Here is a 114,711-nt window from a genome sequence, read left to right on the forward strand (position 1 = left end):
AAAACATACAGAGAAAACAGAATTTTAAAAAAATTAGTGGGCTGCAGGAAAACTCTAAATAGTTCAACATATGTGCAATTGCAGTTACTTTAACATAAAAATATTCAAATTAGTAATAACTGAATTGTTTCCAATTTGATTAAAACTCTAATATGATTCAGGACATTCAACAAACTCCAAGGATAAGAAACACGAAGAAAAACTACATCTAGACACATCTTAATTGATTTGCTTAAAACCAGTGATTATGAGGAAAATTTAACAGGAGCCAGAAAAAAAAAAGATGCATGACACAGAGGAACTAAGATAGGGTGACAGGAAATTTCCCACCAGAAACAACGCAAGAGAAAAAGCAGTGGACCAGAGTGTTCAAAGTGGTAATTGAGGTGGTGGGTGGACATTTACCTAAAACCCTATACCCAGAGAAAATGTATTTATTTCAAAAACAAATGTAAATACAGACATTTAAAAAGTGCAAAAGCTGAAAGAATTCAGCACCAGCAGACCCACACTGCAAGAAATGTTCAAGCGAGTCTAAGGCAGAAGGAAAACGATGCCAGCTTGACCTAGAGATCCACACAAAGGAATGAACAACAGAAAGATAATTGTGTGTGTGAATATATATAATTTCCTTTTCATTATTTAAATCTCTCAGAAATGTAATTGTTTAAGCTGAAATACAAAAAAAGGCCACATGGGATGTACAGTATATGTAAAAGTAAAGCAAATGAAAACATTATAAAAGTCGGGGTGAAGAAAGAAAAGTATAATATTCTGAGGTCCACATGCTGCATGTAACGAACTCTGGTAACTGATAAACACACACCTGAGGTCAACAAGCCAATCATGCTCATCCCAATCATAGTTTAGGTTATTAAAAGTTCTTATTTTTTGCTTGAACCCATACAATTCCATGAACTACCCTGGCTGATCAGTTGAAAATCCAATGCCTCATTTTGCAAAGCTTCTTGCCTAAATAAGCCCAAGAGGAAGATGAATTATACCAGCTGCAGTGTTACAGGGCACATTCATAAACTCCAGTCCAATGCCCTGGGAAGTGTGTAAATGTTGAATGCTGTGATCAAATGAAACATAGCCTGTAAGATAAAAAACTTGAGAAAGACCCGCGTGGGTGTGTTTTGAAGGGAATTTATGTACGTTCTCATAGAATTAGCTCTCTAGAGATTTACTGGGAGCAAAGTGCAGATATACTTCCATTCACAGAAAGTTTCAAAGAGAGAAAAAAGTGAGTGAGGTGAAGTAAATGATTTTTTAAGACATGGTTATTTTTAGTACAACTGAAATTTTCATTCATACATAATTTGAGAACCACTCAGGTGACACTTTCATGAAATGAAAAGAAGCTATGATAACATGAGGACAGAATTTTTAAAATCTATAAACTCTCAAAATTTATTTTAACAGCAAACAAAATGTTCCCAGCCTCTCTTCAAATCGGTTTCTTTTTTTAAGCATGGGAGAGAGACTTATAGTCCATAGCCAATGCTCTAGCCACTGAGCCAAACTGGCTAGGGCTCCAGCCTCTCTCATGTCAAGCAGGGCATGAATATGACAGCTGGTCAGTTAGTGATGGCGGGCCTCAGGGACTTCTACCTAATGATAGAGGTACAATAAATTTCTTCTACAAATTTTATATAAACTGTTATTGCTGTTCATTACATATTTTTAAATCCTTACCCTAGGATATATTTTTTTTAATTGATTTTAGAAATAGAGGAAGGGAGAGAGAGAGAGAGAGAGAAACATTGATTGGCTGCCTCCTGTATGCTCCTCAACCAGAGATCAAACCCGCATCCTGAGTATGCGCCTTCGTCAGTTAACCACTGTCTCACTGATTCCTAACTACCAAAGTGTTTTTGTGCCTCTAAGCTTTAGCACGTGCACTTTGGTGTGGAACCCTTTCCACCATTAGTTTTAATAATAAATGATATTCAAGGTTCATTTCAAGAGCCACCTCTGTCATGAAGTATGTTCAGTTTCCCCAGCTGGAGATGGTTTTCCCAGCCTTTGTGACTTTCCTCTGAATTGTAGTCAGTTTTGCCTTAGTTTTTGCTTGTGCGTTTTTCTGATTATGGGCAGCGATTTTGCTCTAGGAGAAAGGCTCTAGAAGGGTGATTCAGTAATCTGATTTCTTGGTTAATTTGCAAGATAGTCCTACTTTGTTGATGGATAATGTTTTTTCCAGGTGGAAGAAAATAAGTTACTTGGAATACAATGAGTAACAGCAAACACCCATATGATTCCATGATTCTCTTTTATGGGGTTGCTGGGGGGCGTGGGTTGGGTAAGGAGCCTAGGCCCTAAGCCGAGAGGAGTAGGACCTGCATTTCTCACCCTACTTCCCTCAAATTCTCAGGCTTCCAGTTATAGGAGCACCTGTCAAATTGACATGCCACTCCCTCCTCTGCCCAGCAATGCTGCTCTTGACTTCCAGTTCTTTGATGAGTGTTTCTGGTGTCTGTTTCATCCCTGACCCTCCCTGCATCTGGTGACCCCTTCCAGCTCCTCCTCATCTGATCTTTCAGTCTCCAACACTGATGACTGCCTCATTTGTCATCTACCCCCTGACAGTCTCAGCTGCTTCCACCCTCAAAGCAGCAAAACTTTTCCTCTGGGGGTGCAGCTCTTCCAGCCCATCAGCCCATCTCCAAATACCATCATACTGGGAATTAAGGCATCAACATAAATTTTGGGTAGATACAAACACTCCACAGCATATATCCATGTTAAAAGTAATTATCAGAAAGATGAATGGCTTATTTTAATATTTTCTGGGTCTTTTATCTATATTTGCTGAAACAAATATTTATTTTTTATGTAATTAAGAGAAGAAAATCTACAATAAGTGCTAGTTTCTATGCTTTAGAATAGCTCCTGCTTCTAGCTATAAAGGTTTAACTTGGAGAAAACCAATTCTCCCACTGAGAATAAAAAAGGTAGCTTGTGAAATGCAAAACAAAGAAAGAAACAAACAAAAAACTAAATTGAATGAACGTATCGAGATTCTACGAAGGCAGCCAGGATATAGAGGCTGAGATAACAGAGATGAGCCTGACATTCTTCTATGGTTTTCCCTTTAAGGCATTTGCTAAGTCATAAGTAATGTGGGCAAGGAGACTCAAAAGTTAAGCAAAAACTGGATAAGAGGAGAAATTTTAAGTAGAATTTTCAGCAGTCTCAAGTGGCTAGAAAGATATACTTGGAGTTTAAAGCTACCATTAAAATCAAAATTCAAGCAACCAAAATCCCATAGAGAAGAGGGGCTCAGAAAAGTGGACTTAATGTCTGTGGTCAACAAAGAGTGCCTGGTAAGAGGCTTAAAATCTCAGCAAAATTGGCAATCTCATTGTGCTGAGCAAATAAAAACTGGGGTTACATGCCTGCTTATTGGGAAGGATACGATAAACAATCCAAAGCTTCAGAAGGACTCATCCTAAATTAAGAAAGGTGAAAATATATCAGGTCTTTAAAAAGACTGAAATAAAGCTTAGAATCAGTTTAAATCCTGACTGAATTAAGATGATCTGCTCTTCTCTGGAGGAAGTATTTTATATGGTTGATATTCAGTCAAAAATTACCAAGCATCCATATCAAGGAAAAAGAAAAGACATAGAAATGATGTAAAAATACAAGAATATAGACATTGGAATTAGTAAACAGTAATTTAACAATACAATACATTACATGTTCAAAATTTACTAAGATAAAAATTTTTACCAGAGAACTAGAATCAACAAAAGTATAAAATGGAAATTCTAGAAGTAAAAAATACAACTAAAATTAGAAATGCAATTGATGGTAAATTAAAAAGAAAATTAGCTTGAAATATATAAAGCTAACAGAATAAAAGGAGAAGTAAACAGTTCCCCAACTATAGTGAGAGATCTCAACACACTCTAATTTTGATAGAACAAATGCAAAATAAATAAATAAGAATATAGAACTGTGTTTAATAGTTCTATAGCCACTTTTTAATAGCCACTAGCCACATGTGGCGATTAAACACTTAAAAATGTGGCAAGTGCAACCAAAGAATTAAAATTTTAACTTTATATGTAATTTTAATTAATTCTATTCTAATTTTAAAATGGAAGGACTATTTTTTGTCAAACACAATGTTATTGTTTTAATAGGGCTGCATTTCACTTAACTATTGCATTGAGCAAGATATTATTGCTGTATGTAGTATATATGTCAGGTGCTTGCCCCAGTTCTAGCATTAAACACAAAGATATCATCAGTCTAGTTGGTTTCAACAGATTGACTGAGTTGTAAGAATTCTTTCTACAAACCAAGGTAACATTGTTAATGTGTTCATTTGAATATTTTATGCATATGACAAGAATTAAAGACTTTGTAAATTACATTAGTAGTTAATTAAATATTTATTTTAATTATAATGTGATTAAATTATTTTTCTAACTTAAAAATTTGTAAGGGTAAATTTTTAAATTTGAATTAAGGCTTCCTACAAGTGCGAAATGAATAGAGATGCAGAAACTAGAACTAGAACTGATAGAGTGACTTTTATAAGAGACCAGGAAAAATAATTCTGCAAATTTTACAATAAATGGTTATTTTAACTTTTTATGACACAACAAAGCAGAAAAGATGTTTGTTGTGTAAAAAGCTTTTTAAAGATACAGTGAAGAATATTTAGAAACATGTTCAGCCTTATATAAGAAGTTTACTTTCAGCTGTCAAAAAAGAATTGGCAAAACTAGCCACTTGAAATTAGAATTGGATGTCCAATAAAAAGTGTTAAACAACTTTTAACAGGAGCTAGCCTTGTAACTTGGTTCAGCTATGAAACAGCTTGGATTTTACGAAAAATATAAAATAATTTTTGGATAAAGTTATGAGAAAATAAATAATAATTTTAGGTATGAAAATTTTGTTAAAAAGTTACAAGAAAAGCCCCCAAATTTTACTTTTGTAAAACATCTTTGATTAGGCCATCAAACCATTGCCCATGAAAATTTGAGAAATTTCAAATCCTTTCCTTTAGGTTTAGATGAGTTATACAATAGACTATCCAGTTAATATTTTGGATATGTATTGTGTCAAAGGACTTGTTTACCAAAAATGTTGGAAATTCATAGCCTAAAAATGTATGTTGGTGGCATATTCTTAAATCTTTTACATTTGTCAAAGAAAATTTTCAGTGAGATATGAAAAAATAGTTTCTGCCACAACAGGCAGTGCTTCAGTTATTTTAGGTAAAAAATCCATATTTATTGAAAATTTAAACCAGAGACTCTTGCTTTCCTCATTATTTTATTCCAATATGATACATATTAAAAATATTTGTGCTTATATTTCTTAAACATTCCCTAAGAAAAATACAGGGTGTAGAGTTGTTAAAATTGTTCAGTATATATATGCAAATGGTAGAATTCAGCATCAATTTATGTACCTATTAAAAGAAATAGAAGACAATGAATTTAATTACCTATGTCCTTTGCCAGTGTTCATTGGTTGGATTGTGGAAGATTTTAACAAATATTTATTGTATTGTTAACTCTAATTCAAGCTTTTCTTGAAACAAAAGGAACACCTTTCAAATATCCAACAATCAAAGACAAAAAATTAGGAGCCTGATTTATTTTCTCACTGATATCACACTGCACATGAACGAGTTAAATTTTCAAGTTCCATGGGGGGGAAAAACAACAACTTATTGTACAGTTAGACAGGTATGATGATTTAAGTTAACATCAATCCTTTATATAATACAATTCAGTAATAATTTTACACGTTTTAAATATGAATCAACATATAGAATATTTTAACTGTAATTGGCAATATTATATAAACTGGCTGTGAATACCACAAAAAATTGAATGATGCTTTCTTGATGTTGATAAATGTAAAATTGCTTTCAGCTTTAATAATACACCTTTGAAACTGATGTTAATAATAGTACTGAGTCCGCACTAAAGTTAGTAAATTTGTTAAAATCAAACAGATGTAGTTTTGAAAATTATATGCTTTTGTTTCAAAAGTTAGATCAAGTATTCTAAAAAACATAAACCAGTTTTGTCAATGTGAATGTAAATATTCATGCTGACAAAAATGAAATGTAAATAATAGCATTGACAAAAATGAAAGTGATTTTTTGGCATTTGATTCAAGTATTGAAAACTTTTAAATCAGGTTGAAATAGTTTCAAATTTTATGAAATCTAAATAGGGATTAAAATTTAGCACTTGCATTTAGATGTGCGGTAAGTGTAAAATATACATGAGATACTGAAGGCTATGAAAAAATCTCATTAGTAAGTTTATATTAATTCTGCTTTGAAATGATGTTTGAGGTATAGTGTATTAAAGAAAAAACATGACTAACAATAAGTTCACCTGTTCTTTTACAATGTAATGTGGCTACTAGACAATTGAAAATAAGAAGTACATAAGTGGATAGGGTTATATCTCTGTTAGACTGAGCTGATATAGAAGATTGAATAGTAAGACTGGTCAACTTTACCTAATTAATATATATTGAACACTACATGTAGCAACTGCAGAACACACATGCTTTCTATGTACATGGAACAAAACTGATTATCTGATGGGCCTTAAAGCTAGTTTTAATAATTTTCAAAGAACTGAAATTAATAAAATTATACTTTAAAGCTTATAAATATATTTTCCATACACTTATCATAATGGTGAAAAAACACACAAAAGAAATAAAAATACCCAATGCCAATATAATACTAAAGGAAACAAAAATATGCCAGGTGGTCATATCATGCCATCATTAAAATGAAAACTATGAAGAACACAAAGCAACATGAGGAAAACAAATATTGCATAAAAACATGGAACTCAAAATAATATATATATACTTACACATATGTAAACAATGTCTATTTAAAAAATAAATATCTAAAATAGATTTAGTAAGAAAAATAAAAAATAAATATCATATAAAAGGACCTTAGAGGGCATTTAGATATTATTTTCCTTAAAATTATTAAAGATTATATTTTAAACATTTTTTAAATGCCTTTTTTAGCTTGAAAAAATAAGATTATACTTAATGGTATTCCTGAATTACAAAAAAAAAAAAAAAATGAAAGATTATTGCATGAGTAGCACTATAATTACATTTTTAAAAGGCTCAACTTAATTTCTTATCCACACTGATGGGACTTCTGAAATGATCATTCAGTATTTATCCACGAAATAACAGAATTTTCTACCACTGAAATATAATAATGAGATTTGCTTTGTAAGATATAATTAACAATGTAACTATCATGATTCATAAATAGGTAATAATTTCTGGGAGAATTGATGGATAGTTGAAAAGCTTTTTCTTTTTTTTCTTTTTCTTTTTTATTTCTTTTTTTCTATTTTAGAAAATCAAACAGAAACTACTTTTAGAAAAATAATGAACCATTCCGGTTCATTTGGGTTCAATGCATGCAGAAATAAGATAGAAAATAAGCCATTATAGAAACTGACACTTTCTTTTATATTTGCACGTTCAGTACTTGTTTTGCAAAGACCAAGAAAGTGTGAATATTGTCCACCAGTTGGCTGATTTAGAAGAACTGTGCTCTACAAAGTTCCTAGTGGTCTAAACTTTTAATTGGATGCTAAAAAAATATCACTTGCAGTAATCAGAAAGTTCAATATTATAAGTAAAAAGGATAAGAAATGAGGATCCATCAAAAAGCTATATTTATTTAAAGGAAAAGATTAAATTGGCTTACTAGGGAGAGTAAAGTGAATTACCGTAAACTCCCCCGGAGCACCAGGCTCTTATTAACGCGTTGGAAGTCTTTGTAGCAAGAGCCAAAGAACATTTTCCTTCTCTCCCCGTGACTTCAGGACGGTGAAGAACACTGATTGCTCTATTTTCTAAATTTCCCTTCACTTGGCCTTGCTACTTGCCAATATTTTTCTAGCTTATGTTTTAATTTATATTTTTTACTTTATTGCCTCCCTCCTTTAAGTTACCTCAAATCCTTTGTGGAATAGCATAGTCATTAGCAAAAAAAAAAAAAAAAAAAATTCCCATAAATAAGTTAAATAAATTATAAATTTGCCTACTTTCGCTATTGTCAAGATACTATAACATAAACTATTAGCAAGATGAATAAAAATAGTAAGAACTAATAATAAGAACAGCTTAATGCAAAGAGACATAATTATACCAAATCACAGACACACAGGGTCAAATAAAAAACTCAGTAATTTCATCTGGCCCAAAACACTAATGATAATTATTCATGTATTTTCTCTAAAACACACTTGCTAAAGAAATGGCTGGCCAACTCTTAATTTTTGTCTTTAATACTTTGAAGGAATGGGGGTAGTTTGATTGTCCTTGTAAGAGCTCTGTAAGGCTTTCCAGAATGATGCTCCCTAGCTTGGCGACTTACATGGACTTAAACCTTCCCAGAAGGAGGCAACGACACAGAAGTATTTATAAAACACTCTTTGCCTTGGCCGGTGCGGCTCAGTTGGTTGGGTATCATCCCGTGCACCAAAATGCTGACAGTCTGATTCCCCGTCAGGGCGCATGCCTGGGTTTTGGGCTCAATCTCCAGTAGGGGGCATGCAGGAGGCAACCTATTGATACGTCACTCTCACTTCGATGTTCCTCACTCTCTCTTCCTTTCTCTTCCTCTCTCTCTAAAAATCAATTAAAAAATCTTAAAAAAAAAAAAAAGCCTCTTGTTCCTGACACATGAAGTCCACTAAAATCTGCTTTCCTCTAACATATATTTCTTCTAGAAATTTAAATGTATACATATCTTTTAAGATATGTATTTGATTTCTAAAGATAAATGGGCCAAAATATATATTGTTGTCGCAGCCACTGATGGTGCCACTGAAACTTGCTGCAGGGAAGCTACAGGCCTGGACGCCCTTCTGCCATGGTTCCTGTACTATGCCAATGTTAGTGACATGAAAATAGGCCGTGTTTATAACAGTAGTGATAGTTAGAATTAGCAACTGACTTTTTAAAGCTAGAAACTTGCTATATCTTTTGGTATTAATATTATTAAAGATTTTGGTATTAATATCAATAAAGGTGTTTTTTTTTACTTTATTGAGATAAAATTGATATATAACATTGTACTAAGTTTAAGGTGTACAACATAAGATTTGATAAATACATTAGGTTTTTTAATTGAAGATAATATAACTAAAATCAAATAAAAAGCAACAAGGTTAATGAGCTTAGAAGTCAGACAGACAATCCATCTTCCAGCCCTTTGACTTCAGAGATGTTTCATGACCCCCTTGAATCTTGGGTTCTTCAGTAGGGACTCAATCCATACTATATTCAGATCAGTACCCTTATTAGCTGTTCTTCTGCAAACTGCAAGTTAGAATAGAAAGTCAAAGAATGCTGGTGTTCTAATCCCAAGAACCTGCAAATATGCTGCCTTACATGGAAACACAGACTTTGCAGATGTCCTTAAGTTGAGGATCTTGAGAAGAAAATGGTGTTCTGGATTATCCAGGTAGAACCAATGGAATCACAAGGCTTCTTAGAAGAGGGAAACAGGAGCGTCAAAGAGAGAGAAGGAGCTGTGCAGATAGAAACAGGGGCCACAGAGAGGAAGATTTCAAGATGGTATACCACTGGCTTTGAAGATGAAGGAAGGGACCACCAGCCAAGAAATGCAGGCAGCCTGAGATGCCAGAAAAGGCAAGGATACAATTCTTCCCTAGAGCATCCAGAAGAAATATGGCCCTGCTAACACCTTGAATTTTAGGACCTCTGACTTCCAGACATTTGTGTTACTCCAGCCACCAAGTTTGTGGTAACTTGTTACTACTGTAACAATACATCTTTGTACACTAATTCAACTCAAATAATTCCATATTGGGTGGTACAGCACACTGCACAGCTGAGGGTTAAGTTCTTTGGAATGCAATTGGCAATGGTTGTCAACAGAATGAAAATGTTTGCATCATTGGACACAGCCATACCACTTCTAGGACTCTTTCCCAAAGAAATAGTCATAAATTTGGACAATACTCATCCTGGTACTATTTATATTTACAAAAAAATTGGAAATAGAATGAATGTTTGATGATATGGATGTGGCTGCATAAATTAAGTAGCATATAACTTATGCATGATACATTATAGAGTAATTTAAAATATATTCAAATAAATGTTAATTACATGGAAAAATAATTGTGGAATAATAAGAAAAATAATAATACACATTTTTTATGTGCTGTATACACTTCCTAGATTTTTAAAAAATGTCTGGATGGGAAGAAAATAAAAATCAATACAAATACAATAAAATATAGAGAATGATTTTCCTCTAGATGAATAATTTTAATTTTTCAAAGCAATATATTTATATATTTCCTAATTTTTCTATAATGAACATGTATTACCTTTACAGTAAATAAAAAAAAAGGTGTACTGGCTGGAGTGGCTCAGTGGTTGGCTCATTGGCCAGAGTACCAAACAGTAGAGGGTTAAATTACCAGTCAAGGGCACATACCTGGGTTGCAAGTTCGGTCCCCGGCCCTGGTTGGGATGTTTGTGAGAGGCAACTAATGGATGTGTCTCTCTCATATCAATGTCTCTCTCTCTCTTTCTCCCCCTCCCTTCCTTCTACTCTCTCTAAAAATCAATGGAAAAAATATCCTGAGGGTGAGGGTTAACAAAATAAAAATAACAGGAAACAGCTAATTTAAAAGGAATCAAAGAGGTTCACTCCAACAATTAAACCAGGTCACCAACATACTGTAGAAAGAGGTTGTACACAAGCCTGACACCCCAGATTTTCAGCTGCTGCCTAAAGGATGGGCCCCTGGATTGCCTGGTTCTGATTCCCAACAGGGCTTGCATTCATGAGACCTACAGGACTGCAGTAAACAAATAAGCAGTTCTTAAAGGGTTCATGTCCAAGTACTTGAAGAGGCTATTCCTCTAGGGGCTGAGCGCAGAGAGTGCAGACAAAAATGCCAACCTCTCAGTGATTCCCTGATAAGAGTTGGATTGTACAGTTTACAAGAGGCTGCCTAGGGCTCAATTTCTAATTAGTACACATCTTGGGGCTAGTTGTGATCCTCCCCAATGCCCAGAGGAGCTAGTGGTCACTCCCACCACCTTCTTCCTCCTTCTTGCTCCAACAGTAAAACTTTATTACTGGTACCTCTCTGGAAGGAGCTTGTCTACACATCTATCATCCCAACTTATACAGCTGCCTCATGAGGGACAGACCCCTGAATCACCCAACTCTGATAGCCAACAGGGCTTCCATCACAAGCCCCACATGATTATAGCAAAAATAGTAAACTACAAACCAGATGCAGCAAAAGCAGTTCTCAGAGGAAAGTTTATAGCCCTAAATGCCTATATTAAGAAAAAAGAAAGGTTTCAAACAATCTAACTTTACAAATAAAATAAAATTAAATAAATGGAATCAAGAAATAATAATTTGCACATTAGAAATTACAACCTATTTTTTAAATGTAATTAGTCGAGGAGATGATATATAATTTTTATGGATAATTAAAGCCATTTACTTTATCTCCTCACTATTTCAAAGCTTTCAATACTTTTGTGGTCAAACTTTTTGGATTGTGTATTATATGTTTTTTTACCCATCATTAGGTTAGGAGTCAACGTACATTATTTGTAGGATCATTTGATATTGGGCACATCACTTGAGCTCCAAATTTATACTGTAGTTATCACACAAGCTATTTGTGGGAGGTCAAATGAAAGTACATATATTGAAGCAGCTTCAAAACTGGATTATACTATAAAAAAATAAATGTAACTATTGCATTCTGGGTGGTCCAAGGCTATTATTGTAAACAGATTACTCTATGGAAGTTTATTGGATGCTGGAATGGATGATGCCTTATGAATTGCCTAACTATTCAGTGCTACCTGTTCCTCACTTCATTTGCCATGCTTTTGTGTGTTCTGGAGTCTTCTTTTTAGAATCTAGGTTGTGGTTATTAAATAAGTAATAAAGGAACTGAGTGAATCTCAGCCGTAAACAGTAGATTAGTCTTATTCATTTCATCAGGAATCACTAAAGCCATCGGACACTGGGGAATGGTTCAGGCCCAGAGGTCAGGGGACCGGAGTCAGATAGAAGCCAAACATAAAGGATCAATATTTGCATGTGTGGATGTATATGTGTGTGTGTGTGTGTGTAGACATAACTCATTTTATTGTGCTTTGCTTTATTGCACTTCAGTTTTTGCTAATTGAAGGTGCATGGCAACCCTGGGCCGAGCAAGTCTATCATCATTAGCTGACTCGTTCTATTATGACATTCACTTCATTGCAGTGGTCTCAGACCTAACCCACAGCATCACCAAGGCGTGCCCATACACATATCTCACCCTCTATTTCTGTCATTATTAATATTTTAATTATATTAAAAGGGCAGCAATTCTCTCTTCTTTTAAAAGAATCAATACTCTATTTTTTGTATAATTAAGACTTTGGCCACAAATTTTAAAGCAGCCTACCCTGTATCCTCATGTAAGAGGAAAATGTAGGACCCGATTTCTTGTCCTGTGGGACTTTCTTCTTCCCCTTGCCACCCAAATCCAGCTCTCGAATACTTGTGTCTCTTCCGCACACGTGGATCAGTTCTGAGAAGAGACGCTATGAGAAAAATAAAATAATCGCTACCTTCTCGAGAATATTGTGTTTGCAGTTTCTGAGTCATTTTGATTCACACAGGTGAGAGTCGGGGTTTAAATTAGGCAATTTCTGGCTAGGCAAGTTATACTGCTCCTAAAATGGAACAGGGAGATCGGAGCTGTGCTGATAGTGTAAAGTGACTCATCATCAGCCACAATTAGACCTTCTCAATCACCTGCCAAGTGCTCTACAGGCCTGGCTCAGAGCTGCAAAGCCCCCTGTTCCTGGCTCCCCTGATTTCTGGTAACTGGTAACAGTGACTGAAAACTATTGATCCTGTGTCCACACATCTCAGTGTTAATCAGCTTGTCCTGAAGAGTCCCTACGGACATCACAGACCAACTCGACCTGTTAAATAAGCAGAGTTGAGTCCTATTAATATGTTCTCTCTTCTAAGTTAAAGAGTTAGACACCACCAGCTGAGGCAAGTTTTAATTTGTTCTTAAAATAGGACAAACGTTTCTAGATGGCCCACTCATATCAGTCCCTATATTTGACAGTGAATCAGCAATATAATTGGTATCAAGAGAGATGGTGGTACAGGGCAAGACCTGGATGGAATTAAAAACACACAGGAGAGACAAAAGAGGCCATGAGAACTTAGAAATCAATGAATTTAAATGCCTGATCTATCACTTTTTAGTTATTTGTGATTATCTATACAAATGGAAATATAAAATAAAGATACTCACTTCTTGATATTTTAATCTTAAGAATAAAGAAAAAACTTCCATTATGATACATTAGCATTTCTGGCTGCAGTTTATATATGATTTGCATAATAATAAATATAAAAATCCAAAATGCCTACAGGAAAACAATACAAGGAAATGGAAATCAATCTCTGTGTTTTGTTTTGTTTTTGGCTTTTGATTTGCTGATGTGGTATGAAAGTCAAACTCTGGATAAATAATGAAGATAAATTTCAACAATTTTCATGGTGTGGCCTGTGTCCCTTAGAACAGCACTGGCTTTATATACAATGCTTTCCATTGTCTTTTTTTTTTAATTGTTCAAAATATTACATATGTCCCCTTCCTCCCCCCCCCCCATTGACCCCTTCCACCCCGCACCCATTGTCTTTTGATTGAGTCACTTCAAGGGCAGACTGTGCTTCCCTCCTTTGTTGTATGTCCTGCAGCACCCCGCACAGTGCTAGGTAAGGGGTAGACACCCACTATCAGTGAATGAGAAAGAACCTGGGATTCTATTGCTCTCAGTGCCTCTGAATGCTTTCTATGACAGTAATATAATCTTTCATCATTTTTCAGAAGGTACTGTCAGTTAGGTTTGCCCTCTCCTTAAGGGAACTTACCCCTGTTTCCTGGCCCATTGCTCTTTGAAATTCATACTTTATTGTTATAGAAACAAGATGAAACCTTCAACCCTCATTATTATGGGTGAAGAGAGGTGCAACTGATATTACTATACACTTGCATCTCCAGAAATTTTCCATAACATCTGTAAGGGGTCCAGACAGATAGACACCCGTGGGATAATGCCACCCCCCCCCCCCCAGTGGAGAAAGGTGAGAGGTAGACACCTACTATCAATGAATGACTTACTTTATCTAAGAACATGTCTCCTTCTGCCTTCTACCCCACCATTGAGGACAGAGAGTGGACTCCAGGAACCACTGTCTCCAACCCTCTATCCAAAGCCTTCCCCCCACTCCCTCCCTTGGGTCCATTCACTTTATCCCTGATTATGAGACTCTTCCTATCTCAGTTCAGCTGATTAGTAAATTAGGTCTATCTGCAACCTTAATTTCCCATTGTCAGATAACCTAACATAATCTCAGGTTTCAGGGGTAGGACATATATGTCCTCTGGGCCACTATACTGGCTATAAAAGCTACCATATGTTCTGGAACTTCTAACATGTCTTGATTTTTAATATTTTGCCCTGTCATTTCCAAGCCAAACAGCATGTTCAACATTAGTTTCTATAGTATTCAGAAGATCAGTGGATAAAGGGATGGATGGATGGATGGATGGATGGATGGATGGATGGATGGATGGATATTTAGATAAGTGTGAAGCATTAATCAATGTTTTTCACACATACAAATTTCTTTTAAATTCATGACTTTTTCCTGCATCCTACTTGGGCTTATAGACATAAAATGGATATCAGAGCTAGAATCATTACCATGGAATCAAATATCAAATTCCTAGCTTCTCAGTTTTGAAAAACTTAGTCTGTGGATAAGACAGAAAGACTTAAAGTAGTACTTGAAGAATTATTTTTCCAATTTCAAAATTTTTTTTTCATCCACAGAATAGATTAGGGTTCTCCTGTCTGTGGGAGAGAGATGAAGAAGCAGGAATATCATTTCCTGTTGTAGAAGGTGTCTGAGATAGGTCCTATGTCTTCAGTTAGATTTCAGATTGGCAAAGAGTATAGGAAGAAAATAGGAAAGTTTAGGGTCCAAGAAAAGAGAGACTTTGTCCACACTCCTACCTGGAATTTTGAAAAGTGGAAAACTTACATTCTCCATGCTATACTGGAAAGGAATGTAGAGTGGAAATGGCTAGGAAGTGGTCAGAAGAGAAGAATACAGCAGCCTCGCTATGTTTTGCATGACTTCAGAGAGTCAGGGAATGACAGCTGAATCCTCTCTACACATCTGAGGAAGGCACATGGAAGTTAGAAGAAAGAAAGTGGGACAAGTCAAATGGTCAAGGACCAAGTATATTCACAGAAATCTCAGCAGATGCCAGCATGGAGGGGTAACTGTGCTCAAGGACTAGATGGTACATAGTAGATGTCAATATATGATAGGCATGCCCAGGGTTTCAAGGTTTCCTTTCTGCTGATGTATTAATCATTAAATGCAATCTGAGAAAGATTGAAGTGAGAATGGGATAAAGGGGATATATTCTGAACTGATTGAAATTGACCTAGAGGACATACGTTTACATTGAATGGATATATATATATATCTATATAGAGAGATGATATAGATAGATATAGATATAGATAGACATAGATGATATAGATATAGATATATAGATGAGATAGAGATATAGATAGATGATATAGATAAAGATGATGATATAGATATAGATATAGATGATATAGATAGATGATATAGATATAGATATATAGATATGATATAGATAGATATAGAGACGGAGACATGCATATAGATATAAATAATATATAACATGTATAAAACACGTATATGCATTTTAGATATATTATATATAATATGGATAACATATGTACATATATTATGTTTATAATGTATAATAGGTTTATTATATTGTATATTATTTATTAATACATAAAAGTATTATAATTGTATATTACTTATATAATATAGAAATTATATATAATATGTAATTTTTTTTGCTTAAGACAAAGCAAGGTCTTAAAATGAAGACTGAGTTGCAATATTTTTAAAAACTAGTTCTCATACACTTGAGTATGTGACTTGAAAGGATATGTCTATTAGCTGTAGATATATAATAGACAGACATCCATATAAATAGAAAGAACTATCAAGCCATACACGATCACAATTTTTTATTCAAAACTATGCTAGGTGAAAAATGATATGCTGGAGAAAGCTTTGTATTTAAAAACCTGATTTTTTATCTTCAATAACTAGCTAGACCCGATTTTCTTTCTATAGAGCTTACCCTCTTTTTCGCGGAAAGAAATGTTGATGCTTATGTGCATTTTTTTCATATTTCTACTGGTCAGTAAATATGAGCCATGAAGTCAAAAAGTTTTTTGGAAGAGTACCTGATAATGCCCATAAACTTAAAAATCTGAAGTATTCAGCCTTATACTATAGGAGAGTCTTAATCCTGTATATTCCACAATTACCCCACTAATACTAAATAAGAAGTAAAAACTGAAATGTGAATATCAGAATTATCCTTAGGGATGGGGTATCAGCATTTGATGCCCAGTCAAAGACAATCTTAAGTGCAGTAGTCCCCCCTTATCTGCAGAGGATACTTCCTCTACCTCCAGTGGATCCCTAAAACCTCAGATGGTACCAAACCCTACATACGCTGTGTTTTTTCTATACACACATACCTTTTCCCTTAAAGAAAGCATGGCTTCTCTTTGGCATATCAGAATTGCCAGTGTCACTACTCTTGCACTTTGGGGGCATTATTAAGTAAAATAAAGGCTACTTGAACACAAGCACTGAGATGCCACAGAGTCAATCTAATAACAGACATAGTTCCTAAGAGACTAACTGGCAGGTAGCATATACACCGTGGATATGCTGGTGAAAAGATGACGGTCCAGGTAGGGACGGCATGATCTTTCAGCACTACTCAGAACAGCAACCCTTTAAAACTTACGAATTGATTATTTCTGGACTTTTCCATTTAATATGTTCAGACCATGTTTAACCATGGGTAACTGAAACCATAGGAAGCAAACCCATGGATAAGGGGGACTACAAATTTACTATGACTAATGATAGCGTGGATGTCCAAATTGAGGGTTGGGGGCTACTTTGTGAGCCCGCAGTAACACTGCCTCTCCAGTACAGGAATAAAGTAAGCATCCGATTTAACCAAAGTTAACCATGACTTGATTCTCCAGCCCCTACAGGGAACTTAAAGGACTCATAGTAGTATAAGAGGACACTAAAGAGGTTCTGAAGGTATTATGGTTGCAACACAGGACAAAGCTTGGGATAACTTTAACAAATGCAATCTGTGTGTGTGTGTGTCTCTCTGTTTCTCTCTCTCTCACACTGCTTAGGTGTTGTCTGTGCATAAAGAAATAAAAAATAAATACAAAACAGTGCTAACAAGTCTCCTGTGCATTATGGAGAATAGAATGAAACCCTTACTAAGAGATGAGTCATAGAAGGAAGCTCTACACAGATCCAGCTCTTAGCAACTCTGGGTGCCACCCACTCCTATCTCTGGCTACGTAAGGGCCACTGCTGAATAAGCCTCATTACTGTAAAGACAACAGAAACTTGTGAAATTTGTCAGAGAAAACTGTATACTATGACACCTTAATTATCCTTCATTTATTCAGATAATGAAATGATGTAAGAACAGTAAGGCAAGAAAAAAATAAAAGATGCAAATATTAGAAAAGAAGGAGCTGTCTTCATTTGCATATATCTAGACTGTATACATTTAAAAAAAATCTACAGATGGGCTAGTAGAATTTGGGCTAATAAATTTAGTAAGGTTATTGGATGTAGGTGTAATACATAAAGGTAATTTTTTACTTCTACATATCAATAAACAATTTGAAATTAATATTTTAAAAACAATACCAAAAATATTTTTTAAATACCTAAAATAAATCTAATGACAAAGATGCAAGACTCCTACACAGAAAACTAAAAAACATGTAGAGAATTTAAATAACCATGGATCAAAAGACTAACATGGAAAGATAAACTATGTTAATGAATTAGAAAGCACAATCTTGTAAAGCTATTAATTCTCTGTAAAGTCAAGATCATTCCAATCAAAATTCAACAGGTTATTTTTTTGTATGTCAATGGACAAAGTGTAATTAGACCCCTCATAGCACAAGGTGAGGATTAACCTATGTGTTCTAAACCTAACTCTGCCCCTTCCTGTGTGTGACCTGGGCCAAGCTACTTAACCTCTTAATCTCACTTTCACGTCTATAAAATGGAGATAATAATATCTCCCTTATAGAGTTCCAGTGATAATAAAATGGGCTTACTTAGAAAATATGGTTCACAGTTATCTGCTACTAGTATCTCCTGTTTAATCGTCTCATTCCTTGGGTAATCTGTAAGCTCTTTGAACACACTTGATGACAATTATAAGCCCAGTATAGATGCTCAACAAATCTTAAATCAATAAATGTATTTAGAAATATTGAAATAGGAAATAGGTGGTAGCTCAAGCAAATATTGGACAAGAGGGAGTTCCAGAAGCTAAGAGGGATTTCTGAGTAAATAAGCAAAATGTGGTATAAGGCATCTGGGAGCATACATTGGCTAAGATCAGGCAGGATCTGGGAATCAGTCCCAAAGAAAAGAGAGGGATTGGAGCAAGGTGGAGACCAGGCTTATTGGACCTAAAATCAGAGAAGTCTGTCAATACAGGGTGTAGGCTTGTTACCAGGGCTGGTGCAATATGGAAAGTAGGAGTCTCCAGGTGGAAGCCAGCTGCTACAACTGAGGCCCATGATCAAAAAAAAAAAAGTTCAATTAGCTATTGAATTATCTAGATCATACCAAGTAAGGTGTCTTATAGTTACTCTTGATTAAGTTCAAAATCAGTCCTAAAGCCTAAGGCAGGGCTGATCTTAAAGTTTAATATCAAGTGACCTCATCTAGGGAAAAACATTGAGGTCCACGTAGGTCCACTCCATATTGGAGACCCTTGCTATATTGGAGACCTTCTGGAACTCCCTCTTGTTCAATATTTGCTTGAACTACCACCTATTTCCTATTTCAATATTTCTAAATACATTTATTGATTTAAGATTTGTTGAGCATCTATACTGGGCTTATAAATACATTGATTAAGAAATAAAATAATTAATTTCTTAATTATTTTAATTTTTATTTAATTTTTAAATAATTAACTAATTTCTTAATACACTGATTAAGAAATAAAATATTTTTTTTTCTGTTAAACAAAACCCTACTGGGGAAAACTTGTTATTTTTGAGGTCTTCTCTACTGAACCCCCATCCATGGTAGGGCTGGATAGCAGCAGTAGGATGTGGGATGGTAGAGATGCAGGTTCGAAGGAAGAGGCTCTTCCTGAAGTGTTCTGAGACCTCAGCAAAAGAAGCTAATGGGAAAGGAGAGGAAGCTGGGCCGGGTAATGTGATTGACCTGGGCCTCGAGCACTGTCTAAGGGGTTTAGTATATGACACAGGGTGCAGCAGCCAAAACATGCATAAGCAGTGACAATCCATCCCAAGGGGCTGACCGATAGAACAGGGCTCTAGCCAGAACATGGGACAGCCTCTGAGGATGAAACTGTCCAGAAGGGGAGTCAAGACCCTGTTCCTGTAAGGTGGACCTCAGATCAGGGTCCCAGTCACAGTACAACAGAGGTTCAGGAAGCTTGATGCTGCCAATATAGGAGATAAAGGAAACAGCAACAGGCTAAAGACACTCGGGACTCAGGTCCCCTCCTCAGCACACCTAAACTAGATTGATGGCCACAAAGCCCATGCCCTAATCCTGGGTGCATGTGAAGCTCTTAGTGAGCTTTTCAGAATGATTGGAATTAGCTCAGACGTGGGGAGCTGAGCTGACAAGTATCATAGCGACAGAGGCTGGGAGTTGAGAACTAAAGCAGAGCATGGGTCACAGGTGACTCCACTGACCACATTAGTAGCTTAAGTAGGAAACCTGTAGCCTGTAGCTTGGGGCACTGCTCCAACATCTAAATAGACATATTTACTTACATTTGAAGCACATTTCTTTGATTTCATTTTGGACTGTGAAAGTCAAGACAATAGAGGAAAGAAAATAAGCAGGATATGTGGCTTTAGGCCAGAAGGACAAAAAAGTGTCTGTCCTTGGGGATCCCACATACATGGTCCAGCCCAGTTCATCAATTCTGGCTTCCCCATGGGAGTCTGCACATTGAAGAGCTCGTGACAAAGAGGAATGGCCGAAGCAGCCCTGTGCAGTTTTGCTTTGTGAGCTTCTAACAACAGTAAGTCAAAGAATTAGAGATTCAGGATTGCAGCCAACCTTCTTTCCTCTTAGTTCACAGTGACAACTGAGGAAACGGATGGACAGAATGGTTATGACTCTCCTTAGGTCACATGACTAGTAGCATTTAGGTGCTCTCAAGAGTTCACAGCAGTTTCTAGAGCTGAGCTTTTCCTTGTCTTTTGTTTTTGTTTGCTTGTTTTAACTATATAACCACTCTAAAAACCAAGAACGCTGGATTGCTTTCTCTGTGCTCCTTCAGAAACTGGTTGCTCAGCCCTCAGGGAAAAATCACATCTCAAAGAGTAATTACCTTGTGTGGCAACAGTTAAGGTCCGGGGCTGTGCTTTCTCTTCACAAGGTCCTAGCAGCCTGCAAGGTAATTGATCTGCAGGTCTCTAATAATGGTTGAGTAACTTGAAATATTTAGATCCCAGATTACTTTGGCTGCCTTGTGGAGATTACATATACATATACATATACATATACATATACATATACATATACATATACATATACATATACATATACATATACACATACACATACACATACACATACACATACATATACATATACACATATACATACACATACACACATATACACATATATACACACACACATATATATGTATAAAAGTGAAGCCCGGCCTGCATGGCTCAGCAGTTGAGTATCAACCTATGATCCAGGAAATCAAGGTTCAATTCCCGGTCAGGGCACATGCCCAAGTTGTGGGCTTGATCCCAAGTGGGGGCGTGCAGGAGGCAGCCAATCAATGGATCAATGACTCTCTCATCATTGATGTTTCTATCTCTCTTTATCCCTCTCACTTCCTCTCTCTGAAACCAATAAAGACATATTTTTTAAAAAGTGAGACTTACTTCTATAGGACAGAACACATCATTAAATGTTAGAACATTTTTGCCAACATTCCCTCAGTCTACCATGCAGAACATTCAGACTGTCAATTATTAACTTACTCTGAGCAAAGAACAGCATTGTTATTGGTATATCAATAACAATAGCAGACAATGAATAGTATCATTGGTCACACGTCCTGGGAAACACTCTGAGATGGAGATTTGCTTGCACGAAGTTCATTGGGGCGTACTCCTGGGCACGCCTGTAAGGGACTGAGAGAAGCAGGAGATGGTAGAGGAGCATTGAACTGTGATGCATTTGTAAGAGACCTCTGCCAATCCTACAGGAAGCTCTGAACCTGGGATGGTCCTTCAAAAATGTTTCAAATTTAGGCAAGGGAGCTGGGCCTGTATATACATCATCACATACTCTTTAGGTGCAAGCTGACTCCGGCATGACTTAGGGAGAGGCAGCTTCCTTCAGTCCTTGGAGGGCAATACTTAGGAAGGAACTCAGCTGTGAGCCATCAGCCAGCAACACTCCTGGCAGCTGGAGTGAGCATCCTGGGCCTAAAGGGAGGGTCACAGCAGTGTGTCACAACAGCCACTACAACTGGCTTCTTTACGAAGGTTGCCTTGAGAGTGTAAATGGGTGACCCACTTTCACAGCAAACCCTCTGCAATATGGCATCACATCTTGTCTAGATCTACTCAACTAGCTGTTCTGATGCTCTTTGCAAATGACTATTTGGATTACATTTGACTTAAACAAAGTTTGCCTTATTATTGGTATATTATTATAATATCATTTCATACTCTTTGTGATACTATAATGATGATACATGTCATTGTATGTTTGTCCTAACCCATAGAATGTACAACACCAAGAGTGAGCCTTAAGGTAAACTATGGACTTTGGGTGATAATGATGTATCAATGAAAGCTTATCAGTTGCAACAAATGCCCCACTTATGTGGGGATATTGATAATGCAGGAGGCTGTGCATGTGTGGGGGCAGAGAGTGTATATGAGAAATCTCTGTACCTTCCTCTCAAATTTGCTGTGAATTTAAAAATGTTCTTAAAATTTGTCTTTTTAAAAAATCTCTGGGCACATGTATTAGGTTGTGACTGCTGCCATGACAAAATATCACAGTCATGGTGGTTTAAACAACAGAAATTTATTTTCTCACTACTCCGGAGGCTGGAAGTCTGAGATCAAGGTGTCACAGGATTGATTTCTTCTGAGGCCCCTCTCCTTGGTTTACAGATGGCTACCTTCTCACTGTGTCTTCTCATGATCTTTCATCTGTACTGGCATGTGTCCTAATGTCCTCTTCTTATAAAGACACTAGTCATATTGAATTAGAACCCTCTCTTATGACCTCATGTTAATTCAATTACCTCTAAAAGGCCTTTCTTCAAATACAGTCACATACATACTGAGGTACTCGGGTTAGGACATCAACATATGAATTTTAGGGAATACAACTTAGCCTATGACAGCATGTGAGAAGGCCTCGTGCTTTTATTACCATTTTATTAATAGAGAAACTGAGACAGGGATGTTGAATGGCTTGATATACAACTCACCTTAGCTGTCTCAATGGTTTATCTTCTTAACTGTAATGTCAGTATAAGAACCTCTCTCCCAATAGAACCCTTTGTTCACTCTTATTAGGTTTAGCATACACCACTGGGCCCTTATCACTAATCTTCCATGAAACTTGCTCTGGATTGTGAAATTAAGTGACTACATTAGTCATTTGAGAATGGAATTTATCTCCTCCACAATTTGTAACTCTGAAATTATTGTTACCCCATATAGAAGTTTTTGCTCTCTTGTACCAGGATCCAGATTCACTTTTAACTTTTATTCCTGAATCAGATCTCTTGTTCTGAAACCTTGTCTCCTTTTCTATCCTATGACCAGGCCAGCATACTAGAAAGACATTTGAAGGCCACCTCTAAGTTTTTCTCATGAGCCTAATGAAAGTTCTAATACATAAGTCCTTGATTTCTCTTCTCTAGTCCATGCCACCACCCTTCTTGCTACATAGAGCCAAAAGCATATTCAAAGAAAAAGCAACATACTCACACTCCCATCCTTAAAACATAGAGGACTGGGGAAAGGGAACTAACATCTCTGAAGCATCTACCATGTATTAGACACTGGGGCAGATGCTTTCGTAGACATCGTCTTCTTTACTCTCTACAATACCATGAGGTATGCTTTATATTACCTTTTTGTGGATGAGCCAAATAGGAGACTCCTAGGGACTAAATAACTTGTCCAAGTTAACCATGAGAGTGTGGAGAGGGCAGAATTGAAAGATACACCTGGCTGTCTCCAAAACCTGTCTTCTTTCTACTGGCCCACACTGCTTATGTATGAAGGGCATCCCAGAGCCATGCCTCAATCCACACCAACTACCCTAAATCCCCCAGGCCCAAAAGCGGAGATGTTCACAATCTTCATTCCCTGACTTTCACAACCCATGTATGTGTCTGAACAAAAGGTTCTATTCACTATGTGAAAAACGTCTTCTGTAAATTGATCTTTTCGTGTTTAATGAGTTTTAACATTATTCATTTGATCAGCTAAAAATCTTTCTTTTGCTGACTCATCATAATCTGCACTGAAGGCTCTTAAATCTTAGCTGGACCCTCTCAGAGGAAGCTGTGGGAAAGGGGCAGGATGTGAGTTTTATTCTCTGGTTGCCTCTTTTAGTGGTGCCTCTCCTTGAATGACTGTTTCCCAAAGATCCTGTATCTCTTTGGAAACCAGTTCTCCACTCCCTGAGCAGATTGTTCCCTCTTGGAGAGCTGAGTTGGGAACCCAAATACCAAGCAAAAGCCACCCCTTGTGTTTGTCACGCAAACGTCCAGCCACACCTTTTAATGGAATGAATTGGATGTAGGAGGGTGGGAAGAGATGATAAAATATCACCTGGCCACACGATGCAGGTGAAAAATGGATTTCTCAGTGGGAGTACAACCGTGGAGTCACTGAGTTGTATCCAAGATGAGAATTACCTGGAGGGGAAATTCCTAGGAGAAAATTTATCTTCAAGCTTAGTTGTTCAGGGCTAAGATATTTGTGCTTAAGTTTTATTCCTGTCATGTTATATCCCTAATCCAATTTAGCTAATAAATTCTATTGTTTTTATTGCCAATTTTGCATCACATGGTAATTTTTGGAAACTTATATGCCCTGTTATTGCAGAATTGACTAATCACAGCATCATATTCCCCTTAATATGCACCAAAAAGACAATGAGCTTAAAGAAATATGAAAAAGGAAGGAGGCTAAATGCTGTCTACTGAACTAAAGTCAATTATTTGGCTTGGAATTACACAGTGATGCCCTGGAATTGCTAGACTTTGGAATGGGAGAAATAAAAGTTGTTTTTATAGTGGCAGAGGTGAGGAAGGAAATGTGGGTCAATGAATTAATGCTCAGGAAATTATATAAATCTGAAAGTTAGATTCATTTCTCTCGCTATGAGCAATTTATTTAAATTTTATGAGAGGAGCATGATTGACTGGAAATTTGTATCACTTGAATAATTACTATTTGTTTGAAACCAACCCTTCTTGTTTCTAAACTATCAGTACTAATGGTTTTGAAAGCACCCCTGGAAAGAGGTACACCCTTGTTTGTGTGTTTTGTGAAAGGGGTGACTAGATGGCTTTTGTGACTTCTGCTTTGATCAAAGTGCTCTACCCACACCCACATGGCCATCTTCAGCCCTGCAGACTGCCTTGCTGTTTCAAACCAAACTAGTGATGGACACTTCACTGAGCATTTCTGAAAGACAGTGGTGTTGTTTGCCAAGTATTTCCAGGTTCTCGCCTTAGCAGTACACAGTAGGACTGCATTCCTGGGACTCCCGTGGGTCTGGTCAATGAGTTCAGGTAGACTGATAACAGGTTGATACCCAAGAATGGCCTGGTAACAATGGGGATATCCATCTTGAATGAACTCACACAGGAGCAAGATGTGAAAGGTAAATATTTTCATTTTTATTTCTAAAATAACAACCAGATTCTTTTTTTATATACAGTGGTTTCAACACACACACACATACACACACACAATAATAATAATAATACCTAAAAGAATATTTTTCCTGTTTCACAAATGAGGAAACTAATGTCCTAAGAGCTAAATTAATTTTACTAGAGGTCTAAAATAGACTAAAATAATAAACACATTAAAATGTCCTCTTATTTGTTGTCTGTTCCCTATCTCTAGGAAACCTGTCATGACTTAACTTTTCCCAAAAGTAGATTCAATGTTTCTCCTGCCACCCCACCTCCCACTCCCACTGCAACCCTACCCCTGAAACCCATCTAAGCCCTGTCCCTCAACATGCCCATCATACATGCAGAGTGATGGGTGCCTGAGCCCATGGAGACTCAGAGCTGGCCTGGGGAGCAAAAGCTGGTGAAGTCCAGCAGGACCTCAATAGCCCCAGGCTTTTTGAGAGTTTGGAAAACAGCTTGCAGGTTGAGTCTTCATCTCTCCAATGTTGACCAAGAGGCCAGACTCTTGAGGGTCAAGGGCAGGTCAAAGGGTTAGATCTGCTTTCTTAAAGCCTAGTCACCAAATGTTAACCTCAGCATTTCCTCAGCAAACATTACCACGCTGAGAGCTTAGGTGTTGCTGCAGGCAAGAGGAGGGGGTCTTCCAAGGAAGCAGAACTGTCTCTCCTCATTCCAGCCCTCCTTCTCCTGCGGTTCAACTCTCAGTCCAGAACAGGAGAATCCACGGGAAATGGGGAAGCCTAGGCACAATGGTGGAAGCTCTGGTTAACAGAGAAAATAATGACTGGCTTTCATTGATAATATAATTTGAACCAGGCACTACTGTACAGGTTTTTCATATGTTAGCTCATTGACTTCAGAAGCCATTCTGGGGTGTGTCTACTGTTACTAGTCCCATTTTACAGGTGAGAGAATGGAGGTGCAGGGGATTATGCAATTTCCTCGAGGTCACACAGTAGGAAGGCTGTTCTCCCAGTTTTGTTGGTCTGTGTCCTAGGCCTCTCCATGCTGCTTCCTGAACCCTAAACTCAGCCCTCAGTGCTTGCTCGCCCTCCTCTGCTACCTAAGCTTGGGCTCTGGAATGACTCCACAGCTCTGAATTTACAACTTTACATAGAAAACAGTGTTGCATCTCTCTGGGTATTTGTTCAGTGTCTTATTTTTCACAGTGGAATGATGAATTCAGTAACCTTTTAGGTGAATGTCAGGTATAAGCAAATATGTGGAAGAGATTTTAGAGGAACAGTGACCCTGAAATCACACTGGGTGAAACCAGCTGTTTGGGTTTTATTAAAGGACCACCCTTCATATGAACAGCAGACGGTGCCATGGAGCAGACGGTGGCATCATAAAAATGCCTTCCACCAGCCTCCCAGGATGGGGTCCCCCAATTAGAATCTACTTCTGAAGCAAACTGCCCAGTTTTCACACCTCTGCCATCCTTTCCTGATCCAGGGACCTCCTGACAAACTTGTCCCAACCATGTATCTAAGAGCAACCCCCCTGAGGTCACTGGGATACGAGGAGCTTCCACCCACATTCAGGAGCTTCAATTCTCTGCAAGTCAGTTCTGACCTCCCTCCCCCTTTCTTGTCACTGGAATTCTGCTCACCTCCTGAGACCCCCGTGAGTCTTCGATTCTGTGTTCTGAATTAAAGTCTGAAATGGGACCTTAGCCCTGTAGTTTAGCCCTGCCCTGGACTGCGACCAACCCTGCCTTGTACTTCTTACCATACACCCCATGTTGTTGAACTGTAATTCTGCCCTAAACACAGTGGATGAGCCTCGATCTCTGATCTCTGCTGTAAGATCTCCCTCAGGCTACTAGCTCCTCATTCGGGACTTGGGAGTATCACTTAGTATGAATTTCCTGCCCCTGTCCTCTAACATTTGTTCGGCCCCAATATGGTCACCATGGTGCCAGCTGTTATTCCTGAACCCTTCTGATACCACATGCGTCCAGATGTGAAAAGCACGGCCCCTATTACTGAGAAAATTCAACAGGCCCTAGGTGTTCACAGGAGGATAATACTGAAAGAAATCATCAATCTATCCCCCAGCTCACAGGTTCAAACATAGAAGTTGAAGAATTATGTGGATTTCTTTGGGAGGAGTTGTTAGTGCATTTCTACCTCCTTCCTACACTGCCCCCTAAGACAGATCTAAGCCTTGTGTACCAACCCAGTTCTACTAAGCAGCGTAGTCCCTGATCTTGGCTTCTATTGGTTTTCTCCAACTTGTGCTACAGCCACTAGCTGGGCATAAGACCACTACCATGCTTATCTTCTCTAGAGAAGCTAGATATACGATGCCCAGGAGGGAGAGCCTCTGGCTGAGACAATCTAATGAACTCTCTAACAGCTCACACTGGGACCTTGATGGAAAGGTCAGCTTTAATGGATCATCCGAACTACCTCTCAGTGAGTGACTAATCAGGAAATGTTATAGTGATAGTTCACCACAGAGGAACCCTATGGGCTAGAAAATGGCAGCTATTGGGAGGGTTAACCTTTGTAAAGTTCCACTAAATCTTCCCTCCCCCTTTTTAAAGTTCTCATATAAAAATTCAAATGTGAGGAGGGTTAATTAAGAATAATATGCCAGTGTTTTCCTCTGGTTTCCCAGCACCCCACACATGCCAGTCGGTGTGTGTAACAGAGCCCTCCTTACTCTCCCTCCCTCCCTCTGGGACACCAGCACATCAGGTTTGCAGGATCTGTAACGCAGGAGTCCCTTCAGGGTTCTTTAGCTCTGTAAGGTCTGCCTTTGCTTTGCCCCATTGCTGAATATATGGACCATGACTCAGAAAGGAAAAGGAATGTAAAAGAGGATGTGCCTGTTGCCAGGTGGTGCTTAAAAAATAAAATCTGAGACTCATCAATATCCAGAAAGGCCATGAGACTCTCCAAGTCAAAACCATACCAAGACTGATCACTCCTGCCCACACTCTATTACTGCTCAGGCTTCTGGCTGCCTTTTTTGTGACCTCTTCTCCCTTCACAGCTGCCTAATATTTGTTTTCTCTTGATTTCCTCTATGTAAAAATGTTTCAGAGGGAGGCTGTGAGTAGACAGCTAATTTGCTGCAACTCCACCCACGCCCCCTCCCCTTAGGAATGATTCTAGGCCCCAACTTCATTAGAGAGAGAGACTTGTTGCTTTGTGATTTCAATCATTTAAGAATTCCTTCTCGACAATTGGGCTATTATAAGTGTCACCACTCACTGCCAAGATGGGATTAGGTGTGTGAGCTCAGTGGACAACAAGGGTGTATCCTGTATTGGTGCAGGTGTGATGATAGCATCCTCTCACTGAGGACAGAAAAAAAATGTGCTTAAGTCTGAGTTGGTCCTGTAAACTGAGATGACGTAGGTTTTAAAGAAGATGTGCATATTTTCATTTATGTGCTGGGCAATCAAGAAGTTTCTGTTCTCTGAAAGGTATGTCCACTTGTTCCCTTCATGCTCACAAGTGGTCACAACTTACAAGTGAAGCTTCTTCTTGAGTTTTTAGTACTCACATCTCATCCTCAACGATTCATTAAGTTAGATCCATTGTTTGGGCTTAACGATGCATTCTAAATGGGAACAAAAATAACAGTGATGTCAATGAGTAATTGCATTGACAAAAATGCACATATATTTATATTTATGTATATGCCTGCCTAGAGAGAAATATGTAAAAAATGAAGACACAAAGAGAAGGACCTGCATTAACACAGCTACACAGAATTAAATGATCATATTTCACTGAATCTAACATTGGAAGCTACATCATTATTTTTATGTTCCAGCAAGAAAGAAAAAGGAAAAAAACCTTGCGAATTAGACCATCCCATGTCATTGGTGGTCAGATACATTCTAATTTCAGAAATGTTGAACGGTGAAGGAAATACCTATCATAGAATTGGTGAACTACGTTAAAAGTCACACTCAATACTAGCTAACCATTAATGCTGATTCGTAATGTGTCCAGAAGGTATTTTATTTGTTTGCTTTTAAGGAAGTAGTTCTTATTGAGAGACTATTAATTGAGTATATGACTTCTTTCTAATTAATATAGCAATGGGAGCAATTTTAGTTGATATCTTGAGACAGATAGCTTGGACAAAAGACATCTTCAAGATCTATAAGTAACAAACACTTCAATCTGTGGAGTATAGTTTACTGGAAGAGTCCTGAGCAAGCAGAATATTAATTCCCATGGTTAGCAGGGTGGCTTTGGGCAAATCTCAAGTGCGCTGAGCCTGGTTTCCTTACCTGTGAAATGAGTAAGCCAGACTAGAATCTCATTTATAACTTATCTCTCATTTCGCCCACTAGCGTTTTATGAATCTATGATCCTGGGTCCATGCTGTCCCTTCTCCGTGGTCCATAGGTCAGGTTGAAATACATCCAATGTGGAAAATTCTCCTGAGAGGTATATTCTGCTCACCTTAAGTTTTAGCAGGATGTTCTGATATTTGTTGAATGAAGAAATGAATGAATGAAGGTATGTCCTAATGGTTCTCTTTGCTGACAAATCATGAATACTGAGCTTTAATATTTGCCTCTGCATGACTCTGCTGAGGACACTGACCCTCTAGTATTGAGACCAAAAGGGAGAGGCTTACCTCTGCTACTCTTGATGGCCCCTTTAATGAAGACATCTTCATCCTCAAAGCATCTCTTATCTAAAGAAATAATGACAGTGAAGAAATGACAACATCCCCAATGCCCAGACCCGTGTCCTAAAACTTTGAGACTAGGCACACCAGCAGAAGCAGCATCACATGGCTTATCACAGTGCTTAGCAAATAATAATGCTTAGATATATGTTGAGGTGTCATAATGAGATTTACAATTAAGATTAAAATTGTGGTTATGGTTTTCATTCTTTTCACCAACTATACTCACAGCCTCCTGTTGACTTGATGAAGTGCAGGAAATGAGCGAATAGAGTTCTTTCCTTTCCCCCTCGCAGTTGATGCCCTGAGCCAACCCCACAAACTCAACTCCCCTGGACCATGCTCTCTAATCAAACCTGCTTCTTCCTCCTGCTTTCCTCAGCCACATGGAAATCATTTACCAGTGAAACAAATTCAAATTACCTTGTGATCCATAATGGTTCCAAACAGCAAGATGAAGAACCCCTGTGGCAAAATTCAACAGAAGTATGAGGGACAGTTTCGCAGGCAATATCCCAGCTGTTACATTAATGCCACTCTTTAGATACCTTCTAGAACCCTTATCAGACATTAAAAACTTCACTTTCTACTGATTCAGGTAAAAATGCATTGGTGTGTATTTTCTTGAGTGTGCCTCAGAGAAAGAAGATCACCTTCAATCTGTGCATGACAATTATTTATTTTTATTAAATGGCTGCAGATGGAGGATAGCATTTTCAACCTCATTAAATCTGTTTATTTTCTTCCCAAGCATTGAGGTAGCTATTCTTACTCTTGATGACAATGAGACATGGCATGGGATCTTGTTACTCAAAGTCACAATCATGGAAGGTATCCTGAGAAAATGAAACTATTCTAGACTACTTCCACGCCAGATTCTCTAAGCTGGTGGAAGAAGTTTCTGGATAAAAGAGAAACTACAGAAACTGATAAGGTCAGAGTCTCCTGAAGTTTTATATTTGGTCACCTATAAAGTCACAATAATTGGAAAGCAATCTTTTAAATGCTGGGAGTTGAAGTCCAAAAAAACCCTGGATCCTGCCATGAGAGTGGAGGGAAGCCTGGGTTTCTACAGATAGGTTCATGGTAAAGAAACACTGATCGGAAGATTACACACAGACAAAAAAAAGAAAACTGAAATTTCAAAATGTGAGTCACGAGTGTTTTAGTATTTTCCTTTCTATCAAGAAAGGAGAAAAATAAATGATCTAAACAAAACCACAAAACTTTCTGAGGTTTAATTAAGTTGCAAAATAAAAATAGGGTGAGGAGTCCTGGCCGGTTTGGCTCAGTGACTGGAGCGTCGGCCTGCAGACAGAAGGGTCACTGGTTGGATTCCCAGTTGGGAGCATGTACCCCAGTGGCAAGCTCCATCCTCTGCCCTGGGTCAGGGTGTGTGCTGGAGGCAACCAGTCAATGTGTCTCTCTCACATGGATGTTTCTCTCTCTCTCACCCCCTTCTCCCTCCTCTGTCACCCCCTTTTCCCTCCCCTCCACTCTCTCTAGAAAAAATCAGTGGAAAAAATATATCATCACGTGAGGATTGAAAAAAAGGGGGGGAAGCTGAGGTCATTAGTGACCAGAGTCACTGGTGGAAATCTTTCTTCTCTCCTCAAGAGCTTGGGAGATTTATGTGAGTCCAAGAGCTTTTGATTTAAAAACAGAACAAAAGAAACTTAAGTCAAATGTTTCTCTTTAAAGCAATGCAAGGGAAAGAGAGAAACATTCTCTATAGTTATTAAAGCATTATGAGTAAGATATATAATTCATCTGAATTGGCATTTCTTTAAAGGTTGCTTTATATTCTGTACCACATTTTTAAACTGAGTGGTAATGATGTGTTAATAGGAATATTTGCTGCTTTATTATGCAGCTATCTATTTAAATACTATTCAAAACTTTTTCTTTTTGCTTCAAAGAAGCAGATAATAAATATTTTAGGCTTTGGCAGGCTACACCATCTCTGTTATAACTACCTCAGCTTTGCCACTGTAGCTCACAAATAGCCATAGGCAAAATGTAAATGAATGACTATGGCTGCATTTCAATAAAACTATTTACAAAAACAGGCAGCAGGCCATAGTTTGCCAAACCCTGATTAAAAACATAATTAAGAATATGAACTTGCCAAATTTTCTGTTACCCATAGGTATGGAAAGCAGTCGGGCTAATGTTTTCCCAAATGTGCAAGCTCAGTAGGCAAGATGGATTAAAACATCTCTTAGAGGGATCAGTGTGCCAATCAAGTATGTTAAGGGGAAAAAAATGACAATAGAGATCACATTAGATGCATCTTTTTATCTTACAGATAAGAACGTTGAGGCCCAGAGAGAAATGACTTTCCTAGGATCAGGTAACAAGTGGCAATATTTATTTCTATGAATATCAACCTACAATTACATCACAGGGGACAGAGGCACTATAACTCCTGACTGGTTATAGAGAATGGCACACCGTGGAAAATGACTCCTTTCACTGAGTTCTCACACTACTTGAGAAAAGGTAAAAATTGTGTTTGTTTTGAGGCATGACACATAAGTATAGCTCACACATCCCTGATCTAAGACTAGTCCTCTATAAGTGGAGGTCAACTTCTCCTGCCGTTGAAATTTAGAAGGCACGTAGATGGATCAGTGAGGAGAGAAGGAAGGAACTTTTCACCCAACCAGCCTGATCTGTTCAAGGCAACTTGATAATCAATAGGGCAAGAGATGCCACATCTAAATGCCTCTAAGACATGGAGGGAAATAGAAATATTTTGTGTTCTAGATTTTAAAATCATAGCCATTTTTGTTGGAAAACTAGAATAACAAAATATAAAATAATAATATTTTATAAGTGAAATAGTAATTAACACCATCAGTTAATAAAATAAGTCTCCTTCTTGGAACTTACCTGGAAAGCATTGAGTAGGGCAAAGATTATGTGGAATATCAAGGAGGTGCCTTTGATGAGGGTGGCTATTCCAAAACCCCAGGTCAGTCCCAGCAGTGGGGTGAGGATGGCAACATTTTTACTGATCCTCCTGATTATGGCCACGTCTTGCGACTTGGAACTGCCAATAAAGGGCCTCTGAGTGTTGACTGCAACAACCAAAACCACAAGAAGATTCACAGCCACAATGACCAAGGCTGGGATGGCGAATGCTAAAAGGGCTTTGGTGTTGTCCCAGTTGAGCCAGCAGGCATCGCCTCTCATGTAGCCTTTCTCTGGCACTGTGATAGCAACTGTGGTGACAGCGATGATCAACGGGAACCCATAGCCAATGGCAAAGCCAATGGCCATCATGCGGGACTTCATCATCCTGTGAAACACGACCAGTATTCCATAGATGATCAGCAGTGCTTTGAAGAGCATCCAGAAAAACAGAGAGAGGTAGAAAAAATGGCGAAAAAATGTCATTGCGACGCACCACTTGTAGTTCTGGGCCTTTTTGCTAACGTTGGGGGATACGATGAACCACACGTTAGCAGTCAGGAGGGACACGGCTATGTTCACGATGCACACATGACGCATGTATGATATCTCTGTCACGACAACCCGGGACCACACCATAGCTTCAATGAGCAGGCAAAGAACCAAGCTAAGGATGGAGACGCTGAGCCCAATGCAGGTGATGTAGTCCAGGATTTTGTCATCCATAGATATGGGGGACATTAGGATGGAAAAGGACATCACTGCGTTGGTGTAGTTACACCGGCATTTCACTCTGTCCCTGGTGTACGACGTTGTTTGACACGCATCCTCATCCCATCTCCTTCTCTGGGAGTGCCAGCCAACACACTGAGCCCTGGCACTCCGAGATTTATTGATCTTGTCAAACGTGAGTAAGACTTGCTTGAATCTTTCTGGTAAAATCACTGAAAGAACCAGATCGTTCACCGTGAGCCTGGGAAGACTCTCATTCTCCAGGTGGGTTTCTTTCAGCACAGCCCCCAAGGTGGGAAACACTATGCTGATGGCTTGGGAAGCGTTTGGTGCCAGCTTCCACAGCTCGCCCTGGGGGATTTCAACCGCTGCTGTGACGCCCGCCGCTGAGTCACTCCTGTTCCCCGCGAACCTGACGCTTTTCCCTGAGGCCCTGTGGCTGATGCGAAGCCCTTTGGTCTGAATGAAGGGCTCGTCCACGAGGTTCTCAGATTCGTTGCTGAGGTGGAGCTGCCGAGCGAACAAGTTCACTGACCGCAGCAGGTCCGAGCTGGCGTTCTGGTCGGGAATGAAAGCCCAGTTGGAAATGGCTGCTGTGTCGAGGATGTGGTTGGCCATCTCGCTGTAGCTCTGCAATGGACGAAAAGTGGATATTACACTAAGGATTTTCTGTTACAAAGTCGATTTCTAAAGGCTGAAATTTCTGCATCAAATGATCTGATCTTATTTACACATTTCTCTTGAAATTTCCTGTTTATTGAATCTCATGCTGGTATGCCTGCTGGGAAGGAAAGTAAAGGGATGCTAAAAATAATAATAAAATAATAATAAAATAAAATAATAAAATAAAGTAAAATAAAAAAATAAAAAGATGTATTGCAGATAAAGTTTATTTGCTTTTTTTTATGTTCCCAGGGAAGCATTTCCAAACTACAGTCTGTAGAACCCAAGTTTCCCATGAGACATTCATGATTGTTTAAGGAGGGGCGTTGGAGGTAGACTCTATAATAACTTACGTTTGAGAAATACCATATCCCTATATCCCCCAGTCTTATAAAGAGTCCCCAAGTTTATCAACGCATTAAAAGGTCTGAAAAGTGTGCCAGAAGGAAACCTGCTTAACTTTAACTCAGTCCCTACACCTGCTGTGCTATGGGCCTCCCTATTAAAAATGGAAGCTCTGCTAACATTTCTCAGAACAATTATATTTTTCAGAAGAAAACTTTGGAAACACCATAGCAGACATGATCTTGCTCACAGCCATCACTACATAATATTTTTCTGAAAATATTAATTCTATACAAAAATACGCAAAAAATGTTCTAACTCCTTGGCAACTTCCATAAACCCAAATGAATCAATGCAAAAAACTGAAGTGAAATCCCTGTTACTGCGGTCACTTTTGCTGTGAGGGTTATAGCTTTCACCCTGAAAAGAATATTTGAAACTGTGAAAGCGCAAAATTTGGGGGGAAAATAATGGTCGGTTTTTCACACAGATTGCCTACCTTCATTTTCTCTCCAGTGACATTATCAGACAAGTCCTCAGAAATATTTTTTAATAACTCCACGATAAATGCGATGTTCCCCGACGTGGCTTCCGAGGACTTCACAGCGCCGGTTATGCAGGCGAAGTCCTGCGGGCAGTTCCTGCGGAGTCCTTGCACCACACTCTGCACCAGCTCCGGGGCCCAAAAGTCCAGGATGGGCTGCCCTATGGAGGGTGCTGCGACCGACAGGAGTGACACACTACTTAGGTCCTGTGTGGTTTTTTTAAAAAAAACGTTGTTTTATTCAAAATGAATAAGCACCTCATATGTAACAAACTAAATCAGTTAAAGGCATAAATGATCCACGTGGAGGAAACAGACGGAGCAAGTGGTCCTAAAAAGTGGTTTAGATGCTGAGACGTGCAGAGAAGGTATGGAGGGTCACACACAGGCAGGGGATTATAACAAAATGCCCCCAGAGATCTGGAGCCTCACTTTTCCTATTAGAATTTGCTTTCAGGACCGTGACTTCAACTCAAGTATTATAACTAGACAGTTTTGTTTTTTTTCCAGAGAAATTTTAGAAACAAAATTTGCCCAATCATTATTATTTTAAGAGGAGCCACATGGAATTTCAGGGTGGTGGTGGTGGTGGTGGAGATTGGCCGGTCAAACACGAAACACAAAGGAATTGCAATTTCAAAAAGCTGAGTTCACTAATTAGAAGAAATTATTTGCTCGTTTCCTCATACTTTTACCCAGAGTCTCCCAGGATGGGACTTTGGATAAGTCAAAGCACTTATTTACTTCATTTAATTCACTATCGCTAGTGTTGTAAGAATCTCTACCTATGCTGAGCGGCAGAGCCTCCATGGCAGTCCCCTTACAAACTCACTGTTAAGTTTTAGGAAACGCAGAGATCCATGTGCTTCTACAGGATTGGAGAGAAGGTAGATGGACATGGCCCTTAAGTGAAAGAACGTAAGATAGAATATTTTCATTTTAACTCAAATTTCTTGTATTCATTGGATTGCTGTTCCCTTTGGGTCACACATTTCCCCCTTCTTCTGGTCAAGTAATTGAAAGTATTAGAAACAATTCAAAATTAATTTGTTTCTAGACACATTTAGTTGATTAATTGGTTAGCACAGGAAGCATGCAAATCCCTCTTTAGAGCTAAAACTAACCTCCAATCATTTGCCATTATGTAAATGAGTTTCATATCTGTTTTTAAGAAGATTCTGAAAGGGAGGAGAGAGTGGGGAGAGAGGAGAGAACTTGGGTTTGTACAAAGAAGGAAAAAGAGACAAATTTCAACCATTCTGGAGATTTTCCTAAGTGTAGACCTGAGACTTACTGTCATGCTCAACAGAACGCATTAAAAATGCCTCTGTCACCTCCTGAGGGATTGGTTCAGGGAGCTAATAATATGCAAATGCATCACCTTAAAGAGCATTTCCACAGAAAGGCTTGTACATGTTTCAGTTGACTTTTGCCACTTGTTTTGATTACATGTAAATCCTATTTCTCCACGGAAGGGCTGAGCACAGGGCTGGCTGCAGTTGGATGAAGCGATGCAAGGCCCATGGCATTTCTCTGAAGAGAAAAAGAGAGAAAGAAGTCTAATTAGCAGTTCCACTCTTCGGTGGGACATCACTCATACTGGGGATTTTAAGTTGCTTCCAAAGGAGGTGATATTGACCTTGTGTCCTCAGCTACAAGAAAGACCTGCCAGGCAGATTGTGAAGCTGATGTCTAGGCACTGCGTGGAAAGGAGGGATCACAGGTCATTCAGAAAGGCTAGTTCGGAGCCTCTGAAGGGAGAGTGGCAAGAGATGAGGGGGGGAAGAGAGCAGTGGTCAAGTCCTAAGGACCCTGAATGCTGTGCCAATATGGGGGTTACCAAAACACAAGATTACATTTGTTTTTTGAAAAATAATTAACAGCATAGAGCAGGAGTCTGCAAACTTTTCTGTAAAGGACAGAATAAATGTCAAATAAAAATAGAAAGCTCAGTTAAATGTTAATTTTATTTTCAGATACCGTTGATTCTCATTATTTGCAGTAGTTATTTTCTATGAAGTCACCACCACAAACACTGAATCAGCAAATACTGAACCATTGCTGCTAGGGGAAATACAAGGTTAGGTTTCTGGGAGTTTCTGCTCCCAACATTTTCATCAACAGATCACTATCAATATATGTTTTATATGTGTTTCTATTTAAAGTAACCTTATACAATATATTGTGGATTTATTGACATTGAACTCACGGCCAGTAGTGCTACAACTCATAACAGCATATAAACAAAGTTTATCTAACACAGGTATTGTCCCCATAAAGTATATCATAGCTCTGTTAGGAACACTAGACAGCACTTCAGCTCTATCCTTGGTGGCCACATTTAACAGCAAGATCACCAACAAAAAAACAAAACACATGGCACTACATAGGCCACAAAAAGAACCCTTGTGGGTAGTAAGAGAGCTGGAACAAGAAGGCAGAACACCACCTAGTCCACCTTCAGCTGGCCACATGCACCCTGGTGATCCAATTTTTTTGCTGTTCTGTGAATGTCTGTGAATGATCTAGAAAGCCCTGTGAGTGTTGATTTGGAGATTACAAATGCATTTCAAAGAGTGGGAGAATTTTCATATACAGAATCCACAAATAATGAGGATCGACTGAAGATGTTCAGATAAACAATGAATAATGTTTTAGGGTATGTATGACCATGCATTATTATTCATTGTTTTTCAGAAATTTAAATTTAACTAGGCATCCTATATTTTTATTTGCTAAATGTGACTACTAGCCAGAGAGTAAATATTTTCAACACTGTGGGCCATACTGTCTCTGTGGCAAATACTCAACCCTACCTTTGTAGCATAAATATGTAAATGAATGGGCATGGGTGGGTGCCAATAAAACTTTATTTACAAAAACTGGTGTCAGGCCTTTTTTGGCCCATGGGTAGAGTGAATGACTTGCTGCAGGGAGCCCAGGAATGAAGCTGTTGAGATATTTCCAGGAAGAATTGGCCCAAGAGAAGGGCAGAGGGATGGAAAGAAGTAAATGATGCTAAGAGCTATTGTGGTGTTGACATCAATATGATATGGTGACCATTTGGCTGTGACATAAGGAATGAGATAAGGAATTTACAGCTTGGCTGGCTCTATGGATGACTCCATTCACAGCGAAAGGAAACACATGGTTTTCATCTTTGTTTGCCATTACCCAGTGCTTCAATTTGGCAAGTTATTTAAGCTGAGTGCTTCTCGATTTCTTCCTCTATAAAATTTGGACATGGTACAGCGGTGTTGCTACAAACATTGAATGAGACAGCATCTTGCTCAGCACTTCTACCATACTTCAATATAGTAACTCCCACTCTCTCCTCTTTCCTTTCTCAGTTCCATATCTGAGTAAGGATTCATCTGTCTCCAAAAATATACTTGGCCATGACTGCGCAGAATCCAGTTATTCCCACTATTTGGGTGAGAATCACATGATTTCACTATCTTACGACTAATAATTACTTCCATAGTTTGTCTCTCGATTCTCAAGAGTGACCAGTCTCACCAAAACAATACCTATCTGACATCACTTCAACATACCCCTCAGCACCAAAACTTTACATACATTTAAGCAACACAAAAATATCTTTGAACGAAAGAAGGAATTAATTCTTTCCTCTTTCCAGTTCTGCCTCTTGTTAGCTCCTTAGTTCAAACAGACTTCCCATGCGGGTTTTAGAGTGAACAGTTATCGACTATTCTAGAACCCATGAATATTTGCCAACTTGCTTCATTGACTATGCCATGGATAATGGTATAATTGTAAGAAAATCTGTCAACACTGGAAAACATTGAGAACTTATTAGAGATTTTTATTTTATTGGAACACTTGGTGGTCTGGGGACATGTTTGCCATGTCTCCAAATGAAGAAGACTGTTCTATAGCTACATACCTTGTGTCCTTTCAGTCTTGGGCTTCTCTTCAGGATGTTGAAGTTTATCTCCATCCTGTAAAACATAAATTCCCAAAGGTCCTCTTTACTGTGGAACTCTCCTCTCTCATCTCAACTTAGAGGCTCCATGTGGATGTGAAGAGAAAATGTGTTCAGGACTGGGAAGGAAAATGCAGCCGGTTCATGTGCTGATATCACAGGAACTTGCTGAAGGAAACATGGGTGTGAGCACGGAAGGAGAAGACTCTACACTCCAAGGAGGGCTAGAACCTTGACAGGGGTCGCTGGGCTCTGAAGGTCAGGTTAGTGGATCGCATACATCTTTTGGAAAGTGTAAGTATTCAGGGAGAACACAGAGATGACAATTATAGCACTAAACTGTTCTCTGCCCGTCTTAACTGTAACTGTGAAATGCATCCAATATACTCCACCAGATACTATATATCCTTAGAAAAGAAGTGAACTAATACTAGAAATAAGTATTTAGGTTGTAATAAAAGAATCAAACATTCTTTTATAGCCATAAAGGACTATAAAGATTCTCTAAAAGAAAAAGAAAAACACCCTTCATGTTATAGGTAAAGAAATTAAAACTCAGAGAAGTGACAATGCTATACCATATAGCCTAGGTGTGTAGTAGACTGACTATACCATCTAGGTTTGTGTGAATACACTGTATGGTGTTCACACAATGACATAAATCACCTAATGATGCATTTCTCAGAACATATCCCCATCGTTAAGAGGCTCATGATTATACTTCCTTCTCTCAATAGCTGCCTCTCTACAGTCTCTGTGGTTTGCAAAGTGATTTTTCTACTATGTTGTTGCACCCTGTTGCACCTTGCAACTCTACTGTTGCAAGTCCCAGCCACCTCTTAACTTTTCTTTGTTCCTGTCTTTAAAAAACTACTGTTAGCAAGAGTACAATGGCAGTTATTTGAAAATTTCTGTAACATGACATGTTATTTATCATAAATCTAGCCATCTAGAACTGTCAGTTTTCTCAAGGGGCTACATACGAATGGCTCAAACTTACTTTTATGTGGATCTTGGATCTCTAGTGAGAACATTCCACTTACTTTTATGTGGATCTTGGGCATAAAATGAAAACATTCTGTTGCCAGAAATAACATTAAACAGCAAATCATGGTTGACTGGGACTTCATTTTCACACATTAGGATCTTTACCTGCAATAGAAAATGAAGGTAGAGCCAGCTGAAGGTGATGCCACACAGCTAGCACAATACTTAACAGACTAACCAGCCACTTAGTAACTCCACCGGGTACTCTGGGATATTTATACCAAACAACCTACCCCAGGAATGGACACCAACATTTATATTTAAGCCAGTTAAAATGTAAAGAAGCAGACTATTAACTATTGATTTGTCTACTAACAGTAGGTAAGAATGATGGACGTACCAGGAAAAACGAATGTTCACCAAAGCATCATTTCTTATTTAATCCACAAGTTTCTTTAACAGTAACATTTATCAAGAACTTCTATTTGCCAATCTCTGTTCTAAGCACTTTCGTTTCATTTAATCATGTGATACAAGATACTATTACTGTCTTCATTGTATCAATGAAGAAACTAAGGCATGACTTGAGCAACTATGAGCCAAGGTCTCGCTGATAAAAAATGATGGAGCCAAGAGTTCAACCCAGATGGCTCGGATGGAGAGGAATTCTTAATCTCTATAGCAGGGTCTCTCACTAATGACACTGTTGACATTTGGGCCTGGATAATTCTTTGTTGTTGGGGGATGTCCTGTGAATTATAAGATGTTTAACAACATCCCTAACATCTACCTACTTGTTGCCAGGAGCACTCCCCTCTCTAGCTGTGACAGTCAAAAATACCTCCAGACATTGCCAACTGTGCCCTGCGGGAAAATGGTCCCTAGGCGAAAACCACTATCCTACAGTATACTGTCCCTCTAGGCATATGAAGTCAAGCAACTTAAAATGAAATGAATATACACTATTGTCTGTTACCAGTCAAGCACTAAGACTCCCTCTTATTAGATGAATAAACTACTGTACAGAAAAACTAGTGGCACTGGAAGATAACTCTCTATTCTTTTGCCACATCTCTGTTTCTTGTCTTTTTCTTGATGGTTCCACCTTTCAAAGCCAAATCTCCAATTAAGTATCTTTACAATAGTTAAATTCATCAACATCATCCTCATCATTACACATTTTTTTTATTATCATCACACATTTTTTTTTAGGATAATGTCAATTAAGACCCCTTTTGGGAAGAAAGTTCCTTAGAATAATTTTCCTGGTAGTGCAGATGCATCAAAAAGAAAATATGAATTTTAGAATCAACAAGAGCTAAGTTGTAATCTTCTCTCTGCTACTGATGAACTGTTTGACCCTTCCTGAGCCTATTTCATAAAATGTAGGCTGATCATTTTACCAACCAACATTTATCAAGTGCCTTGTATTTGCCAGGAACCGTATCATGTGCTGGGGCTACAGAAAGGAAAGCTGCTGTAATTTCTATGATGAGTGTCCAATGGAAAACACAGAAAAGTAAAACCAATAGTGGGAAGAGAGATTATCTACATATTGTACCTAGCGAACAAGGCCTGGCAGATACCTAGCCTTCAGCAAACAAAAATCCCCTTATGGTCAAATGGACATGAACTAACTTTGATCTCTCTAGGCTCACAAGGCAATCTGTGGCCAGGCAACAGACAAAACTCACTGATCTGGAGTCAAACTTTTCCTGGGTGGAGCCAAGGCTGAGATGAGTTTTCATGACTCCAGTGAGCCTTCAGCTGAGATGATGAGATGCAGACACTTAAAGGGAGGTTTCCAAATTGTCTTTGAGTTTAAAGTTGTCTTCGAGTTCCTAACCATTGAACAGGGGAAAGTATTTTGATTTACACACTGTCTTGTAGAGCATGTCTGAGCAGAGGAAAGTGAACATGGCAGAATGACCGGCAAAGTGTGGTAATAGATTTGCATAGGTGTTGGGATATGAGCGCAGAATTCTTGATCTTATAGTGTGGGTGGAAAGACGTTCTCATGTATGCAGCAAATTAATGGATGGGCACACTAAGCAATTTGCAATGTAAATATTGTTTAGATAAATTTTTAACTGATGATCACAAAAAGAAGTACCAGAAGAACCAGTATAAGTTGTCTTAAATGTATCCATGTGTTTCACCTATATACCTGTGGGTTGCAAAAAATTTTTATTATGACACAGTAAGAAACAGATCTTATATTGTGACTCAGTGTGTTCATTTCTATATTTTAGCAACTATTTTTGTAAAAGTACTTATTCTTCCTACTTACAAGCAACCATGGGAACTCAATGTCCACAATTTTTATCTAGTATTCCACTCTGTTCTATCTGACAGTCTCTCAAAAACTGGTTGTCACCCACTAAATTGAATTCATAAAACTGCATTAATTCACAATCCTCTAATGGATTGTAACCTGCAATTTGAAAGACTTAATATAGACTGTAAGATTTATTTCATTGTCCAGTTGAAAATGGTTCACTTTTCCCACTAAAGTGGTCATTTCGATCCTTTCTTTTTGCTGTTCTTTACATTTCTGTTGAAATTTCCTTGCCCAGATACATGTATCAGGGAGAAAAGTTACCTATGTTCAGGAGCAAATAATAAGACTGAGGGTGAAGATAAATGCAATTCTCTTCTACCTGCAGAAGATGGCTTGAAATGCACAGTTAAATGGAGGAAGGGGAGCCAAAGACAGGGATATATAAGTAATAATGCCTGCAACCTAAGGCTTCATAGAAGGGCCATTTTTAATCTCTCAGTTTTCAATAAAGAACTTTGCATAAACTAATCCTGCTAGAAGAAAATCAGGCAATTGTCTTTTAGGATGGGATGGGATGCGGTGTGAAGTATGGAGTAAGAAATGTTTCCCCAACCAGTGCTAGGGCCTCTAAGTGCACAGGTCCTGAAAGGGTTCAAGTAAAGGGGCCAATAGTTATGGCATTTTTTGTAGATCATTATTCTCTTAGTGGAACATTATGAAATAATAATGCATTTCCTGTATTCACATAAACTAAAAAAATGTACTAGCAGATAACATGCAATATAAATCATAAACAAGACCATAAGAAACACAAACTTTGAATTGAGTGCAGTTGGCTATTTGGAGAGTTTCAGTTAATTAATTTGCCACTTGATCATTCACGTCATTACAGTCTGCTGTATGTGACCCACATACCATTTGGTATGATAATTATATGGTAAATTTTCTTCAGTTATTATAAACGTGTGTGGGAGGGGTACAGAATGTTTCTGGTGTTACCCAAGAGGAGTTATAACATTCTTATTGTTGCCCAGTGTAATTGGCAAGCAGGGGCCAGATGGATAGATGTTTTCAAGCGAGCCCCAATCGGGTTGTCTCTCTTCCTACCAGAAAGAGTTGAACGGGAGCCCTCCCGACAGAATCAGATACTGGCTGAGGCCCAAAGCCAGCTGCTCTGCACAGCAGGAGACAAGCAGGGCTTTAATCTGTGAACAGAGTCAGAGCTCCTCTGAAAGATGATGCTCAGGGTGGGGAGGTGAGGGGAGGCAGGCACCAGTGGCATGGTGATCAGAAGTCTGGAATGATCACCAGGGAAGGGAGGACAGACTCAGAAACGGAGAATAAAAATGAGGAAGAGAAAGCACGATGCAGAAGAGCTCCTGCCTGAGACTCTGCGGTGTTTTGTGTGTAATGAGTTACCCGGCCTTTACAAAGAAGCTCCCCCAGCCTCTTAGTCACCCGGGAAAGACAGCTCCGCATCCTGTTCCCAAAGTGTCTGAAAGAGGGCCTTTCAGAGATAAAAGCCACAAGCAACCTGGAATGACGGCTGCTCAGGGCCTGTAAAAGTAATGTCCCAAATCCCTCCTCCCCCTTCCACAACCCGCCTCGCTGAGGGTCCTTGTGAGGGTGAGATTGCCCACTACCACCCATCTCTCTTTCCCACGAGAGAGTAAAAAGCATCCTAGGCTGCTGGACGGAAGCCAGGCTCCCGGCTCCAGCAGACAGAGAAGAGCACTCGCTAGCCTCAGAGGCCCGAAGGGAAATAGAACTAGATACAGTAGTTCCAGAAGAAACGTGTGTCAGGACCTGCCTCCCGGGGAATGCCCAGCAACGGGCGCCTCCCACACCGCTGCTCCGACTCTAAGCCGTAATGACAAGAGGACAACAGAGCACAAGACTTAGTGCTTTAGTCCCGAGACCAAGGGAAATTGGGCTGCACCTAGTGGACTAGGCAAAACACAAACAAACAAACAAACAAAACAGGTGACCATTAGTCAGGATGTTAACGCAGAGGGAAGTCTTTCTATCCCCAGAGCCCAGCGGAGCATTAGGTACCTAAGAGACACATTTGTGGATAAATGGAAGAATGAATGAGTGACCCCTGCAGGGAATGATGCCAGCTTCTAAAGGTTTTGTTTTTAAAGCATAAGGCAGCTACTTTTCTATCTCAAAGGGGCAGGTGAGCATATCTGCAACTCTAGATCATTTTGGAATGTGGTAATTTAAGCAGAAATGCTCCCAGCCTATTATGGACCTCCGCTTTGTTGGACCTGGAGCCTTATACTAAAAAGGATTGTGAGGTCCCACCTAGGTAGGTTCAGTAAGAGACAACCTCATGCCTGATGAGTGAAGTGCCAGAAGCATGGCAGTGCAAGCATCTCTTATTTGTCCCACCTTCCTTGTGCTTAGAGCTGAGCTTCTGAGTGAGTTGGAATTCAAAAATACAATTAGTCCGCTTGGGTCCTGGAGCTCATTTCTGATGGAGTTGACGGAGGTGACTCATGCAGCCTGAGGCACGCCCACCTGTCTGAACTCGATGAGTGAGAGCTGGCATCAGGACTGTCAAAGAAAATAATAAAAGGCACAGCTTGGGAACTGTAACTGCAGCCGGGGAGGAAGGAGTGCCTCCAAAGGTGCAATCTCTCAAAAGTCTTCATGCAAAACAGCACCCTAAGGCGAGCTGGACGGGATTCCTATAAACCAAGTGGCCACTTTCCAAAATGTGTTTCCATGGAATTTCAGCCCAAGGTGACAGGAAGGCATCTTCTAAGTCATTTGCTAACCTTCTAGGCGACAACTCACCTCCTACTTGTTGGCCAGTCCCCTTAATGGGAAGGACCAGTCTAAAGGGGAACTGGAGACTGAGGAACTTAGAGTTAGGGGACCCACATTTGGGGGGGTGCTTTGTTCCCTGCAGCCTAATTTCATAACCGTATGTCCCATCTACTCCACTAGTGTAATTAGAACTCTGATTATATAGCCAGATGGCTAAATGAGTTGTTGGTGTGTTTGTTGGCCCCAATAACAGACTGTATGTGGTCACTCTTCCCAGTTCCCTCTTGCCGTGGATGAGCTATCTCATAAAGAGCCTTGGGGGAAAGAAAGATGTAAAAGATCTATTAGACGCAGAAACATCTCAGCCTCAGCTATTTCAGATGGCTTCCAGCCAATCTCTTTGTAGCTCAGTATCCTTTCTGAGAATTGCAGTGTGGATTCAAATTCTGACAGGTTTGAAAAATCACATCATTTCAGAGCTGGAAGGCATTCAGCATCTTAGCAACTATGTTGATACTGAGATAATTGTAAAGACATGGCTATACTGGGCAATTGCTCTGCTCCATGAAGAAAGCTCACTGGAGTGCTGACGCTAAAAAAAAAGGGAAATTGCACCCTGTGATGCAATATATTTGCATTCCCACAATTGTCCTCAGAGTGGGAGAGACATAAACCATCAAGTGCAGTACTAGTGGCCACTCAAACACAGGAGATGCCTTTGCAAAAAGGCTTTAGCAACTTAACTGGAGGAAAGGTTTCCTTGTAAGTTGATATAAAGACAGCTTTGTTGGCCCCACCGAAAGAAGAAACTACTAAAGAATCCTTTATTTAAAAATTCTAGCTTTACATTCAGCCTAAAGAAGGGAATTGAAAGCTAGTCTGCTCGTCCAATTCATCAAGCCAGAGTACAATATAACAGACAGGCTAACTGCCTCACAAGGTGTTTTGTACTTTCACTCATAGGAGTAAGCAATTGGAGTCTGACAAATTACTTACTTTTTATTTTATTTATTTTCTTAATTTATTTATTGATTAATTTTAGAGAGACAGGGAGAGAGAGAGAGAAACATCGATTCGTTGTCCCACTTATTTATGCATTCATGGTTGATTCTTGTATGTGCCCTGATCGGGGATCCAACCTGCCACCGTGGTGTATCGGGACGACACTAACCAACTGAGCTACCAGGCCAGGTCTGCAAATGACTTTTTAAAGAAAAGCAAATGTAAAGGAGACAGGAAATGCTCCAACCTTGGGCTAGTCAATTTCTAAATAATGTTAGGAAAGATTCCTACATAACCAAGCATTCCAGAAAATATCATCCTGAACCACACACTTTCCCCATTCTGGAATACGAGCAAAGACAGTGCTGTCTTTAGCGGGAGAAAGGTGTTGGCGCAGCAGGTGTACTCACGGCACCCAGGAGGTCCAGCAGCCCCGCAGGAAGGTCGGCGCCGAGCTTCCCACCTCCGGGCCCCACCATCACGGGCGCCCGCCAGGCACCTCCTGCAGGCCCCCTTCAGGGGCTGCGATCTTCCTTCTCCATTCTTGGAAGGGGAAATCCAGGAGGCCCAGTGCAAACCAGCCGTCTGCTGTGAGAGGCCAAAGTGAGAACTGTAAACCTGCCAGAGGTTTCAGGTCTTGTGTAAGTCTGTGATTCACTCCACATGGATCCGTCAAGCACGCCTGAGAGAAATTACAGGTTTCGCTTGTCTGAAGCGTTTCCATGAGAATGAGTCACTTGTTTGTCTTTTAATTTCTCACCTTATCTCAGATGATCACATGAGACTCTGGGTTGCATCTTCTGCACCGGTGTAATTAGAATGCCGGGGATAAACTCGAGGCTGTGCCACTGTTGTTGATGATTTTAAAGACTATCAGGTTTTCACCTGTACTGATCTTGAACTTGAGAAAAGTGGTTGGAACTTGATCAGTAAATCCTGATCTAATCCCTATTTTAGCAATGAAGAAATTTTTGTTTTATTTTTTAGTGATGGGGCCAAGGAGTTCTTACTGAACCTCTATCTGGGGCCTTGGCCATGGGGACATCAAACCAGAAGGCACAGTCTACACCTGCAGGAAACATCACATGACCTGGCTTCAGACAGGGTGGCCAGTTTTTCTTTATTAAAAAAAATTTTTTTTAATATGTTTTTATTTGTTTCAGAGAGAAGATGAGAGAGGCAGAGAGAGACAGAAACATCAGTAATGAGAGAGATCATCAATCAGCTGCCTCCTGCATGCCCCCTACTGGGGATTGACTGCAACCCAGGCATGTCCCTGACCAGGAATCAAACCATGACCTCCTGGTTCTTGAGTGGCCACTCAACCTCTGAGCAACACTGGCTGGGCCAGGGTGGCCAGTTTGGACTGTCCTTCTCATCACCAAATAGCCCCACCCATCTCTCTTCTATTGTCTTCTATTATATCTTCTTGGCCTCCAAATGCAATGCAAGCCTCCATTTAAATACTACCAGGGGAAATGTTGACAATAAGGAGGCATCAGTAAGTGAAAGGCAGTTCTGTGACATCTTTTCCAGTAAGGAAGATCAAGGAGGCGATGTTTGTGAAAATAGGTCAGCTCCATTGAGGTTGCTAGTTAAGTACCAGGTCATGTGGGAATTGGAAAAGCCAGTATCATCAAACCTTTGGTTGTGTAATCAAAGGACTTTATTGAACACGTTCTACGTGCCAGGCACCTGGCTCTGGGTTTGGGCATACAAAAGTGAGTAATGTAGTAACAAAGGGGAGTAATGCTGTCCCCAAAGGTTTACAGTCTTATCTGGAAAATATATGCACACAAAAAGACTAAAATTCATCAATGTAACACAATAAATACTAAATATGGAGTGGCACAGGTTATAAATATTACAGGAAATCAGGAGGGAGAGTCAGCACTGTGGTTGGACTAATCAGGAGAGACTTCACAGAGAAAGCGACAGTGAAGCAGAGCTCAGAGACAGGGTGCCCCGAGTGGAGCGCATGATGTATACTCTGTCCTGGGCAGGGAACTATGGTAACCATGGTAACACTGAATGACAGGATTATCCAGTGGCAAGCTCAGCAGACTTTGCTGGCTGATACCCCTGATGTTGAACAGACTGAGTCAAATACTTAACTCTTTTATTTAGAAGTCATTGGCCTAACTCCCATGAGCGTGTCTACATCCAAACTCATGGTTATAGCTGTGTGTTTGCATGTGTGTGTATGTGTTTGCTTGTGTGTGTCTCCTTGTGTGTGTGCGTGTGTGTGTGCATGAATTTACAGGCACTCTAATGAAAGCTATTAACATTTTAATGGGCAATTATTATTTGCCAAGTACTATTCTAATATTTAGCTACAATTTTTCATTTAACCTTTACAACAACCCTATGAGGTAGGCTTTAGTTGCCTCAATTTATAGATGAAGAAAATTAAAGTCTAAGGAATTTAAATAACTGCCAAAAATCGTTATGTATTAAGCAGTCTCACCAGAGTATCTCACACAGTATCTCACCACATCTTAGATACTGTTAGCACCAATTTTTCCTTGAGCCACCTGACCTAGTCACTTCCTTGGTGAGGTGTGAGCAAGACATTGAATGTGTTTCCACCCAGGGTCATCCACAGCCAACCTAATCCATGCAAGTTTATCAAAATCTTTCCGGATGGGGCAAACTGGGTTGTGGACTGCAGGAGAGAGGGCACAGTTTATTCAAGGGATTCTCAAATAATTCCAGAGTTTCTCTCTTAGTATCCATGAGCCTTGCTTGGTTAATAATAATCCCTAGGTAGAATGTTTTTCCTGCCATCCTCTTGCAGGGAGTGAGTATATTGAAGTAGAGTGTGCTTTCACGCTAGATGTGACTGCTCAATGCACAATGCAGATGAAAGCTCTCTCTCTCTCTCTCTGTCTCTCTCTCTCTCCCCCACCCTCTCCTGCTTAGAATTCCCATCTGTAAAATGAGACAATTGGACCAGGTCCTTTCTAAGGACCCAGATTTATAATCCTATAGCTATTTAACTTCATGAGATTCCCTCCTCACTGCCATATATTGACTCTGGATGAGTGACACTTCTTTGCACTGAAATCTGTGCATTGAGAAATGGTGCTGTGCCTGTCCCACGCTCCTCCCTTGAAGAGACCCTATAGAAATACTGGGAGTGTCAAGTTCAAACCACTTTCTGCCTCCACTTGAGACTGGCAATTATTGTCCCAACATGACCAATGCCACTTGAAAGATGACTCCTTCTCCAGGTTGTTGTGTTTTTCTACCTTCTGATGGATCTTTTTACTATGCTTTTTGCTTTCTCAAACTTTCCTATCTGGAAGAAAATTTTTGCAAGAGAGAGAAAGAGAGAGAGACCCCACTCATTCATGAAGTGAGCCTCGAGTTCCCATTAGTAATGTAACATCATTAATTCAGGCCTCTGGTAGGATAATTAGGGCCTATCCATTGACCCCTTTTTTCTTGTGATGCATCAGCCTGTATAATTGCTTTATAAAGGAGCTTTTGGGGTTTTTTCCTAAAAGGGCTTCTATCTGTAGTACCACTGATCTATCAGGTGACTCCTACTTTGAATGTTGAATTTGTTTACATACAAGGTTAAGAAAATGAGCAGCTCTCTACTTGGAACATGATAGCTCCCCTTCCTCACCCCAAGTTTCAAAAAACACCTGTTGTTGGTGAGGGTTAATCTCACATTGTCAGAGTAGATAGAATCCCTCGGTGGCTCCTTGCCTTTGGTGAAAGTCCAGGGCTGGGACCTTTCAGAGTTGGGATTCTGCCTCTGGCCCAAGCATTGATTACCTGTGGCCCCACTCCAGGTTTCAATCTCCTTAACTTAAAATGAGCATCTTGCTGGTTCAAAGGCTCTACCGATTTCACTTGGTTCACAGCCTAGAAAGTCGTATCGAAGCCCAAACCAGGTTGACTATGAAATCCATTTAAATTTGGAGAATTGGAATATGCTAATGATAGGATTCCTTCTGTACAAAGAGCCAGCAAGTTTTCTCAAAATTGGCTGGTTGGCTCCTGTTACTGCAAAGCTGACTCTTTTCCTCCCATCTTTTTCATACTTTTACATCTAGAGATCTTTGTATTGTCTCTAAACTCTTCTATCTAGATACTTAAGCCCAGGCCTTTCTTACAATCTAGCTCTTTGGTGCTTTCCTCCCTCCTTCAACTCAGCAAGATGAGTGTCGATTCGGCTTGTCCCCAAAGTCTGCCCTGTTCCAAATTATCCAATTCTAGGGAGCCTTCACCAGTGCCTGAGATTTATGAGCCTGAAGAAAACTATGCATCCATGCAAATGTCATGAGCTGAGACACTCCACACAGAGACTGTCTCTCCTCTTCCTTCCTCCATGGATATGCTTATTCAGAACAGCCCTGACTCTTCCACTAGTCCCAGGGTAACACTACCCACTTCCGTGGAGAACAGCACAGGGAAGGAGGAGAAGGCCCTGGCCAAGAAGCAGAAGATCAGAACCCTGTTCTCGCAGACCCAGCTCTGTGTACTCAATGAGAGATTTCAGAGACAGAAAAACCTCAGCCTCCAGCAGATGCAAGAGCTTTCCACCATCCTGAACCTTAGCTACAAACAGATTAAGACCTGGTTCCAGAACAAGAGAATGAAATGCAAGAGGTGGCAGAAATACAACTGGCCAAAGAACAGCAACCATATGACCCAGATGAGCTCAGCAACTACTGAGTACCTGGGCCTCTCTTCCTGTCACCAGGGATGCCTGGTGAGCGCTTCTACAAACGTTTCGATGTGGAGCAACCAGACCTGCAATAACCTACCTTGGAGCAACATTCCTGGAACAGGCCATCTTGGAACTACCATTCCTGGAATAGTAAGACCTGGTGGCCCCAAGCCTGCAACAACCAGGCCTGGAGCAACCAGTTCCATAATTATGGAGAGGAATCCCTGCAGCCCCAGACCCAGTTCCAGCAAAACCCTGTCAGCAAATTGGAGGCCACATGGAAACTGCTGCGGAAAACCTATGATGAGATACTGCAAACTGCTAAGTATTGTAATACCCAGCAAACCATGGGTTTATTCCCAGATTACTCCATGAACATGCAGCCTGACTCCACAAACATACAGCCATGAACACACACTGTGACAATGGGTATATCATTCAGTCTCCATTTGGGCCGTGGCTGTGTTGCCTCTCCTAGGAGTTTTCTGTGTATCTCTGCCTTGATATGCTGCTTCTTATAGTGCCCACTGTGCCACTTTGGAGGGGTGGGAGTGGGGCATGACTGGAGTCTAATCAAAGAGGTTTCTGTAGCCTTGCTGCTATAGAGAAAGGATAGAAGATGTCTCTGGCTCTATTTGGATATAATACTATTTTGGATAACTCTAGGATCTAGAATCTTAGCCTCAAGAATAGAAAGTAAAAATACAAAGGTGTGTCATAAAGGATTATTCCTATTTTCTGGAATCGGGAGGCTTGCTAAAAACTTCAATTCAGGTAAATGGTTAAGCTATAATATGCTTTACTCATTTCCTCTGCCCCTTTTGCTGTTTTACTATGTCCCTTAATTTGTTTATTAAGTATTTGTAAAAGATGTTTTATATTTTGCTGTATCATGATAATACCAATTTGGCTGGTTGGTTTTTAAGTTTAAATACAAATAAATAAAACGTCTATTTTACAAAAAAAAAAAAAAAAAGCCAGCGATGACCTACTTAGAATGGCCCAACTGTCTGTGACTACTCATGAGGGCCCCTCCCTCAGCAACCCACAGAATCCAGCCAAGTGACATCCCAGGCCACCTTTGCCAAGATAGGCCAGAGAGCTCTTCCTGAGGATAAACATGACCCACAGCCTGGAGCTGGAGGCCCCAACCAGACTAAGGTCCTGCCGTGCCCACTTTTTCTGTTCCCTGCATGTGGATGCCCAGAACGGCATGTATATGTTGACCGCCGTTGATGAGGAAGAAGCGATTAGCAGCCAGAAATAGACAGAGGCCCTGCCATCCTTTCCGATGTCATGCCCTCCTCCGTCAGCACCACAGCCTGGGAGGCTTTCTTCATACTCCCGGGAGGCAAGAAGACAGGAACAAGCACATTTCTCCTGGGGGCTCTGCCATTCCTGGAATGCATGACCTTGTGAAGAACAGAAAATCACAGCTTTAATGTTAAGGCAGCAAGACCCAAAAGACTCACAGCAACTGCACTATAGGTTCACTCTTTCTGGACTATAAGTTCCTTTGGGTGGAGCCCCCTTGGTGAACGGAGAGCCTCTTCCCATTAAGTCCCTCCGGAATCCAGGGAACAAGCTTAAAAACCTTGTCCTCCTGTAAACTAGACCACGATTCCTTTCCTCTTGGGAAATGTCCCTTTCTTTGTACAAGGCCCTGGGCTGTTGCAGAAGGTCTCAGCCACAGAGGCTGCTAGAACCTGGGTGTACTAGGGTGGGAGTGGTGGGCTCTCTCTACATACTTCTTTGTATCTCTAGATATGTAGAGATATGTAGTTTCTGTCTCTGTCATTCTGTGTTTCTGTCTGTGTGTGTCTGTGTGTGTGTGTCTGTGTGAGTCTCTGTGTGTGTCTGTTTCTTTCTGTATTTCTCTGGGTCTCTTTCTGCAACCCTTGGCCTCTCTTTGCATCTCTCTCTCTGACTGTGAATGTGAGTGTCCCATTGTGGGTGCCTCGGTCTCCCTGTCTTGTCTTCTCTCTCTAGATCTAGAGGGACATGGAGACAGAGGTTGAAAGACCCTTTGCACAGGCCTGTGTATCTAGATGGCTCTCTTCCAACAGTGAGTTGCCATGCCCCTTGGTATCTCTATTTCTGTTTCCCCCTGTGGCTCCATTTCTAACTGTGTTTCTCTCTCTGTCTCTCAAACATGATCCCTTCTACATTACCCCTGAAAGCTTCACATAGTTTATTGTAATTTCTTAATCATTTAACACAAGGGAAAAGATTTCCCACAGTGGGACATCTGGGGATATTGTTGATATCAAAGAGGATGCCCTGGGGCTGGGGAACTAGAGAAGCGAAGGAGGAAGACAGGGAACAGCTGTGTGGAGCCGGCACCTCTAGTCACTCTCTCTTAAGTACACCCCCATGCTAATTTAAGAGCATTCTCTCTCAGGCCTGATTGTTTCATAGGGACAACCAAACTTCAGTAGTTCAAGAATGAGAAGTATGAATGTACTTCTAACCTTAGCCAGATGGGAACAGATTACATAAGGAGAACACTTTCAATCAAGAAAAAATAATTTCTCATCAGAACTCATCAAACTGTGATTTTTTTAAAAAAAGGAAACAGCATATATATGGCATGCACATGGGGACCCACTTGCTTTGCACTCACCTCCCAAGTTAGGAGTGTAGCCTGGTTGGTTAGCTTGGCCCTTTGGTGGGGTGACAGGAGTAATCAGAAGAAAGGTTCTGCTGAAGAAAGAAGTATAATTTCAGTTATGATTGGCCTGTTTTCAGTGATCACAGTTATCCAAAGCACATGGAGACTTGTGACCTACAGCAATTTATTTTACCATTTCACTTTCTCCCTCTCCTTGTTTGTATTAGAACCACTGACCACACAGAAACAGGCTGGTGGGAGAGATGCCCCCTCCTTGGCCTGGCCTGGCTCCCTCTCTGGAAGGCGCCTCTGGTTAGGGAGGGAAATGGGAGAAGGCAGTTGAGTGGAGTGGAGGGAGAAATCAACTCTAAAATGTCTCCTTGTCCCCAAATCGCTCCCTTTCAGCCTGCTTGCCGAAATCCTTAGCATTATAGTTGTCCCCTTGTGATGGGCCTGGGCCTAAAATATCCTGTGTTCTAGGTATATGCTGCCTAAGATAGGCAATACATTAACTCATTGGTAGAATTATTACACGTGAGCATAGACTAATTAGTCACATCGAATAGTAAATGAACACAGGCAAGCACATTGATTATCCTGGGTTTGGGAACCTGGGCTGGCACTATCCAGGCAGGTGTCACAAGTTCAATCGGGACCTTAGAGGACTGCCACCTAGTGGTCAGGGGTCTGCAAAGCAGGAGAGGCGAAAACGACAAGCCCCCTTGCTCTGAGTCAGGCTGAGGCCACTTACCCGCAGTGAAAGAAAACTAGTGGGCAGAGTGAGGGCTGGGCTGCAAGAAGTTAGATAAATGTACTTAGCACCAATACCAGTGGTTCTTAACCCTGGCAGCACTTAGAATCACTGGGGAGCTTTCTAACGAAAGGACTGAGCCTTACCCCTAAGGCTTGCTGGTTAAATTTTTCTTGGGTGGGGTCAGGATGTGGTATTTTAAAAGGCCCTCTAGGTGTTTCTAAGGTGCAGCCACCATTGAAAACTACTGACTCAGATAATCAAAAACTGATAATAAAGTTCTGGGTATGATCCTGACGTATGTTTTTTAAAAATGACTCTTTCCAAAGCACTGAAGAACAGAATTTCCCCGTGGTGGCTGGGGATCAATACTGAAAACATAAGGAAAGGAGCCGTGCTACGTGGGAGCCGGCGGCAGAGCAGGGGAGGTGGCAGGGCCACTTACAGCAGGGGCGCTGCTGTGAGGAAGGTGTTCACCACGCTCGGGCACTTCAGGAGGCCTCGATGAGTGGGTCTCAGCGTTGGAATCAGCCAAAGCCCAGGCCACACTGCCCAGCAATCCAATGAGGACCTCCAGGGCTGGGGCCCGGGCCACAGGATTTGAAGCTTCCTGATCGATTCTGATATTCAACTAAGGTTGAGCGCTGTTGCTTTATTATTTTATTATTATTATTTTTTTAATCCTCATTCTAGGATATGTTTAGAGGGAGGAAAAGGGGGCAGAGAGAGAGAAAGACAGAGAAATATCAATCGTTTCCCTCCCATACACACCCCAACCGGGATGGAACCTTCAACCGAGGTACGTGCCCCGACAGGAAATCCAACCCTCAACCTTTTGGTGCATGGACGGCACTCCAACCAACTGAGCCACCTGGCCAGGGCTTTTATTTACTTATTATTTTTTATTTTATTTTATTTAGTTTATTATTTTATTTTTTATTATTTTATTTTATCATTTTATTTTATTATTTTATTTTATTACCATTGCTTTAAAACCACTGCTTTATTCTCAGAAAAACATGGTGGGGTTAGCGAGAGGTTAGAGGGGTAGGTGGTGGTGTTTTTTATTTTTATTTTCCTTTGTTTTTGTTTATTTTTTAGCAGAAAGGCATGTAGAGGGGTCAGCAGCCTCCCAAGTATGAAGACCAGGGGCTGGGAAGAAAATCAAAGCTTTGGTAAGAGTGAGGCAAAAGGGGATAGAAAAATAAAGGGAAGAAAGAACAGGCAAAGTGAGGGGAGGGAATGGAAAGCCGAGGGTTATAGGGAGGGGGCAATGCTATCACCCAGGGCCACAGGGTGCCCAGCCCCTCGAATGACCCGTCACCCTGCTCCACGCAAATCTGCTGCAACACCAGTCCATGCGGGCCCATGTGGATCCCGTCGGATGTTGGCCTGGGAAGGTCTAGATGTCCTCCGCTCTCGTTTCTGGGTATGCTCACTGGGCCCACCCTGAATCCCCTCTTTTGCTGCCGTTTAAAATTTTTTCAGTTTCTCCTGGGTTGCACCTTGCAAAACAATGCTACATGGTTACTAAATTATAGGAAGCGGTGATAAATGAAAGGGCATGTATACCATCCAGTGCCTGGACAGGCCCCTAACCTTCTTTTTACAAGTCCAGTAACCATGGCTGGCAGCCCCTCTTGAAAATCAAGCTATTAGATAGTTTTTGTGTAGGATCAGAATTTGTTTCCCTGACTTTTCACACTTTGGATGTGGTAGGGGGATCTGAGACATTTAGCTTCTCTCATTTGTCTGTTTCACCCCTGGGTCTCCTCCAAATGCATGTAAGTCAACTTTCATCTCTTTGATGTGGTCCCAGGGCTCCAGAAAGAATTTGAACAGCTCAGAGAAGCACTCACTCAGCACTGGTGAAAACTCCATAGCACAGGGTGTTAAGGGATAGTGTTAGCAACACTCCATATGCCAGAGGCCCTAACGTTGTTTTCTTGTCAAACCTTTAGGTGCACAAAGGAATATGAAGGCTTTACCTCTGATATTCTGGAGGCCCATTTTGCAGAGGTCACTCTATCCTTTAAGGCTTCTCTTATCTGGATAAAGAAATAAAAGGAAAAACCACTTCACATAACTTTTACTACAGTATATTGTTATAATTGTTCTATTTTCCTATTAGTTATTAATTTATTAATTATAAACTTTATGGTAAATTAAAATAAATATGTATATGTAGGGAAAAAAACAGAGTATAAATAGGGCTCAATACTATCCATGGTTTCAGGCACCCACTGGGAGTCTTGGAAAGTATTCCCCACAGATATGGGAGGACTACTGTACAACTTTTTGTCAATTAATCATAACATCTTTCGGTATTTATCTTTTATGTCATTATTTTAAAGGTAAAAGTTTTGCTCCTGATGGAAGCTTCCATATCTTAGAGCTTTTTGCACACCTTACACCACCTAACACTGCTACACTGATTAATAACGCTGCTTCTGCTGTTGCTTTCGCTACAAATACTAGTTTTGGCATTAGATTAATTAAAAAACATAATAATACGTTTTAATAAAACATAATAACTTAAATGCTTTCTTTGTGTTTTCACGTGCAAAATTTTTTTTTATTCTTTACCATAATTTAGAGAAAAGGCAGGGAAAGTATCATTACCTCTGCATTCCCTTTGAGGAATCTGAGGCTTGTGAGAGTTAAGGAACTCAATGGCACGCAGCTAGTACACAGAAATATCAAGACTAAAAGCCTAGCACTCTAACCTCTAAATAATTTTTATCAGGTTATGGTATCCTTATGAGAAAAGGAAAGGACCATTGTGAAATGCCTTTTTATTTATGAACTTTGCATATTAACTTGTTAGTAGAATAACATTGGTGGTAAAATGAATTAATTAATTAATTAAAAATTAAACAATAAACCCTTCAGTGAAGGTGTTTGCATCTACATTTGACAGGCTGTCATTTCAAGAGACAGTATAGCCCAACGGAAAGAGGGTGATTTTAGAAGCCTAAGCAAACATTTGGTGTTTTGTTCATTTGTTTAGATTTTATTTGTTTTCACCACTCACTACTTATACAAATTCTCTGCGCTGGGAGAATTCCTTTCCTTGACCCCATTGCTCATTAAGGTAGAAGCCAGGAACCCACTTTCCCAGCCTCCCTTGCAGCTCAGATGCAGCCATGTGACCTGGACTCAGCCATTCATTCAGACGTGACAACTCAAGAAGCAGGTGCCAGTGGGTCTCAACAGGCCTTGGCTTGGTGAGCTGTGCTTCTGTGCCCAGCAAAGTAGGGAAAGTGTTGCATGTGGAGCAATTCTGTGCTGTGAATTGGGAGCTATTCCTGGTGTGTAGCCTCCATGTCTCCAAGCCAAAGAAAGATCTTCCCAAAGATGATACTGTGAGATTTAATAAGTTCCTTTCTGCTTCTACTAGTTAGAATGGGCTTCTGTAGCAAGCTACTTAATCACTCTGAGTCTGTTTCCTCATTCATAAGACTGAAAATAGGAATACCCAAGATTGTTTTAAGAATTCGAGCTAATGTACATAATATGCTTAGCCCCATAAGAGCTTGAAAGATGGCCAATATTACTTGCATCATAAAGAACAGTGATGTCCTGTTAGTGTCTGCACAAATAATTGAGGTGAAAGACCCTCAACAGGTGGGCTTTACAAATGAGCATTTCAGGTTCAAGTATTCTTAATGCAGAAAAAAAATGAAGGATTTATAGTACCTTTGGATCCAGGATTGTTCCAAACACCAAGATGAAGAAGCCCTGAGAAGAGAGAAGGGACAAGAGCCATTTATAAAATAATATTGATAATAATAATAAGAAATATCAGCATTCATTATCAGTTTCTATTCTGAAACTGATAAAATTAATAAAAAGAAAACTGAAATGAAGATCATTTGATTCAATCTTTGACTCATTTTAAGATCACAACACCTAGATTCACTCATTCAACAAATATTGATAGAGCGTCTCCCACTTGCCAGCCACTGTTCTAGGCACTTGGGGTACCTCAGTAAATCAACCAGACCAAGGTCCTTGATTCATATAAATATATTACACAAATTTCTTTTTAATTTGGGCAAAATAAAAGTGTTTTGCATTTATCAGGAGCTGTACAGGTCACCAGAATGTAATGGTGCAAGCAGGAGTCAGAAGAGATGTTAAGCAATGGATAAGCAGCCTTATAATCCCTGAATAATTAGTAATGAAAGAAAGTTCCACAGGAAAAAAAATAAAAAGCATCCATGCTCAGTTTTACTTAATACCCTCAACCTCCTTCCCCCATCCACAACCAAAAACTTATAAAATTTGCAAAGAAAAATCAAGTGTATGGATCATCAGAAAAACTAAAACCCCAAACAGATTGAGTTTCTAAGCACATAATGGGTGCTCAGAAATAAGTGCTCCAAATATGATACAGAGGGAATTAATTTGCTCTCATATGTCTTATCATCCATAACAAACCCAGGCCCCATTATAGGCCATTTGAGTTTTTAATTTTTTTTCATATGTCATAGCACAAAACCACCCCAGAAGAAGGAAAAGTATTCATCCTATTTTGCAAATAAGGAACAGGAAGCTCAGAGACTAAACTTTCAAAATGTGATGTAACATTGATTAGACAAAATCTCTCTTAAAAAAATGTGATCACTCAGGTATTCACTCACCAGGTTGTCCTCAGCAGCAATAATACCAAACCCACTTCTGCCATGATTTGCAAAAGCTCAGCTGAGGGGTGGAGGACTTCACAGGGACAATTGCCTGGATGGCCATGCAGCTCATCCATTGCCCTAAACATACTAAAATACACCTCTTCTTTCAGCCAGTCTAGCAAGTGCTCCAAGCTTGGAGAGCCTCCATCAGGTTGCTTTATTGTGTGACTCCCTTAGCCTATAACTATTGAAATCTGTCATTGGTCTACTAAGAAAATGCCTTTGAAGGCATGATACAGAAGGTTAAAAAGTATCATTTGTATACAGATGCTTAGGACAAATACATCCCATTCTGTTTTTGGCACTAAGGATACATTTTAAATCAGAATCTCCATGAATTTTGCCCAAGAATTAAATTTTTAAAAGATCTGGGAACCACAATTCTAGCCTGTTTCCTCCACAAATATACATTCCTTTGGCTAAAGGACTAAGATAAATTTATCTCCTTGAATGATTTTCAATTTCTTGAAGTTGGACTAGTTATATTTATATCTGCAACATTTAGCATAATGCTTGGCACAAAATAAATACTCAATAAATGTGGTATCTCTGTGTATTTGTTTGTGTGTCTGTATCTATGTGTGTGTTTAATTTTTTTCTTATACAATCTGCATCTGTATAGCTGTAAATATGTAACAGGGAAATAGCTCACTACAATCCCTTTTCATTGGCCCATGCCTCATTGGAAAAAGTTACACATTTTCATTCAGAAAATGTGGATAAAATATTAGTCATAAAGTTTAGTTTCTAATTGAGATGAATTCACATACGGTAGCAACTTCTTCCCATTTCTTTTAGTAGAAAAAGCACAATTTGAACAGATAAATCCTAAGGTATTCTCCCAACTTTTAAAATATGTGCTTTACTACCACAGATTAAAGGTTTGTGTCCCCACAAAAGTCATATGTTAAATCCTAACCTCCAATGTGAAGGTATTTGGAGGCACTTTGGGAGGTCTTTAGATTATGAGGGTGGAGTCCTCATGAAAGAGATCAGTGCCCTTATAAAAGAGGCCCCAGAGAGCTCCCTTGCCCCTTCCACCATGTGAGGTTATAGCGAGAAGACAGCTGTCCAGCTGTAAATCAGAAAGTAGGCTCTCGAAAGACACCGAATCAGCTCATGCCTTGATCTTGGACTTGCAGCCTCCAGAACTTTGAGAAATAAATTCCTGTTGTTCGTAAGCAACTCAGTATTATATGGAGTCTCCAAACCTTACCCAGCCCACAAGCACTCTCAGTAAATACAAGAGAAGATACCAACTAGAAGCTGCAGATTGACAAAGTAGCATTCAAGGCAGCAACTGACTGTACAGGGTGGGGCAAAAGTGGGTTTACAGTTGTTCATATGGAAAATAATACAGTAATTGATAAGTAATGATACAAGAATAAACTCTGTGTTTCATATACTCACAGCTGTAAACCTACTTTTGCCCCACCCTGTATAACAATCCTTCCCTAGTAAAGGGGGTGGTTGAGATTTAAAACCACTGGCAGCGCTTCCACAGGCATAGGACCAGGAAATCTTTCAGAGCCTTTCTCCTACACTTTCTGGATCTCACAGTACATTTATGAGTCTTTCTTCTCCACCTGCTTTATCAACCTCAGTTGCCTTCATCTCAGTACATACTAAGATTTCGCTCATCCGGTTTCTTTCTGCTCAGTTGTTTTTGTCTCCCACCTCATTGGATCTATGGCTCTCCTTTCTCTCCTTCACCCACTGATAGGCTAGCAATCAACCTGTTAATTTGCAGCACTTGCCAATCTCCAGGGTTAAATACTCCCACCGTGGTTGATTTAAACCTAGCAATGTGTCATCACTGATGGAAGAGAAGACTACATCATTACACAGCACTTCCACCGTGCAGATATAGTAGATGCAAATAACCTCAAGAGCAGAGTAAAATGCAGAAAAACAATTAGGAAGTGATTCGTTTTGATGATGTTCGACTTTCATTTTCAATCTAATTTACTTAATTGTAAGTCTACATAAGTTAATGATGTCTGTGTTTACAAGCAGCTCTCAAAATTCCTGGAAATATAGTAGCCAGCTCTCCTGAGCCAGTACAGACAGCTTCGGCACACCGATGTCTGGCCTTGACCCAAACCCTGCTCTCAGCTTCTCACGGTCCCAATGGTGTTGGTACTTAGCTGGGCCCCACCCTCCTCCTTGCCGGGTGTCAAGGCAGAAACTCACTTTAAATTACAAGTTAATCCTGTTTTGACAGGTAAAAGAGCTTATGATACCAAAATACAAGTGCTCACAGCCTAATCCAAAACAAAGAACACAGTTAAGATGGCCCCAAGGGCGACAAGGAAAGGAAAATGCTGAGAAGTAAGACACGAACTCATTAAGTTCATGATAAATAGCCATGGAATATGCTGAACAAAAATGTAGGAACACTAGGTTTTCATCCCAGTCCTATCAGGGACTAGCTGCATAAACATGGGTAAAGGAATTGATAATTATTAAGAGCTACACAAAAAGTGCAGGATACAATTAATATATTCTATAGAAATGCACAAAAACAACAACAGATTCAAAAGATTAGACACTTCGATTACTGTTAACATTGTTCTCAAAGACATCGAAATGTTTATAGTAAATAAAATCATTTATACCTAAGCTCTGAAAGAGAAAAATGAGAAAATATTGGACTTAAAATTTCTATTCTTCATTAGGTAAAATATTGATTTGAAAATAAGCTTATTTTCAAATTAGCATACATTTAGGGAAAAAAAATCATTTAGAAGTCTTCAGAAAAATAAAAGCTTTCTTTTCAATTAGTTGTTATTTACATATTTAACATTCAACATAATAAGCTCTGACTCATTTCTACAAGGTGACAGAAAAAAAACTGGGGAAAAAAATTATTCAAGAAGAGAATTGTTGAATATTGAATACTATCCAGCCATTAAAGAGGCATATATATATTCATAGTAACCTGGCAAATACTGGGATGTATTTTTAAGTGATAGAGTAAGTTGTAAAATACTACACATTGTTTTTAACCCCTATATTATACTATGTAAAAAAGTGTTTGTATATAAACATAGAAACTTGATAAGGCTATACATGAAAACATGAACATTTTTTAATTCACAGAGGTGAAGTAAGAGAGGAGAGTACAGAGGAAATGATTTCTGATTCCACTCTGTACAGCTGGCTTCACTAAAATAAGATGGTTTCCAATGGTCAACTAAAAATTCTAAATGGAATAAAATATAAATGTGCATATGTAAATACTTCCAGTTACATACCTAGATTTAGGGGAGTGGTATTGTTTCATTTCTAAACTAGTTAAAACTCAGTCTACTGTTAGGCTACTTGTGATCTTAATACTTTGTGCTTTCCCATTCACTGTTTTATTTTCTTTTTCAAATACTCCTATAAAGCGAGCAGATTATACTCTTTTAATAAGTGAGAGAAATATGGCTTGGAAAGGTTAAGCAAATATCCCAGGAGAATATTACACATTAGTAAATGAGAGAGTCAAGATTTGAATCCAGGCCTTTCTGAAACAAAAGCTTATTTCCTGACCCAATCAGCTATTCCAAGTCCATTGTCTTTTGTAAATCAATGCGATGGCACAACCTTCTGATCACAAAACTTTTTCCTGAATTCTCTCGCTTTGAACTTGGTCAGAAACATCTGGACTTACCTGGAAAGCATTAAGCAAGGAGAAGAGTATGTGGAAGACCAGGGAGCTATCGTTGATGACTACGGCTATTCCGAATCCCCAGGTCAGGCCCAGGAGCGGTGTGAGGATGGCGATATTCTTACTGATTCTCACAATGGCTCTCACCTCCTGGAACATGGAGCTGCCAATGGTAGCTCGCTGGGTCTTGACAATCACCAGTGTCACCGTGATCAGGTTTACTACCACAATAGCCAGAGCTGGGACCACAAAAGCCAGGAGGGCCTTGGTCATGTCCCAGTTGAGCCAGCAGGCCTCAGGCCGTAGGTAGCCTTTGCCAGGCTCAGTGGCAGCAACCGTGATAACAGCAATGACCAAGGGGCACCCATAGCCCACCGAAAAGAGAGATGCCACCAGGACAGACTTGGGCAGTGTGTGGAAAACAATCAGGATCCCATAGAGGATAAGAAGTGCCATAGCAAGCATCCAGAAAAACACAGCAAGGTAAAAGAAATGAACAAAAAATGTTGCCGCGACGCATCCATTGTGGTGTATCCTCGGACCACTCAGAAGGGAAGCCACGATGAACCACGCATCGGCCATCAGCAGGGTGGCTGCAACGTTAGCGATACACAAGTGGCGTAAAAATGAGATCTCGGTCTTCGTCACTCGGCTCCAGACCAAGGCCTCAATGGACAAGCAAAGGATCAAGCTGCAAATAGAGACGCCCAGGCCTATGTATGTGATGTAAGTCAGGATGGGACTCCGCAAGGTGTGTGGTGCCATGAGAATGGAGAAAGAGGTAAACAACTTGCTTGGCCTACATTTGCAAACGGCCTGCTGGGAGTCCTCCTGAATCATTTGGCAGGCGTGCTGGTCCCATCTGCTCTCTAAGGAGTGCCAGCCAACACACTGTGCCCTCCTCTCCTCTGAATTCCTGATCTTTTCAAAAATCAGTGAGATTCTCTTAAGTTCCTTGGGCAAAATGACAGACAGGACAAGTCCATTCACAGTGACATTCTCCAGAAGACTGGCTTCTAAGATGGCTCCAAGAGTTGGAAAGGCAATGCTGACGACTTGAGAAGGAGAACGCACCTTCTGAACTTCATCTCTGCTGATCAGCACCCTCCCAGTGACTCGGGTGTCATTAACTCTCATTGAGAAAGTTAAATTCTTCCCATTGCTATCTCCGGATATGGTGGTGCACATAGTATGAATGAAGACATCCGATATGTCAATGGGATGTTTATTGGTGACTAGGTTTCTCGCAAAGGTGTTGACTGAGTGTAGCAGCACGCAGCTGCTGTTTTTCTCAGGGATGAAGGTCCAGTTGGAGATGCTTTTGCTGTCAAGAATGTGGTTGGCCATGATGCTGTAACTCTGTCAACAAAGAACCCACATTAGTGCCGAGCCACTGTCAGAACGTGCCAGGGAAGTTTAAGCTTCACTTTTATAAAGCATGGTCCTGCAACCAGCAACATAGGCATCCCCTGGGAACCTCTTAAGGATATAGAATCTCGGACCCCATCCCAGACCTAAAGGATCCGAATCAGCATCTTAATGAGATCACCAGGTGACTCACATGCCGCTCAGGTTTGAGTTGGAGGGCAGAGCTGCAAGGGAGCTGCAAGGGAGCTGCAGGGGGGCTGCAAGGGAGCTGCAAGGGAGCTGCAGGGGGGCTGCTGCCCTCCTCCTGCTTATGTGATGCCTTCCTGTGAGGCAGGCGGGTGGGCAGCCTTCACCGTGTTTATCGCCACCGGCAGTTCCTCTTCACACCTGGGTGAAACTAGCAATTTGCTTACCCTGGTCAGAGCATCCACTGTGTGATTAACATCTATTGAATCCCAACTGTTTGGGGGGCACTGTACAGGAATATGCCAGATTGGAAACTGACCCCAGGGGCTTAACCTCCTTTCTAATATCCTCTACTTTGAAGATCAAAAACCAAGGATATGGGTCCAGTTCCATTTCACATTTCTGCAGCAGACCTGTATGGTTTTCTTGGCATCCAGTTATTTTCCATTTTATTTTATTTTATTTTATTTTATTTTATTTTATTTTATTTTATTTTATTTTATTTTATTTATTTATTTATTTATTTATTTATTTATTTATTTATTTATTTATTTATTTATTGACTTCAGAGAGAGGAAAGGAGAAGGAGAGAGAGAGAGAAACATAAATGATGAGTCATTGATCAGCCACCTCCTGCACGCCCCCAACTGGGGATCGAGCCCACACCCTGACCGGGAATCGAACCCCAATCGCCTGGATCCTGGGTTGACGCTCAACCACTGAGCCACGCCCGGTCGCCTGTTTTCCATTTTAGCAACCTGTTCTGACTCGAAAGTAAAAGCATTTCTCTCTGCAGGACCTGGAATGGCCCTTAGAGGTTTGCAGTAGCCAAAGTACACATTGGGAAAGCTCACAACCGGGCACCCAGCTAGTGCTCTCTGAATGTCTATTGATTGTATCCACTTTTTTCCACTCATTTTTTCTTCAATGAAGATTTATTTCAAGCACTTACCTGGTATTGGGGATACTGAGGTGAAAGACATGGTCTCTCCAACTAACCTGCCTTCCTTTCCCATCCCTCCGCCCAAAAAACACAAATGCCCTCCAAGCGCTCAAGGCCACTGACCTGCATCTTCGCTTCGTCCACCTCTGTGGACAGCATGGCCGATATGTTGCGGAGGAGCTGCACTATGACGGCGATGTTCCCTGGAATCCGGGGGGAGCGCTGAATGTTGCTGAGGACACAGGACAAATCCTTCGGACACTTCTGCATCAACCTATCTGCAATGGTCTCAGACGTTCTGGCATATTGACTTATATTCTTACCTCCTTGAACTGATGGGACTGTATGAAAATCCTCCTAAGAAATGGCAAAAAGTAAGTTTGTTTTTTTTATCATGTTACTTTGGTTTTCAAAGTAAAAGTACCTCTACTAGAATCTAGGACAGCCTTATTACACAACTGTATATTGTATCATGTTTTTCTCTTTTACATTGTCAAAGTCACATCTGCTATGGAGCAACCTGCGCAGTACCGAAGTGTGTGAACAGAAAATGGAAGGCCAGGCTTGCCAGTGCCTACTCCTGGACCCCCTACATCCAAATAGCAACTGTGATCCTTAGTAAACCACTTCACACCCCTTCTGTGCATATATACTGTGCATATAAGTATATCTCTAGTGTCACTTAAACTTATGTTTCATTCTTCCCAAGGGGCAAAGCTTGAGACAGAAGCATATTTTTTTAAAAAGAAATTTTGAACTAGATTTGGATGAATCAGCTGGAACACCAAGAAAGAAAACTGACTAAAAATAGTGAGAGGTGGTATTTCCCACAGATGCGGGCTCTGGGGCCCACACTTTAAAGCAGGGGTGGCACACTATGGCCCCAGGTGGGCCGCCTGTGGTTTGTAAATAAAATTTTGTTGGGACTCATTGTATTCGTTCATCGTACGCATTGTCTATGGCTGCTTTCCTGCTACAATAGCAGAGTTGAGTAGTTGCAACAGAGACCATAATACCCACAATGCCTAAAATATTTACTATCTGGCCCTTTGCAGAATAAAATTGCCAAACCTTGCTTTAGTGGACCCCTTTTTCCATGCTGCCTCTTCTCAGAAGTCAAGGAGCCCATGGCCTAGAGGATATGCCTACTCAGATAAGCCATGTCCTAGCTTCTAGATACCTGAGTGTTCTACTAAAGCACTGCAAGCCCATATCCAGGGCCTTCCCCAAGTCTGTGTGGCCAAGGATGGACACAGGCCACCAGTGTGCTCACCCGTAGACCTGAGATGTATCGAAGGGACACCTGTGTTCAGGCTTAAGGATGTGTGGCCTTGGCTTTCCACCACCCCTGAGGTGCAGGATGGACTCTAGAATGGGAGGCTCACAGATCCTACTTTATTTAGCATTTTGAAGACTTGATTTAAAGCATTTAAATATTAAGATATACAGTATGTGGGTCCCCATGTTAATCTTTGCCTAGGTCCTTCAAATCAGGGGTGGGGTGCCATTTGAAAGTCTGGTAGGGGAACTTCAGGTATAGCACCCACTGCCTTCCCTGGCCATGTCCCAAAACAGGGGGTGGGAATGTTGCTAGGACAGAGGAAATGCTAAAGCAATGACTCCCCTGACTGAATCAGGAGCTGAACTTGAGAAAGGTGAAGTCCCTGCTAGACAGAGGAGAGAAAAAAACAAAGGAAGAAGAAATAATATTTGACCTGATTTTATTTACTAGAATTTGATTTTTAAAAATGTATAACTACTTAAGTATACGTGGGAACATGCTCCCTTGTTTGACAATGAAGTCCTTCCCTCTAGGTCGTCTCTCTCATGTTTTACTGAGCAGAGAAGTCACCTGGGAATGGTGGTAAAATGCAGATTCAGATGCAGCAGGTGGGGCCCGGTTTCCCCGTGTCTGAAAGTTCTCAAAGATGCCCTGTGCTGCCGGTCAGTAAAGGACAGATTGAGTAGCCAGGCTTTGGGATATTAAAGAGCTAAGAGTGAAAGTGGAGAAGCTGTGACCATTCTAGACAGCTCTTCTAGCTCTGACCTAGCTCTAGGTTCTTTGTGTCATGAAAAGTGTGGGAGACTGGAGCAGAAACTTTTAGACGCCCGAAGTTAAGAATGCCATTCTAGTGTAGAGAGCAAGGACAGGTGGGAGCTTATGTATTCAGCAGCAAGCGTTCCTACCTACCACCCTGCTTGGCGCTGTCCCTCTCTCTTATTGAGTGCAACGTGTGTTGCTAGTTTGGGGCTCCCCTTTGCATGTGAGAGAAAAGACATTATTACCTCGAAGATGTTTAAGGCGGTAAGAGTCTGGCAGGTATCAGTGATCTTATGCCATTTATTTCGCCTACATAAAAACCCCATGTTTCCTGGAGCGTCTGGAGGGCAAGGCTGACTGCAGTGGGAATTGTCCACACAGACACCATCGCATGCACCTGGGACGATAAAAGGCATCAGAATCAGATGGAGAGGCATGGACTCTGGGCTTCATGGGCCAGTCACCAAGGTGTCACCACATGAAGGCACATAAATCCTGTGGACATCGGGTATCTTTTCTTTGAAAAGTGGAGGAAGGTTGAAGTAGATCAGTGATCGTCATATTTCAGTGACAAACTACTATTGTTTCCAACAAAATCTTACCCTGAACTCAAATGTAGAAAATAGATAAAAGTGTAACTGGCCCAATTAAAGTGAGCAGGAAGAGCTCACAGTTCAATCCCTAGGTCCCTCTCACACCCCACAGGAACCCCCTGAGTACCTCCTCAGTCCCCTAGAGGAGGGGACAGTTTGCAAGCCACTGTACCTGATGTTCTCTAAGAAACCTCCCAACTCTGAAACTTTATAATCAGTTATGTCATCAGCGAGTTCTCACAGCCCTGTGCTAGCCACTGCCCCAGTCTGAGTTGGCTCAATCCAAGGATTTATAGTAAAGAATCCCCCAGACCAGGATGGAGCAGAGGGAGCTGGCAGGAGAGGGAAGCGGAGGCCAAAGGTATAATTTAATATGAGAAAAATAAAAAGGAAGTCCTGATGCGAGCCATCAATAGTCCCGCCTGCCATGCCATAAGACAGGACCGAGGATGGCCCTCAATGATAACAGATGGACAATAAAACTTTCATTTGATTAGTAACTGCTACCAACATACCGTGTGGCCTGGCAGTCACCTTCTCCTTGCTTTTGCTGGCAGCCTAGAGAGGGAAAATCAAAATTCACATTAAAATCAGTTGGTGATAAGCCAGCCCAATCATTCACTTTAGTCAGCAGCCAACAACCACATCTTCATCAGCTATGATGCCAGGACCCCACCAAAACTAAGACCAGGGAGTGTGTCCCAGGACCCCATTCGCCCTTTAACCTGGGCAGCTACCTCTCCCACTGCTATTCAGGAGGAGCCCTTCTTCCACCCCAGCAAACGTGAACTACACTCTATCTAAACGGTAAATCATGAGGTGGGTTTACTGTGAGGTTAAAGAAGGCTGAGCTTCAGCATCCATGGCTTGTATGGGCCCCTCCAAAGCACTGAGAGAGGATCTGGCAATGGGTTCACATGAGGGTATGTTTTATTCCACTGTCCAAAGCAAAACTCTTCCACCACCATCTGTTCAGACCATTATTTTTTGCCAGTCCAACTCCCCCTCCTTCACACACTCCCCCATTTTGGACAGCACTAGAGAGGCTGTAGCTACTTATGGAATCTGGACAAGTAGGAGCTGACTTGGGGAGACATTTAGCCTGGGTTCAATAGTACTTCTACAGTTTGTAGCCATTTCTGCATTACAGCGAGGACATCAATGCATAAGAGGCATTAATTCTAGGAGCACTTACAATTAGTCACAGAACAAGAAGGTTCTAAGAGCCATGAGGCCCTGTAGGTCATACACGAAAGAAACTTGCTAGAGGTTTTCCCAAATTTGACAAGAGTTCTACATATTTACATGGCATTACTGACAATGAATTCAGAAGCTGAAAGTTATTTTTCTAAACTAGAGTAATAAAGTTAATCAGCAATGCTAGAGAAAAGACTGAATAACCTTTCTATTCTCTGGATACAGAAAAAGTTATAAAATTATCAACATGGGCCCGGCCGGGCATGGCTCAGCGGTTGAGCGTCGACCTAGGATCCAGGCGATCGGGGTTCGATTCCCAGTCAGGGCACATGCCCGATGTGTGGGCTCGATCAATGACTCTCTCATCATTGATGTTTCTATCTCTCTCTCCCTCTCCTTTCCTCTTTCTGAAATCAATAAAGATATATTTTTTTTAAAAAAATTATCAACATGCAAATATGTAGCCAAAAATGTAGGAACAAAAATGTGGGTGGTTCATTAATAAAAATATTGTTATTTTATTGAATGTATTACTGCATAATGCTGAGTAATGATTGAATATAATACTCTTCAGCACTTCTAAATTTGAAGTTTGTTATGATTCTTTTTCTCGTTCTAACTATTCACTTTTCCCTAAATTTTGAATTTGTAATTTTGTATTCTTTTTTTTTAAGAAGGGTCCCTCAAAACCCAGCTTCCCCCTACCATGAGCATTCTCACATCTCTTGGTTAAAAGCCCCTTTTTCCCACCTATCTGTATGATACTATACCCTTTACTGAGAAGCAGTGTCACATTGTGGTCAGGAGGTAGCTGGGAACAGAGGTCTGGGTTCAAATCCCAAGGCTGCCACTCGAGACCCCGAGAAAGTTCATCTCCCTGAAACTCAGTTTCCCCATCCATAAAACAAGATAGGAATTATAGTACTATAATTTCATAATCTGGACTCAGATAATTGTTATGAAGAATAAATGAGAACATGTATGAAACACTTAGAACTGGGCCTGTAATATTATAAGTGGTGTTTAAGATTTAGCTTTCCTTATTATTCTCTAAAAATGGACTTGCTGAATGTCTATTAAATACAAAGCTCAAGTTTGCCTCCTCTAAGAAGTCTTTCCTGACCCAGTTCTAGATGATACATCTCTTCCTCCCTTGCTCCTGCAAAATTTATTATCCATGTCACCATACCACTCATTCAATGGTTGGCATATACTCACCTGACCTGCTGTCTTATTATCTAATCCTTTCTATATAAGCATGTTATCTTCACAATTAAATCCTAAGTTTCTTAAGGACATAGACTGTGTATTATGCTTCTTTATATCCCCCTAAGTAGCTAGGTAAGTACATAAATGTATACATACATATTAGTATGTACGTATATACTGGCATGTATGTATGTGTATATGTGTGTGGACAGTGAGTCTAAATCTTCCTGTTCCTTCCCCAGAAGTTTTCTCTCTAGGGGCTAGAAAGAGCCTTGATAGAGTCACTCCAACCTGCAATCCTAGATCTCAACCACTGGGGAAGGAACTGGAAATTCAATGACAGCTGCGTGACTGACACTTGGAGTTCACATCCCTTTCTTCTTCACAACATTGTTTATCTCTATGATATCAAGAAACAACACTGAATCTTCCATTTTCTTTACCAAATCAGAATTTATGGAGAATCTGAGTTGAGCATTTGGGTTCTGTGAGGAAGGCGTCTCTGATTCATGGAATACAACGCCCTCCAAAATACTGTGGTAAGGTGACTTCTCGTTTCACAACCAAGAGAATCAAGCCTTGTTACATACATTGGAGAGTTAAAGGCCTTCTACCAAATAAGAATTCTAAAATAATATTTTTGAAGTTCTAAACGACCCTATGGATCAACCAGCCCAACCCCCTTATTTTACAGATAAGGAAAGTGAGTCTTTGATAGATGAGGTGACTTGCACAAGGCCATGCAGGGTGTTCCCCCTACAGCTGGGGTGAGAACTCGCTCTCCTACTCCTACAACACTGCTCTTTCCACCAAGTCAACCCACGTCCAAGTGGAGAAGGCAGAGGAGGGCGTATGGAAGTTCAAGCTTCTCAAGATGCCCTACGCCCATCTTGAGAGGGTCATGATCTCCACTCCACCACAATAAAGCACATAAAAGTGGACAACTCTGGATAATACTTGGCGCCTTAAACAGACTACAGTGAAGTCACGGTATATTAATCAGATGTGTGGGCAGAAGGCTATGGTATGCTGTTTACAAGGAATTCTGGAAAACTCTGCCTTCTTAAGTAAAGGACCCCATTCACTTCTTCCCGGCATCTGATAGGAGCTATGTTAGCTTCAGATACCTACAATCCTCAACATAATACTGTAAAAAAAAAAACAAAAAAAAAAACCCACTTCAAAACCTGCTACCTGCTAAACCTGTGGAGCTGCCTGAGTGAGTAAGCAGGTCAAGAGAGGTGTAGCACCCAGAAGCTCAGCATCCAGCAACTTGCTTAGTAAAATTAAAAGGATGGAATGTTCCTGGTGAGGTGATCCCCAATAATCAAGAAAACAACGCTAACCTCCAATGCTCTCACTACTTTTCTAATTCTGTCATGTAGGAAAATATGAATGAGAAAATGAAAGGAGGAAATAGTACCTTGCTGTGGGGTTGGGATGCCTCCTGGAAAAGGTCTTTCTGAAGGGGTCTCCAATCTATCCCAGAAACGAGGCACCCATTCAGTGTTGGGGGATTCTCCATATCTTATTTTAAATAAGTAACTAATAGGAAAATTAAAATGACTTGTAATCTGAGGAGAAATCTTCCAGAGAGAGGCATAGGGCTCACTGCCCCAAAAAATGTACAAAAAGTGCATTGCTACAAACTCCATTCCTGTTAGACCTTGATTAGCGATTACCTATGTGAGTTGCTCTTTGCCCCTTCCAGCCCATCTGTGGTGGTCACTATCAAGTTTCTCAAACCAGATGCCATTTGGGGTGGGACAATGCTTTACTGGGCCAGGCCATTCCTAGGTCCTGCCTACACTAAATGGCCATTAAATATCTCCTAGTCAGTATTTCACCCTCACCACACCCATATTTTTAAGTGCCCCTGAGGAAGTGGCCCTAGTTACAAGCCACTGAAAGCTCATCACCAAAGGATATAAAAAGAAGAGTTTATCACCCTTAAATCATTTGAGCCTCACTGCATCTCAGGAACTTATAGAAAAAGTTGATGGGAAAATAATCTGCAACTCTTGGCTAAATGGGTTTTGTACATGTGTAGTTGCAACTGCAATTTCTTCTGGCTGAACCATCTACCACCATCCTCTCCCTACACTTCAGCTCAGATAACCTAGAGCTGGGTTTTAGTTTCCGTTCGCTACCCCACCATTTCGTGCTCCCACTTCCCTTCTCTTACCTGGCATAATGTCCTGCAGGACTCTGTGGGCAGAAGAAACAATAAGCAGTACAGCAAAAACGTGTGAGTCATTGTCTTCAATGAAGCTGCCTTTCTTGCTTCTATAAAAATAAATGAAAAGGCAAAAGGTTTCCAATCTGAAGCTTTCAAAATTCCATGCCACTGCAGACCCATTCGGCTTATCAGACTGGCTTCTGTCTTTAGTGCTTTCTACTCAGAAGTCCCTGCCCCAGAGGTGGCCTTCCCGTGGCCTCTCATCCATCGACTTCACCAGGAAGCTGCATGTGTGAGCACCTGCTGGCACTGGGAGGCCCAAACAATTGCTGAGATAACCTCCAGCCTCTGCTGTCTGCTTGCATGTGATGCCTCATGTGGGAATTACTCCAAAGGAAGCTCCCTGCCCAGATGTAATGAATAACAGCCCATGCCCGGGAATGGGGAAGATGGCTCACTCTCTGGGTTAGGCAGGGCTGAGAAACATGTGGGTGGCTACGGTGGAACGTGAGTTGGAATTCCTATGTGCAGACTCAGCCTAGAAATATATTTTGAAGGAGAGTAAGCACCAGCCTTGGCCTATTATCCCTCACTCCCACCTACCCCTGGAGCTGTGTTTTCATAGGTAGGTAGCAAGTTATTTCTGCCAAAACTGATGTTTAAATGATTCCTTGGCACCTAGAACTATGGTGGCCACATGGTAGGCACACAATATACTCAATAAAGGAAGAGGAAAGGAGGGTGGGTGGGAAGAACTGACAGTTTGCATCAGGTTTCTGCTCTACACAGGACGCATGTAAGTCAAAATTTCAATTCTAAACTTTAATAATTTTAATATTTTTCATCCTGAGTGAGATCCTCTTTGAAAGGCATTTGGTGTTTCTTTGCTTTCAGATGGAAGGACTCAGAAGACTTGGATGTCAACAAAGGTTAGGGGCTTTGCAATGGTTGATATTTGCTATTTCACCATTTTTGGCCAAAAGGGAATAGTCTTTATCCCAACCATGCATAATTCTATAGCAAACAATGCCATTATTTTAAAGATTATGCAAAATGTATTTTTAAATCATGTTTCTTGCATTGAAATACTTGCCTAGCTGAAACTCCACTGAAATCTAATGATTATTTTAAAAATTTGAATTATCTGTTTCAGCTTATTGTCAATACAGGTTTCTGAAGGTATATAGATCTTTAAGGAAAGGGATTATTACTTTGTCGATCATCACTTTTAAAGAGTTTAGTAGCAACCCAGGTGGCCATACAATTGTAAGTAAATGGCAGTCATGTTTACACCCTTTATTCCAACCGAAGTCATTCAACGGATGGAAATCCCAGGATACAAATCACCAATGCAACTTACCAGAACCATCACCAAAGCAATTACTGCTTTGGGTAAAATCATCAAAAATGGAAAAAATTAAAACCAATGATGAACTTTTTGATATAATTCTTATAAAATCTGAGATGGGCCCATGTTTTTCTGAATTGCATTAACTTTATATTAAAATTCTCATCATACAGGATATTCTTCCTTTTAACTAAAACAAATTTTTAAAAAGTAGTTTTAGAAATGATTCAAGACAACAAACTCTCATAGAGTTAGCACTACTCAGCCCAATACTCAATAGATATTTTATTTTTAAAAAGGAAGAGGAATTGAATGATTATTTAAGGTTCATGAATCAAGATGAAAACCATTCTGTTTGCTTAAAATGTTTAAGGTGTTGCAGTGAAATAATTCTTTGCTTATTATATTGTCATTTTGTTTTAAATTGTAACTATAGTGAAGTTTTAATTTTTATAAAAATGCTTTTTGATTGTTGCTAAAATTATGCTTCTACTTCTGACAAAATAAGCACTTTGTGTTTTATGTGGGAATTACCTTCACTAGACTTTATGGAGTGGCCTGTTTCGATAGGTATGCTGCTACCTAGTACCCAGGATTTTCTAACATCTTTTCTTTAATCCAGGTCTACCTTTTTATAGAACGGGGACCACAACTCTAGAATGCAATCTTTTCCCAAGGTTCAGCAACAGTGTGAGTCTACTTATTAGTGCAATTTTAACTCTTTTTCAATTCTTTTAATTAGAAGGAACATTTTCTAAAGCTGACTCTTTGAATTTTGCTTATAAAACTGATTGCTCTTTCAATAAAGTGGCTTAGTTTAATCTGAACTTAAATAGACCCATTTTCTTCCAAATTTGTTCACATTAAGCCCTTTTCAGATTAGCTTTTTCCAGTTCCCTGAAAGCAGAAAGTTTAGATGAAGCCAAATGGCAAGCACAAATCCAATCTGTTGACCACTTTTCCCCCCAAAACCTTCATCCGTGTTTTGTTTTGAAAAGCCATAAGTCTCTAACAGTTCAGAGCTCCTTCCCCAGGTCCGCCCACACCTTTCTGAAATGCAGGGGTAGCTGGCGTGCAACAATTCCCTCTCAAACAAATGTTTGAAACTGTTGGTTTCACGTAGCCCAAGTCAAAACATTCATTATGGACATCACTTCAGAAAAGGCTAATTTGTCAAAAGCACACAACTTGAAAAAACAGTCACTTCGGGTGATTCACACCAAAAGAAATTAAAAAAAAATTAAAAGTTAGTATACCAGCACTGAAATTTTGCAAAGTAAAATGTGCCAAATATAAAGTGTTGGATTTTTTTTTAATTGAGAGACCTCTTCCCTCCTCCCTTATAAAAACAAACAAACAAACAAACAAACAAACAAACAAAAAACCCCAGCAATGTGTACAATGACCAGATTCAAAAAGGTATCTCCAACCATCCAACATCGAATATATTCTTCCATTTTGTGTTGTCTGCTTTCCAAATCTGAAAAGGGTGCCCAAGGTGTTCATTCAGCAAAGACAAAATGAGCCCCTCATTTCCAAGCAATGTCCTAACAGCTAGAAATGAAATGAGCATGACTTCTCTGTCTCCTTACAAGCTTGGGGAAGTCACAGTGTGATGGGGCTTCTGAAGACTAGGAACTTAGAGGGGCCTTGCTCCCCAGTGACCTGCAGACCTTGTAGGAGTCAAAGATAGAGGAATAGACATGACAAGAAGTATTCCAAAGTTCTGAATTCCACAAAACAGTTCTCATCTTTGTACACAATTTAATTTTGAAAAATTTCTTCCTACTCCATGTTGCATTCCTCCACCCCAAAGCCATATGGTTGACTGGCAACTGGCACAGCTCACTAGTGACAGACAAAGCTGGGAGAAAGAAATCACATTGTAAATGGAAAGGAGAGGGCCTCATCTCCCCTGGTTACTGCTGGGGTTGGAATTCTTGCAATATCCCAAGAAAAGGAATTTATTGAGACTGGCACCAGAGAAAGAGTGATTTTTATTTGCATGGAATTAAATCCTAGAGTTTCCAAAGTCCCATTTCCCTTACTCCAGTAGTAGAAGTGTAGCTGGGGTTTCAGTAGAGCTAAAATCAGAGCCGGTGTCCAGAGCTTCCTTTCCATGTTGGAGCAGGGTCCAGTCCAGCATCAGGCTAGCTTAGCTGTGTTTCCAGCTGCAGGCCATAATTCTATTGCCTGTGGGGTCCATAGGACCACGTGGTGAAGGAGGGAACACAAGGGAATGCGAGGAAGTAGGAGAAAAAAGCCCCACTAACCAAGAGTCAAGCACAACAAGAACAGCAAGAGCAACAAGAGAGAGAATTCCTTTGTTTAGGGGATTGTGTATTTCCAGATTGTCATGGGTTTGCAGTGGCCACGCTGATTCTGACCAACCATCTCTATCCCCAAGTTTGATTGATGGGCAAGTACCTTCCGTCTGTCACCCCAACTTTACTGGGCGTGTGTCTATCTTTCCCTTGTTCAGTCCCCTTCCTCCAGCGTTTTTCAGGGAACAGGCTGGTGGTTCCCTGGGAGTGCAAAGCAGCAGCTTCCTGGTGAAGGTGCCCAAATGACATTCTTATAATGTCCGTCTTTCCCCTTTGCTCCTTTCTATTATTAATAACTAGCTAATCACAGTGATATCAGTGTGAGCAACATGCTGGAATGTCCGTGGATGGTCCCATTAGAAAAAACATTTGCTTAATGTAAATACACATTTACCCACTCAAGTGATAAAGACCAGAGCAATTTTATAGGGTGATTTTGGAAAAAGTTAAGAACAAAAACTCTACAACTTGAACGCTTCAATCTTGATTAGAAAGAAATGATTGGAATAGCAATCACAGCATGCACAAAGGTAAACAAAACTCCAGACAGAACTGTATCAGCCACTCAGGAGTATTTCAATCCCTGGCTTTGTCAGCTGACAGTCTGAGGCTGCTACTTGCATGATTAGGTTTTGTAATGAATTCCTGAGGCTCCAAGTGAGATCCACAAAATGCTATCAAAGTTCCCAGACAGACTGTGGGAATACACGTCAGATGATCTCAGGGGTGAAGGATTCCATAATGTCTATCATTTAGCCATCCCACTGTTTCACCTCTAGCCAATGACCAGGCCCATCCCTGCTGCTTGAAGGCAGACACTATGGAAGGGAAGACTGTAAAACAAATAGCTATTGTTTGTTTACTGTGTGTCTGGCACTATGTCTACATCAGCTCCTTGAATGCCATAAGGGAATTCTGTGCAACTGAAGTGAGTTCCAAAATTTTCTAAAATTATGGAAGCTCAAATAAGGGGCTAAAAGCTGGCCCTGCCCAACCTCACAGGTATTAAGTGGCATATTTGCTGTAGGAACCCAGGTTTGTGACTTTTTCATTTTGCCATGTGGCTTTTCTAAAATAAGAATGCTAATTTTCATATGGGGTTCGTGCTTTCAGAACGTTTTCGCCTATAACTTTTACCTTGACATCACAACATTTTATGAGGTAGGCAGAGAAGTTATCATTTTCTATCTTTTATCAGAGAAAAAATTATCCAGCTAGTAAGTAGCTTTCCCAAGGTCGCACTGCAAGTTATTGAAAGAACCTGACTCTCTTTTGACCCCTGACCCAGAGCTCTTTTAACTGCATCATTCTGTCCTGTCTTCCTTTCTGTACTCACCAGAAATGTAAAAGGGCAGGTCACCATCTTTAGCAAAACACACACACGCACACATATGGAGATAAACAGAGAGAGAGAGAGAGAGATCTACATTTAAATGACCTTAAAGAAATTTACAAATTAATAGAATTATGCCTTCAGAATTCCTTCTGCCTTTATCCTGAGCCATCTCCCATATCTTCCAATCAGTGCCCAGATGCCAGGAGTCTCACTTTTAGCTCCAGTCTAGCATCTCTCTCCTTAGACAAAGCTCTTCTGAAGCAAACTTTCCCACATGAAAGGAATCCTTTCTTGGGTATTCAGAACTTCTCTGAAGTACCAAGAAGGAACAGTGAACTAATCAGCTAAACTATCAGTCATGTGAAAATGAATACTAATTTTTATTTTATTTTAGTCTTCCCAGGTGAGTACATTTTAACAGGGATTTTCTAGAGGTAACCTCTCCAAGAGTAAAAAGTTAGGCACTGACCTTTGTCAACAGGCCAGATTCGTGGGAGCAAGGATTATTCTCCGTGCTCCAAACCACACCCACAGACCTACCTGCCTATACGTTTAAGTAAACCCTCACTTTTCTCCAGAAGCCTAGTTTTTTATAACTTTAAATCATTTTCATTGGTTCTCCTGAGCCTTGGCCTCTTTCTCTAAACCTCTTTTGAAATGGATACTTTCCTCTTTTGCTCAAGCAGTGCTGAGAAATGGCAATTCCTCACACCTGGAGGTAAAGAGTAAATGGAATGGGCATGTGCAGATGGCATTGATGTCAGGCGCTTGGCAAAGGCGTGCCAGAGAACCATCAACCTCGTGAGTCACCACAAATCTAAGAGAGATCTAATCGGACAGGCAGAGGCTGCCAGAATAAATTTAAAAGACTGTAGTAATATACAATATTTGGGAACAAACTCTAAGTGAGCAGGCAAGCCCAAACTATTGCAGCACTGTTGGGACTCTATCTTATAGAAAATATTATTAAAGTACAGAAAAAAGCGTCGCATGCAAGATTGCTGATGGCAGTTGCACATAAAGTAGCAAAACTATGAATATGAAAACAAAATGAGCCAAACAATAACACAATGGATAGTAAAGTGTGGTAAATCTATATTAGATATTGCACAGACCTGGCCAGGTCGCTCAGTTGGTATGAACATTGTTCCATGCATCAAAGGCGGCAGGTCAATTCCTGCTCAGGGCACATACTCAGGTGACTGGTTCAGTCCCCAGGAGGCAACCACTGTTTCTCTCTCACACATGGCTGTTTCTCTCTCTCCCTGTCCCTTCCTCTCTCTCTAAAACCAATAAAAACATATCTTTGGGTGAGTATTTTTTTCTCTAAAACCAATAAAAACATATCTTTGGGTGAGTATTTTTTTCTCTAAAACCAATAAAAACATATCTTTGGGTGAGTATTTTTGAAAAACTGCACAAATATTAAAACAACATTTATGATGAGCCTTGATAACATATTCGTATGAGGTAGTAGGATATTATATTATAATTTTGTAATATTAATGGGAAAAACAGTCATTAAGACGTTCTGTAAAATATATACATCCATAGAAAAACATTAGCGAGATTTCTCAGTTAAGATGCTAGGCTGGAAATGAATCATAGACTATTTCACTCAACCTGAACAAAATATTGAGAACCAGCAAACACTTCACTCATCCCAACAAAATGAGAAAGGGGGCAGGACTTGAGGGAATAGCTTCCACACTGTTCAAGGAAAGGAACGGAACATTTGGGAGTGGAGTAGCCTGTAGAAGCAGAGCACACAGCTCCTAAACTTCATTCTCCTTTTCTCTTTCCCCTTTTAGCCAAACGAGAGAGAAGAAAAAAACTTTCAGAAATCTCATTAATACCCAGAAATCTAAATAGAAGCAAAATGTGAGAATCCTCTCGTTTTCCCTCTTCTAACTAGAGAATTGTTTTAATTGGGTGTTGGATACACACTGTAGATGGGGAAAGGAACAGAGACTGACTCTCTCTGATGGAAATAAAGGCCGCAGAGCCATCCTGAGCAGGGGAAGCAATCCAAAGCCCAAGGACCTCTGCTAGGAGCACAGACCACACGGGAAAATGGAGCCATTTCTGGCCCAGGGCACGTAACCAGATCTCAGGAGCAGAGCTGAGCCCACTGCTCAGCCAAAATTCCAAATTCCGCACATGCCTTGCCTCTGGCTTTCAGCTGGGACCTTCCAGTGGAAGTAAGTCATCAGCAGAGTGGGGAAGGCAGGGAGAATGGGGGCTTGGGGGTACGCACCCCCCTTTTCCCTCTCTCTGCGGACCCCATGCAGTGACTGCTCTCCTCTGGGACGGTTCCGTTGGGCACTGTCTCTTCCAGGCCACAGTGTGCGCCAGGATCCAGGGATCCCCTCCTCCTGCCTCTTGAGCTCCTCATAAGAACAGTCCTGCTAGGCCCCCGGATCCCACCATCTCCTGTGGGTTCCCTCAGGCCGCCTGGGCCTCTGTGAAGAATCTCTGCATTAACTTTTCTTCCGTTGACTCTTTTCAGCAAAATCCTTTGCAGGGAAGTCCTCCTGCGAGCCCTGGCTTTTCCCAGCTGCGGGTCCGGCTGGTGCGCCAGGAACAGGGCGGGCTCCGAGCTCTCCCTCCAGCCACTCATCCCCCCAGGCCGCGGGGACGCCCGCAGAGCACAGAGCACCCAGGCCTCAAACCAAGCCGGAGGTGCTGTCACCCAGGGGGGGACGGCAGGGAGCCACCCTGTGAGTCAGAGCGATTTAGGTATTAGCAAGATAAAAGGGAATGCATCAAACCACTGCAAACGTAGTATGGAGAAATGTTTTTAAAGAAAAACACTAAGGAGCAGAACTTAGGAAAGACAGCCAAGACAGCCAAAACTCCGACGTAAAAGGTACTCTCTCTCTACACACGCACACACACGCACACACACGCACACACACGCACACACACGCATTAGTTCAAGCCATAGAACAAGGTAATGCAGAATGATTTTTTTTTTTTTTTATTATTACACATGAGCTGCAAGAAGAAATGATAAAAATAAAGAATTGAGATAAAACCTCAAGGATCAAAATAATATTACGAACTTCGTAAATTAGGAACTTCAGGTAACAGAAGAGGCAACAAGGAAAGTATCCATGTGAAGGAAAGCCTGGCGCAAATCTAGCAGAAATGCTGGTAAGAAAGGAAAAAACAATGCAAGTAGAGAGGAGGTGTGTTGACGGGAGACAGGGGAAGGTGATCCAAAGCGAGGGCAGCTGCCGCCCTGAGGACAGGCACACAGCAAGTGTAACCAAAATAAAAACTGTATTCAGGTACAATGCAAGAGCCTTTCCTTGAAATACAGAAGGGATGAGTGCTCAATATAAAAGGAAAAGGTAACTGTTAAAAAGTAAGAGGTGAAAGAGGAATGGAAAAAAACACAAGGGTCCTGAAACCTTATCTTTCTAGCACAGTATAAATCCGCACTGCTTAAAATTAACAGGGATTTTTTCTTTTTTAATTACTGCCTCCAATTTTGATATATTTCACAATCTTTCTCATAAGCATCAGAAACATCCCCTAGAAAATAATAGATCTAGAGATTATTGTGAAGGGGAGAAAAATATTCAAAGTTTAAATATCCCTTAGGTTTCACTTGTTTCTTTTTTCCCACTTCAACTTATTAACTTTTATTTAAAATAAGAAGTATAGTATAATCAGCTCTTTATAATTGTATTGCATTTTGCTTTTCTTTATATATATTAATCAGTCTATCATGTCCTCATGTATAAACAGACATACATAGAAAAATATCTGGAATAATATTTAATCACTATCACTAGTTATTTCTAGGTAGCAAAATTGAGAATGATTTCTTTTAATTTTATCTTTTAAATTTTCTGCCCTCTTTGAATTCTTTTATAATAAGCATGGAGTATTTCTACCAAAACAAAAGAGTGGATTAAAAAGGAGGGAGTGAGCAAGAAATAGCCTGGAACCAAGTATGTTAGCAGCAGGTAATTCTGGAGGCAGAAATGTGGTTGATTTATTATTGTCATATTTATACTTGAGGCTTTTTAAATTTCCAAATACTATTTTTAAGAAGGAAACATAAATAAAAACACTGGAAAGACATCAAAATTACCTAAAGTAGCAATTACCTAAAAGGATGAAATATTTTTTTCACATGCTCTTCTCTATAGTGTCTGTTTTCCTACAAATAATTAGATTTATAATTGTAAAAAAAATAAAGTTGTTTGATGTTGGGTGGAGAGCATGTAATAAGATCTGTGTTCTTCCCCCAATTCTGTCATGATCCTTCTTATGACACTTGGCAAGATACTTAGCTTCCCTGGGCCTTATTGCTTCATTTACTCATTCAAAAGCTATTGACATACCTTGGACCTCTTTCGTGCAATTAAAATTTAGGCTCCAGAAATGGTTGTGAGGACAAATAAAACATAGTCTGGCCCTTTAGGAATCTACAGTCTAATTGAGGCCAACAGATAACATAAATGGCATAAATTAATGTCATAAGTATCGTCCTTGAGGTAGACAAAAGATACTTTAGAAACCTATGGCAAGAAGTAACAAACTCTCCCTAAGGGGCTTTGAGGAAACGTCACAAACAAGGTGACATTTGGTGTGTACCTTGCCGGAGGGGGGGATGGAAGGACTGTATTCCAGGCAGAGAAACAGCAGGTCCAAAGCCCAGCCTGTGAAAGAGTCAGGCGGGTTCAGGGATGACTGAGAAGGTCACAAAGTGGGAGCATCAAGTGTGTGATGGGAAAGTGACATAGGGAGCTCATCAACTGAAGGGACACTGAGGCCACAGTGAGGCAGGTCCTGTGCCACAGCAACACAAAGGCATTCTTCCGTGGCATGTAAGGACCCATCAAATGACAGCATCGGGTTTTATTTTAGAAAGATTACCCTGCTGACAGTGGCAAGGGAGGTTGGAAGGCAGAGACAAGAGCCAGGAAGCCAGGGGAGAGGCCGTTGGCCAGTCCAGGCGGACCAGGCCCGGAACCGTGCCAATGGCCTGGGGCCGGCTCCAAGAGCTCTTGACCTCAAGGGTTAGAGAAAGGAGTGAAGGGGGAATACTATTAAAAGCCGGTGTAGAAGAAAAAGCAAAACTTAGAGACCAAAGCACATTGAGAGGTAGCAGAGGAAAGGATGCAGTCGCTGTCTCTAGACTAAGCATCTGGGTGAGTTTCCATAACACGAATCAAGAAGAAATACAGGCAGAGAAGCAAGTCTGGAAATGAAGGGAAATAAATGAGATAGTCAAGCTGATATTTAGGTTGCATTTAGCGGGAAACATTTGCTTCAAGATTTATGTATTTCCCTTAATGCAAATGTTCTCCCCGAGCGCTTCTGCCATTGTTCACATGTCAACGGACTTCAGCAATTTTACTATTAAAACCTTCTCGTTATCCGTAACTGGTAACTGTGGAGCACATTAGGCTGCAACGCTTAATACTTCTGCAAAGGCATCCCAGAGCTGCATCATTCACAGGGGGAAGGTGCAGAAAGAGCCCAGCACATAGAAGCATATAGTAGTTATAAGTAACTATAAGTAATTATAAGATGAAAATATATGGCAGCTCTTCACATAAGAATGATTTCTGACCTATGGATGTCCATAAAATCATTAAATTTGAATATTTATGTATATCAATCCTCATAATTATGCTCATTGATGAGCAATAATTCTATTTCCATTTCACAAAATGAGAATATTAAAGTGAGAGAGTTGAAACGGCATCCCTCCTCTGAGCAGCATGGCAGTGAAGGGGTTAAACATGTGCCTCCCCCCCTTGATACAACTGGCTTTAATAATCACACTAAAATATGAATATTTTTTCAAGCAGACACATCTTTAATTAGACGATAATTGAAGTTTCAGATTACTTTTGAAATAGTTTTATGATATTTTTTGTGAACTTTATCTCATTTGACATTTGCTATTCTCTCTGTTATGTTATATATATATATGAAAATAATTATTCATAATATGAAAATAATAATCATTTATTACTTATTCATTTAATAATTATTTATATTTCATATATGAAAGAGCCATAAATAATTATTTTCCAACATAAATAGAAAGAGAAAAAGGCCCCCCAACTTGATCTTGAAAAATAAAAAAATACATATATAAACAAGGAACCATCTAACTTTTAAACCTGAAAGGATATTTCCATCAGCTCAATTGAAAAAAGACACCTGTTCTCCTTTGGTTCCTTACATTTTGCATTCTTTCTTGTATTTCATACCTTTTCTCTATATTCACTTTCCTTCTTGCTGGACTGTATCCCTTCAAACATTTTTTATTGAAGATTTCTCAGTGGCAAACTCTCTTAATCTTTGAATGTCTGAAAATGTTGTTAATTTACTCTCATTCTCAATGTTAAATGAATGAGTGAATGGCCAAAGGCATCGATGTTTCTATTCAAAGGACATTTTGTTTGCAATTTGGTTCTTGGGCAGGAACAGACTTTTGCACCAAGTAAGTTTTGAAATGGTTTCCATGACAGGAGGTTCCAGAAGGAAGACTGCAGCCAAGAAGAACTGCGACACGGGGTCCGGGTGGAAGGGGCGGAGCATCTCAGAGGCACAGCCAGCGTTTTGAGGGAAGCTGGCCCTCGGGATCAATCAGTGCAGGAAGAATTGATACCTCAAGTCCATACTTGTGACAAGTACACAGAGACCAGGATGACTATGTGTGGCACTACACATTTAGCAATCTTGCAACAGATGTAGCTGTTTTTTGCGCTATAACCAACTTAGATTTTCACTGAAGCATTGTTTGATCCAGTGATAGCAATTTTTCCCATGCAAGGTAAACTCATTGACTGTCAGTTTAAACGAGGTCTCTTTTGATCAATGCAGCATTTCCTCTCTCTTTTTCTCTTCCCTTCACCCCAGGAATGATGATATGCTGACATCAGCATCGGGAGAGACGCATGCCAAGATAGGCCTTCCTCTCTGCCAGCTTCTGCTGAGGTGTGCAATCAGCGCTGGGCTTTGGGCCTCAGTGCTTGGCCCGCTTGGCCCTCTCTGAAACATCTGTGCCCCACTCTCCTCTCTACCAACCAGGTCCACAGAGATCACACCAGTTCTTTATTGTCTTAATAAGCTAAGACTGTCTGGGGCAGGCCCAGTCTCTGCTACTCCCCAGGGGCCTGGGAGACTCATCCGTCTTCATGCATTCTTCTTCCTCTCTCTTCCTGCTCCGATTCCTTCAGAAATCAGAGCCTTTCTCTCTCCTAAAGTCCAGTTCCTGCTACAGGAAGCCCAGTTCTCTTTTCAGAACCAGCTGGAAATATCACCATCCAGCCGTTGTGCATCAGCTTTATGCACCTCCAGCTTTTCTGCATAAAAACCGTCCTCTCCAAGCACAGAGACTCCCTGGTCATTGGCAACCTAATGCCCCGAGAGGTGACAGGACCTCTTGTGGGTGATTCAGTGTGCAAGGAAGCCTGGAAACCTGGGGTCCATGGCATTAGGGACCATCACAAAAGGTCTTTACGCCCAAGCTTGTACAGAAGTTACAGTGCCACTCTCTTCCAGCTACAAGACAATTTTAGACTCAGAATTCTTGCCGGACCCTTGGCAAGAGGCAGCTCTTTCAAAGACAAGACTGAGATAGAATCTTCTGCAAGACAGTGGGGGACAGGAAATAACTCAGAGCCTACTAACTGATGCAGAGAATTTCTTTATGGACACGAGAAATTTTAAAGACCAGATGTGTTATGGAATAAAATGTATACCTGCTACAACTGGAACACTAGGCCTAGAAGTGACCTTCCTTAATGGTATTTATTAATATCTATTATTTAATGCATAGCAATGTGTAAGGCCCACTTGGATATGAACAGAGTTTATATTTTTGTTATTAAATATATTTAATTTGTATTTTGCACTACAAAACTTTCAAAATGACAAAGAAGACTTCTCCATCATTCCATTCTTTGAAAACAATGACATTTGAGACATTGCTGTAGTGAGAAAGAGTGGCTTTGGCTTATCTGGCCAGATGTTCTCATGTTCTCAGATTTAGCAGTTCAGGACCCAATTTGCATTTCTGTTAGAGGAATACACTGGACACCTATTATTATTATTAATAATTATTTTGCCCAGCGCCCCCCCTCCCCCACCATGCTGATCTGGAAAATGCTTATCTGCCTTGCGTCCTGTGCACCGGACCATTGCTGACTGGCTTGTGGGATGGAAGCTGACCTAAGCAGGGATCCCCAGTCCTCACTCCAGGACTTTCAAACTTTGACAGGAAGAAAGGAAAGGAACCCATTCTCTTCTAGAGAAGCTGACAAAGACGACATCCCCATAGCAACAATTTCCAATTTTGATTGCACATGATTCCCAGAGGAGCTGTTTTAAAAATTACCATTCTGGAGTTTACTTTAGGCCTGCCGAATCTAATTTTCTGGCAGTAAGGTTCAGACACTAAGACTTTCCCCCCAAATCATTGTATTTTGAATAATTTCATTACTACTGAGAAGTGAACACTATACACCCTTTCACCTAGATTGCACTAATTGTTAGCCTTTAGGGATGAATGGGCTCTTTAAAAAACTCCCCAGATGATATAAACATACAGAATTGAAAACAGTCCCAGGTTATAACCATATGTAATGGGGAACAGCCCAACTACAGACAGAAGGACAGCCAGTGCAAAAGGAAGCAGCTACACCAAGGACAAAGATAAAAAGAGAGTCCAGGTGACACTTAGGATCCTGTATTTCATACCCTGATATCACTATAATAAAATTACCACTGGGGCTTAAAGTAGTGCTACTTAGGAACCTGTTCATTGAAATCAAAAGATTCAGGAATCATATACATGAGCAATAAGATTCTACAACCTAACCCTTAAACAAAAATAAAACCAAGGGATTTATTGGCTTCAGAGATGGAGGTTATGTTAAGAGAAGTACATTAAAAAACAAAAACAAAAAACAAAAGACAAGTGCAGGAGGCCTCAAGGTAATGAGATTAAAGTAATGAGACAACAGGATAAGCTATGGTTTTGTGGAAGTAGCAGCCATGGTTCTAAAATAGGCCATTTTCCCCGCTGGCAAATTAAGTCAAATGCCAAACAACATGGGCCTAGAACCAGAAGGAGGGGCAGGGGGCTGTGGACGTGGTCTGCCCCAGTGGCAAGAAGTGTTTTGTGGATGACATGGTTTAGAATCAGCATACTGATAATAAAAGGCAGAGTGATTTTAAGTTGGTCCTATTTTTTTAGCCATATTTAGAATTAGTCTCTATAGACCCTGCACCCCATTGTCACCTGGGCCCAGGCCAAAAGAATGCCATCCCCCAACCCCTGTGCCCCTGCTCCCAAGTCCAGTTTTGGAAAAACCAAGCTGTCATCAGGCTTGGAGCTGTCCACTGTTCTCATTATCTTTGCATAAGAGTCTTAGTTTCTAGTTACACATTTTCATTCATTTTGCAAAAATACAATGATGCTGTAACTCTGTAGCATGCAAATATTGTGGGAAAGGGGTTTGGGGCTGTGTGATCTTGGAATACAATCCATAAGACACAAAATACAAGCTTTGCAATCTTTTAAGGTTAATCATTTGCCCAGAAATGTACTTGAAATCATTTCTCTGAGCTCCAAATAAGTCGATTTTCCTAAACTATAAGAACCTGAATGAACTTTGAAAGAGGAAATTCAATACACCAAAAATAATGTGAGATTAATTGAAGCCTCACTCTTTAATCTGTAAGTTTAGAGAGGTAAATATATTGTGTCAAAATTCAAAGGATAAAAAATTTTAAGTGAAACTAAATTTTTGAAATTCACACTCAGCAAATACTGACAAAGAATCCTTCAAAAAAAGAAGGAACAGAGGCAAGTGTCAATTACAAGAATATTTTAAGGAATGATACGAAAATATAGACTTTTGGGCATTCTCTCCCCCAGTCCAAAGAATGACATAATACAGACAAGCTTATAAAACAAGATAAATCTCCCCAAAGTTTACAGTTCTTTTGAGAAAGACTGATCTGAGAAAATCTAGGATCAAGATTCTTAATGTCATAGGTTAGTTGCAGAAAGTGTGAGATTGTTTTGTGAAATTGTAAAGATATTCCTCTGCATTCAAGAAGACTTTAAATCTGGTTATATCTTGATAAGTAGTCAAAATTATAGACAGAACATTACAAAGTTTGATGAGAGAAAAATTATTTTATAAAACAGTTCATTAGCCTCTGTATCTGCACATCATTTTTAGATGATCAGAATGAGAAAATTTCTTCAGCCCGGCCGGGTGTGGCTCAGCGGTTGAATGTCAACCTAGGATCCAGGAGATCAAGTTTTGATTCCCGGTCAGGGCACATGCCCGGGCTGCGGGCTCGATCCCTAATCGGGGGTGTGCAAAAGGCAACGATCAATGACTCTTTCATCATTGATGTTTCTGTCTCTCTCTCCCTCTCCCTTCTTCTCTGAAAACAATAAAGAAATATTTAAAAATTAATAAATAAAAATATTTTAAAAAAATTTTTTCAAAGATTCCAGTCTCCTGGACTCAGAGATTTGGATGGGGTCAGAGGAGCAGAGAGTAATAAACAAAAACAAAAATATTTTTGTACTAGACTAGTGTCCTTATTGAATTATGTAAAATGCCTCCAAGTTACCAAGTTCCTTTTGAATATTTACTCACTTTGTATGTTATTCATTAAACCCCAAATTACAGAGCCTGGCCACTGTAGAGTCGGAATTGGCTTCTCATTTCTGAAATTCTTCAAAGAACATCACTGGAAGGAGAAGGAGAACATGGGACTACTCACTGTGGCCAACAACAAGTCACCAGCAAATTTGCCCCTGTCCCTGGCATCTGGAGACACGGGCGTCAGTGGCTTTCCTTTGCCATATCTTGCCACAAATCAACAGGCTGGGTTCCCATATCGCTGAACACTCAATCTGGCCCCAAATGGCAGATCCCCAAGCTGAGGCAGTCGGGCTGGGCACTGCCCTGGCACTGGCAGCCAACCCCGTATGCAGGGGCCCTGCAGCCTGACAGACCAGTCCTGCATGGGAGAAGCTCCTGCACTGGGAGTGGCACCATGCCCAAGAATGGATGAGTCACTCACTGGGTGACACACAGACTCACAAACAGCAAAGGCTTCCCTTTTTGGCAAAGGATCTAGGACTATGGTGGTGGCACAGGATTTGAGGTACTTGGCCATGGCTATTAACATCCCTACGAATCTGCCTAGACCTAAATACGGAAGGTGGAAAACACCAGTGCCTATGCTTGGAGCTCTGTCTTTGTCTGGTTTTCTGGTCACGAGGATTCTGGAAGTATGGTTCTTTTAATTGCTTCTGGTTGTTCCCAGTTCCACGCATGAGGTAGCCCTGCATCTCCTAATGTCCTTGTGATTAGATGGAGCCCTGTGTGTTGTGCTGCCATGGTGACCAGCAATTCAACATGGTAGCTACTCCATCAGCCTGGGTCCCTGAGTGACCTGAGAACCTGAAGACCCTGCTGACCTGTATTGGGCATGACCAAAAATCACTCTTTATTGCTCTTAGTTGCTGAAATTTAGGAGTTATTTTCACTTCAACATAACCTACCCTCTGCTGACACAAGGAGGAAGGCTCTTGGAAGGCAGCACAGACAGTGATGTATCTTTCCAACCTGGAACACTTCAAAATTATTATTTTTATTTATTTATTTTTTAGCATTCGTGGACTTTCTGGCTTTCCCAAAACCCATATTTCAAAAGCCGCCCTCAGGTTTATCTAGGGTGTGGCATTTTTCAAAACCTTCCCTAAGGAGTTCTTGCAACACAGGGAGAGGCACCCCTATTTTTAACCCCACTGCTCCCTCATCTTCACTGTGCTTCATGGTTTCTCTGGATCTTCTAGGGAGTGACTAGAGATTTGAGAATCACCTTTGGGGCTGAAGTCCAGTTGGGTCCATGCATCAGGTGGGAATATTCAATATTTTCATTGAATTTTATATACCTAATACACCACATATATGGGGATATGTTGTTTTACATAAAATATGACCCTCCAAACACTAAGAGGTCACAATCTTCTTGGGAAGAGAAGAAACAGAAATGTGGAAAATGTGTAAGGCCTTCCCTCCTAAAAGCCGAAGCACTGAGTTTAGCAGGGAAGGGGCGATGGAGGCTGGTGGTCCAGGCTTTGAAGGGCACATACAATTCATATTGATGAGCAAAGTTTGGCAACAGGAAAGACTGAGATTTGTTCATACTTTATTTGTTCAATAAACTTTCATTGAGCATCTACTAGAGACCAGAAATGTAAAGATGGAAGTGTTCTAGGAGATTGCCCAAGCCCAACCTCACACTGCATGAATCAGAGACCTGGCTTGGCTTTTATTAACTGGGACTCTCAACTTTTCACAAGGAAAGTTCTGGCATCCACTAAATAGGGCAGAGCTCCCGAGCATGGCTTCAGCCTGGTCACCTGACACCCCCTGACTCACACTTAATATATACATTGATAACGCCTTACTGTTTTCAAGTCTCCAGGCCTCTGCACATGCTGTGCCCTCTGCCTAGAACAACCTTCCCACCTGTTTGCTGGCAAACTTGTCAATCATGATTCAACCCAATTGTCTCTTAAAGTCTCCTCCAAAGCCTGAGGTGAAACTGAGTCTCCCTCGTTTTGCATACATTGCCCTAGTCACTCGTGTTGTAATGCTGGAATCTGGATCTTCCCCTCTGAAGTCATCCTCACCGGGGTTGAGATCTGCCCGGTCTTGCCCATCTTGCTTGAGCCTAATGCGAAATTGGTTCACGTCCCTTTCCTTCGCCATTGGGCTCTCCTGCGGCCTGATGGCCTCCGCCCATCACCTGGCTGACTCATCCTTGTCTTCAAGTGTCTCCTCCACTGTCTCATCTTCCGTGACCAACTTCCGTGGCCCAGTTCACCCCTTTGTACCACCATGGTACATGGCGCCCAAGACTGGCACCTCTCATTGTTTAGGTTTCAGCTTAAATGTCACCTCCTCAGAGAAGTATTCTGTGATATGGCAGCCAGCAGTTACCTACCCAAAGTAATTCTATCTTCTTTCTTGCCAAAAAACTAGTTTAGATGACTCATAACTATTTTGAACCAACTGTGACAATACAAATATTTTTTTCTGGTCACTAAATTAAATGTAGACAGGTGACCATTTGTGTTTAAGGAGTTTTAGGAAGAAGTCTGCTGGGGAGAAGAGACCTTCTAGGTAGGATTTTTTTAAGTATCTAGGTAGAATTATGTTTTTGATAAAATGAGGGAGCTACACTAGGAAAAAATGTTATCTTGTCTTTCTTTCCCTACCTCTTTCCCCCCTCTGCTTTCAAACCTGTTACAGAATGTAATGCCTGCAGCTCCGGCAACCGTCTTGCAACCATGAAGCGACAAGCCTGAGAAAAATGCCAAATGCTGAGGGTAGGGGAAGGGGAGGACGGGAGAGCCTTGGTCCTTAATGACACCATTAAGTTACTAAACCCACCCTGGGATCAATAACTGGGCTTTTAAAATAAAAAATTAATGCTCCTCAGACTTGTGCTACGGCAAGGTCTTCTATTGCCTGTGGCCAAAGCAGCTTAACTAATACTCCTAACGCCCTACCTAAAGCAGCCCCCATATTCCACTCACTTTTCATCTACATAACGTGTCAAAGTGACCTTGCTTGGGAAGGTTATTGGCTGACCTTGTTCCCCAAGGGTTACGGGGGCAGGAACCCAGTCAGTTTCATTACTGCTGCATCCCCAGGACCTAGATCAGTGACTGACACTTTGTAGGAGCTCAGCAAACGTGCTCCCCAAGTGCTTAGAGGAAGGAATACCTCTGGTGACAACGCTGTTTCTTGTCCGTCTCACAACAGATTGTGAGCTCCTATAGGTCAGAGACCCAGATTTTATTTATTTTTATTTCCTGCAAACCTAACATTCTGCTTGGCATATACCAGGTAAATAATAAATATTTTATGAATAGATACATATGCTTTCTGGATCCATTCTTCAATAACCACCTCTCTACTTAAGATACAACTTCTGAGCATCCAACATTGGACACCTTGGCAAAGGAATTCTGAACTATCGTTTCATGAGAGTTGAGCTTACAAGAAAATTTTATGATTGAGACTTAAACTGGCAAAAACTGTAGAGACTGGCCTTGTAGACCAGACTTCCATGTGCAACACTTCCAGTAACGTAGAGCTGACCACCTCCGGAGACAGTGGCTACAATGAGGCTGGAATCACATTAAATGTGAGCGGACTCCAACAGGCCTCTTTGTGATAGGCAGCTACTGTCAAACTGCTATCTATTCATCTTGTTTTTAAAAGCTCACTCTGAAAGAAATGCCTTCCCCTTGTCTTCACACAAGTGGCTGAAATTGGCAAAGATAAAATTACCATATTTCACAGATTATAATGCCCATTGTTTTATGGATCACTGAGAAAAAACAATGCTGACAAACTCTGAAACAATGCTAGACAACTATGGAACAATACTAGAATGCATCCCAGTTTCAGAGAGGCGTCTTAGATTTGACCAATACAAAACATGGCCATTTCTCTTTAAAGTGATGAATGCAGAATCCCACCGCCCTCAGGCAGCTGGGCAATCCTGCTGTGACTCACTGGCAGGCTCGCTTTCCCACGATCCTGGGCGACTAGTACATTCGCTCTCTCCAAAGCACTGAGAAAACTTCTCCCCACCCCTCACCTTATCAACGCCACCTGACATTTTGCGGAGAAAACAGAAACCAAAACCATCGGATGTAACTCTACCCACTTCTCTCCTCCAAACCACAAACCCCCTGCATCCACCCCCACCTTTTCCTTCCCTCCTGTCTTCCTGTCAAAACGTGTCCCTTCCCAGGAGCTCGGTCTCTTCGCCTCAGACTTCCTCCAGGGCAGCATTCCTTAAGGTTTCCTACTCGCTGCCTCATCCCTTCTCCCTCTAAAATGCATCATTCCATTAACATTCCGATGTGTTCCACCAGCTTCCCTCCTCGGATGGCACCAAACCAAAAGTCCCGCGTAGTTCCTACCCACTCTGCCCCAAGTCTTACTCCTTGCTAAGCTTCTCTTGGGAACTGTCCCCACCCCCTAACCTAGTCTGTCTCAGTCTGGTTTTCTCCTTGACATCACTGCAACCAGGTGTGTAAAGGTCACAAATAGTCACCATCTTTAAAATCTGTACATTAACTCTCTGTTCTCTTCTTGCTTGGTCTCTAGGCAGCACTCACCTTAGTTGGCCACTTCTCCCTTTTTTGAAACACCTCTCCTTTTTTGATTATTTGTACTTTTTTAATTGTGGTGAAAAACATAACTTGTACTGTCTAAACCATTTATGACATTCAGTAGTATTAAGTATGTGAGGACCCACCAAGACAGAGGCAGGCCCCTAGGCCCCGGGGCAGGACAAAAGGCATACAAGAGTGACTCAGTAAACTGCAGAGGGTGGAGGCAGTTCCAGGAATTAACTTAAATCGGTGGGTTTGACAAATACCAGGTGCAGGTGCACTTAAGCTTCAGGCGCCTGTGGTTGAGAAACATCCTGAGCCCACCCTTCCTAAAGAATTTACAACCCTTGCAAAGACAATGATTGCTTGCTCACTGTAACCCTATATAAGCTTGTGGTAAATTTAGATCAGGGTTCGAGTCAGAATTCCACTGCGTTGGATACGACTGAACCCCAGCTAGCTGGAATAAAAGTCCCTTTTGCTGTTACATTATCAGCTCTGGAGTGATTGTCTTTCCGCCGCATAGGGGATCTGATTCTCGGACATAACAGTATATTCACATTTTTGTGCACCAGATCTTTACACGTTTTTCTTCTGGCAAAACTGGAACTCTATACCCATTCAATGATAATATTCCATTAACCCTCCCCGCAACTCCTGCTAACAACCATTTCACTTCCTGTTTCTATGAGTTCGATTTATTTAGATAATTCATATCATCAGAACCATATAGTATTTGTCTTTTTGTGACTGGCTTATATTTCACTCAGTAAAATTTCCTTATGATTTATCCATGTTGTGGCATGTGATGACATTTTCTTCCTTTTCAAGGCTGAATAATATTCCATTCGGTGTATATATCACATTTGTCCTATCATCTGTCGGTGGACAGTTGGGTGTCTGAAACACCTCTTTCTTTTTTTATCTTCACCCAAGGTCCCATTGTGTCTCAGAGAGAGTGGAAAGGAGAGAGGGGGAGAGAGAGAGAGACAGACACATTTATTGGTTGCCTCTGGCTAGCACCTCGACAGGGGCCAGGAATTGAGCCTGCAACAGAGGTACGTGCCCTTGGCCGGAATCGAACCCAGGAGCCTTCAGTCAGAGGGCCGACACTCTAACCACTGAGCCAGCCCGACTAGGGCTGAAACAGCTCCTTTCTAAAGGCACATGCTCCTCACATTCTGATTTCTTTTCTGGTGTTTTCTCTACTAGACTTCTGCGTGTGGAGTTTTCCAAGCCCTCTCCTTATCTCTCTGCTTCTCGACCCTCTGCTCTCACCCCTCCTCAGTCTTTCCCTAGCGTAGCTCATCCATGTCCCAGGCGTAGACCTCCAGGCCACAGTTTTCTTCTAAGATCCATATGCACATGTCAGCAAGTCCTACTATTTTTTCTCCAAAATGTATCTCAAATTGGCTCATTTCATTCTACTTCCATCCAATCTAGATCTTCATCTTCTCTTGCTTGCACTAATACAAACACTTTCTTATTGTATCCTTGATTTTTCACTTGTTACTTTTCTAACCTGTTTTTTGGAAAGCTAAAACATATATTCAATCATATCATTTCCCAGAATAAAACCTATTGTCATTGCACTTAAAATAAGATCTGTGTGCCTCATATGGCCCAGGAGGCCCAGCTGACTAGGCACCTGCCTGCCTCTCCAGCCTTACCTTGGGCCTCTTGTTTTCTGTCCACTCAGATGCAGATGTAAGTGCCTCCTTTCAGCTCCAGAAAGATACCAAGGTCTTCTTCCACCTCCGGGACATTGTACCCCCTGTAATTTCTACCTAGGATCCTGTGGCATGCCTCTCTCCCCCCAGTTTCTTGCCCCCCTTGTCCTCTTCAGCACACATACACACTCTCTCTCTCTATAGGATTGGCTATTTCTCCTCTCCAGCATGACAAGAAAACTAAGATGAAGAGAGGGAGGAAACTGGGAGTAATCCCTCAGGAGGCCCTCACTGTCAGGGTCAAGAAAATCCTGAACTGACAGGTGCATGACACAGCGAGTGCCCCTTCAATTTTGTGTCCTAGGCCCCTCCTGCTCCTCTGAGTCCAGCCCGGCTCCTCTCTTGGTTCTTATCCTCAGTGTCCCTCTCAGGAGGCCTTTTCTGTCCATTGTCTCTAACTAGTTCCCCCATCTTTCTCCCCACCCACCGCATAATCCTAAATTACTGCACCCTCTTTGTTTCTCTCAGTTCATTTATTCCAAGTTATGATTATCCACATATTTATTTATTTGGAGATTGTCTGTTTATTCGCCCAGCCCCAGAAAAACCAGAGCTGTACACACACAGTGAATGTTTAGCTTTAAAGGCATTTAATATCCACAATTTCTTCAATATCCGTGTAAGATCATGGCTTCAAATTCTATCAGTCTCAGGCCACCTTCTTCTGCCTTCTGGAGATGGGGGGAGGGGAGAAGGGGAGAGGGTAAGAGATGCCACAGGACTGATGTGGGAAACAAAGTTTCTGTGAGCTTTTTGTATGTCCAAGGGTGAAAAGATTTCAAGGATTATTAGACCCAAGATTCTTCGAAGGATCCAAAGACATCTTGACATTTAATCCAATAGTCAAAATATAAAGACAATTTGTTATAATATAGTGGTCTCAGTTCTGACAAAATACAGTAAAATTTTTGTGTCATACATAAGAGCAACACTTCACTTTTGACATGTCAACTACCCCAAACCACCAGAAAAATCTATTGATCAAGCAAAGCCAAGTATATTAGACCTACACCTTGACAGTCTTAGCAAGTTTCAGAGGAGGGAAGACAAGGCAGGGTAGGGTGATGCTTATAGGGTTTTCCGACCTTGAAAATTGAAAAACTGGTTGGGGTTGGGCAGAGTTTATGGCATAGTGGCTTGGCTAAGTGAGCAGAGCACCGCAGAGGTCTTCAGGAAGCCTTGCTGAGCAAGCTGTTATTCCTGGCAATAGCTGTTTTACACACGGTTCAGAACTTATCTTCCGAGATTCAGTGTTTCCTGGAGAGCAAGCACCTAAGCTACTTCTTAGCTTTTGGGTTATTTCACATCGGGACAGGAAGGAGCGCTCAGTTCCTATATTGTGTAACTCAGGGTTGAATTCTCAGCCATTGGGAGAACGTCTTTGCAAAGTTCCACAACTGATCCTCACAATTTTAACTTACATTTCCCCTTCTTTGCCTACCCCTCACCTTTCCTTGACTCCATTGTTTAATAACCTCATTGCCCATCTTAATTACTAAATAGGCTTTTAGGCTCTAATTTGAAAGATCTTACTATCTTTCTGCTAATGTAAGAAAACATTCAAACCTGTGAAGAATTTTTTTTTTGTGAGTTTATTTGAGCCAAACTGAGAATTGCCAGGAAGCCAAACAGTCAACAACTAACTCAATAACAGTGCGGATATTTGTGGTCTCTGCAGAACTGTGCCGGGGGGGGGGGCAGAAATAATTTTGTGGGGTGGGGGGAGAAGGAAATAACTTTGACATCCCAGTGATATGTTATTATAGATGCAAAAAGACAATCAACAGGCTTCATTAAGATGAAAATTAACCTCTGTTATGGCAAAATACTGCCTTAGGAAGTGACTACCCCCCACAGACTGCTTTTAGTTAAAAAGTTTAATTTCAGATCATCCTTGTGGTTCCTTTAGGTCTCTGAGTTTGCAAGGCTGCTATGCAGGCCTTCCTTGAGCTTGTGGAGTTTAGCATGTGGCCCCTTTTTGTCCACATTTCTCTTACAGTGATATTATCTACCACAAAATTAGCCAACTGGCTAATTTTAAAAGTCTGGTTTCTGAAAAGGACTGTGATGGCAAATTACAGGCGCCCCCTGGGAGATTTTTTCCTTTTCACCTCAGCCCCCCTCCTTGAATTCTATTTAAAAGGACTGGTTCTTTCTGCTTATTTCCTGTACTGTTTAATATTTGCTGACCTCTTCAATTCTGTTTCACGTCCAGATGCACCTCCCCGTGTTATAGCCAGTTTTCACGAAATTAATTCAGAGACCGAATTGAGCGTTTGGAATTTATTAAGCCGGCGGCTGTGAGGGACTCCTGCCCTAAACAGACTCGCAGCCCCGAACAATCTTTGCAGGGAGAATATAAAGGCGAAAACCACATTCTGTTTGGCTAAGGGGGCAGGTGGGGGGCTAGCGAAGCAGGGGACAGAAGCTAAGATAAGCGTTCATTAACTTCCTTGGTTAACTATTCCCTGGAATTGACTCCCTGGAATTTTTACAGGGGCAGAAACCTTTTACAAAGTTTACAAAGAGCCAGGAGAAGGGGAAGAGGTCATTGTTTACCAAATTTTGTTGCTCTTGCTTTTCTTCAAAGTAGCAGTTTTCAAGGCTGAAATGGGAGCGCTAGACTTCGCCAGGACCTTTAATCAGTGTGGATGCTGCTGTTTTGTCCTGAGGCCTGCAGGTCTGGGTCTCAGGCCAAGGCCTCTAGGTGCACCTGCTCCGCTGCCTTACAGGAGTTGGAGGACTCATGGGTAGACATGCTCAGAGCATGTGTGCCTTGGAGAAGATGAGTGTAACAGAAGAAAAAACTGGAAAACAGGTACAGATCACATTGGGATGTGCTTTAAACATCAGGCATCAAAGCGCTATGTAGCAGCTTGTGACCCCAATTGACCAAATAAGTCAGGTCAGATTATGAATTAGGCAGTTTTTCTAGCTGACCATTGGCTCTCGGAACGCAACACCTCATGATAAAGAATGAATCTTAATGGGAGAAAAAAATCAAGGTGAGATGGAAAACCTTAATCAGACAGTGCATCGGGGTCAGAAGGGATTTTTAGGTAGAAGAGAGAATTAGCTTATTAACGTGGCCTTTAATCTCACCTTCCTCTCCCTGTATAACCATGACTTTGTATTAATGTCATCTATAGCTAAGGTGACCGTAGTTATTACCCAGGGTAAACCAGCCCACGCAGGCTGATACGAGCCTTGTTAGGAGAGGCATAGGGAGCATAAATTGGTCCAACTTCTGTAAGGGACTTTGGCCACATCTATCAAAAGCATTAAAAATGTTCATACCATTAACTCAGCCACTTCTAGGTCTTTATCTTAAGGATATGAGATGTATGTGTATCCAAATATTCATGTAAAAAAAGAATGTTTATTGCAGTGTTGTTTGTAATAGTAAAAAACTGAAATCCATGTAAACGTCCAACAATCAAACAAACAATAATGAAATTGGTGAAATATATTATAGTATAACCATGCAATGAAAAATGTTTTGAGGATTATTTAACTTTGTGAAAAAAATATAAAATGTCAAGTAATGAAATATCTAATATATACGCACAACACAGACAAAATTTTGAAAAGTAAATTAAAATGTTTGTAGTAGTGATCTCTTCTCTTGTTACTGGGCTTGTTGGAAATTTTTATACTCTGATAATTTCCAAGTTTTTACAATGAAATTATTTTTTTAAGTCAAAAAAGTACAAAACAAAACAAAAACCTTCATAGGCCAGGATGCAGTTTAGAAAGAAGAAGCAGCTCTTTGTATTCCAAGAATGAGGGGTTTTAATCCAGGGAATTAGAGGCTCACCCATCTGCTGGAAGGGCTGGGGAGCAGCAGTAGGAAACTCACCAAAAATCTCAGCCTGCAGCTCCAAACAGGGGGCTGCCCAGAGCTCATTAGACGTCACAGAGCCTCCAAGGAGCCCTGCCCACTCTCACAGGGAGGAAAAGGGAAGGAGGAAAACCGAGGGCTTAGGAAGACACAGCTACACTTTAGGGAAACAAAGGGCCACATAGAAACAAGTGCTTCTCTCGAAGCTGCCCCAGGGCAGCAGCCCACCACCCAGGTGTGAGTGAGACCCCCAAGGTCCCTGGCCAGCTCTGCCAGCTCTCTGTCTGCTCTCTGCCAAGCATTTACCCACAATTGCAGTGGTGGTAATGCACGCAGACAACACAGTTTTGAAAGTGATAACACTATGAAAGTCTCTACTTGCCTACAACTTCCCATTTGGGGGAACCAGAGTTTTGGGGTTGCTCTGGGGGACTCCTGGGGATCTCTAGAAATGTTGTGTCCAGCCTGTACAGCTATCCACTGCATAGCAAACAAGATGCTTGACTCTGTTCTCTTTTCTTTTCACCTCTGGGGATTATGAAGATTAGAAAGGATTCTTTAAAGGAAAGAGGCAGGGAAAAAGTCAGAGAGTGCTGTGACTGCACACAAAGGTGGAGGGATGCAGTGTGACAAGGGCTCAGCCCACCACTGCTGCTTTGAAGATAAAGAGAGCCTTGAGCCAAGAAAGGTGGGCAGCCTCTAGAAATTGGAAAAGGCAAGAAAAAGAACTCTTTCCTGGCGCCTCCAGGCAGGAACTCACCCTGCCAATTCCTCGGTTTAGCTCAGTGAGACGCGAGTCAGACTTCTGATGTCCAGCATGTAAGATGACGCGTTTCTGTTGTTTCATGCCACTCAGCCTGCGGTGATCACAGCAGCAGGAGCAAACAAATACAGAGCCCTTCTGGTTCCTGAAAGAGAGAGCAAGAGCAAGGTCAGGACGAGAGATGAGGGACAAGTGTCTTCTCAGGCGAATACTCACCTGAGGAGGAAGGGGAGGCACAGGGGAACAGGGAGCTCACAGGTGCATAGCGATGCTTGAGGAAATACAAGAACAGGGTGCTAATGCCCCATTTCCTAGGACATGTCGTGGCAGGGATTCTGGAATGAACCCAAGAGGAGCCAACATGTTGCTTAATGTTGAACCAAGCAAAGGAAAGAGTGAAATAAAATAGGCGATTGATAACGATCCCTCTTCTCCCGCCTGGGCATAACCTGACCCGCACATCTCTGGATGCCTTAGTTGGAGGAAACTTTAGGAACTGTTGGAGGAATTGGGATGGGGTGAAGGGCACTGCATTCAGAAAACCCTTGTTGGAGGTTTTGGAGGGAACCAAGTGCATTCTGAGCGTGACACCATGGTCTGGAGCTGATCAGTGGAGATACTGCCCTGGGGGGTGGCGGGGCAATGAAGGCTTAAGAAACATGCAGACCTGAGGTGTCACCTTTTGCTGCTGCCAAGAGGATGTATCCAATTCCCTGCCACAGGCCCACACTAAGGACAGAGGCCCCCAAGTAGGGAGAAACAGCCTGAGAAGAACTTTGTTTTGGTAGTTACTTAATATATACAAGAATTTATACCAGGTGAGATTATTGCCTTTGAATGACCAATTTTGTCTTTTTCCTGCCATCAGTAGGAACAGAGGCTTTAGATCAAGATAAAATCAATAGGCATAAAGCATTTGCCCTACACGGACACTGACATACGCAGTGGACCAAAGTGAATATACATAATTTCATTTCATTCTCACCTCCTCTCTCCCCAGGGGACCAGTGATGATCTTGATGAGATTCAAAAAAATGGTCCCTTTTACATCTGAATACTTTTCTGGGTCCCCTGCTGTTTGCCTCCTACTCTAGGACCTTTATCCCTATGAAGAATCATAGGTAATCATTAGTTTTGCTGCATGCACAACGTGACTGTGTGAGCCTGACCTTGACCCACGGAAACCCGTGGAAGGATGTCCTTCGTCCCAGAGCGCCCTGCAGACGTCTGGCTGTGATTCGGCTGGTTAGTGGGAAGAGCTGTGCGGTGCTGGCTCCCTCTGTTATCCCGCATCTCCTGTCCCGTGTCTGAGGTCATTCAGATGACCATGTCCTTTCTGGAGTAGTACTGTCTTCTCTTCTGTGACCCTCTAGTCATGTCATCATCATGAGATGGTCATTTTCATCCCCTTTTGGAGAGAAAAGTCATTTTCTGCTTAGGAGTTGAGCAGAAAATGGATTTGCTTTTTTTCAGGCACGATCACGGCACCATGGACTCTCCACCAACCGCCCGGTCTGGGCTGTCACATCAGACACTTAGGGAGAAGACAGAAGTGGGAAAATGAAACACGTTCCACCACAATCTCTTTAAGAATTCCAAAGAGAGTGAGCTTGTCACACAAGTGACCATGGAGGGACTTTGTTCTCTGTGGCCTGGTTGATAGAAGAACACCTTGCAGGACAAAGTGGAGGAACAGGAGCAGCTCCCAGAGCCAAGGGGAGCCAATGGCAAGTCACATGGGCGAGGAAGGGCGGAGGGCCCAGCAACCTGGGTCAATGGAGCCTTCCCGGCACCACCTCCAGCAGGATTGACAAACAAGAGCAAGCTGGTTTTGTTGCTGCTGTTGTGACCTGATTATCCCCCCCCCCCCCCCCCCAGAGAAAAGCAACCATGAAGCTCTCTCAGGCCCCTTTTTATCTCTCTCTTCTGAGTATATGATAAGAGGGAAAGGCTTTAAATTGTATTGTAGCACTAATTCTTTTTTAGATCTCCTATGGATAAGGTCACGAGGTTTGAGTGATTTGCCAAGTTCACACAGCTACTCATTTTTAGAGACGGTTTTCAAAGCTAAATCAATCCGAGTCCAAGGCATCAGGTCTTCCACTCTTGCATGGAAGTCAGTGGGAGGTGGGTGGGCTAGGAGCGTGCAGTGGTCGGGGTCTTCCTTCTGGCGAGTTTAATGAATTGGAGCTCTCGGTGATTTTATTTGCAGGTTCTCCCTGTATTTGTGGCATAGCCTAGGCACAGAAAAGAAGCTGAGCTGTATTTGACTGCCATCAAGTGGCCATTTGGTTTATGGACGCTAAGTAGGGTCTTTGTTTATCACATCCTTTTGTTGAAAATCTGGGAAAATCATTTGTTTGCAAATAGATGTGCATTAAGAATCAAAGAATGTGCCCTAAAATCTTAACTTATGTATAACCATGTCACACAGAGAAATCTAACTAGACCAGGATATCACTGAAAATGGACTTTGTAAATTAGTTAGCCTAACTCCCTTACCAATGAAAAAAATTTGATACTCAGAGATAGAATAAAGGATTACAAAGAATGAAAGGACTAAAACAAGAAGAATATCCCAGTTCAGGTTCCTTCTTTCCTATACATTATCTATGTAGGGATAGCATATGATCAAAGGCACAGTCTTCAAAAGCTATCTGTCTGGATTTAGCTCTATCCATTACTCACTTGGTAATTGGTTACTCACTAAGTAACTTGGCCAGTTACTTACCTGTCTGAGCTCGTTTCCTCATATGTTAAAGATAATAGTGCCAGTTACATAGAATTATTGAGATAGGTAGGTAGATACATAGATAAATAGATGATAGATAGACTGAGAAGTAGATGATAGAAACAGATTACTTGCCACAGTGCTTAGTACATGATCAGCACAATACAAATATTAGCTATTAATATTTGACATGATGCCTATTTTTAAGATAGGGTTACTAGAAACCTGCGGGTAATTACAGTGGCTACTGATAGCCCATATAATAAATGTGTTAAATTCACTTTAAGAGCCTAGCGCGGAGCTCCTGGAAATGTGGCTGTTTTTTAAGAACTGGCATGATAAGTGGTTAACCCTGAGAAGCCATTTCAAGCCATTTCAAGCCATTTCTTGCATGAAGAAAAAAATGAAAGGCAGGAAGAGGTGATACAGGCCAAGGGTAAAGAAGAGAGGCCATATCCTACTTAATTCAAGGATTGATTCATCCACTTAACATTTACTGGTTGTCTACATTGTCCCAAGGACCACACTGGGTTGTTTTAGGTTAGCAGTTTTTAAAGTGTGGTCCACTAGGTGAAACTTCTTTCACAATAATAGGGAAATGTTAGTTATTATTTTCACTCTTGGCATTTGCACTGGTGGGTAAGTGCAGCAGTGGGTAGAGCTGTTGGTGTGTCCCCATGAATCCAGGCACTTTGCTCTGACTTCCACAGCATGAGGAGCCAACAGCTGTGATCACAGAGAAATACACAAACTGCGAAATGCCGTCAAGGAACTTTGACAGAATCAAAATAAAGAAACTGATTACCTTCAATTTAAAATGGCAGGATTGCTGATTGTTCATCAATGGAAACTGGCAGACATGAGTCATAGGCATCAAGAAAAAAGTAAGTGACTATGAAGAAAGAATTAAAGAACTGGAAACTCACAGCAAGGAGGCTCAGGAATCTGAGTATCTGAAAGCTCTCACGTCCATGATATGCAAAAAACGATGCAAGTTCTACAAACTGGAAAAAAAAGAATCTACCAAGGTCAAAGAGCTTGAGGTTAGGATTAAATAATACATCAATAAACTATTATCTTCTGCAGGAAATGAGAGAGATGTTTTAAGGAGAAAATGAGACCAGATAAATGAAGAAAAGAAAGAGGTCCTGGAAGAACGTGAATTGGGGCCTTATGTTAGGAAGCAGAGGAATCCTGTGGCAGGAAAGACTGAGCGCTGCCCCAGGGGACTTCGCGGAGAAGCGTTCAGAGGGCAACCAGCGCTGCCGGGCACGCGAGGAAATAATGAAGCCAAGGAGCATAAACCAGGGTAACGACCTCGTTGACGGCAACCTGAGACTTGTTCATGTTTTAGAAAACGAAAATGTATTATGAAGTTGAGGCAAAAGGAGAACTTCAACTCTCACTTTTAAAATTGAACAGTGAGCATGAAGGAATTAAAAGTACAACTACAAGCGATAGGAGTTCAGATCAGCAGTTAACCATTTAAGCTGTGACTTGGAGGCCAAGGACCAGAAGCTCAGACAGTAGCTGAGTTAGGAGAGTTGGCCCAGCGAGAACAAGAACCTACAAGCCCATGGTTTTGATGAAAGGTGAGCTATCAAAACAACACAGTGAAGGAGAGAGCATCGTCAGTAAACGAAAACAAGCTCTGGATGATGAAAAAAGGAGTTTGTCGACTTGGAGATGATAAAATATAAAGCACTGAAGAGACACGCCTGCAGAAAGAAAAGTTAGTTCGCAGCAAATTGGCTATTAACAATTCGTATTTAATCAAGCAGAAGCTTGAGGAGAAAACAGGACTTCGTAGATCGGCTAAATCAGTCATAAAAAATATAATTTAAACATATAAAAGGAGAATTTTGAGCTGAAGGAACATATTAAACAAAATGAAAAGGAGCTTTCTAGAGTAAAAATCTGGTGAAGGAAGTAGCACAAATTCGGTTCAGCATGGGGCATCTTTCAACGCCAAAAAAAGCTCTTTTATTTGATTTTAATTGCCCCATTTAACTAGTATCTAAAAAGCATTCAACACCATCTTTTATAAAAAGTACTTGCTCTGGTATGAGGTGAGCAAATGCAAATCTGAATAAGGGAGGGTATCCATTATTCTAAAAAAGAGCAAAACTTTCAAGAAAAAAATTGTACTGCATTTGTGAAAATCAGAAATTGGAGACTGGAACTTATAGAAATAGACAGAGTCAGATTATAAAGCAATTACCCTGGAAAACTCTTATAAGTGTCTTTAATTCAATTGTTTAATAAAACAAACTCTTCTAGTTTGTTTAATTCCTAGCACCCTCTCAAAAAACAGTACATAATCAGTATTTGTTTGACACATTAACAAATGGGTTTCATCCGTGAAGTTAGAATACTTGGTCAGGTCAATATATTAAGCTTTGTCAGCAGATTTAAACTTGGTCAGTTTTCTTAACTCAAAATTCCATAGAACTAAAGAATACATATTATTTTCAAGATCACTATTTTATATAATTTGCACTTAAAAAACTAATGACAGATATTAATGCATGTGAACACTCAATTTTTATAAGTGTCTAAAATTTTATATAGCACATAGGTATGTTTTTTGGCTAATAAAATAAATGGTTTAACTAAGAACCAATTTTACCATTTTAGAACTTAAAAATATGAAAGACAACAAACTGAGTAATGTTTTTCTTATATACCTGGACCCTTAGTAGGAGGTGGTGGTTTCTATTAAAATAGTAATGGTGAAAACAGTTGAACACTTACTTATTAAATATAGTGAAAATAAATTCTGATCTCAATAATTAAAGTTATATGAACATCTCTCCTCATCCCATCCCTGCAAATAATTATAAAATCAGATCCTAAAAACTCCACAAAAGGTCAATGACAAAAATTTATGCCATTAGAACAAATACCTCCTTGGTCAAAATTTACATATTTCAAAAACTATCAGAGTTAGATAAATCTACATAAATCTTGATGAGCAAAAATGTTCTTCCTACATCCCATAGTTATGGATTCCTACACAGCATTTTACCATCTTTAACAGTGGAGTTGGGTGGGGAGGGAGGGGTGGCAGGGAAAGGGAGAGAGACTTTAAGTTTGTTTTTGTTTTTTTAAAAAAATAGTAACTAATAAATATATGTAGCTTTCATTCATTTCCTCAATTTATTCAAGTTCTCTTAGTTTTATAAGCATTCCCTTATTTTTAAGACTATTTAATGCCTTAAAAAACTTGAGACACATTTCTAAGTATGTGAATTTGGATTTTCCAAATTAAAAATAATTGATCATCAATATTGCATAAACATCTAATAAAGACCAAAAAGAAAAGAATGTGTGTGTTCAAATCTCCAGCCTCTGGACCTTTGTTCTTGGTTTTTGCCCTGCCTTCCCCGATTGGGTTGATGGCCCCTCCTAGATGGTCCCCTAACTCATCAGGCACACTCCTGTCTCCCTGTCCTTGAGGGCGCAGAGCAGGCCTGGGCTGGCCAGGGGCGCCCAGCTCCACTCCTCCTACAGCCCTGCCCCAGGGCCCTTCGCCGCCTTTTTTCTGCCCAGGATGCCAGGCTCTGCATAAGTTTCTGGGCTTGAAGAACCGATTATAACAGAAAAAACAAGCTAAAATCATTCTTGGAGTGCTGAGCTCAGAGATGGAAGGCGAATCCCACCCGGCGTGGACAGTCTTCCCCGGGGCTAGGCACTAGGTGAGGACAGCTGGGTCTTCACTGTTTATTCTGCTCCTTCTATTTAAAAACACCAATAAGGATATATTGAAATACATAAAGTTGTGAGAAGTTACAACTTTCAGCAGCCAAGTGGTCCTAATGGCCGTATGTATACAGGCACTATTGCAGCTCAGTGCTCACATTATGAATTATTCGGAAACCCAAAAGTCTGGCCTCTGTTGTCCTCGTGGCTGTGTGGCATTCTGCTGTGTCATGTGGCAGTTTATTAAACTGGTCCCCAAGTGTTCAAAAAACATGGTAATTACCATTTATTTGGGGTTTAATCTGTACCAGGCACTGGCTAAGCACTGTATATAAATTATATCTAATTTGCATAACTGCCCACAGGCTTAACAGTAAGCACTATTACTCCTCACTTTGTAAATAAATAAACTAGTCTAAGAGATGTTAATTTCCCCAGGCCATGGAGGAAGGAAGTAACAAAGCCCACATTTGAACTGAACTCTAGATGACCCCTAACCAGGTTTTTTATTTTCTATTAGAGTTTATATTCAATATTATTTTATATTAGTTTAAGGTGAAATATGATTTCATGTGATTTTACTTATATGTGGAATCTAAATAACAAAATAATAATAATAATAATAATAATAAAAACAGAAACAGACTCATAGATGCAGAGGACAGACTGGTGGTTGCCCGAGGAAAGGGGGGTTGGAGGCTGGATGAAGAAGATGAGGTCTTGAGTACAAATTCGTAGTTACAAAATAGTCACAGGGATGTAAAGGATAGCATAGGAATATAGTCAATAATATTTTCATAACTGTGTGTGGTGCCAGGTGGGTACTTGAATTACCAGGGTGATCACACTGTCAATTATATAATTCTCTAATCACTATTCTATAAATCTGAAACTAATATAAAATAATATTGAATGTCAACTGTGGTTGAAAATATTTTTTTTTAAAAAGAAAAGTACTTCCCACCATTCACCACCCAAGGTCACTCTGTCTTCTTTGTTGCCAAAATCTACATTTGATGGCTCATAATGATTTTTCACCCACTGTGGCCACTTTCCTTTCCTGGTCACTGAATTAGATGTAGACAGGTGACTATTTGTGTTCAATGTGTTTTAGGGAGAAGTCGGCTGGGAGAGGACTGAGCTTCTAGGAAGGATTTTTTCCTGATAAAACGGGAGAGAGAGGCTGGGAAAAAACTTATCTTGCCCCTCTTTCCCTGCCTCTGTCTCCCCTCTGGCTTTCAAACCTGCAAGGGAATGTAATGCCTGCAGCTCCGGCAACCACCTTGCAACCATGAAGCAACAAGCCTGAGGAAAATGCCAAATGCTGAGGGTAGGGGAAGGGGAGGACGGGAGAGCCTTGGTCCTTAATGACACCACCAAGTTACTAAACCCACCCTGGGATCAATAACTGGGCTTTTAAAATAAAAATTTAATGCTCCTAAGACTTGTGCTACGGCAAGGTCTTCTATTGCCTGTGGCCAAAGCAGCTTAACTGATGCTCCTAACCCCTGCCTAAAGCAGCCCCCAGTCCCTGCCTCACATTCCACTCACTTCTCATCTATACAATGCGTCAGTGACCTTGCTTGGGAAGGTTATTGGTTGACCTTGTTCCCCAAGGGTTACGGGGGCAGGAACCCAGTCAGTTTCATTACTGCTGCATCCCCAGGACCTAGATCAGTGCCTGACACTTTGTAGGAGCTCAGCAAACGTGCTCCCCAAGTGCTTAGAGGAAGGAATACCTCTGGTGACAACGCTGTTTCTTGTCCGTCTCACAACAGATTGTGAGCTCCTATAGGTCAGAGACCCAGATTTTATTTATTTTTATTTCCTGCAAACCTAGCATTCTGCTTGGCATATACCAGGTAAATAAAAAATATTTTATGAATAGATACATATGCTTTCTGGATCCATTCTTCAATAACCACCTCTCTACTTAAGATACAACTTCTGAGCATCCAACATTGGACACCTTGGCAAAGGAATTCTGAACTATCGTTTCATGAGAGTTGAGTTTATGAGAAAATTTTATGATAGAGACTTAAACTGGCAGAAGATCTTAGGGACTGGCCTTGTAGACCAGACTTCCAGGTGAGACTTCCAGTAACGTAGAGCTGACCACCTCCGGAGACAGTGGCTACAACGAGGCTGGAATCACATTAAATGTGCGTCGGCTCCAACAGGCCTCTTTGGGATAGGCGGCTACTGCCAAGCTGCTGTATTTTCATCTTGTCTGGCCTTGACTCTAGCTTAGGCCATTCCCTGTGGCAAGAGGGCAGTGGTGTGGTTCCCTTTATAGGACACATCTCTAACGTCACAAAAGAGGTGCTCATGAAGGAATTTGGAAAGGAATTCAGAGAGGAAGGAGGTTGAAGTCACTCAGACAATGTTAAGAGCAGAGAATGAGAGACTTGAAACTCTCTGTAGCATCTAGAACAGAAGTATGACCATCAGAGCTTCAAATAAAGCCGCAAACAGCTGCTGGCTGACATGGACTAAACAGAAAGACTTAGAGATCAAACTCTTAAAAAAAAAAAAGACAGAAGTGCTAATGAGTAAGCTGCAGAAGCTGCAGTCAGGCCCTTGGTCAAGAAATTCTGGAGCTGACCTTGTACCATCAACCCTGCGTCACCTTCACTGGGTGATGACACCAACCCTCCGCCTCTGCTGCTCACAACACAAAGACAAGTCACGTTCAGCGATTGTGGCCCTAGCTTGGTGCTCACCCCTTCTCCCCTTCAGATCATGATTCCAATCCCAATGCAAACACCACAAGAGCAGGCCAGGGAGACGATATTCTTGATTCGTTCCACATTCAGCGATTGTGGTCATTTGGGAGGTGTTTCTCAACACCTCACTGCTTCCTACCCAATGCTGTGTGTCGAGACGGGCATCACCGGTGGGAACTTTCTTGTGTTGAAACATCTAAAAACAAATGAATTTTTAATCTATAAGCCAGTTTTCATGCATCCCCTCCTGGGGACCAAGGCATAAATGCACACAACTACAAAATACTCCCTACGAAAATGAGAGATCCTCTCTGGCCAGCACGGCGCAGAAGTTGAGCATTGACCTAGGACCCAAGAGATCGTGGTTCAATTCCCGGTCGAAGCACATTCCTGGTTGTGGGCTCGATCCCTAGTAGGGGGGTGCAAGAGGTAGCCGATCAATGCCTCTCTCATCACTGATGTTTTTATCTCTCTCTCTCCCTCTCCCTTCTTCTCTCTGAAATCAATAAACACATACTTTAAAAAAAATTTTTTTTTAAGTGAAAGAGCCTCATGAAATCAATATCTCCCCTCAGTCTTGCTAGTTCACCATAGCAGTCTAGACCCACCAGAAAAGACAAAAAAAAGACAGAAATAGAGTTTGAAACACTGAACGTGATTTCCTCATGGTCCCTCTCCCGGCCCTGCAGTCACCTTATCCTCCCTGCCACTGGAATAGCACCGGCCATCTCTGCCCTCCCCTCTGCATCTGGACACACAGGAGGGTGACTTGCAAGTCAAAGAATCAGCCCCTAAGAACTCCGTGTTCACTGCAGTAGCTGCCCACCTAGGGGCACGTGGCAGAAACTGCAAATGGCCGAAGGGCTGATGGGGAAACTGAGACCATCTCTTGCCCACGCCCAGGTCTGTATCCCCAGCAATCCCGCCTTTCCAGGGGGTTATCTGGAAATGCTATTTGGGGAGCAGAACAAGAATTCTGAAATACATACGAGGGGAGTAAGTCCCCACAGAAAGGTAGAACCTGGCCCAGCTCCCCATAGCGTCACACCCTCAGATGACTGCTGCCGGAAGGGAGGGCAGGAAAACCAGAGCTACAGAGCGGTGGTCCTGACTGCAGGGCTTCCTGCTGCCCCAGGGTCCTCTAGTGGTTGTACACCGACCCCTAGGCTGGGCCTACTTTCACTGCTTGTCATTAGTTTCTGGTCCTGCTGGGGTGGGGGGTAGGGGTCACAGAATGGCCCACCCTTTCCTCTAGGCCAGCGATTTTCAACCTTTTTCATCTCATGACACACGTAATTACTAAAATTCTGCATCACAACCAAATATATATAATTTTTGCCGATCTGACAACAAAAATGAGGTATAATTTCGAATCATTCACACCGGAAGGCTATTGTTGTGTTGGTTGTTGTCATTTTTTAATTTGACAGTCTAAGGGATTGCCCCCGACTAAATAGCCAGGTATTGCGTGTTTTAAAAATTCTTGCGGCACACGGGTTGAAAATCACTGCCCTATGCTCTGCGAGTCAGAGTGGCTTAAATTGCACGAGATCGGGGAGTTTTGCTGGCTGTACTGAAATTGTTGAGAAGGTATCGGGCCATTTGGGTAGTGCCCCTGCCAGGGAAGACGATGCTGTGGTGGGGCTTCTCCGGGGGCTCTGAGGGTGCTGCTTACTGCTTATGTCCCCTCCTGATGGAGGGGGTGCCGACAGCCAGGAGCAGGAGTGTCCAGGGCCACCGGGACGTTAGGTCAGGTCTCTGCTGACTCAGAAAGCAGTGGGTCAACCAGGACCCACGCGGGCATCATAAAGAAGACAGCATGGCAGCCCAAGGTGTTCAGCAGCCGGAGAAGGTGGATCCACAACTCTCTCAGTACCTTCATGGAGAAAATATTCTGAAGCGAGAAGCACAGCCTGGCCCAGAAAGCACTGCAGAGCCCCCACTTGTCAAACAACAGCTCGCAGACAGTGACCAGCAGGAAGCTGCCACTGATGCCTGGTGTTCCTGACAGTGCGCACATAGGACACTGGCACCGTCCAGATGCTGACCTGCACCTACAGGGTCAAGAAGTGCCTTCCAAAGGCGACTGGCAGCAAACACCAGGGGTAGGTAGGGGCACTGCGTCTCTGCCCTGGGCTGGCAATGGTTCTGGCTGGGGGTGCCCCGGACGGGAGGGGCAGCGCATGGGGAGGGGGTACGCAGGAGGGATGGCGCGGGGCACGCGCCAGGCGCACAGCAGCGCTGGGAGTCCACGCACAGCGCCAGGAGGGTGGCACAGAGACAGGGTCCCTGGGAGCAGGGAAGGTGCCCAGGGTCCCCTTGGGGGCAGCGCCGCCGCCCGCGCTGAGCCCTGACCAGGCGGGCACAGCACCGCCACCTGGCGGGCGCTCGTGGGACCGGCGCTTCCAGCCGCCGCCCCCGGCGCCCGGCACCTGCCAGCAGGAGACAGGGGAGCTGGAGCTGCCGCCGCCTGTAAGATGCTTAAACACGAAACAATGTTTTAGACTAAAAGCTTTGTTAGTATATTCTTATTATTACTTCTCGACTAGTTAATTAAAGGTGAGGTTTTTTTATACCTCATATCCTGTTACATTTTCATTTTACTATTTACATTGTTTCATTTACTTACAAAACTGGAAGTAATATAAAATAATTTTCACTGTACTCTGCAATTAGCTTATGCTAAAGTTAATGAAGAATAACCAATAGAGACTGACACGACTGGCAATAGTACTCTATTAATGTTTCCCTTTGAGGGAGTACCATGCTTTTTTACAATGAATCTAAGTGTTCCACTTTCTATGATTTTGGAATGGATAAAACATAAACACACCCAGATCAGATCATTGTGTCAGTGCCTCTGAGCTGGGCTGGGCCTTGGGGCTCTCCCTCAGGAAGAGCAGCCTGAGACCACAAGGGAGGGGAAAGGGTTGAGACGGGGGCAAGGAGGGACAGTGACACAAAAAAGCCATAGAGAATAGAAAGAGACGCCGTCTAGTGCAATGAAAGGTTAAAAGAAAGGGGGGGGGGGAAGGACATTAGAAAGACATTTTTAACAAGAGACAGAAAGAAAATATATTTTAGGTTTACAGAGAGACATACAGTATTTATATTTTTAGGATTATGAATATTTACATAAATTGTCCCTCAGAATCTTTAAAGCAAATGAGTGGGAGCATTTTCACATTCACCCTTGGATATGTTAAAAGATCAACTGAGGGATATTAGAAGTAAGGGTTTTTTGGACAAAAATCAATTCAAATCAGGTAACGCCAAATCAGAAGTGGTTAGGACGGCCCCACCAACAGGAGGTTGGGGAGAGACTTTTATACAGAAATGACAGTAGCAATAGAAGGTAAATATTTAATTGCTATAGCTGAAAGCCTAGTTGTCTGTCTGTAATTGGTTATCCTCAGCATTTTGATTTTGTAACCATGAGGCATTCGCAGGCCTCGATTTTGGTTTACTTACATAGGCCTCCTGGGCATTAGAGCCACCTGGGTCTAATGACCTCCTTGTTTAATTAATTTAACGAACTTTACCTTATTTTTTCTTCCCATGTTCTTCTTCAGTGTGAATTTTAACCTAATTTTACGTATATCGACGTAATCCAAACTATAGATCATCTCAACATTTAACAGAATCTGTCAAATAAAAAAAAAATCCAGATTTAGTACACAGAGACTTAACTCAAAAGGATTATTGCAAAGGAGAGAAGGGAACTATTTCAATAGCGGGGATGCTGGGGTCATAATAAGGTCTGCAAGTATCTTAAGAGCATAGAAAGGCCCGAGCAAGACGGGAGAGAACAGGGTGTGCGCAGGCGGGTGCAGGCGGGCAGGACCGGGTAGTGGCTCAGTCTTTTACCCCTGAGGCCAGCCTCTTCTTGTGTTTTCCCACTTAGATCTAAGAAACAAATTGACATGAGACAGATTAACAGGAGAGAAAACCAAATCTATTACGTGTCTACATACGAGGGTTCCATAAGAATGTGGGACTTGAGGAGACCAATCCTGCAGCTGAGGCTTAAAGGCCACCTTGAGCTAAGGAGAAGGGGGGGGGTAGTGGTCTGGGACTTGAAAGGGAAGGTGGGCAAAGGGGAGGCAGAGGAGGTGGAGCGAACGTTTAGTAAACAAACTATTGCCGGGCCTCCCAGAAACAATGGGACACACACTGGAGTCTAGCGATCAGATTTTTCAGGTTCCTCCCTGTCTGCTGCTCTTATGCTAAGATGAGCTCCCTTCCTGAAGCAGGAGGCAAAGGCTCTTCTTGTGTCTTTTGTTTCTTAAAAATCGCCAGCTTAATCAATATCCCCAAAAGGCATATTTTGGAGGGATGGAACTTTGCTCCAATTCAACGGGAATTTGGAGGGTTTGTGCCTGACATCATCATAGGTAAATAAAGGGCTTTAATGAAGTTTATCTAAAGCCTATGGGCAAAGGGTTGTTTTCCAAGTAAGCTGTTTGTTTCTGAAACATACAAGGGTGGGTTCTTTTAGCATTTGCTCTTTCCCGGAGCACAGAGTTGAGGTAAAATTCAATATTCTCAAATGCCTGTTAGCTAATGATTGGCATGTTGTTAAAAAAAAAAAAACTTGTTTAAAACTAGAAAAAGGCATTAGAGAATGAAAATCCATAGGTACGTATTTATTCACCAAGTTTTTGTTGTAAGGCCAAGGGCTTTCCTTTGAGTCTGCTGATAAAAATTCTCTGCCTTCTTCCTGCATAAACTACACAAAAAGCACATTATCTAAAATGTCCAGCTGCAGGTTCTTTAAATGACGAAAACTTGGCAAACAATCTAAACGAAGAGTCTTTTTAGATTATGTTGTGTACGTCTGGATCTCTATTATTGTCTGGTTTATACCTAAGGCAAAGGCAGTTTCTTTGTTTTCCATGTTGTAGTTTTAGCAATTTGTCTTTTCCACGAGAGCCAATATAGAAATGACTACTTTCATTAATTGCTTTTTCGATCTAAGAAATGTTTAACCTGCAGAGGGTTTTTCTGAGCCTATCTGAGTCAAACTGACGACAACTGCCGGGAAGCAAAATCTCAGCACATGGAGAAAATGCTCCCGCGGATGGCCATGGCGCAGGGTAGTCGCCACATTACAATCAGGGCAGGAGGCCCAAGGGGGTTACGTGAAATCCACTGGTGATAGACCAGGGAGGAGGGAGGAGGGGAAGCGAATCGACACAGAATTAAGTAAATAATAAAAATTCATTTTCTTTTTTGACGATGAGTTTCGTTCATTCGTTGTTTGTCCATTCATCCGCTGAACACGCATCGGAAGCACGCGCTCTAGTCAAGATGCGAGAGTTACAAGGAACAAAATGAGCAGCGTCAGCTCTTCAGAAATGTACTGTTTCATCTCCCAAAGGAAAAATGTAACCTATCGAGTTGTGAAGTACAGGGAATCACATCTTTGTGCCTTATTTAAAAGCGGAAAATGGGAGCTTGAATATGGCCCTCCCGCCCTCCTCCCACAGCTCTAAGGAGACTGCAGGCCCTGTCCTGAGCCAGCGGTGACCAGGCCTGGGGGGTGTAAGGCCTTCCAGTTCTGGAGGGTGGAAGGGAGAGCGGGTGGAGGACTTCCCTCCTCTGTCTGTATGGACGAAGTTTGGAAACAGGTGACAGAGACCCATGGGGTAAGGCTCTGGGTACTGCTGGTTTGCAGAGGTCTGTGCATTCCCAGGGAACCGTGGTGTATTTCCCCAATGGGGAATGACACTGGGACTCTCTTGTCCCCCTTGCGCACTTCAGAAGGGCTGAGCAGATGCAGTGAAGTCCCTCCCCCTGATTTTAAAAGAACACCACGCTTTGCCCATTGAAAAGACTGAGCAGAGAGACTTCATTCAGGCACCAATCTAGTGAAATTGTCCCTGGGCATCCGGCAAACCCCTGGCCCATTCTATCAGAGACAGGGACAGCCGTGCCTCTCTTCCTTCCCAAGGCTGTGGCCTCCCGAGGTACCACAGCAGCTGAAGCCTAACACCCCCCACCACTACCACCAGTAAACAGACAAAAGAAGTTCACAACGCTCCTAAAGGGTCCCAGCACCCAGAGGGAGGAGCATAAAGAGAACACACAACATAAATGGCTTCTAACAAAACACGCCGTTGGTGAGGCCTCCCTGGAACAGCGCTGCTCTCGTATCTTAATGAACAGGTAAGGGCTCTGGAAGCAAGGGCTGGGGGAGCCTGAAAGTAGCTCAGCTCCTGGAATTGTATTTAATGATTATAGGCCAGTCTTACAGATTTAGGTCAGAACAAAGAATAACAAAAATTTCTTGAAACTGATCATCCAAGTAGATTTTTAAAATTAGCCAATTAACAGAAACAGTATTATTCGACATCTTAAATGTGTCGTTTTTTTGTTTTCTGTTTCTTTGAACAGAAAAGGTATAGATAATGTTATTTAAGTGTTGTCAGAGCTGGGTTAGATTTTGATCTTGAACTTGAACAGAAAGATCGCCCTGCTCCTCAATATGCAAAATCATAAAAACAAGGTGATTCAAGCATAGCACACACAGGCGTGCACGCACACACACACACACACACACCCAGACACACACACCCAGACACAAACAAAAACTTTGCTGGACCTATAAAAAGGAACCATAATATGCCCCCCCCCACCACCACCAAAAAAAGTCAGTCAATGAATAAAAGGAACAAAGTCTCTGTTAAAACCAAAAAAATAAAGATGAGGAAAATAATAGATTTGGATAACAGATCCAGTTCACTTGAAAAGAAGAAAAGTGGAGAGATGAGGGAGCGGAC

General features: G+C 41.1%; 2 protein-coding genes and 1 pseudogene across 4 annotated transcripts; 1 reads left to right on the forward strand and 2 right to left on the reverse strand.

Annotated features, from left to right (window-relative positions):
• Positions 1-25,931: 25,931 nt before the first annotated feature.
• Positions 25,932-40,191, reverse strand: ADGRF4 (adhesion G protein-coupled receptor F4; the record flags this gene model as incomplete). Its single annotated transcript, XM_081140623.1, has 9 exons — positions 25,932-25,990; positions 28,770-28,826; positions 29,862-29,921; positions 30,339-30,380; positions 32,811-34,193; positions 35,071-35,322; positions 36,497-36,648; positions 39,023-39,077; positions 40,105-40,191. 8 exons carry the CDS (start codon positions 40,189-40,191, stop codon positions 28,779-28,781), a joined length of 2,079 nt encoding a protein of 692 aa, XP_080996749.1. The 3' UTR covers positions 25,932-25,990; positions 28,770-28,778.
• A 10,086-nt stretch (positions 40,192-50,277) lies between these two features.
• LOC308558699 (homeobox protein NANOG pseudogene) lies at positions 50,278-51,200 on the forward strand (annotated as a pseudogene). The gene has a single exon. The product of its transcript is annotated as a homeobox protein NANOG pseudogene (transcript).
• A 2,242-nt stretch (positions 51,201-53,442) lies between these two features.
• LOC308558224 (putative adhesion G protein-coupled receptor F2P) lies at positions 53,443-72,292 on the reverse strand (the record flags this gene model as incomplete). 2 transcript variants are annotated; one of them, XM_081139599.1, is made up of 8 exons in its annotated part: positions 53,443-53,490; positions 56,141-56,200; positions 57,852-57,893; positions 62,502-63,857; positions 65,119-65,352; positions 67,282-67,433; positions 68,145-68,187; positions 72,221-72,292. In XM_081139599.1, 8 exons carry the CDS (start codon positions 72,290-72,292, stop codon positions 53,443-53,445), a joined length of 2,007 nt encoding a protein of 668 aa, XP_080995725.1. The 2 variants fall into 2 exon arrangements, with proteins under 2 accessions (XP_080995725.1, XP_080995724.1); XM_081139598.1 differs by having other exon boundaries at positions 53,443-53,493.
• Between the last annotated feature and the right edge of the window lie 42,419 nt (positions 72,293-114,711).

This window comes from Miniopterus schreibersii (genome assembly GCF_964146895.1).
Source record: "Miniopterus schreibersii genome assembly, chromosome: 6".
NCBI lineage: Eukaryota > Metazoa > Chordata > Mammalia > Chiroptera > Miniopteridae > Miniopterus > Miniopterus schreibersii.